Below are 144179 nucleotides of genomic sequence, written 5' to 3' on the forward strand. Positions count from 1 at the left end.
GAGGAGTATGTACCCAAACGTGATAATGACCTAACATAACATAGAAAAGACAGAGATATAATTTGTAGCAAGAAAGGTATACATTAACAGGTTGATTCCAACCTCACAACATAGGAAGAATAATTCATAAGGTAATTGGTTTACTAAATGTGTATGCCTTGCCTTAAGGGGAAGTATTCAGTATTGGTGAGACTTAGTGACTTAAGCTATATTTTAAGAACTACCTATTATAATGGTAGCTATGGAAAAAAAAATGTTAAGATTTCAGTTGGTAAAGATGGGTATGTGACAATCTTTATAATTTTAATAATAAAAAAATGGAAATTTAAAAAATATTTCCATCTAACTCCTAACATCTAACACCTACATATCTTCCCTATACTACTTTATAATAGGTTGTAGAAAAACAAAACAAAAAATACATTTAACTTCCCACACATTTTCCCATTTTATCTGTTTCTACGGATTCGGGTGTCATAATTTCCACCCGAATGTAGTAGTGTTAAACACTAAATTAGAGTTACAATATTGATTATTTTAAGGTCTTTTTCATCATGATCAAATGTATAGCCCATTTTTCCATGAATAATGATGGTCAAAATGAGAATGCCATCCTCCAAGAAAAACAAGTTTTTCATATCGACTTTAATTGAGGTGAAAGTTGCCTCGTGTGAAAGCCAATTATGTAGAATAGAGAAAAATGTGTAACATTTGGGAAACAGATTTTCTGAAGTCCAATTATGTAGAATAGAGAAAAATGTGTAACATTTGGGAAACAAATTTATACCCAAAGAAAAACCTATTGTATACCTTAAACTGCTTCCATAACGTTTCACACCCCACTTTCCAAAACGGAGTCGTACCAATAAAAATGGTCTTTTGACCTAGTTTTTCAACTTTATCACCTCTAAAAAAAAATCAAGATTAATTACAAATAACATAATGATCCAATACATATCCTACCCCATGTTATTTTAGTACGCTACATGCTGCATGGTTTCTATTTTATAATGTTGTATTCCCAACATAGAGTTAAGTTTTTAAAACTCAAAAAGCTCTTATTCCACCACCACTCTCTATTTCTACCACTCTCTATTTCTAGTGAAAGAATTCTCTTTTTATCAACTAAAAAAACCGTATATTATACATTAAATACTCTATTATGAATTGTACCTAACCAGGTACAATAACCAGAAATGTTTGTACCTAACCAGAAAAATAATAATCAATTAATTCTAAATGAATATCGTAAAATTCCGGATATCGGAATTTAATCACTACACTCATAAAGGAATATTTTTGGCCTGGTATGAATAAATAATTGGTTGATTATTTGGATTGTTGTTTGGAATGTGAACAAGTGAAACTAGAATACCAGCACCCAGCAAGACTACTCCACCCATTGCCTATTGTGGAATGGAAGTGGGAAACTATTTCCATCAACTTTATTACAGGATTACCAAAGTCTAAAAAATAGAATGAATCAATAATGGTGGTAGTAGATAAGTTGAGAAAGTCTTCTCACTTCAAACCAATACAGTCTACCTTCATTGTTATACAAATTGCCAACATATTCATGAAAAATAGTTTTAGACTACACGGAATTCGTAAGGTTATAATTTATGACCACGCTGTAAAATTTAAATATGGATTTTTGAAAGCATTATTTGGAGGTTTAGGCACGCAATTTCATTTTAGCACTGCCTATCACCCTCAGATGGACGGGAAGACTAAGTGAGTGAATCAAATAGTGGAAGATATGTTGCCTATGTATGTAGTGCAATAGGCATCTAAATGAGAGGATTATATATATTTAGCAGAGCTTTCTTACAATAACAATTACCATACATCTTTGTAGATAATCCCATTTGAAGTAATATATGGAAACAAGTGCAAGACAACCCTGAATTGGGGCCACTCAGAAGATAAATGAAGGTTGGGACCTGAAATGCTAAAAGAAATGGAATATATGGTTAAAAATGTACACTCGAATTTAAAGACCGCTCAGGACCGAGAAAAGATTTATGCTAATAGGAAGAGAATTTTTTGAGAACTTCATGTTGGAGATCTTGTTTATGTATGAGTGTGAGTGAAGAAAAGTAGCTTTCAATGGGGTGGGTGTGCTAAATTAGCATCGATTATGCGATCCTTTCCAATTCCTGACCCGAATTGGACTTGTGGCTTATCTTCTTGCTTTGTTGTTAAGTACCATCCCTAACCCATTTATTTATGTAAAAAAACAAATAGGGTTGAGTCATAGTCATAGTTATTTAAAGAGTGAATAAAGCCCGTATAAATAATTGTAAGTGGTTGACCCGAATTTAATAAAGTGACCACAATTAGTTGCAAATGGGCCACAATTAATAAATAAAGTGGTTAACCCACATTATGCAAAGGAACACTAGTCGTTAGCTTGCTTGAGGTCATTTAGCTATAACTAGTCGTAGTTAGAAGGGAAAGATCATCAAGTCTTATTTTGTAAGCAAACTTTGCTCTACTGGAGGTTGCCCCCTTGAAGAGGCAATTTATCTCTGAATAATAAAATACTTGCTATTTTTCTCATTTTTTTCTCTATTCTGGGTTGTATTTCTTCCCATATTTGGTATTCTGGAATTTTTCAAAGGTTAAGAACATAACAAGTGGTATCATAGCACTTTCCAGGGCCAGTTGTACCTCCAATTTTTGCAGATTTCTTTTTAGGCTAAAGACGTGTTCCAACGTATTTAAACCATGAGATATGTCATTCAGCGCATAAATCTGTGGATTTGGGGAGGCATGCATGCAGGAAATACAGGAGGTGGTCACACTTGTTGGTCTCCCTTCGAACCCCTGTGGATACCCCTTTAAGTAGTAGCACATTAGACATAACCGTGCATGAACTGCACTTCCACATACCCTCTGGGTATATCGAAAGCCACTAGGATCCACTGAAACCTTGCCTTAGCTAAGTTGTCGGCCATATTGCTTCTATAGTACACTGAGAACAAAATTCAAGGAGATTACTCGCATGGACGATAAGGTAGTTGGGTAGTATGGCTAAGGATATGGTTGATCCTCCTTAATTAACGCCCTGAAAGATTCGACCGAGTACTATTGTTGGACCCTTATGTATATTGTGATCTATAGCACCTAACACTCCTTTATGACCATAGTTCATTCGGCTCTCTGAAGATTGCCCATTATATTATCTTCCATATCAGATCCACCAGTTGTGGTTTTACCACCGCTATACAATTCGAATCTAGAATTTGGAGTTCTATCGCTGCCACACCAATCAGATCCACCAGTTGGGGTTCTGCAGCCACAGTACAACTCACATTCAGTAGTAGGGGTTTCGCAGGTAGATCTAACTCTCCGCAGAGTGAGGCTTGTTGCTGCTATAGTTTGGGCCCGATTTTCACATGACATTGGGTAGGATCAAGTTTTCTGGAATTTAACCAGTGTAGTATTGAGTCCTCCCTAGGGCACTTACAAGAAACTTAGACCATAGGATTCAGGACGTCGAGCTCATCATAGTGGTACCATTCACTTGCTAGCCTCAATTTTTGTGTGGTCCCAAATTTTTTTCAAAGTGACTTCAAGTGACCGGGATCTGTGTATGGTAGAAACCACAGCTCAAGTCATGGTGATTGTGAAGATCGAGCACCTTGAAACAAAGTTGGATTCTTTCAAGAAGAAAATGGAAACATTTAAAAATTCTTAAACAACTCACCAAGAGCATGATGGGGTATCATCAGGAGGCACAATATTGATGAACACCTCGAAGGAGAATATAGTCATCATATTCACTTCCATGGAAATCATCAACATTCCCACCATCGACCACCTATGTTGGACATGTATAAATTTGATGCCTCTATTCTGATAGTATGGGTAGCAAAAATGGAACAATATTTCACCCTGAATGATATCTGCCATGATCAAGCTAAACTACATGTGGAAGCTCTTTACTTGGACCGAGAAATATGGAAATGGTGGTAGTGACATTTGAAATGTTATCCAGGGAACATAACGAGGCATGTGTTCTTAAAAACCCTTTGTGCCCGCTTTGAGACAGAATTTAATTTTTTGGGTCATCTCACTAAGCTTCAACGAACAGGCACAGTAAAAGACGACACTGCACCCTTTGATACATTGGCCTTCAGAACGAAAGGTGTAGGAGATGAATTCTACTTGGATTGTTTCATCAATGCTCTTAAAGAAGCCATCCAAGTACATGTCTAGATGCACCGCAAAAAGGCTATCGAGGTAGAACTTACCTTAGCTTCCCAATCTACTCTTCCAAATTTTGTAGCCAAGGGGCGTTCCACCCAGGCTCAGGGCCCTACCAATCAGTTAAGGTTCAAAAGGTGTCTGCAACAGAAATGGTTGAACGAATACAACAAGGATTATGCTACTACTGTGATGAAAATACTCCTCAGGGCATAAATGCAAGGAATCAAAATTCTTTTAAATTGATGTTATTGATCACAACTCATTTGAGGAAGCGCCACCCCTTTCGGGGCCAGAGGGCGAAGTTGAGGAAACCCAGCAGGACAATGATCTCACATCTACACCAGATGAACCCGTTATCTCATTATATGCTTTGGCAGGCATTTCTGCACCCCAAACTCTCAAAATCGTAGGTTTTCTTAAACATCACCCTGTAGTGGTAATAATTGATAGTGGAAGCTCTCATAACTTTAGCCATAAGTGAGTCACCGAAGCTATTCATTGTTTTGTAAGGAAATTCTCTAATTTCCAAGTCCTTATTTTTTATCCGGGGACAATGAAATGTGAAAGGCACTACAAAAATATTAAACTTCAGATAGGAGACTACCACCTAAAGACCCACATGTTTGCGATTAACATGGGTGTTTGTGACATTGTCTTGGGTTCTAAATTGCTTCGCACACTAGGCCCAATCACTATGGATTTGCAGGAGTTATATATGAGCTTTAAGAAGAATGACCACATTCATACACTACATGGACTCCATGCAGGTGCTCCTTCTATCATTAGCTCAAATCGAATTGAAAATTTGTTGAAAAAGGGCCATCATGGAGTGATTGCCTAGTTTAATGCCATCTAGGCTATATAATCCACTACTCTTCATATTCATCTTAAGATGAAGGTCTTGGACTGCCACCACAAGGTATTTCACAAACCTAAAGAGCTTCCACCCTTTAGAGGTGAACATGATCATAGCATCCCTTTGGTCCCAGGGGCCCAACCACCTAATTTGCACCCATATCGATATCCTTTCACCCGAAAGAATGAAATTCAAAAAATTCATCAAAGGACTTCTTGAAGCTAGTGTTATTTGTCCTAGCATCAGTTCTTACTCATCACCAGTGGTCATGGTCCTAAAGAAAGATAGAGAATAATTCATGTGTCCAGATTTTTGTGCCCTGACCAATCTCACTCTCAAAGACAAATTCCCTATTCCGGTTGTTGATGATCTTCTTGATGAACTACATGGTGCTCAATTCTTTACCAAGCTAGATCTTCACTCTCTTGATCACCAAATACGCATGAAAGAAGTACAAATTCCAAAGACTGCTTTCAAAACTCATGAAGACCATTATGAATTGTTGGTCATGCCATTTGGTCTCTGTGATGCTCAATCTACTTTTCAAAGCTTCATGAATCACCTGCTGAAACCATATCTCTGAAAATTTGTCCTCATTTTCTTTGATGACATTCTCATCTACAGCCTAACCTGGGAAAAACATCTTTAGGATGTAGACCTGATCTTGCAACTACTCCAGAATCACAAATTATTTGTCAAATTTCCCAAGTTCTCTTTTGGCATAGAAGAAGTCAAGTATTTGTGACACATTGTGGGTCGTGAAGGTGTCAGGGTTGATCCCAAAAAGATATAGGAAATGCAATATTAGCCCCAACCAAAAACCTTGAAGTGTTTGAGGGGATTCTTAGGTCTCACTGGCTACTATCAGATATTTTTCTGCAATTATGGTCACATTGCTAGACCCCTCACTAACCTTCTCAAGAAAAACTAACTCCTCTGGACTGATGCATCACAACAGGAATTTGTGGCTCTCAAATAGGCCATGTGTTCCACTCTAGTATTGGAACTATATGACTTCACCAAATCTTTTGTGATTGAATGTGACGCTTTAGGTACTGGTATTGGTGTTGTCTTAATGCATGAAGGTCAACCATTGGCTTTCACTACCCAACAACTGAGTGGGAAACATTTGGGTCAATATACCTAAGAGAAAGAGATGATGGCCATCTTACATGCAGTAAATACCTGGTGACCATACATATTGGGGGGGCATTTCAAAATCCGCACAGGCCATCAAAGCCTCAAATATTTTTTGGAGCAATGTCTATCCTTGCCACAACAAAATAAATGGGTGGCCAAAACGTTGGGATATGATTATAAGATAATTTACTAGAAAGGGCGTGACAATGTAGTAGTGGATGCTTTATTGTGTCAATTTGAGGATGAAAGGACACTGTTATCAATCTACGTTCCCATACCAAATTGGATTCAAGAAGCACGTAAGGAATGGTTTTCACACCCCTCTCTCTCCCAAGTTATTAGTAAGTTGAGAGCAGATCCTAATTCCTCAGTCGGCTACTCTTAGAAGGATGAAATTCTTCACTATAAGGATTGAGTAGTTATATCGCTGACATCCACCCTCAAAACTCGCATTTTGCTGGGCTTATAGTCATCTCCCACTGCAAGACATGTAGGATTTTAGAAGAATTATACTCACACTCATCATTCTTTGTTTTGGACAGGAATGAAAAATGAAATTCTTACTTTTGTAGCTGAATGTGACGTGTGTCAATGCCACAAGGGAGAATCAATCAAATTACCAGGAACCTTACAACCATTGCCACTCCCAGCCTTTATTTGGATAGATATTTCTATGGATTTCATTACTTGTCTCCCAAAGTCAGGAAACAAATCCCTCATCATGGTGGTTGTGGACAAACTTTCTGAATATTCTCATTTTTGTGGTCTACCCCACCCATTTACCCCCAATTTGGTGGCTCAGACTTTCATGGACTAGATCTTCAAATTGCATGGCATGCCAACTTCCATTGTGTTTGAGCATGACCCAACTTTAAACAACAAATTTTGGCAAGGAATTTTCAAGCTACAAGGAACCCAACTCCAACTAAGTACTGCCTATCATCCCCAAACCGATGGTCAAACTGAAGCACTCAACAAATGTTTAGAGACATACCTAAGGTGCTTCGCTTCAAAAAAGAAGCATCAATGGGTACAATGGCTACCTTTATGTGAGTGGTGGTTAGTACTAACTATCATCATGCCACCAAGATGATTCCATATGAAGTAGTGTATGACAAATTCCCACCTTCACCTATTTCTAATATCCCTGGGTGCTCTAAGGTGCAAGCAGTTGATCAACTCCTACAAAACCGTGCCACCATGCTATCTCATCTCAAAGATAATATCCATCAAGGTCATAATCGAATGAAGCAATAGGCATACCAGCATTGTTCATAGCGCACATTTCAAGAAGGGGATCAGGTATTCCCGCGGCTACAACCATATAACAAAACATTGCTGAAAGAAAATGACTACTAGAAATTTGCTACAAAATTCTATGGACCTTATCAAATACTTTAGCACATTGGAGCAGTAGCCTACAAGCTCGCCTTGCCACCAACTTCAAAAATTCATCCAATCTTCCATGTATCATGCCTTAAGAAAGTGGTGGGGAACAATTGCAGAATTAAAACCAGTCTACCCAAATTTCTTGAGGAAGGTTCACTCTGGAGCCAACCAAAACAGGTCCTTAATACTCATGAAAGACATCTGCGAGGCCACACGATCAATGAAGTCTTAGTCAATTGGAAAGACACCTCTCCAAAAGATGCGACCTTGGAACCAACTACTATTCTTCGACAGTTTCCATAGCTTTAGCCTTGAGGAAAAGGTTGCTTTTGATGGGGGAGGGCATGTTAGGGTCCATCCCTAACCCCTTTATTTATGTAATAAACCCAATATGGTTGATTCATAGTCATAGTTAGTTAAAGAGTCAATAAATCCCATATTATTAATTGTAAGTGGTTGACCTGCATTTAAGAAAGGGACCACATTTATTTGCAAATAGGCCATAATTAATAAAAAAAGTGGTTAACCCATGTTATGCAAAGGACCACTAATCGTTCAGATGTTGGAGGTCATTTAGCTATAAATAATCGTAGCTAGAAGAGAAAGATCATTGAGTCTTATTTTGTAATTGATCTTTACTCTACCAGAGGCTGCCCCCTCTAAGCGGCAAGTGTGTATTGCATTTATCTCTGAATAATAAAATACTTGTTGTTCTTCTCATTTTATTATGTGTTTTGGGTTGTATTTCTTAGAATATTTAGTATTCTAGAATTTTCCGCAAGTCAAGAGCATAACATTTTCCCAGCCACATACGTGTGCATAATGTCTTTCATGTTTCTGTGTTTATATATATATATATATATATATATATATATATATATATATATATATATATATATATATATATATATATATATATATATATATATATATATAGATATATATATATATATATATATATATATATATATATATATATATCTGATCCTAACCATATAATCAATTGGTAGGATATATAGGTAACTTAGACAACTCATAAGGGACATCGTTTATTATAAATAATTTGCAAGGAATGGCTGCCAAAGAAAAGGCTAACTCATTTTTCCATAGTGTGTGTAAGTCGAACCGGAAGGCGAGTTCGTGGTCGAACCCCTGGGTATACTCAGTCAAAGAGAAGTAATGTTGTGAAGATGAGTTATCACCCAAGTTAAAGTGCAATGGAAACACTTTGAGCCAAAGTAAGCCACCTGGGAGGATGAATAGGTTATGAGGGAGGCTTTCCCAAATCTATTTTGCAGTATGTAAACATCAAGACGATGTTTAATCTTGGGGGGGGGGGGGGGAAGATGTGATGTCCTCGGTAATTGTAAATATTAAATTACTGCAATCAAACAAACTGGATACTATTAATTAACTTAGGAAGTCAAAGGAAATAATAAGTTTATACATTTATTTATTTTGGTTAAGCTATGGAGGAAGAGAATGTATTAATGATGCCAATCAATTATTTCTCACATGTCACGTAGTTAGGGTAGGGGGTTACCTATCCCTAACTACTTCCTTAGAGATTTACTCTCAAGGAAAAGGATCAAGGGTGACAATTGAAAAGAAACATCCTACATGTGAGGAGTAGCTCGAGGAGGCGGGGACTCAGTATGGAATAACTGGTCTGATGGTTGGGAGGCACTTAGAAAACTACATTTGAGACTTGAACTAAGTAGTTGACAACGATTTGACAAAGAATAACATAAGTGTTTACTTGCCCTATTTTGGTAGAAGATTTATTTTCTAGCTGAAAGATATAATGTGTTGTCCAAGTAAGAGGTTATTGTCTTTCTAAAAAAATTAGTATAGGAAACTTAGCTTAAAGTTCCAAAAACAGGAATTAGATTTCATAGAGGGAAATATATTAGGGGAACTATAACAACAAGAATAACATTTTCCTTCTATGGAAATCAAACCCTTACGGTTACATATCTTATACAAACTGAGTGAAATGATGAAAGAACATGCAAAGATGGATTGGTTATGAGCAAAGATTTAATTTACTATTCAAACAAAAAAAAGAACTACCCATAACATTGCTTATGACCCAATAGCGGTCAACAAATATTCTCATATGTTGTTAAGAAACAACTCGAAATTACAAATATATCAAGCTACTGATAACGAGAAGGCAGAAATATCAAATACCAATAAACCCTAAAAGATATTAGGGTACAGATAATAGATGGTAAGAAGGGAAATTATTTAAAAATTAGAACTATCTCTATTAAAAGAAAAACTAGAATTAACTATAAATAGAAGTTTAATGACTAGTTATGAACAAAACAATTCAATAATAGTTATAGTGAACCAAAGGGTCAAACCCTAATCAGGCATGGTCATCATAGTCACACAAATATAGATATGTGGGTAACCCTTTCTCGGGAAAACCTTGTCGAAACACCCAACAAATCAGAGAAACCAAAATTCAATGGTGTATATTAATCATCTTGGCATAAATTCAAACAAAAATTAATAAAGGGTTGTTCTTGAAAGTTAAGTTGAGACCAAAAATGCCAACATACAAAGTGACTCCCCATTTGCAGAATGATTAACTAAACCTAGATAGTCTATTCATTAAGGAACCTGGAATATAGTGACAGACCAAGCCTAAAGATTATTACAAAGTCTACAACACAACTTAACTAAAGAATTTAGAACCAACATGATATGAAACTCCTCTCCCCGAATTCGCAACCCCTAGAGGTTTCACAACATAAGATGTACACATTACCTGGCGACAAGATGAGGCGGGGTTGTAGCTCTACAACACTCAGCATATTGGATGGCGGGGCAGGGACATGAACCCCAACAAGTCAATCCAGAGCAAAAGAAGGTTGAACCCCTTCAGCAAAACCTAACCAAAGAAATGCAATGAGTAAAGGAGAGATTAGCTCATAAATGAGTAAACATTGTATTGAACAAAACAAAAAAATAGTTACCTAGGGATTGACTTGTGAATTTAGTCGCCTCCTTCCAAGGTTGTGAGCATAGAAAAGACTCTGGTAATCCTGCAAGAGTGAGAAAACCATTAGGAATGTCGTAGAAATTATGTGGTAATGATGGCAAGAATGGAGCCAAGAATCCTTGCAAGAAAACAAGAAAATGTAAATGTTGAGGCTAAACTGCATAGTAATACCATAGGAAGTAAGTTTCCCACATTCACCATCCAAATAAGTGGCCTTACGAAGAGTCATGGATGAGGAGCTCTTTCCGAGGTCATAGCCAACAACTGTGCAACACCTAGAAAGATCCAAAACCCTGGTCCCACCAAATCTAGGGGTGTTCAATGACCATATAGTTAGACTATAGGCAAAGTATGAATATAAACCCCAGTTACCGGATTAAAGCCACAAAAATTATAAATGATATTAAGTACGTGGAACAGTTGGACTCTTAAGTTTGATTATGGTACACTAAAGCATTTATTCACCAAGTAAATGTGTACATAGCAATCAATGTTGTAGTAGCATAATGACTAAAGAAATCACGTTAATATAATATTTTTCTTTTACTATGTGTCATTTAAATACAAAAAAAAAAAAAAAAAAAAAATTACCATACGTCATTTTGTACTTTTACTTTAACAGTTCTAGAAATGAACCAATGGGTATCAATAGAACACAAATTTTAAAATTATAATTTCCTTTCTCTAGTATGACAATGATGTAATAATGTCAACACAAACATTTTGACTTGGTAAATAATAAATTTAAATTAAATTAAATTAAAAAATAAAATGTTTAAACTATGATAAAATTAAAAAAAAAAATTATAATTTTAAATATAAAGTCTCTAGGCACTTATTTGGTGATCATGATTCAGGTTGAAATTTCATGGGAGACCCCTAAAGATTTACTAGTAGTTATAGACTAAGGGTTCTTTTGTGATTAAAAAAAATAAATTAAATATAAATTTCTAAAGTTAAATTATACTATAAAATTATTGTGATTTACAAGCCCATGGTATTACATAGCCCATTGTATTTGTCCATATTATTTGTTATCTTAAAACCATTTTAAAAACCTAAAAACCCTAAAAATACTCTATAAATGCAATAAGACCAGCTTAAATTTACATCTATTTTAACTCTTAACCCGATTTTTCTAAAATTCTGAATTTAATATGTATCTAAATTAATTATTTTACCATTAGATAAAAAAGACAAATAAATAGCTATTAAATTTAACCTCTCCCTCAAAAATTATCTGAACATGTTCAACTACTCTCATTCAAAAAAAAATGTTATCTGAACATGTTCAACTACTCTCATTCAAAAAAAAATGTTTAAATAAAATAAAATAGAATTAAATGAAACTAGAGAAGATCAAATGCAAATAAACAACCTGACTTAAACCATTTACGGAAAATACTTTCCCCAATCAATACCAGTACGTTTACCCTCATCAGTAAAGAAAACAAACCCTAGAGAATGAACCCAATTTAAACCAAGAGAAATCCTTGCCTTCTACACGGCACTTTACTTTCTCCTCAATTTTATTGCATGTGTTCATATAAACTATAACACTAGTAAATGAAACCAGTGGAGGTCAAAGCCAAACAAACACCCTGTTCAAGAAATCCTGAGAAGTTCAAATACAGTAAAATACTGCCCCTAATCAATACCAATAGCTTATAAAAGTTGTAACCTAATCAGTAAAGACAGACAAAAGCAGAGAATCAACCCAATCTAAAACCGGAAAAATCCTTGGCATTGACGTAGTATCCGTACTCTCTACTCTACTTCATTCCATAGCCTCTTCCCCCTCCGTTTCTTGACATCATCCCGAAACTTTGGATCATCTTCATCCAACGACACACAGACCTGTTTCAGCTCTTCACATGAGGCTATGCCAGCCTCCTTATATGCCTTCAAATTTTTAAAGTATTGCTTTTGGGAAAGCTTCAACTCCCATTCCTTCTCCAGCAAAACATCTGGATGTTGCTCGCCTCTGCATACACTCTCTCCCCACTTCATCGCCGGATTCCCAAAGTTTAAATCCTCTCCATTCAACAGAGATTCAGCAATACTCGATTTATCCATCTCCTCCAAGTCTGGAAGAAATTCATAAAGTCGATTTTTCTCGGCGTCAGTAAGATGTTCTCTCCACGTCGGCACGTTTAGAACATCTGTGAGGTTGCCCAGAGCAAGTATGTCCCCCGGCAAACTTATCGTTTCTGCGATTTCTGGCTCAGACACTGTTTGGTTATACCGATCTCCACGTCCGGCAGGCTGGTTATACTGATCTCCACGTCCGGCAGGCTACAGAAAAATTAATGGTAGTATTACTATAACAACTCGAATTTGCAAATAATGTAAAAAGAGGATACTAACTATTCTAAGTTTATATACCTCTCTCTTTTTCTCTTGCTGTTCTCGTAATTTTTCTGTATCAAGTCACGATGATGTTCACAGTATTTAGAGTTGTGGACACGGGCTCTAGCACACCGCCAATTCTTGCTGTCAGACCTGCAGCACCGCAATTCGTCTCGCAAGGCGCTCATGGTGATGATAATAATGGAAACTGAGTTTTTTGATACGTCCAGTTACAAGCATATGCCTACTGCCTTAAATTTCTATTCCTATTCCAAACATATGTACCTCAGAAGTGGGAGAATGACAAAGATGTAGGGTTTGTGTTGTGACCTTTATAACCAAATACATGTGAGCTGCGGAAAATTACTAATGGTCTCGCTGGTGGATTTGATCAAGTTTTACCGCCAAATAAGGAGTGTATTGGTCTCGGCTGGAGCTAACCAGCCATATATTGGGTATTTAATGCTTTCAGAGCAGCATGCCACTCACCCCGATAACACGGGAGCGGGCAAATATTATTTAATGCCGAATTTGCCGGCTCCCGTGTTATCGCTTTAAGTCGAGTGCTGCTCTGAGTGAATTAAATACCCAATATATGGCTGGTTAGCTCTTTTCTATTGGTCTCACTCCTTATTGGTCTTATGTGGTGGAGGGGATTTTAGGATTTGTTAGGATTAAATATATAGAATATTAAGGGTATAAACCGATCATTTTTAAAATTAAAAAATGTCTTTAATTGTTTAAAGAAAAGTATGGAAAGTGAGTTTAAAGGTTTAAATTGACCCTCTAAATTTATTTTCATAATTTTTTTATTAACCATTAATATAAAACTAAAATATAATATTAAAAAAAACTAAAATATAGTATTAAAAAAATAGGTGGTTTCTAATTCATTATGGTGGAGATCTTATAAAGTAAAATAAATATTTTAACATGGTCAAAATAAAAATAACCACATAAAATAAAAAAAAATAATAAAAATAAAATAGCCCATGGTATTGATAACTTATAATATTGACCCATGGTATTCTTGCAGAATATAGCCTAATTAGAAAAGGTAAATTAAATTTTCCTACGTCTATCTTAACTTTGGATCTATCAAGGGTCAACATGGATCAAATCTGGACATACAAATATATTTTAGAGTGGAAAGTGATTGAATCCATAACTTGGTTCTAATTACAAGTCCACAATTTACATTTACCTTGTTTATCATCCATAGCAGAATAATTTAAAAAATTATATTTTTGTTATTTTTGGTGTAATATTCAATAAATTTTATTTACAATTTAACTAATATTTGTTAACCTAGGTGATTCAAGTTGTTAAGTTTAAATCATTTAAGTGACCGACGGTTTTATGGCATTTAAATCCACAATTCATTCATAAATGCAACATGCAACTTAAAAAACTTAAAAAAATGTTATGATCTCAAAAAAGATGATATAATTATTATTTTATCAAAATACTAAAAGATAAAACATTTGGACTTCCCCTCCGTAAATCATTTGCACCAAGATTGTGATTCTAAAATATCCATGACTTTGCAATTAAACAATTATCAAAAATATCTACTGCATTTTAGGAAAATTTTCTATTTCATTTACTAGTTAAACTATACATATCCAAAAATATTTCATAGAATAAGAAAAATCAACTAATTAAATAAATATACATTCAAAATTACAATGTTTAAGTTTCATTTTTAAAATAATTAGATTATTACTAAAATGTTGTATATGTGATTTGGTGAAACAAATTTATTATTGAAAATACTACTAGTTTTTAAGTGTGACTTTTTTTGGAAAGTTTTCCGGTTTATTTTCCGATCTAATTTGTTCTAATTTAGGTAGTGATTAGTTGAAATCACAGGTTTGCCGAGTGAAGTCTTCACAATCAAAGTTTGATAGGTTTTTTTAGGGTGTTAAATCCATATATGCACTTAAAAAACCAATTTTAAACAACACAAATCAAGATTTGGCCTTGGCCATAAATTTCTTAGCGAGATTCTTGCAAAAAAATCCACCTCAAAAGTTGCACTTAAAGTATTTACAATTTATAATAACTATCGCGGTTACACACTAAAATATGTATTTATTTATGGCTACTAAATTAAAGCAATAAATTAATGATTTGAATCTATAAGGCATGTCAATCATTAAGTGACTATATCAAATATGCTTAGTCATGATCAACTATATTTAAAATAATTATTGCACTTAAATGAGGTAGATGAGTAGGGGCTAGATGTGTGGTGTTATATGTGGGATGTGTAGGAATTAAATATGTCAATATTTATTAAATGTTTGGTTTATAAGTATACACATGTTATGTAATGTAGACATTTTTACTTCCTCAAATTACATGAAAAAGGAAATTAAAAAATTATTTTTTTGTTAATAATTTAAAATTGTTGTGCGAGAGTGGTACACAATATATGGTATTATAGGGTAGACGTGTAGGTGTTAGATGTAAATATTTTTTAAATTCAATTTTTTATATACTAATTTGATTTTATTAATAAAATTACGAAAAAAATTAGATAAAAGAAAAGCATAATATATTTATGACATTAAAATATATAACATATAAATAGTAGTTATAAATTAACATCTATTTTACCATGATGATTTAGTAACAATATTTAAATTTAGTTAAATATAATAAAATTCTTTAAGAACTAAGTTGCAATGGATACTTTTACCATATCACGCCTTATCATTATTAATCATGGATATTCAACTCATTTTATCATGGATATTGTTAATTTGTAATAGACTTTGATAAACTACCATGGCCAATGGCATGGGTTATAAATACCACTTGCCAAAACACCATAACTCATTTCAAAATCAAATTATTATATAAATATTTTATTCTAATTTTATTTTATGGGGATATGTTGCAGTGGTGTAAATATTTATAAACATTCACATGTGGGTTTAATAATATGTTAAAATTAATTGCCTAGAGGGCACTCTCCACTATCTCCACTCTCGAACTAAACATTTTGAGTAGGTGAATACAAAATAAAATTTAAAAATAGAATAAAATAAAATAATTAGTAATGATAATTATCAGTGAAACATATTGAATTAGTCAAATTAGATAAAACTAAAAATAAATAAAATATAAATATAAATATAAAATTAATATTTATAATTATAATTATAATTAATAATAAAACCACCTAGATCCATGTTAACTCATCACATCACCTGAGATGAAAACCTCTTTTAAAGTAAAAAGAGATTTGATCCCTCTTAGCAACTTGGTAGATACGGAAATAAGATGGATCTAGGATGGTTAAAATAAAATTATAAAATTGGCATAATTTCAATGATAGTTATAAAGAAATAAAATAAAATAAAATAGGAAAACTAATAGCTAATAATTAAAATAAAATTGAGATAAAATAGTAAATTTACGATCAATTTTCTGGAATCTAGGTTTTATCAATTCATGATTTTATCATGGTATTCTTCTCCAGTGTAGCCTATTTAAAGGTATCATTTGCTTATGTGATTGTCTTAACTAGTGAGTGCTTATATATATATATATATATATATATATATATATATATATATATATATATATATATATATATATATATATATATATATATATATATATATATCAAACTAGCCTAGATCCATATTAACTACAGATCTATTAAATGTCGAAAAATGTCAAATCTCTTGAGATGTAAATGTTTCCTCACATTTTGCATTCAAAAAAGAGATTTGTACAACTTGAATTAAGATTAAGCTGGTTATAATAAATTACAATTCATACAACTTATCAATTAAATCTCAACCTAAGTGAAATGTATAATTTACAATATTTTTCCTATGGGAAAAATGGAAAAAGTGTCTCTAAAGAAAGAGGAAAGGAGGGTATTTGCAAGTTTTCAATTTATCTCACAACATTTTTAGATATGAGATGCATTCAAGCTGTATTTCAATAAGATTTATTAATATTTTATTAATATGAGTGGGGATGTTACAATGAATAATATAGTATTTAATGTATAATATACCTTTTTATTAGTTGATAAAAAAGAGAATTGTTTCAATAGAAATAGAGAGTGGTGGTCGAACTAGAGATTTTTGAGTATTTAAAAATTAACTCTATGTTGGGAATTTAAAATTATAAAATAGAAACCATAAGGCATGTAGCTTACTAAAATAAGATGTCCTATGATATGAATTGCATCATTATGTCCTTTTTTTTTTTTTCATTTTTTATTCTTTTAGAATGGGTAAAGTTGAAAATCTACGTTAAAAGACGATTTTTACTAGCACTGCCTGGTTTTGCTTTCATAAGGTAAAAATTTGTTTCTCAAGTGTTGCACATTCTTCTCTATTCTACATAATTAGCATTGACATGAGGCAACATTAACCTGAATCAAAGTCTATATGCAAAACTTAATCTACTTGGATGTTGGCATTCTAGTTTGACCATCATAATTGGAGAGGATGCCAAACCAAGTTCCATTATTAATGGGAAAATGGGCTAGCTATCTGATCATGATGAAGAAGACTCTAAGATAATCAATATTGTAACTCTAGTTTAGAGTTTAACACTACTACATTTCTTGGAAATTACGAAGACACAATTTGATGGATAAAATTGGAAAAAGTGTTGGAAGTTAAATGTACTTTTGGTTTTTTCTATAGGGCATTATAGGGTAGTATACGAAAGATGTGTAGGTGTTAAATGTTAAATGTTAGATGCTATGGGTTACATGTAAATATTTTATAAATTCAAATTTTTATATTCTTATTCTTTTTTTATTAATAAAATTATGAACATAAAATCTTACCAATCTTTTTCATACCTATAATTATAACAGTTGGTTCTTAACGTATGGCTAAAGTGACTAAGTCTCACCTGATACTTACCCTTAAGGCATACACATTTAGTAGACCAATTACCTTATGAGTTATTCTTCCTATGTTGTAAGGTTGGAATCAACATATTAATGTATACCTTTCTTGCCACAAATTATACCTCTAGTTTTTCTATGTTAACTTAGGTCATTATCGTGTTTGGCTACATGCATTATGGTAGTATTAAGCATTATACACAACTATTGTAGCTATATTGATTCGTAAATTGAAAATTCGTAACAATAGATATGATAATATTATATTAAAAATCTAAGATTATACATTATTACAGTTTTATTTAATTTCTAGATCGTTAAAATTAACTGTAATTAGTGGATGCATGTAAAAGTAACTAAAGTATAAAAGTAGAGAATGAAAAAATAAGTTCACACAGACATAATACACAAGATATGCTATATGGGAAACCCTTTTGGGAGAAAACCCAGCTGGAAGGTGAGGTTGCTTCACTATCTTTCTTTGTCTCAAAATATGGCTGCAGATACAAAGAAGTAATGTCTATGGCCTATGGACTACTAGAATGCATAGATCCTCTCTGTGTGTTCTACCTCTTATTTCTTCTAACCATCTTTTCTCAACTATGGAACAAAATCCTCTCGAAAGAATGGAATGCCTCTTCTTCCTTGAGGCCCGGTTATAATACCACTTGATAGCCTACTAGTGGTTAAGTTGGACTACATCAACTCTTAACTAGAGTTACAAAATAGGCCCTTCTAGAGTCTTTTACAACACAAACATGTGCCTAGCCCCTTTTCCATGAATAATGGAGGTTGATGGAACATCCTCCTCAATTATAGGTGTGAAAACAGGAAGGCCCAATTCTAAGTGGCATAACTTTTGCATACATACTCTAATTGAAGTGATTCTTATGTTGTTGGAAATATTTTTGTGTGTAGAATAGCACGAAAAGGTGTGACGTTAATGTGGCAAATTTTTACTGGTGAAAACGTAATTTGATGCCTCAAAATGCTCCCAAAAGGTTCCAAACCTCGTTTTCCCAAACTCGGTCTCGCTAGTAAAAACGGTCTCATGAGATGATTCCTCCACTTTTTCCTCTACAAATGTACTGACATGGATAATAAACAATATAGTGATCTAATTCGGATCACACCTCCCCATTTTGGGAGGCTTTTGGTCCACAAAAGATTTTACTGAATGAGGTGAGGAAAGTTTTCGTCCACATTCTCTCTAGTGTACCATTTAGCTTTGCAAGGAAGTTGTCCCTTCAACTGAATCTGCCAAAGGTTTTGTGCCCTTGTCTTGTAGTTCTTAACCTCCTCTACAAAAATGTATCTTATATGAACTCCGCCTAAGCATCTAGTGCCAAATCCTCCACAGAAGGTAGGACCCATTCCTCTTTCTGATCTAGCATGGAAGGCTCATAGTTTCAAATTATCTACATTTATGATTGAGTAAATGCACATATATGGTCGTAAATTGAGTCAATAGGCATTATCACCCACCTTTTCCAGTATCTCAAAGGGATCATACCTTAGAGCCTTGATTTTCTTACCAGGCCCCTGCATCCTCCCCTTGTTTAATAGTAGCCATACTCTATCTCCCACCTTGAATGATTTCTCAATTCTTTGCTCATCATGTCTATCCTTATACCTCACCTACAACTTCTGCAGTGTTTCCTATACTTGTAGATGTATTTTCTTGATCTTCTCTATAAATTTTTCAGCCCTCAAAGCATCTCATGTAAGGTCTTCCTTCACTCCTCGTTGCTGCCTATATGCAATATCCAAAGGGGAAGGTGGAAAATATCCAAAACGAGTTTCAAATGGGGACATTCCTGTAGAAGTGTGGACTTCATTGTTATAAGAATGTTGTATATATACCATATTTTCATCCTAGGTCTTCAGATGCTTTTGGTTGTAACCCCTTAGAATTTGAACCAAAGTATTTTTGACTACCTATGTCTACCCATATCTTTGTGGATGGAATGTTGTAGATCTCTTTAATGTTGTGTCCATCTTCTCCCATAATGTAGTCCAGAATGGACTAAGAAATCTTATATCCCTATCTAAAATTATGCTCCTTGGTATCCCAAAGTATGCCTAGAACTACCCAAAGAACAAGTTTGTTGCTTCTTGTCCATTGATAGTCTTTTTACGTGGCATCATAACGCACATCTTGTTGAACCTTTCAACTACCATGAACAAGTAGTCATGTCCCTTCTTGGTCGTCGGTAAACCTACCACAAAGTCCACGGAAATGATTTCCCAAGGATGAGTAGGTACAAGTAAGGGATGATACCGGCCATATTTCTTGTTGCTAGGCTTGTCGATACAGCAAAGCATACATCTTCTTATGAACCTAGTTACCTACTCTTGCATCATGGGACAATACACATACCTCTACAAGTTAGCCATGGTCTTCCCTGCAGCAAAGTGCCCTGCAATATTGGAGGTCTAAGCCTCTCTCATCACTTGCAAACACTCACATTTAGGAACACATAACTTATCCAACTTGTAGATTAACCCATTATGGAGATGGTAGTCAACAGTGATGTCATCATCATGTGCATGACTCTTACTTTGCAACTACTCATATGCCTCCTTGAAGTCCTCATCTTCTGAATATGCCTCTATGTATGCATCATGCGTGAATGGCTCCATGTGCATAATAGTACCCAAAGTTGTAATCTTTGATGTGGGTGGCCTTGAAAGCATATCAGTCAACTTTTTTGTAGTACCCTTCTTATACTTGATCACCAAATGAAACTACTGTAAAAACTCCATTCACTTGTAATGCCTGGTCTTATGTAGCTTACTCTAGGCCTGCAAGTACTATAATGGTTGGTGATCTATGTAGATTATTATCTCCTTTCCCATCAGATAGCGATTCCACTTGCTCACAACTTTCAACATAGCATAAAGCTCCTTATCATATGTAGGGTAGTTAAGAACTGCCCCATAAAATACTTCAGAATGGTAGCAAACGAGCCTTCCTCCTTACATCAAGAAAACTCCCATAGCATACCCACTCACATTCATCTCCACTTCAAAGGCTCATCAAAAGTTTGGTAATGGAATAACTAGTGCTTCACTGATATTCTTCTCTAACTCATTGAAAACATTACGCTACCCTTTTCCCCACTGGAAACTCTTTCCCCTTGTTGTTATGGCATGGAGCGGTGTTGATACTACTGAAACTGAGGCTATGAAATTCCTTAGGTACTTTGTTGCTCCAATGAAACTCCTAACCTCAGTAACATTAGTAAGCACCAACGATTTCATGGTGGCCTCCATCTTGGAATGACCTATCTTCAATTCTCCTCCAAACTCACACTTATTGAGATTTTCTAGTAGCTGGTGCTTCTTCAATGTTTCCAGCACTTGCATCATATGTGAAATATGATCCTCCAAGGTAGCACTATATATTACTAATATAGCATCGAAATAGACAATAACAAATGAATCTATAAAAGGGTGCAATACATCATTCATTAATCTCATAAATATAGTTGGTACATTACATAGGCCAAATGGAATAACTAACTACTCATACAAACCTTGTTTGGTTTTGAGGGTGGTCTTCCATGTGTCTTCTTATTTGACTCGAACTTGGTGATATCTAGACTTCACGTCGAGCTTGGTGAAATATTTTTCTTGTTGCAACTGATTTAGCATATTTCCTATCCTAGGCAAGGGGTATCTATTCTTGACCGTGATTTTATTGAATGCCCCGTAATCTATGCACATCTGCCAAGTCTCATCCTTCTTTGGCACAATGATGATGGGTGACTCACATGGTGATGTACTCGGTTGAATGACACCCTATTCTAGTAGCTACTGCAACTGTTTCTTCACCACACTTGCTTCTATAATAGAGTCCTTATTCAACCCAATATTTGGATCTCATGCTCCACTTCTCTCTTAGGGGTTAACCCTTTAGGCTCTCGAAACACATCCTTGTATGCATGTAACAACTCCTCCAATTGTTTTTTTTTGTTTCTTAGTACAACCCTCTAAGGATTCCTTGCCTCTTATTGATTCCTCTACATACTAACCTTCTCTTAAAAACAATTAAACATACTTCTTGTTGGAATTGACCAATTTCTTGGAATGGTTGGCATTTACCAATAAAAATTTTGACTTGTCTTTGTGTGCATTGATGATGAATTATTTTCCATCCCTAATGAGGTGGTATTGGTTAGCTCTCCTCATTAATATTTCATGATGCGTGTACATGTATGGACTCCTAAACATGAGTCCACATACATTAAGGGGATACACATCCAGATCTACTTCATCAAAAAAATAAGCACTGATAGAAAATCTAATTTTGCATTTTTTTGTTACCTTCAACTCTGCATGCTTATGTACCCATCCTAGTGGATATGGGTTTGGATGATCATGAACTTACAAACCCAACTTCTTGACCAGATCTACTACAATGATATTTTCTTGCGATCTTGAGTCAAACAGAGCATCAAGCTTTGTCTTCTTGACCTAAATCTTTACATGACAAATTTTGGTCATTTCTTTCTCTTCCAATTGCTGAAGGCTACTCAAATTCACCTCCTTCTACACTGATGTACAAATGATATTCTCATCCATGCTTGAGATGCTTTCAACTTGGTTTCTCGAATTAGTGGCCATGAGATTCTTCTTCTTATTATCATTCTAATTTTTCTTCATGTTTAGCTCTGGATACAACTTCCAACACTTCTCCTCTGTATGGCCATCAATGTTGTAGTGGTTGTTAGGATCTTTGCACTCATGTGTTGTGGCTACCATATTTTTATCTTTTCCCCGTTTTGACTTCTTCTTCCCATCCTTAGAAGTTTCTTCTTGCTCCTTTTACTTTGGTCCACTTGATTGTGCTCTTTTTAGGCCTATGTTCTCTAGGTATCGTGCTTGTGCACGAGCCTCATCCACTATTTTGGGCTTGAACAACATCACTTGCTCACGCAGATAGTAGTGCATACCCTTGAAATAATTGAGTACATATGGGTTCTTTGGAGAGATACCCAACATTATAGCCATCTTTCTAAATTTTTTGGTGTACTCTTACATGCTTCAACCTGACTTTTGCTTGAAGTAATGCCACCAGATCCACTGGACTTCCATGTACCCAATGGGATAGAATTGTGACTTAATGAAGGTTTCGAGATCCTCCCACTTAGTCACTGGAAGTTGTCCCTCCAACCTCAATGTTCCCGTGTAGCTCTCCCAATAAGTCAATGCATGGCCCTCTAGTTTCAGTTGCACAAATAAAAACGTCTGCCTGAGCATCTGGTGCCAAATCCTCCACATAAGGTAGGACCTATTGCTCTTCCTGATATAGCATGGAAGGCTTATTGAGTTTCAAATTATCTACATTTACAACTGAGTAAATGCACATATATGGTGGTAAACTTAGTCAATAGGCATTATCATCCACCTTTTCCAGTATCTCAAAGGGACCATACCTTAGAGCCTTGATTTTCTTACCAGGCCCTTGCAGCCTCCCCTTGTTCAATTGTAGCCATACTATGTCTCCCACCTTGAATGATTTCTTTGTTCTGTGTTGATCATGCTTGACCTTATACTTCACATATGACTTCTGCAGTGTTTCTTGTACCTGTAGATGGATTTTCATGATCTTCTCTAACAAATTTTTAGCCCTCAAAGCATCTCATGTAAGGTCATCCTTCACTCCTCGTTACTGCCTATATGCAATATCCAAAGGTGAAGGTGGAAAATATCCAAAACATGTTTCAAATGGTGACTTTCCTGTAGAAGTGTGGACTTCTTTGTTATAAGAATGTTGTATGTATACCATATTTTCATCCCAGGTCTTGAGATGCTTTTGGTTGTAACCCCTTAGAAGCTGCACAAAAGTCTTGTTGACTACTTCATTCGACCCATCTGTCTGTGGATGGAATGTTGTAGATCTCTTCAACTTTGTGTCCATCTTCTCCCATAATGTAGTCCAAAATGCACTGAGAAATGTTGTATCCTGGTCTAAAATTATGCTCCTTGGTATCCCAAATTACACCCAAACCTACCCAAAGAACAAGTTTGTTGCTTCTTGTCCTTTGATAGTCTTTTTATATGGAATCATAACGCACATCTTGCTAAACCTGTCAACTACCATGAACAAGTAGTCATATCCCTTCTTCATTGTCGGTAAACCTGCCACAAAGTCCATCGAAATGATTTACCAAGGATGAGTAGGTACGGGTAAGACATGATACAGACCCTATTTCTTGTTGCTAGGCTTTCTAGTACAAAAAAGCATACATCTTCTTATGAACCTAGCTACCTGCTCTTGCATCATGGCCCAATGCACATACCTCTACAAGTTAGCCATGGTCTTCCCTGCAGCAAAGTGCCCTACAATCTTGGAGGTGTGAGCCTCTCTAATCACCTGCAAACACTCACCTTTAGGAACACATAGCTTATCCAACTTGTAGAGTAGACCATCCTAGAGATGGAAGTCAACAGAGATGTCATCGTCGTGCACATGACTCTAAATTTGCAACTACTCATACACCTCCTTGAAGTCCTCATCTTCTGAATATGCCTCTATGTATGCATCATGGGTGAATGGCTCCATCTGCATAAGAGTACCAAAGTTGTAATCTTTGATGTGGGTGGACTTGAAATCATATCAGTCAACTTTTTTGTGTTACCCTTATTATACTTGATCACCAAATGAAACTACTGGAAAAAATATGTCCACTTGTAATGCCTGGTCTGATGTAGCTTACTCTAGGCCTTCAAGTACTAAAACAGCTGGTGATCTCTATGGATTATTATCTCCTTTCCCATCAAATAGTGATTCCACTTGTTCACAACTTTCACCATGGCATAAAGCTCCTTATTGTAGGTAGGGTGGTTAAGAACTGCACCATAAAATACTTCAGAATGGTAGCAAATGAGCCTTCCTCCATGCATCAAGACAACTTCCAAAGCATACCCACTCGCATTCGTCTCCACTTCAAAGGGTCATCGCAAGTTTGGTAATGCCATAATTAGTGCTTCAATAATATTCTTCTCTAACTCATCGAAAACATTTTGCTACCCTTTTCCCCACTGGAAACCCTTGCCACTTGTGGTTGTGGCATGGAGCAATGCTGATACTGCTGAAAATGAGGCTATGAATTTGCTCAGGTACTATGTTGCTCCAGTGAGAATCCTAACCTCAATAAAATTAGTAGGCACTAACCATTTCATGATGGCCTCCATCTTGGAAGGACCTATGTTTAATTCTCCTCCAAACTCACAATTCTTGAGATTTTCTAATAGTTGGTGCTTCTTCAATGTTTCCAGAACTTGCGTCAAATGTGAAATATGATCCTCTAATGTAGCACTATATATTACCAGTATATCATCCAAATAGACAATAACAAATGAATCTATAAAGGGGTGCAATACATCATTCATTAATCTCATAAATGTAGTTGATACATTACATAGGCAAAATTGCATACCTAACTACTCATACAAACCTTGTATAGTTTTGAAGGTGTTCTTCCATGTCTCTTCTTATTTGACTCGAACCTGGTGATATCCAGACTTCACATTGAGCTTAGTGAAATATTTTTCTTGTTGCAACTGCTCTAGTAGATCATCTATCCCGAGAAAGGGGTTGATCCAGATCTTGAGAGGAGGCCCCCAAGATCTAAAAGATTGAAATGGATCTTGGGGGGAGAGACCCCCAAGATCTAAAAACTTGAAATGCCAGAAGAAAAATAAGGAGAATGCCCAATAAACAAAACCACAAAGAAACTTTTATTTAAAATAATAATAGAAATAAACTAGCTAGGGCGATGGTAGCTTATCTCTGAGAAGAGATGTGGTGGCTACATGCCTCTAAACTGTAAAGGCTACATTGTGGCGGGCAATCTGTCCTTTTACAAAATGTGGCTTGTTATTTATAGTATTTTTCAGTTACAATACCACGGGTCAATTCCATGGGTGAATGAATACCATGGGTGAATGAATACCATGGGTGGATGTCACTTACAATACCATGGGTGGATGCCATTTACAATACCATGGGTAAATTCCATGGGTCGATGAATAATATGGGTGGATGAGTACCATGGGATGATTCCATTTTCCATTCGGATCATTGATCCGGATTTAGACAGGAACGCAATAGATTACAGAGATAACCATAAATACAGATATGCAATAACCATAAACACAGAGATGCAGCAGAAATAATGCTTCATTTCATTAATGGAAAATATTGAAATATGCTTACAACCAGAAATGGAAATAAACCAGCTAGGGCGATGGTAGCTTATCTCTAAGAAGAGATGTGGTGGCTACATGCCTCTGAACTGTAAAGGCTACATTGTGGCGGACAACCTGTCCTTTTACAAAATGTGACTTGTTATTTATAGTATTTTTCAGTTACAATACCACGGGTCAATTCCATGGGTGAAGGAATACCATGGGTGAATGAATACCATGGGTGGATGTCACTTACAATACCATGGGTGGTTGCCATTTACAATACCCTGGGTAAATTCCATGGGTCGATGAATAATATGGGTGGATGAGTACCATGGGATGATTCCATTTTCCATTCGGATCAGGGGTATCTGTCCTTGACCGTGATTTTATTCAACGCCCTATAATCTATACAGATCTGTCAAGTCTCATCTTTCTTTGGCACAATGATGATGGGTGACTCACATGGTGATGTACTTGGTTGAATGACGCCCTATTCCAGTAGTTGGTACAGTTGTTTCTTCACCACACTTTCTTTTATAACAGACTCCTTGTTCAGCCCAATATTTGGCAATGCGGAGTCTGGAAATAGCTGGATCTCATGCTGCACTTCTCTCTTAGGGGTTAACCCTTTAGTCTCTCGAAACACATCCTTGTATGCATGTAACAACTCCTCCACTTATTGTTTTTGTTTCATAGTACAAACCTCTAAGGATGCCTTGCCTCTTATTTACTCCTCTACATGCTAACCTTCTCTTAAAATCAATTAAACATACTTCTTATTGGAATTGATCAATTTCTTAGCATGGTTGGCAATTACGAGTAAACTTATTGACTTTCCTTTGTGCGCATTGAAGATGAATTATTTTCCATCCCTCATGAGCTAGTATTGGTTAGCTCTCCTCATGAATATTGCATGACACTTGTACATGTATGGACTCCTAAACACAACTCCACATACATCAAGGGGATACACATCCAAATCTACTTCATCAATAAAATAAGCACTGATAGCAAATCTAATTTTGCATTGTTTTGTTACCTTCAACTATGCATCCTTATGTACCCATCCTAGTGGATATGGGTTTGAATGATCACAAAATTCCAAACACAAGTTCTTGACCAGAAATGCTACAATGAGATTTCCTATGATCTTGAGTCAAACAGAGCATCAATATTTGTCTTCTTGAACTATATCTTTACATGACAAAGTTTGGTCATTTATTTCTCTTCCTACTATTGAAGGCTACTCAGATTCACCTCCTTCTATACTGATGTACAAATGATATTCTCATCCATGTCTGAGATGCTTTCAACTCGCTTGCTCGAATCAGTGGCCATGAGATTCTTCTTCTTATTATCATTCTTCTTTTTCTTCACGTTTAGCTCTGGATGCAACTTCCAACACTTCTCCTCTATATGCCCATCAATGTTGTAGTGGTTGCTAGGATCTTTGTGCTCATGTGTTGTGGCTACCACCTATTTATCTTTTCCCCATTTTGGCTTCTTCTTCCCATCCTTAGAAGCATCTTCTTGCTCCTTTTACTTTGATCCACCTGATTGTGCTCTTTTCTGGCCTATGTTCTCGAGGTATTGTACTTGTACACAAACCTCATCCACTGTTTTGGGCTTGAACAACATCACTTGTTCATGCAGATAGCGATGTAGACCCCTAAAATACTTGAGTACATCTTAGTTCTTTGGAGAGATACCCAATATTACAGCCATCTTTCTAAATTTTGTGGTGTACTCTTACACACTTTGACCCGACTTTTGCTTGAAGTAAAAGCGATAAGATCCCCTAGTCTTCCACATACCCAATGGGATAAAATTGTGACTTAATGAGGGTTTTGAAATCCTCCCACTTAGTCACTAGAGGTTTTTCCTCCAACCTTAGAATTTCTGTGTAGCTCTCCCAACAAGTCAGTGCATGGCCCTCCAATTTCAGTTGCATTAATAAGAACTTCTACCCTTCCTTGATCTGATGGACACTGAAATAAACTTTAGGTTGCTACAACTAGTGGTTCAGCTTTAGAGCATCGATCTTGCCATGGTATGGCTTCATATCAAATTTTTCTTCCACTTTAAGCAGCGATTAGTTCACAACACCCGAATTGGGTTGAACTTTTCTAGGTTCTTTCTTCAGCTAGTTAGTTACATCTTCCTAACCTCTCGATCACCTTTTGATTTTTCCTCTACATTCAAACCCCATTCTTCTCCAAATATCCCTATCTTATTGCTTAGGGCCACCATGAAGAGGTTTACATTATAGTTTATATCCACGACTTGTTCTTCGAGTCATGAAAACCTCAACTTTACAAGATCACAAGGTTTGTTTATAGATTCATCACCCATGATTAGGGTTTTACGATTTTCGGCCTCACCAATCTAGATCCCTGCAATCTCCACAAAATACCCAAAAACACTTGCCCCATACCAAATGATCCATAAACTTCCATGGATATTCCACTGAATAGCTCGTCACAACAAATCTAATAATATTATATAAAAAAAATGAGATTCTACACTATTACAGTTTTATTTAATTTCTAGACCTGTAAAATTAACTGTAATTAGGGTAAGCATGTAAAATTAAAACAAGAAGAAAATTAGAGAATGAAAAAATAAGATCTCACACACATAATACACAAGATATTCTCTCAGGGAAACCCTTTCAAGAGAAAACCCAACTGGAAGGTGAGGCCGCTTCACTCACTTTCTCTGTTTGGAAATATGGCTAAAGATACAAAGAAGTAATGTTTGTGGCCTGTGGGATGATATAGTGTAGAGATCCTCTCTGTGTGATCTACCTCCTATCTCTCTTGGCTATATTTTCTCAACTATGCAAGAAAATTCTCTCGAAAGAATGGAATGCCTCTTCCTCCTAGTGGCCCGGTCATAACACAACCTGATAGCCTACCAGTGGTTAAGTTTGACTACATCAACTCTTAACTAGAGTTACAAAATAGACTCTTTTAGAGTCTTTTACATCAAAAATAGGTGGATAGCCCATTTCCCTTGAATAATGGGGGTTGATGCAACACCCTCCCAAACTACAAGTGTAAAAACGGGAAGGTCAACTTCTAAGTGGCATAACTTTTACATACCGACTTCGATTGACGTGATTCTTACGTCGTTGGAAAGATCTCTATGTGTATAATAACAAAAAATGGTACAGCACTAAAGAAAAAAAAATTACCCCAAGAAAAGTTCGTTTGATGCCTCAAAATGCTCCTGCAAGGTTTGAGACCTCGTTTTGCCAAACTGGGTCCCGCCAGTGAAAAAGGTCCCATGAGCTGATTCCTTCAAATTTTCCACTCCAAATGCATCGAGATGGATGAAAAAAAATAATGATGAAATAAGGATCATATATATATATATATATATATATATATGTGTGTGTGTGTTCATATGTTTTAATCACATGGTGTCCTTATATGGTGCACTATAACTAGAACACATTCAAATAACTCATATACTGATAATTCTAATACATTACATTTTGATTTTTATTCTTTTTGTACGGTAGTATAACTAGGTTAATTAACTATATGAAGTTACTTAAATGCTTCTGGTCAAAATTATGACGTGTATACTTATGGTACACCTTGATGGTAGATATTTGCCACGCGGTTACCAACAATAACCCTTATTTTTTCTCATTTGAGCCCTTTGAGATCCACATGTCAAGTCCTCGAACATGACCTATGTACCCACATAGGTTGACTTTGTATACAATGTGGATCTCGAGTTAATCGGTGGTTATGACTATGGTTTGATGCCTAACCTCATGGGTTTCCTTATGTACTGAAATATGGGGTATTTAACTATGCCTTATGCTGGTTTTTGTGCCCACTCTACAAAGACCACATCCCTCAAGACAACGTGATTGCTAGGTGACCGCATTTATCTCAGTAATGAATGGTAGAGATTTTTGTTGGGAAATCAACAGTGGTAACTCAAAAACCTAAACCCTATATTTCAACTTCAAATAAGTCGTTTCCATTGTGTTGTCCACCTACCACCTGTGTTACTACCGATGCTCCACTTCTCTTGCACTCATTTTCTCGAATGTCTAGCATTTAGATTATTTTATAAGTTTAACATGGTGTAGCATACCCATTCTCTTCTAGTTTCCTCTTTAATATCAGAAGGTTCATTGTTTTATTTTATGAATGAATTCCTTAGTGTGGCTATGGTGGTTACTAGTGACCTCTTGTTTCCTTATGGTTCCTCTATTCACTTCTCTTTCTTTTGAGGCTCTTCTAGTCTTAAGGTTGAAATTTCCTGCTCGAACCAGATAAAACTCGGTGGTTCTCATCCTTAAATAAAACACTCTTTTGCATATGGGTTCTAGGGTATATCTCTTCAAACTCAAAAAATAGGTGTTTTTCTTGTTTCTCGGATGAAGCTCTATAGCCTTTCTCCTGTATTCGTCTTCTGTTTAGCTCATCAGTTTTTTTTTTGTTTTCTTTTCTATTTTGGCTACGAACTCGGTGTGTTAATAATATAATGAATCTTGGGTTTCTCTTTTTTTTAGGAACTAGTGACGACCTATGGAAACAACCCTAGTTCGATTACCTTGATGATTGGCTGTCCAGGTGAGGTTCACAATTACACTGTGATTTATTTTCATTATTTGTTTCTAAATGGGATACTGAAATTTTTAAGGCTTGTTATGATAAATCCTTATACACCGGGGAGTTTTGGTTGTTGAGCTTAGTATTTTATTTTACAACAAAAAAAATCCTTCACTACCAAATTTATCTTCCTTTTTATACACAGAACTACCATGTAAAGAAGTCGGCACGAATAGGTATGGGTTCCATAAGGTTCCCATGCTTGTCCAGATAGATGTTTTTTTTATAATTCATATGCAATATTTTCCTTTTTGATATGAATTTTTTCTCACACCGTCAATGATCTCTATGGTTGTTTTTTGCGAGTTTTCTTTCCCTCTTCTTGTAGCTGATGGTCACACTCATTTTTCTAACTTCATCTCGTCTATCTTCTAGGTCGGTTTTGTCATGCATATGAGGCTTAAATAGGGTTGTGACTCTTACAAAGACTGCCTCCCTTCAATTTAACTATAAAATATTGGAGTTAAAGTCTCTCTGCGGACTACGTAGGAATTTTCCCTATTTAATTTAGCTTGGATTTTTTATTACCCCTGTAGATGGTGTACAACCTCTTCTTATTAACTATTCCTTTTAATGTTAATTATATTTTTCCTTATTTACCTGGGTCTTGGCACTAACGGTCTCAACATTTTAATTTTTCGAAGAAGAAAATCACCAGAGGAATGTTAAGTTTAGACATATTGTTTATTTTTCCATTTATATGATGTATGCGAATTTTGGGTGCACACTCTAAGTCAAGAGTGAATGAATATATTGAAATTTATTTCCCTTTGTTAAATGCACTCATTTATAGTTTTTTTTACTCAATAACTTCTCTGCTGTGACAATATGGATGTCCCCTATTTTCACTATAATTTAGTCTACATATTTTATTTTGTTTTTCTAATATCATGCTGGTAAATGATTCCTATTACTTGCGCTCATTTGGTATCCATTACATAAAAAGATGTTAGGGCTAGTGGACAGTATGTTCATTTAATCTTACTACTAATATTTCTATAGATGGTAACTTATTCGTGAGGTAATATGACAACCTTATTTTCCTTAATGATTTCAATTGCAATTTTCTTTGTACTGTAACAGGAACTAAATTATTTCCAAGCTCTTAATACAGGGAGGAATTACCTTGATTAAGCCTAAACTCTTAATGTAACCTCAACTATGGAAAATGAAAAGGTCCTTGAAATCCCAAATATTAATTCCACGAAGAATTACTAAGCTCCCTTCCCATTATGTACTCTTAAATCCATACCTCAGCTCAACACACCACTACACTTTTTCTTCTCTATTGTTACCTCCATTTTTTATTTAGCCTATTTGTTCATAATTTAGTTCGCCCTTTTTATTTTCATCATGATGTTCAAATATTCATGGTAATTTAAATTACCATTCTATTTATTGTACCCTCATAGAGTTGAAATATACTAGGTGACTAAAACCACATAGCACTCACTCTTATTCATTGGCTATTTAGGGTCACCCATGATATTTTTCATAATACACCCCTACCCAAATACTTAGCTCACTTAGAACATACTACACTCCACTAATTAGTCTTATATTCCCTCTACACCAGAACTTAAATAACTAATTTAAAATATACGACCAAACTTTCTACTGCGATAAAGCTATTAAAATACATAACCAATGATCTAATTAAAAAATAATGGAATTAAAATACACCACTATAAATCTAGTTAATAGGTTTCATGTTATTATACACACACAGATATTTCTAGTGGCACAAGAATCACTTCAATCGGAGTTTGTATGGAAAAGTTATGCCACTCAAAAGTTGACCTACTTGTTTTCACACCAATAGTTTGGGAGGATTCTGCGTCAGCCCCCATTATTCATGGAAAAGGATTTAGCCACATGATTATTATGTAAAAGGATCTTCAAAAGTCTATTTTGTAATTGTAGTTAAGAGTTTATGTAGTCAAACTTAGCCACTAGTAGGCTATGAGGTTCTGTTGTAACCAGGCCTCTATGAGGAAGAGGCATTCCATTCTTTCGAGAGAATTTTGTTCCATAGTTGAGAAAAGATAGACATGAGATAGGAGGTAGAGCATATAGAGAGAATTTGTGCACTATAGAAGCCCACGGGCCACAGCTATTATTCTTTGTATCTGCAACAATATTTCCATATAGAGAAAGAGAGCGAAGTGGCCTCACCTTCGAGATGGGTTTCCTCCCAAAAGGGTTTCCTAAAGATAATATCTTGTGTATTATGTGTGTGTGAGCTTATTTTGTCATTGTCTACTTTTCTACTTGATTTATTTTTACATGCATGCACTAGTTAGAGTTAATTTTACAGATCTAGAAATTAAATAAAATTGTAATAGTGTGGAGCCTTAGATTTTTATATAATATTATCAGATCTATTGTGACGAACTATCTAGTGGAATATCCATAGTAGTTTACAGATCATCGGCCAATAATAAAATTTATTCACTGTTGTCAGTGTCTTTTGATACCCTGGGTGACTCGAATACGGTTTTTCATGAAACTCCCTCAATGTCACCTTCTTGAGCTCACTTATATTTGGCACATATATCTTGTCTCATAACCTGACAAATCCATATGATGTAAGATAATAATCCATATCTTGTGCACCTACTCCTATACCTGTACCATCACCTGTACCTGTACCTGTGCTTTGCTGCAACTTGTGCACAATATCCATATATTTGACACCCTGTTGACCTAACTGCAACAACCTATCATGTAAATCTATCCCATAGGATCTCGTAGCTATTAAGTGATTTACCTGTGTCCGCTTTCTAAAAGGATCGGTCACTTTGTACTCTTTATATTTGATATATCAGATCTCAAAATCAAACTCACTAATTGTAGCCAGCCACTGAGCCTACCTACCATTCAAATTCAATTGGTCAAATAGATATCACAAACCACTAAGATCACTCATCCATGTAAATCTCCTACCTAGAATATAGTGTCTCCACATCTTCAACACATGTATAATTATTGCTAGTTGATGATCATGTGTGGGATAGTTATGCTCATGGTCATTTCCTTTCTATGACTCATAACATACTAGTCCATCCTGTGTAAGGACTCCAACAAGTCCCTTCTGGAAAGCATCTCTGCACATTATAAACTCTTTGTCCAGATCTACAATATTTAGCACTAGTGCATGTGTCAACAACTACTTAAGTTTCTCAAAGCTAGCCTCACACTCCTTAGTCCATTCAAATTTCTTACCTTTCCTTTACAATGATGTGAAAGGATAAGCAATCTACGAGAAGCTCCTCAGGAACCTCCTATAGTATCCTGCCAAACCCATGAAAGATCTCACCTCATACACACTCTTAGGAGCTACCCACTCCATGATGGCCCTTATCTTCTCTAGATATACTATAATGCCCTCCTTGGAGACAACATGCCCAAAGTAGTGTACCTCAGTCTGAAAGAAACTAAACTTGTTGAGCTTAGCATACAATTGATGCTCTCTCAACAACCTCAACGCTCCTACTAAATGTTCATCATGTTCTTCCTCATTTTTAGAATATACTAGTATATTATCAATGAACACAATAACAAACTTATCCCATATGGATGGAGCACACTATTCATCAGATACATAAATGTAGCTTGAGAATTAGTTAAGACAAATGGAACAAGGACAAACTCATAATGTTTATACCTGGTCTGGAAAGAGGTCCTGTAAAGGTTTTCCTGTTTGATGCGTACCTGATGATATCTAGATCTCATATCAATCTTCACGAAAAAAAATCTCCCTTCAGCTGATCAAACAAGTCATAAATCCTCGGTAACGGATACCTATTCTTGATGATCACTTTGTTCAAATACATGTAATCAATGCATAATCTGAGTGTCTCATATTTCTTCTTCACGAGCAATATTGGTGCGCCCCAAGGTGATACACTTAGCCTAATGTACTCCTTGTCCAACATTTCCTTTAGCTATAACTTTAACTCAGCCAACTTAGGTTTGCTCATCATCTAAGGTGCTTTTGATGTTGGATCTTCCGCTCGCACTAACTCAATCAAAATTTCTACCTCCCTATGAGGTGGAAATTTTGTAATGTCCTCAAGAAATACATCCTTGAACTGCTGTAAAACTAGGTACCTTCTCAACACGTTGATATCCTAAACCTCCTTACCTTTATTACTAGAAATGTGCACTATGAATAAGTTACACCCTTTCCTATGGATATGCTTTGCTTGTATAGCTGTCACCATCCTAACTCATGTAGCGTTCTTATTACCCTTTAAAACTTTGGGTTCCCCATTGTCATCAACACACTTAATGGCTTTATCATAACAATCCACCTTGGTCCTATGAAGATACAACCAGTTCATGCCCAACAACATACTATATGAATGCAACAGTAATCCATTCAAATGTGATGTAGTGAACATACCATTCAAGTCAAATGCACAAGCTCTTACCCAATGATGAACTCACTTCTTTGTACCTGTAACCAGTTGCACTGACCAAGACTTAGCATGGAATTCCTTACTCAACCCACACTTATCCACCAAGTCAGGACTAACACATCTATAATTAGATCTAGGGTCAATAAAAATAGAAATAACTTGATCACAGAGCTTACTATCCATTTCAGTGATAGATGTGTGACACTTTTCCTATTTGTTATCCAATGCTGCATAGATACATGGAATACTCTGAGCAACATCTCCAACATTTTGTGTCTCGTACGCACTATATATATTAGGCCTACCACTTTAGTAATATGGATAGTCTCTCCTATGATGATCTCCTCCACAAGTCCAACATCACATGGGCTGCTTATTATGTTCCTCATATCTAATGCATTGAACCTCTTAGGTGGTGCGACATTCTCCTTATTAGCTGTATCCTGAGGCCTTTCTCTCTTTTTGTCCCATTTTCCTTTGTTCCTCGCATTACCTCTCCATTTTGTCTTAGTCTCGGTTCTGCACTTCAATTTTCCATAGAAATACCTTATCTTCCAAATGGCCTCCTCCAATGATCTAGGCTCATCGAACTCAATTCTATATTCAAATGCAATCGATAATCCACTAATGGACCTGTGAATCTTGGCATTTTCCTCTATGAGATAAGGCACATACCTCAGTAACTCTAGGAACCTACTAGTGTATTCTTCAATTGTCATAGATCCCATCTTTAGCTTATAAAATTCCTTTGCCCTGTCATCAAAGTATCTTATTAACAAATACTTCTTCTTGATTAGCCACTCAAACTCGCTCCAAGTCAAATATTCCTCATGAATACATATGACATTCTTCACATCTGCCCACCCAATGTCTGCTTTACCTTTGAGACTGAATGTAAACACTCTAGCTTTCATGTTCTTTGAATAGTCATGCAACCTGAAGAATTTCTTCATACCAAGAAACCATGCTTTTACATCTTGTCATTTATTCATCTTTCCATCAAAGGTAGGTGGCTTTGATTTCTTAAACTCATTTGGAAAATATTTCTTATCACTCCTCCTATAAGTATGATGACGATGATGATCATGATGCCTATCTGAATCAAAACTATAATCATACCTCTGTCTATGCCCTCTCCTATCTGGAGTGTCCAACAATTTGTTGGCTCTAATTATGTCATATCTATCTAATCTGTTACCACCATGAGACTAACTACCATATGCCCCATTATTTTTTTCCTCCTCATAGCTAATCGAACATGGTCTCTGTCGCTGCAAATATAACAAATTGTGAAGTATTAATGTACTTACCTCTGCTTATTTCTCATGTGCCTACATGATTCTGTCATTATTTGCCTTATGACGCATTTCTTCCTTTAAGCTTCCCAATGTAACTGCAACATCGGAAGAGTTCCCAACACCATACTGCTCTTCGGATTCATAGGGAGAGTCTTTGTAGCCAACCATGTTGCTAGCTATTTGATATTTCTTCGTACAAGGTGTATCATGTAATCTAAACCAAATCACAATAAACCAACGTACCTTAGTATGGCTCGGGGAGGATACCTTGTCTGCAAGATAAACAAATTAGCGTGAAACATGTATAACATAATCATGCCAACATATCAAAAGATAAAACATTAGCATATGACCATGCAACCTTCATTCTAGCTAGGGTCCAGCCATCAATAGATTACCTTAACAATAACGCACCACGACCTCATGCAGGACAACCACCACTACATCATTGTACATGTGACCACATGAAAACATCAACATACATAAGCAGTGCATAAACATCTACACATATGCATAAACACATATGATCAAACATGAATGAATAATAGTTGAAATCAAGCCTACAAGAATGGTACATGTAGCCAAGCACACAAGAAGGTAACCAATCAAGCAAGAATGTAACCAAGCATACTACAATGATACATGTAAGCGCCATAGATTAACATGTAGCTAGTCATACTCTCGTGATGATGCATTCCTCAACAAAACATCAATTTTCACATGATGACATCACTACTACCATGAACAACATCATGCAAATGAAAAAACCACATGGAATGCAAGGGTGAGAAACACATATGCAACTGACATGCGTGCATGACCAACACATATCCCATCCACTTTGATGGGTTAACCATGCTCTGTTACCACTCTGTAACACCCTCCTCCCACATCTACCAAAGCAACTGGCGAGCCAAGGTAAACATGTGGAGAGAAGCCACTGTGATACTACTTGATCTCCTAAGTCATGCTAAGGAAGTGGAACTGATGGAAACATACCATACAAACATTAACTATTAGCTATAGGGCCTTCAAGAAGTAGTCGAATAGTTTAGAAACCCTGCCTTGGGGTCCCACTGATATTTTGGACAACTTTAGCCTCACTCGTTCCCATTTTATATGCATGAGAGCGACAAGAAACCTAAATTCGCTCTCACATGCTTTCCTACCAGCAACTAGAGACAAAAAATTGTTATTGTTATGCCAACGACTTCGGGATTTGGGCCACTTTTTAAGGCCCAGAGCCCAGGTCATTGCCTATAATTAAATGATCTCTTCATATCAGTAAAATAACATGGAAATTATGTACTAAAGCAAATACTTGTTCAACACCTTGACTGTACACATACTATCCATGGCAGACATTTCTTCAAACATATTGTAAATGTGTAATCTACAGGTGTAATTAACAATTTTAAGCATAGTGGTCTCATACTTAGGTAAGAATCGCTAAGAACCGTTGATGCCTCAAAACATCAATAGCCATTCCATCCATTAGGTTATAGATACATTGATCAATCAACTACAAATAAAACGATTATGACAACCACACATGACTCTTGTAATAAACATATACATAACTAGCATAATATGGACAGAAATATCAATGAAACCAAAACCATATACACCAGATATAATCCCCCATAATACTCATAGAAATACCAAGATAAATAAACTTTCATTAATGATGCAAAATCCAAACCTGGGAAGGGGCTTCCACGTTTGACCTAACCGTAGAATGGTTGAGCCGAATCTCTCATCAGTCATTCACTCCCATGCCATATTTCAAGCATGAATGTGGGATGTCATAGAACACATCAATAAAAAACCATCTAGGGATTCCAGAGTCCATCCACCTAAACCCATCAAATAGTCATTCCACTTCACATTCGAATATCAAAAAAATCTCATCGGATCAGTCTCTATCCCAGCCATCCATGGCTCCAGAGAATTTTTTCTAACCAAGTCTCCAAGACTAGTAACTCAACCCACAGCTGGCATCAGGCTCCAAAGCATTTGTCCAACCAAGGATCCTAGACTAGTATCTCAACCCACCAAGGGCTCCAGAGCATTTTTCCAACCAAGGCTATGAGACAAGTAACTCAACATAAGTTGTTATAGGGATCCAAATATTTTCTCTAACCAAGGCTCCAAGAACTAGTAACCCAACCCAAGCTAAGGAAACATGAGAACGAACCAAAAATAAACAATGAAAGTAAACCCACAATCGCCATGGCTATCGAAGAAATCGAAAGGCTAGGAAATCCATTATCATTCCAGGAAATCCTCCATGCCAATGATAGATGACAATGAAGAAACAGCATGCATGTGCCATGGATGCCGAAACTAGTGAAGGAAACATACATGCAAATCAGTACTTGCAAGAAAATATGATGTAGCTATTGATCATGATGCCATTTTTCTCCAAGAATCCAAGTGTGCCACACCCACGAAGAGTGCTCCAAGGAAAATGTGTCTATAAGAGTATGAGAGAGAATAATGGGAGAGCTCAGAAATTGAACTGAAAAAAGATTAGCCACTGATCCTCAAAATCCATTTTATGAATGAGTCCTCCATTTTCTTCATTTTCCTCCTCATATGCAACCTGTGACCTTTCAGCTCCATTTTCTCCTAATTTCCATTATTTTCATAAATAATTGTGCCAAAAATATGATTTTTCCTTTCCAAAGCCTTAGCCATTGCCTTTGCCAATTTCCTTAGCCATAAACAATCACAAGTGATTGCCATCACTAGGCTTCTTCCCAACATTTAACATGGAATAAGTGTCCCATCATCCATTGTTATTATTTTTCCATTATTTACTTTTATTACATGCAATTTTCACCAGGGTTGTTACAAGAATCATGGATCCCTTTTATATCTAAGTAATCCCAAGGAAATTCTATGGGCTATATTTGAATCATGTTTATTACTTGTTTTCTTTGTTCTGTACCAATTTATAGTGTTTTTCCAGTGCTAATTTCAATGGTTTGGGCATTTATTTCACTTTTTCTTCCAAGGCTACCATAGAAAATGATGAAAACACAACAGGGTGACAAGTTTCTTGAAATTCATTACTGAAAACATGATGATAGCCATTAAAAGGAACACAATAATGTATGCAAATAATACTGGATACAAATTTTTGCAAAACATGTTCTTTAGACTGTTCTTGAATCCCTTTTGATTTTTCTAAAGTTAGTAAGGGAAACATATAGTCTTCTTCCCCATAGGGATTTTCCAACCAAAGAGGTATTTCAACAACCAATTGGCAAAGTAGAAAAATAGTTAATTTTTGAATTTGTGAAACATTATAAATGGTCATTTCCCCATTTCTGCTGATCCAAATGGATCCTAAAACCCTCTAAGTCTTCATATAGTTCAAAACTATCACAAAAGAAGAATTTTGGAAAAATTCGAATAACACTATCGGGAGGCAAAAACATGAAGAAATCATTGAAAAACAAGCTTTTCGGTGGTCAAAGCAACTTTGAATTGGAGCGGTCAAATCTGGCCAATCAACAGTCCAGATCCGATTGGCGAATCACAATCGGCAATGGAAAAGGGATGCTATCGGCGGCAACCACATGACAGTTAAGATCACGATCAGCGTGGGTCAATGAGGATCATCAATCAAGCACGTAGATCGACGGCCCATGTTAACACGCAATATCGCAATCGTCAAATACAATGGAGTTCTTACAATGGCCCGAGGGTATGTGCGATGTGCAATTGCGATCAATCGCATCGCAATATCACATCAGAGTAGTACAATGGAGTGGGGCCAATATAACTCGTGATAGCCGAACCCGATAACATTATAGACGATACTATATATTTCCAAGTCTGGAAAACACCAATTTCCTTTGTATTTCGTATTTCCGTGAAATAAATGGATTACAAAGGAAATACACCCGATGCAATATTACGAACCCGAAAGGGGTTTATTAATGTTGTTGAACATTATTTGAAATCTGATATGAGTGGGATTTCAATGTTTTAATGTATTTTTAATATAAAATGGAAATCACAAAACGGGAGGGATTTCAGGAGGAACATAGGCAGTAAGTGATTTGGGCCGAGCTCCGCCCGAGCTCATACATTGGCTGCCACATGTCTAAGTTGAAGAGAGAGAAAACCACCCTCATCAGGCAGTTAACCTCCGTACGAAAGAGCCGCCCGAAATGAGCCACAACCATTAGATCTGGATCTCCCAGATCAACGGGGGAGATTTGATGAGTGCTATAAAGGCGGACCCGATAGGAGTTATAAGGTGGATTTATAGTATTTGAAGTCTGATGAACAATGTTTTCGAAGGATTTTCTGTGTTTTTGCAACGTTTCTTTATGTTAATAGAAAACAACCAATTTTGGGATTTCAAAGGCCTGATGACCCGTTATGTTACAGTACAGGTGGCCACCATCCCTGAAAGCGTTGATTGCTAACGCTCAGAGGGGGATTTGAGTGGACAGAGGTCGGGAAGACAGAGAGCTCGAGAAGGAGAAATGAATAGACAGTGGAAATTGGCTTTAAAAGCCACAGATTGACAGAAACAAAGGCAGGCAGTATTGAAGGCAGTGCTGAGACAGAGCAACAGAGACAGAGAGTTAGTGAGGAGAGTCTGTGTACTTAGAAGAGACTTGGGGCATCCAAGTAAAGCCTCATTGTTTTGTATTTGTTGTGTGAGGTTCAAATTGAGCTCATTGTTGTAAAACTCCATTTGAAGACATAATAGAGAGGTCACCACTGAAGGCTGGAGGAGGAGATGTAGCCCAGAAGTGTGGGGTGAACTCCTTATTAAACTTGTTGTGTTTATGTGCGTTGTCTATTATGTTTCTTTTTACTTCTTCATTGTCTATGTATTTAGTAATCTTATCGATCCATTGCACAAAGTAACATAGGCAAATCCATGCACATGAGTCTGTAATACGTTAATAATTGTTTAAGATCTCATTATCAGATCAAGTGGTATCAGAGCTTTAGGTTGCTAAGGTTAGACAATCTTGTGCTGGATTGTTGAATGATAACTAGGTCAAAGCTCAAATTAGGAGAAGGAGAACTGGTTGAGACTAACCCAAAAATAGGAAGAGTCTATCCTAGGAGGAGAATGGTAGAAGAAATTCCCTTGGAGTCAGACTCTCAGTTCATGGATAGTTTCATGACCATGAGAACTATTGTAGAAGAGATGTATCGAGAATTTAAGAAAGGTCGAAGTGAAGACACTTCAGCCTCCAAACAAGAAAAAGGAGCGAAGGAACCTCTTCTAGATGGCCATTCAAAAGGCAAAGGGAAAGGGAAAGAGCCTTCTCTATCAACCCCTCCTACTAGCCCTGAAAATAAAAAGAAGAAAACATATTTGATTAAATTAGATGTAAAATTTGATTTGCCAATATATGATGGAGAATTAAATGCAGAAAAGCTAGATAACTGGATTGGACAGATTGATGTGTATTGCAGGGTTCTGAACATTGATTCAGAAAAGAGTAAAATTCAGCTGGCTAGCCTTCACCTTGGAGGAACTACCCTAGTGTGGTGGGAAGGTAGGACCCAAGATGATTTGAAGAAGCGTGGTAAAATTCTTTCTACCTGGAGTGAAATTTTTTCTTCCCTTAAAAAAAAAATTATATCCACTAGCTTATATGCAACAAGCCATGATGAGTTGGCAAACTCTTCACCAATTAAATGGAAAAGTGTACAAATCTATAACCAAGAACTTAGAAAAAGAGCTTTAGTTCTAGGCATTTCTCTAGACTCACCTGAAACTTTGCTGAAGTATATAGGTGGTCTGCATAGTTATTTGAGGAACACCATTCTCATGTTTAACCCTACTAACATAGATGAGGTATTTGTTCAGGCTACACATCTATAGGCTAGAGGCATGAATGTGAACCTAGAGATCAGGGAATCATCAAAACCCATTGCAAGTAAGAAAAAGGAAAAGAGGAAGCAGAAAGGGAAAGAGAGGAAGGCAAACGCTGTACAGAAAGACAAACCTTCATGGAGTCACTACAAGAAGGGTGGACATGATGATGAACACTGCTGGTCTTTGCACCTATAGCTGAAACCCAAGAATTTCGATGGCAAGAAGAAGAAGACTGTTGTAGCTCTTTAGAAATATTTGGGGTCAGACTCAGGTGATGAAACAACAATCACAACTACAGGAATAAAAGATAAAAGTTTTGAAGCATCTACTAGTAATTCTACACAATCTATTGATAATGAAGAAAATGAGAGGAAAATACATGAGCTTCTTCATGTTAGAGTTATTTCCAAGCATAAAAAGATTGATACTTTATTTGATAGTGGTTCACAAGTAAACTTGATTTCTAAAGAAATTGTAAAGAAGTTAGGACTACTAACCACAGCTCACAAGAAGCCATATCCATTAGGTTGGGTATGTGAGAAAGCAAAGCTACAAGTGACTATACAATGTAAACTTAGGTTTGCATTTGGGTCAACATTTATAGGTGAGGTTGAGTTAGACATAGTTCCCTTGGATATATGTGGTATTGTTTTAGGAAGTCCTTACTTGTATGATAGAAAAGCCATTTTTTATAGAGCTGAAAATAAGTATCAACTCACAAAAGATGTTATAGAATATATTGAAAGAGATCATCAGCTCAAAAATAACTACACTCTCATTAACTCAGGGCAGATGAAAAGAATTGTAAATTCATGCAAGAAATTTTTACTAATGGTTGTAGGGGAAAAGACCCCTGATAAAACCAATGTATTTGAGGGTTGTGATGCTAAACAAAAAGATGATTTAGAAAAGGTTGTTTCAGAATATGATATCTTATTTCAAGAACGTAAAGGTCTTCCACCCAAAATGGAAATTGTACATCATATTCATTTGCAACAAGATGCCCCATTGCCTAACATCAGAATGTACAGGTTATCTGCTTTAGAGAATGCAAAAATCAAGAAGTAGGTATAGGAGCTGCTTAAGAAAGGGTTCATAAGACCAAGAACATCACCATGCGGATCTCCAATCGTGTTGGTGACAAAGAAAGATGGTTCATGGAGGATGTGCATTGATTACAGAGCACTGAATAATATAACGATCAAGAATTGTTATCCTCTTCCTCGCAATGATGATCTATTAAATCAGCTGAAAGAAGTTGTTTACTTTTCCAAGTTAGACTTGTGTAGTGGTTACCATGAGGTCAGAGTAGCAGAACAAGATGCATGGAAGGCTGCTTTCAAAACAAAGCAAGGGTTGTATGAATGGCAAGTTATGCCTTTTGGATTAACTAACGCTCCTGCCACTTTCATGAGAGTAATGAGTGATGTACTGGGGCCTTTTATTGATGATTTTGTAATTGTATATTTAGATGACATTCTTGTTTTTAGTAAAACATGGGAAGAACATTTGAAGCATGTAAAGCAGACCCTAGATGTTTTGAAAAAAGACTATCTCTATGTGAAGTTATCAAAATGTGAATTTGGCAAAACATCTTTGAATTATTTGGGTCATATTGTAGGGGGTAGTGAATTGAAGGTAGATCCTTCTAAGGTCGAAGCCATTGTGAACTGGCCTAAACCCAAATCTGCTAAAGAAGTTAGAAGCTTCCTAGGAGCAACACAATATTGGAGAAAATTTATTGCTAACTTTTCCTTGATTGCAGCTCCCTTACATGCTTTGACAAGATTGAACAAGGTGTTTTAGTGGGGAGACAAACAGCAGAAAGCCTTCGACACCTTGAAAGAAAAAAATAGTACAACACTAGTACTAGCATTGCCAAATCTCAAAAGTCCATTTGAGATTGAAACAGATGCTAGTGACTATGCTATGGGAGCAATGTTGATGAAACATGGTAAACCCATATGTTATCATTCTGAGACATTTAATTCTGTAGTAGTTAATTATCCCACATATGATAAAGAATTGTATGCATTAGTAGAGAGTGTGAAAAAGTGGAAACATTACCTATTGGGGAAAGAAATAGTTATACATAGCAATCATCAACCACTTCAATATTTGCACTCACAAAATAAACTGCAGCAATCAAGACACTATAGGTGGATGGGATTTCTACAACGGTTTCATCTTGTCATTAGATATAAGAAAGACATACACAATAAAGTTGCAGATATGTTGTCCAGGCTAATCATAAATGAATCTACTATACTTAAGCATAATTCAGTATTGCATGAAAGCTACATTGAACAATATGCTCAAGATGTAGATTTTAAATATGTATATGCAAATTTAAGTCATGGCAAACAAGTAGAAGAATTGGATTATCATGTTAATGACCAACTCTTGTATCATTTGGGAAAGTTATGCATTCCTCAAACTGAAACAGTTAACATAATCCGAGAAGAACACACTTCTCTAATATCAGGTCATTTTGGTGTAAGTAAAATAGTTGGACAACTACAAAGATTCTGTTATTGGCCAAGAATGCATGAAACAATTTCTAGATATATTGAAGGGTGTACCATGTGTGCTAAAAGCAGGCCCAACAATAGGAAACTAGGCTTGTACACTCCACTTCAAGTTCCTTCTCATCCTTGGGAAAGTGTTTCCATGGAATTTGTTGGGGGACTGCCAAAATTTAGAAAAGGTCATGATTATTTATATGTTATTATGGGCAAGTTCAGCAAATTATTTTAATACCTTGTAATAAATAGATTACAGCTGAACAAACAACAAAGTTGTTCTTTCAGCATGTATGGGTTCATTTCGGGTTACCCACTTCCATTGTATCTGATCGAGATTCCCGATTTGTTGGGAAGTTTTGGTCAAGTCTATGGGAACTGATGGACACCAGACTGAAGAAGAGCACAACCTTTTATCGACAAATAGATGGCCAAACAGAGGTGGTCAATAGGACAGTGATCCAGTTCCTCAGGGGTTATTGCAACAAGCATCCCAAGCTTTGGGATGAACATTTATGTTATGTGCAACATGCTTACAACCATGCCAAGCACTCTTCTACACAAAGAGCTCCTTTTGAGACCTGTTTTGGTTTTACACCTAGGTCTCCCTTAGATTTTGTCTTTGAAAGGGACATAACAGTTGATGGACATAGTGATGTAGAAAAAGCAACCAAGTTCATTGAACAAACCCAAGAAATTCACCAGGCACTGCAGGAACAACTAGAAAAGAGCTAGGTGAAGTACAAGGCAAGGCACGATAAGCATCAAATTGAGCATAGCTTCCAAGTTGGTGATCAAGTCTGGCTGTATATCAGCAAAGACAGGATGCAAGGTGAAGGAAAGAAGCTGAAGCCAATAAGGTATGGGCCTTTCAAGATACTTGAGAAAATTTGTGAGAACGCTTTTCACCTTGATTTACCAGCTTACAACACATCTATTCAGTAGTTAATGCAGATAACTTGAGACTATTTTAACCTTCATTGATTGAGGAACCTGAAGAGCAAAGTCAGTTGCCTTCTATTGATTATATGTTGTCTGAATATCTCAATGAGTTGTAGGAAGATAGAGTTTTGGATAGGAAGGTGAGAACTACACGCAGAGGGGATGTTGAGTACCTCATAATCGGACTCAGAGGTTCAAAGCCAAGCAGTGCAAAGTGAATAGAGATTAGATAGGTGAGGAAGTTGTATCCTCACTTGATTGATGCTTGAAAACCAAATTTTGGTGGTCCAAAAGCCTTTTCAGTGGGAAGGCGTGATCCAAATGGATCCTAAAACCCTCTAAGTCTTCATATATTTCAAAACTATTGCAAAAGAAGCATTTTGGAAAAAGTTGAATAACACTATTGGGAGGCAAAAACATGAAGAAATCATTGAAAAACAGGTTTATCGACGGTCAAAGCAACTTTGAATCGGAGCCATCGGATCTGGCCGATCAACGGTCCAGATCTAATCGGTGAATTGCAATCGACGGTGGCAAAGGGAGGCAATCAGCAGCAACCACATGACAGTTTCGATCACAATCAGTGTGGGTCAACAAGGACCGTCAATCAAGTGCATAGTTTGATGGCCCATGTTAGTGCGCAATATCGCAATTGGCAAATACAATGGAGCACTTACAACATTCTGGGGGTATGTGCGTTGTGCGATTGCGATCAATCACATCGCAACATCGCATCGGAGTAGTACAACGGAGCGGGGCCAATATGAATCGTGATAGTCAGACCCGATAACATTATAGATGATATTATATATATTTTGAAGTCTGGTAAACACCAATTTCCTTTGTATTTCACATTTCCGCCAAATGAATGGATTACAAAGGAAATATGCCCGATCTGATATTACATATCCAAAAGGGTTATTAATGCTGTTGAACACTATTTCAAATCCGATATGAACGGGATTTCAATGTTTTAATGTATTTTTAATATAAAAGGGAAATCACAAAACAAGCAGGATTTCGAGAGGAACATAGGCGGTAAGTGGTTTGGGCCGAGCTCCACCCGAACGTGTACATTGGCTGCAATGTGTCTAGGTTGAGGAGAGAGGAAACCATCCTCATCGGGAAATCAACCTCTGTATGAAAGAGCTTCTTGAAATGAACCACAACCGTTGTATCTGGCTCTCCCAGATCAATGTTGAAGATGCGATGAGCGCTATAAAGGCTGACCCGATAGGAGTTATAAGGTGGATTTATAATATTTGAAGTTTGATGAACAATGTTTTGGAAGATTTTCCGTGTTTTTGTAGCGTTTCTCTCTGACACAAAACGACTGATTTTTGGATTTCAAAGGCCCGGTGACCCATTCCGTTACAGTACAGGTGGCCACCATCCTTGAAAACATTTAGCAATGATTGCTAATGCTCAAAGGGGGATCTGAGCAGACAAAGGTCAGGAAGCCAGAGAGCCCAATAAGGAGAAATGAATAGACAATGAAGATTGGCTTTAAAAGCCACAAAATAACAAAAATAAAGGCAGGAAATATTGAAGGCAGTGCTGAGATAGAGAAACAGAGACAGAGAGTCTGTGAGGAGAGTCTAGGTACTCAGAAGAGACTTGGGGCATCCAAGTAAAGCCCTATTGTTTTGTATCTTTTGTTTGAGGCTCAAATTGAGCTCATTGTTGTAAAAATCTACTTGAAGACATAATAGAGAGGTCACCACTGAAGGTTGGACCAGGAGATGTAACCTAGGAGTGTGGGGTGAACTCCTTATTAAACTTGTGTTTATGTGTGTTTTCTATTATATTTCTTTTTACTGCTTCATTGTCTATGTATTTCACAATCTTATCGATCCATTGCACAAAGTAACGTAGGTAAATCCATGCACATGAGTCTGTAATACCTAAATAATTGTCTAAGATCTCATTATCAGATCATCGGCACCTAATAAGAGCATCAATGGTGGCCAACCAAGGCTGCCCTAAAACTATTAGATATCTGGATTTAGTATTTTTTGGGGAAATTACTATGAAATCAATTAGGTATTGGCAGGAAGCTATTGTTACCACTATTTCTTATAGGACCCTGTTATAGACATATTTGGGCACTACAGCCCCATACTCATATGTCCATAAACTAAGGGCTCCTTAAGTCCATAAAAGTGTTGTTTCACACCCTAAAGGATCATGGTCAATTGATTACATCATTTCACAGAAGTTCCACTTGAAAAAATACTCAGAACTGGCTAAAAATGGACCATATAGACTGCTCCATGGGCAAGGTGTGATGCACACTAACTGCCTAACTGGCCAAGTGTGATATGTACTCAAATAGCCTTCTATGGGGTGCGATGAGCAAGAATAGACAAATGGCAGAGACAGTTTGCAAGGTGGATGATCATGGAATCTTCCAGAAACTTCTCATGTGACACTTGCCTCTTTGAATTCGCCCAAGGATGAGTAAGAGATCATGAAATCTCCAAGTGGAACCAAGAACTATCAGTGGAATGGCACTAATAAAAAACCCAGAGCTGACTCACACCCTTGCAAGACATCTATAAATGGATCCCTCATTTGAGAGATCAGGAGGCTGGAATTTTATATTTTGTAAGGAAGTGTTGTTGGTTTGTTGGTGAGAAGAGACATTGCATTGTTGGGTTATTTGCTCGTTCATGAGGTGAAGAGGGCTTCTACATCTAGGAGGCTGATGCTGGATCAGATAGCTGGGTTGTAATCCTCTCTTACATTACTATTAATAAAGTTCTTTCAGTTTTCCTCCATATGATCTTGTATTTGTGAATATTAATGTTTATGAATGCAATTGTATGGTCAATGTGTTTCTGATTCCGCATTTTTTATGATGTTTTAGATAGAGATTCTTTGATAATTTACTATTACTTTGACCCTACAGGTACTCTTCGAAGCGGGACAAGTAGGAGAGGAGTGGCAAATTCTATCAAGGAAAAGAGAAATCAAGCTAGGATCAAAGCGGAAGATCTAGGTTGGTCCTCTCTTCTTCTCTTCCATCTATCACACTTAAAGGAACTCTTGAAAAGCTTTCATTATTTGTTTCTAATATAGCTACCCATCTTAGTGGGACTAGTCGACACTAGTTTTCCCTGAACAAAATGGCAACTCTGCTAGGGAATGAATAGTTTGTTTTGTTTGTTTACTGTTTTCTTTATAAACTATAGATGGAGCCTGAAGTTAGCTAGCTAGCCTTCGAAATGCCTTTGCTATGCAATTGCGAAGTAGATAAGCATTGCTTCAGTCAATCTCTAGGTTGGTTTATGAACTAAAAATCTGACTTACAAAGCATCCTAAGTGCCCTTGTGGTAGCTCAGAACCTCATTAGATACTACCCTTATGCTTTGTGTTTACTGTCCATCATTACTCAGCCTAAATCACTGAACTTAGTTACAAGTTTTGAGCAAAAACCAAGCTCAGTTTCGCTCCCTGGCCCATCACACTATCTGTAACTATGCAACCTGGATGCATCACACCTCCCGTGTGTTTCAAGTGAGATGCATCCCTGTTTCCCTGTGTTGCAGGTGTGATGGTTGAGTGAACTATTTTTTCTTCTCTGAGATTTGGTTTTTCTCTTTGTTTTTAGATTTATTCAGTAGTTTTGTTGTTCATGATTAGTGCCTTCTTTCTGTAACCATCTTCCCTCACATTATTTCAGCTTCCATCAGTTAGGAATTGTAAATGTTTTTGTGTGTTTGTCAATCATTTACAATCTTCCTTTGTCGAAAGTAGTCTAATCGAATTGTCATTTTTTATGCAAGTGTCGTAATTGTCATTCTGAATCAAAAGAAGAGTGTCGAAAGTCTTCCTCTTCTAGACAGTTGATTCTACTTTTGTCATTGTACTTGATTTTGAAATTATTAGTATTTCAAGTGTCGAAAACAGTTTTCAATTTGAAATCGAAAAGTGTCATCTTAGTCTTCCTTTCGTTTTGAAAAGAAAAATTGTTAGTATTGTTGCTTTGAAAGAAAATAGTTTAGATCTGGACTTAGCTTTCTTTTTGTCATTCACACATTAAGAAAGCGGAAAACAAATGCATGCATGTGCATCTGAATTTTGACTACTTGTGAAATTTAATTTAGGAAAGTTCATTTAGTGTGTGCTCTATGATCTCTACTGAAAGAAAAATCGTTATCTTCTTTCCTTTGTAGCTAGGATTTTCATTGCTAAAAGAAAATAAATGACTCTTTATCATTTTAGATTGCATATTTAGGAATTTCACATATACATCACATGGTGAACCTTGAAAGAAAAACTTCTAGGCAAAATCAACTCTAAAATAAACCTCAATGAACATAAAAACGCTTTGGAATCTAACGCAACATATCTAGAAGTCTAGGCTAAAGATGTGTTCCAACATCATAAAACCTGGTAACTATCATTTTCATCAAAGGTTGGGTGATTCCTCCTCTTTGATACGACAAGTGCCAGTATGGACTTGTGCTCCGCGTACCGTCGAGTATATATTGGGAGACCACAATAGGGTGGTATCCTTTATCCTTAGGAAGCTGTGTCTACCACCATATCAATCGTAATGCACTGAACACAACATTCGGGAAGATTGACTGCCGTACATAAGTCCTTGGTAATTTCTCTATCATTTATCACCAATGTGTATTTTGCAGTGTTACGATCAATTTGGTAAACCCTCTGTCTAGACTTCCAGAGTAGTCACTTTCATTCCTTTTCAACTCCTTAAAAGAAAAGGTCCATCTAAACACTTGCCACTTCAGGCTCATTAAAAATCGAAGGCGACTAGAGTCACCTTTATCTTTTTATCGACTCTTAAAAATTGAAAAATCAGGTTGCGTCAAAGCGTCTTAAAATTTATTTTAAATGGAATAACATCCTTGTTCCTACATTGATCTAAGGTTGAGACAATGGAGTCTACCAATCAAGGAATCCCCCTTGGGAGGAATCGTAGTCCTTTCTCCTCTTGGGGAGATATTGGTTCTCCATATATGGCTACATTGTCCCTTCTAGGAATCACAATCGGCCTTCCGGTATGGCTTTTCTCGACCTTTGTCGTTCAAAACACCATAATTCCTCAACAATCTAATCAGCAACAAGATGATACTGAGGTTACGCCTTTTCCTTCTACTTTGTTTGTTTCTCCTTCCCCTTCTTCCTCTTCGCTTGCTGAAACTAGTGAGACTAAAAACCAAGTAATGAGAAGAAAAAGAAAGGGAAGGAGAAGAAGAAGAAGAAGCCAACTAAACAAGGGAACACCAATGCATCACCCGGTGAAACTCTGCACACTAAAGTTTCCAAATCAAAAACTACATGTGCAATTTGCAAGGAGAACCATTACCATCAAGATTACCCATGCATCCTACAGATCTTGAGAGAATGTTCTCCCCGGTTGCACCATTTGGTGTCATCAACCCCTGATAGTTAGGTTGACAGCACACCATCAACTAGTGTGAATGAAGTCAACAGACAAAAAGGAAAAGTTAGAGTTCCATGTAGGTTATGTGAAGGTAATCACACTCTTCACCATTGTCCTTTTCTAGATGAAAGCATTTTGGATAACCGTCCTGCTTCACCACAGCAACTTCCACCTAGATACAAGAAACTCTTTCCAAGTCCTTCGCTATTTGAAAACCCGATTGACATAACTCAATTGTCGATCGAATCAACTATCATTGAAAGTGAACCTTATGAGTCCATACTGGATCAAAGTGAGTTGGTCGAGATGGTAGTTGACCCAATCTTGCCTTCAGAAAATCCACCTTCAGATGATATAGTTTCCAAAGGGGATGAGAACGACATCGTTCAAATTCTTTTTGTCGATATAGAGCCTACTGAACTTGGGGGAAATTTGCCCATTCCTTCACAATAGGAAGAGACCCACCCTATTCATGAAACTTATCTGGACATTTATCTGGTACCTCCTTTGAGCACTCTAGTCATTTTCTTTGATTGGAATTAACTAGCGAAACCTCGCCTTCCATCTAATGTACCATTCTGAATCATAGTACAAGTTTACATAATGATCGTGTCTGGCATAGTCATAGATGAAGGGGCTTTAGTGAGTATCCTTTCCTCAACTGCTTCGAAAGCGCTTGGTTCACCATCGCTTTTTCCTGAAAAACAAAATTTGTCGGGCTTCAACAAAGGAACCATTTGACCATTAGGGATCCTTCCAAGGTTATTGATAACTTTGAGAAGGAAAACTGTTTATTTGAACGTCATGGTAGTCTAAGGTCCACTAGATTACAATCTACTCTTTGGACGTGATTATATATAGTATGGAAGTTGTTGTTTCCACATTCTTTCGAGTGATGTGTTTTCCACATGAAGGCAGACTGGTGCAACTTGTCGACCAACTTTCATTTCCTGGTTCAAACACAGCTATAAATCAACCATCATCCCTAAATGGTCTCTTCACATCAACAATGTCTCTTCCATCTTCATCCCATCCACCTAATTACCGCGAGTAGTTTGGTGAGTGTGATGAAGATTAGGGGGCATGCACCCTAGTCTGCTTCGGTAGGCGAACCCAGAGGAAAAGAGAGATTTTCTTGAAAGGTCATAATACTTGGATCGAATAACATTCCCGTATAGGTTATGTGATCAGTCTGACGTGATTATTTCCTTTGTATGATTGTGAAGCTTACAACATTCATCTTCGTACGTTATGTGATTGGGGCTCATAGCAATCACCTTCATCCATTTCAATGGGCAAAGAAAAGGAAGAGTTTTTGATGGTCGACAGAAACAATCCTGCCTAATCGCAGGAACTTCCATTTGGTAACCTAGAAACTCTCCTTTTACTAAAATACCTGGGGGCATGCAAACCTTTGCATGCAAGTGAAAAGCAACCTTTGGTTTTCTTAGTTTGTAGGTTCTTAACCATTTAACCTCATAGCTCGGTCGTTTCTAGCTTACATAAAAGGGTCATGAGCACATGTTATAGTAGTGATCAAGCTCATTAAAAAATAAATCTACCAAGAGACATTATCAAAAGGCTTGTAAGAGAAATGTTCCCACGAGGTTCAAGCTCATTAAAAAATCAACCTGCACTAAGCACATGTTGGCACAAGGTTCAAGCTCATTAAAAAATAAACCCGCCTTTGGTAAATCACCTTTGTGAACTTTTCTATCTGCCCTTTGTGAACTTTGGTTGTGTTCCTTCCATCACCTCCATTTCATTCGGCCGACCATATGCTTCCACTTGATTGTTTACCGTTTTGAGGAACATCTACGATGAGTGATTCTGATTGCCACCCTCTTCACACTGCCATGTTTTGAGAAGTTCCAAACTTACCTGGAACCAACTGCTACCCAGAAATACCACTCGTTCCTAAAAAATGAGCCTCTTTTAAACTCTTTTTTTACTCGTCAAATATAAAAAGATTGTCGAGCTATTGGTCTTCCCAGCTCGTTAAAGTAAGGGGAACATTATCCCTCTCATATATTTTAATCTTTTTGGACTTGAGGGATTATTAAACAAAAAGATCGAGCACTTGTCTTTATCAGCTCGTTAAAACTATCAAAAAGTCATCCCTTTTGTATTATTTTACACTTTTTTGGACTTAAGGGATTATGCCACAAAAAAGGACTATTGGAGTCTCCTTTTCGTCCATTTTCAGACTCTCTAAACAAGAAAAGGACTAAGTTATCTTCGTTGTTAAACTCACTAAAACAATAGTGACAAACTTGTCCACCCAAACAAGAACGATTCTCACTGACGCTAGGCTCACTAAACACAAAGTGACAGGTTTTCCCGAAGGGAAAATTATAGACCAAGCATATGTTATCCTCCTCAAGCTTGTCAAAAATAAAGAGGTACTGGTTAGCAATGACTAGGGAAAAATGGGAAGAAAACTTGAAGAACTATATTGGTAGCAAGTCGCTCTTAAACATGACACTTTCACTCCATCACCGTGATTGACTTGGGTTGGGTTTCCGTTCATCGTCACCATTGGTCCACCGTGCCATCCATGGGGTTAACACTACCAGTCCATATCAGTGTTGCCAATATGTTCAAGAGAAGTCATTTAGAGAATTCACCATCCAGCAAATGCCTTATCCACTACATTACATCCACGCTTCATTTTTCATGACTGCCATTCCTAAACCTCATATCATTAGATCGTTTTCACCTCCACAAAAATCATTTGCTCAATTTCGTGTCATAGATGTGGGATACATCAAGGCTATCCTACGACAGGTCACTTCTTGTCGACATCAGCTCATTATCCAAGAAGTTGAATTAGAAACAACCCTTTCAGTACTTTGAAGCTTGCATGCCTTAATGGAAAGTTTCTCACTTCTGGTGATAGGTTTACATCAATGACCTTCGACCGAAAGACTTTGTGTGGTGTTCGACATCGGCTCATGTATTCACACCACGTGAATTGTACTATAGTAGCGTGAGGGTAATCATCATTATCGGGGACTCCTCTTCCGTCTGTTAATAGCTTACATCATTGGCTGGTAATCAGAAGATGTCTTTCCATGTTCAACTTCATATCATCTTTCCGCATGGATCGACTTGTACACCGGCCGCAGATTGCAAAAGTTTTGAAGACCCTAGATCTAGTTTCATCTATCCGAGCTGCAATATATTCCAGAAAATAAAGACATCAATTGTACACAGAAGCTGCACAGATGGTCATCTAAACCAAGGAAGATGACTCTTCATGTGAAGAATCACAAGTCTAGAACAATAGACAATTGTCTATCTTATGTACATGAAAATGAATTTATAAAGTTGAGCATGGGAATGCCCACCTCAGCTAGATCATGAAAATAATATGATGATGATATATTGTATTGTATCTTATACAAGTCACCTTCTATTTTGAATACCTCGAATCCTCATGAATAAACCATTTCACCCGACATCAGAAGATTTATGACCTCATGCTTTAGGGGGTAGCTGCTATAGACATATTTGGGCACTGCAACCCCAAACTGATATGTCGATAAACTAAGGGCTCCTTAAGTCCCTAAAATTGTTGTTTCACACCCTAAAGGATCATGGTCAACTGATTACATCATTTCCTAGAAGTTCCACCTAAAAAATTACTCAGAACTGGCCAAAACGGGACCATACAAACTGCTCCATGGGCAAGGTGCAATGCATACTGACTGCCTAACTGGCCAAGTGTGATCCGTACTCAAATGGCCTTCTGTGGGATGGGATCAGTGAGAATAGGCAAATGACAGAGACAGTTTGCAAGGTGGATGATCATGGAATCTTCCAGAAACTTCTCTTGTGACACTTGCCTCTCTGAATTCGCCCAGGGATGAGTAAGAGATCATGAAATCTCCAAGTGGAACCAAGAACTATTAGTGGAATGACACTAATCAAAAACCCAGAGCTGATTCACACCCTTGCAAGACATCTATAAATGGATCCATCATCTGAGAGATCAGGAGGCTAGAATTTTGTATTTTGTAAGGAAGTGCTGTTGGTTTATTGGTGAGAAAAGAAATTGCATTGTTGGGTGATTTGCTTGTTCTTGAGGTGAAGAGGGCTTCTACAACTGGGAGGATGATGCTGGATCAAATAGTTGGGTTGTAATCCTCTCTCACATTACTACTAATAAATTTCTTTGAGTTTTCCTCCATATGATCTTGTATTTGTGAATCTTATTGTTTATGAATGCAATTGTATGGTCAATGTGTTTCTGATTTTGCATTGTTTATGATGCTTTAGATGGAGATGCTTTGACAGTTTGTTGTTACTTTGACCCTGCAGGTACTCTTTGAAGTGGGACAAGTAGGAGAGGAGTGGAAAATTCTATCAAGGGAAAGAGAAATCAAGCTAGGATCAAAGCAGAAGATCCAGGTTGGTCCTCTTTTCTTCTCTTCCATCTACACTTGAAGGAACTCTTGAAAAGATTTCATTGTTCGTTTCTAAGATAGCTACCCATCTTAGTGGGACTAGCAATTCAAATCGACACTAGTTTTCCCTGAAACAAACCCCCACAAGTTTAACAATGGACTTATCTTCTAACTCCAACATAACGAGTGTATGCCTTACTTCTTTTAATTGTAATAATGTCATAGTGCCAACAATCATTGCATTGATGGCTTCCCCCAAGTCTAGTAAAAAATAGAGCATTAGATAATATTATGACTAATTTTGTTAGCAACAATAGGAAATATTGGGCATATAGATTGGTAGAAGCCACTTCGGCATACAACACCACTTGGATGACCACCACTGGATTCACTCCATATGAACTAGTTTATGGGAAGAAGTCTCTACTTTCTATTGATTTTGAATATGAAACCTTGAGGATGGAAGCTCAGTTGGACCTAGTCTTCACCAGAACACAAAAGGAGAGTCTTCTCCAACTTAATGGATTAGATGAGTTCAGGCTACAAGTTCTCCTACACAGTGAGGTAATCCAACTATAGAGGAATATTTATCATGACAAAAACATTAGGGAGAAGAATTTTGAAGAAGGAGATTGGGCCCTACTATATGACTCTAAATTTAAGTATTTCAAGGGGAAGTTAATGACAATATGGTTGGGTCCATATCTAGTAGAGAAATTTCATGAGAATGGGTCTATCTAGATTAGAACCATTGATGATGAAGGTATTCCCCTACTCGTAAATGTCTATAGGTTGAAGTCATATAAAATAACTTTGTCCAAGGAAGCGTTTTTCAGTTCAATAAGTAGAGAATTGAATGTGTTTAGTAGGCTCATAGCCCTCAATCCACAAAATTTCTTCAAAAAAAGAGAAAAAGGAAAATAAGACGACCTAGATGAAAATAAAATAAAATAAAAGATGAAAATATCCCCAGGTGAAGATCTCCTTTGATTTGCCTAGGGTAGGCATGCAGGTTGAAATCTCTATAGAGGAAACTTACATGTCTAATAAAAGACAAGAAAAAAAGAAAAGAAAAACGCAAGGAAGGAATTCTTACACTACTTGTGCTAACATCTCTCTTTTGCAGGACTCCAGACAGTCAACAAAACGATGACTACAAGAAATATTCTACAAGTGCATTCCTCCATTTTTCCACCCACCCATTACATTTTCACCTGCTTCACTCACCTCCCTACCTCGCTCCATCATCCAACCAACAAAAGAATAAATTTTTTGTTCCTCACTATAATTCTATAGGAGGAGCTTGTAATGATATAGGAGGAGCCTGAAATGCTCCAAGAGGAAATTTTGATTTGAGAAAGAGGAAAATATGTCATGTCTTCTTCGGGGAGTGTTTAGAGAGTCCCAACAACATCAAATTCATAACCCATCCACTCCATCTTGCAAAAAGTTTTTTCAGCTTCCACTCTGCCATGCATACAGAAAAAACACAGAAAATTAATAATTTCATTTTCCCCCCATATACACCACTTCCTCATGTTCCTAAAACTATCCTCATGTCTTTTCTGTCTTGAATCCAAATTTCACATGCAATATAGGGTCTTAAAAAGAATTAAATGACTACTACAAGAATAAGATTCATCCTTTAGCAGCCTATACAATCACACCAGAAATCCAAGAATCAACTTTTTCCACCGACAAAGTAAGAGATACAACAAACTTGAGCCTCATAGAGTAATTTCTTAGGTAAGAAGGGTCACATCAACGGATAATCTATCCACTCCACCAACAACAAATTGGACACCGAAAAGAACCTTTACACACAATAATGTTATAAGTCAAAAAACTATTAAGATATGAGGACATGTGTAGAGAAACAAAAGAATTCAACACCTTAAGTATCATCATATTATGAAGACCATCTCCAGAATGTAAGTTTCTCTAGCACATCGACATCACAGGTAGGATAATGTATGCCAACCCTCACCTCTTCCCCATGCATATGATGAAAAAATGTGTAATGGTTGAGAAATGAATTTTTTATGGGCTGGAGGTGGCTAGTAAACTTGGCTAGCTTTGACTAGTAAAATAGAGTTCATTTTACTTACACGTGGATGTGGAAAAGTCAACTCAAGTGAGGTGGTGATTACAAGGATTGAGGTGATAATCACAAGGAGTAGGGTGATGATTTCAAGGAGTGGGGACAATGGTTAGAAAACGAGAGTTTTTGAAAGAGCCATGTCATCATAAAACTCTCAACCTTTACCACAAAAGGAATATTAAGTACAAATCTTAACTCTATTTGTATAATCACTGATTTAAAGAAATAGTTATAGAAGGACAAGCTGGTTGCTATTAGAGACTGGCTAGGGTGCCACTGAGCTTCTTCGAACAATGTTTGTAGGTGCTATAGGAGAAGCTACAGGAGGAGACCCTAGGATGCTATAGGTGTCCTGAAAGGAAGATACAAGATAAAATTAAAGGATGAAAGGAAGCTAAAGTGACCCAAAAATTCCATATAACCCTTATGCACATGACATGGTAATATTAAAAGGACCAAGTGATCATTTCCCTTTGTAATGTCCATACCCTTTTTTTGAAAAAATGTACTTGAAATAACTGTCATGTAGCAAAGAATTATACAATAGTTCCCTTTTGGAAAGTTTCATATGTAAGATCAAAATAGGGTCAAAGAAAGCTCTATTTTCTTAAGAAATTATTGGCATCTTTCTCCCCCTATAATAAAAAGTGAAAATTTGACACTATCTCTACAAGTGAGACTAATCTAAGGCCATAATTTGAGATACACCTAAGTATACTCAAGAAGGAGTAGTAGGAGAAATGGGGGGAGGGTTTAACAGAAGAGAGCCCAGAGATATAAAGAAAATTCATCAACGTCCTGTTGTGGTAAATATTTTTCAGAGACATCAGTGGTCAAGTTTATTTCAATTGTTGAAGGAATATGATGATGACATAACCTAGGAATTTTTCATGGCACTAAACCCTGAGGGAGAAGATAATTGAACCACTGTTGTTAGAGGCCTTTCCATCTCTCTAAATGATGAAATCATAAGCAAAGTGACTACATTAACCTTAGGAATTCGATGGAGCAATGAGGACAAAACAATGAGTGTCACAACGTGGAAGAACTACTTCATTCTGAAAGAAAAACCTATAGAGGACAAAAATGGACTGAGAAGGGAGAGCCTATCTTACCCTTGGGATGAATTGGCCTACCACATTCTCAATTACATATCCTATGAGGGGAGGTTGAGCATTGTATATTCATATTCTTTTAGGTTGCTCCATGATTTAAGATTAAAATCATAATTGGATATCCCACAAAGACTTGGAATTCCACATTTCTTACTGTAGTCTATCATCGAGATGACCCAAAAAGTGAGGGAAGGTAATCACCAATACATTTCTCACCATAGCCTCATCAAGCTTATTTTTAGGGATTCCCCCAACCACTTAAGGTACCCTATACTCTGGACTAATTTTGTAGATATGGATAGGGGAAATTTCATTGGCACATAAAACATAACCTTCACACAGTAAGAGGGAACACCAACCTCTAATATTAGGTGTAGAGAGGGAGGAGAAGAAATGGAAACCAGGCAAGAAGAGGAGGCAACAAAAATAGAGGAAGAAGAAGCAGAAATTAAGGAAGAATAAGGACATAAATAGGTATCATAAAAGGAGAACCCTGAGGAGACCTCGGAGCCTCAAGGGATAGAGAAACAATGACATCAAACCAGTCTCTCTCCAAGACATACTGAGAAAGAAGTGGCTGACACATTGGACACACTGAGCACACCTACCAAGCCTAAAAGGAGGCAAAGAAGGCAAGGCCCCCTATACTTTAAAACAAGGAAGAGAACTAGGGTAAGGTAAGGGAAGCCTCGGTCTCCTACAAAGGTCCCTATCACCATAGAGGACTCAACAAGCAAGAAGGAAGAAGTGCGACTTAGTGAGGGGCAGATTGAAGAACTTACGTCTCCTAAGATCAAAACCAGACAACTTGTGCTCCTTGTGGAAAGTCCCACCACCAAGGAAGACACCTTTAAGAGGCTCAAGATACAAGTGGCCATGTTACAAGAAGAAAAAGAAGAGCTACAAGATGAAACAAAGTAGCTATAGGAGAAATAGGGGCTGCTACAACAACAGTAGGAAGTGCTACAAGAAGGAGCATCCATATTAAAATAAGAATAAAAAGGCCTTAAAGAGCTTCAAGAGCCTAATCCACAACCCAAACTAGAATCTTACTAAAAATTTGTTGAGGGAGGCAGGATTATACCTGACAAATTCACTATCCCACTCTTCTTTTAAGTTAGAGAAGGAAAAAGGCAGAACACATGGATGGATGCAGATTCCAGAATCCAAAAGTATAGAGGATGTGGGTCTCATGGAGGATAAAATCAATTAGATGGGAAAAGAATTGAATATCCTAAAATTAAATGATTCAATCATGAGGGAAAAACTACAGGGAGAAAACACCAGTTTAAGAGAGCAGCTGCAAGAAAAAGAGACACAACTTTCCACCATGGAAAGTTTCTCCATGGAAGCTATACAATGTAGGAAATCATCCAAATCCTATGTTATTTTCCTCAAATAGTTTTTTCCAATGTTTCAAATTAATACATTTGAAAAATATGTCTCATTTCCTTTCCAAGGCTACAGGAAATTCATAGACTTTTGTAAAAGGGCATGTATTAGGGATAGAGCCAAGCTAGTTGAGTTTTACATGCATAAATTAATCCCCAAAGACATGAATTTATGGGATCCCAACTCAATTTTTGGAGACATGAAATTGATGCTATTAGCCTCTTGTTTGACCCATGAGGAGACAAGGGCTAAAGAAGTAAAAATGGTAATGCAAAAAGAAGAAAAAGAGCCCTTATATATCAGGTCATAATTAGTGTGCCCCAAGGATGTCATCAGCAACCAAAATATCATACCCTCTAATCATGAATTGATACCTAGGTACATGGAAACCCAAGATGAATCCATCTTGCATTTTGAGGACACTTTTAGGATGTTGGGGACAGAGAGCCTACAAGCTTACCAAAGAAGATGGCAGGCCCTACCTCATAGTTTACAAATTAGAGAATATATCCCAAGAGAGACTAATGAATTCATTAGAGAAAACCCTCATGTACAAGAGGATCATGAAAATGCTAAAGATCAGGCAGATAAGCCTTAAACTTAGTCCTCCCTTACTATTGGGCCTGCAAGAAGGTAAAAACCAAGCAGAGGAACAAAAAAATGGGAAGACATAGAGGCAAATGTAGGTTGCTATCTACAAGAAGGCGGATCATTTGAAATGCCTTGGGATATCAAAGAGGTCACCAAGGTAATGAATAAACTTCATACCAATGATTCCATTGTTCAGAGGGTGAGAAATACTTTCAGTAGGGGGTGACGATGAGTCCCATGAATAAGTATCTTTTTGAGTTTAGTGTGCTATCATCTATCCCTTAAAAGTCTCATTTTCTCACATTAATTCACATGTTTAGCCATAATATGATTAGTAGGAAGACTAAAAGGTATTTGTAATGTTGTATGGCATAATGTGATTAATATGTAGGTAAAAGAAGCTTTTTTTGAGATATTTACCATGAAGGGGATTGATGGACACACCTAAAGAGAATATAGGGAGGGTTCCCATCCCATTAACTCCCTAACTCAGCTTGAGATCACATAATCCTCTACAACAACTCGAATTCACTAGTAGTCGAGGAATTCCAAGTGAATGACAAGGACAATGGTAACCAAATCCACAAATATCCATATTTTGGAGGGGAGCATTCCTCCTTTCAAGGAGGTTTCCCCTCAATCATTTAAGTATAAGTAAACTTGCTCAAAGGCTCATTAGTATTCAAATTTTTGTTGTAGTTGAGGGTAGACACTGAGCCTAGCTTTTGAAATTGTTATTATTAACTTTCATATTATGTATGAGACTATTATTGGTTGTTAATGAGAATTTTACCATTGATCTGCATCTAAGTTAGTTTTGGAGGGCTGAAACGCTTGGTTTTGGGCCCAAACAAGAGGCTTTATTCCCTGTCTTCTATTTATTCTTATTCTTGTTTCGAATCATTGCAATCATTATGTTGTTTCAGTGGATATTATATCATAAAAACTTATAATTATGGGCTTTCCTATGATCTCTCTTGTGGCAAGCGTGATTGGAAAGATCTACAATAACAATCCAAACATATTTGTTTATAATTCATGGAAATGGATATATGTTAGTTGTGATCATCTTTTATTTTTATCCTCTCCAAATTAGAAGTTAGTGTCATATGTTTAGTGATCTTAGTAGTTTTGTGGGATAAAATAGATTTTAGTTAAAATTTAACTCATCTTTTCCATGTTAATTATTTCACTGTGTTATTGGTCATCTCATGCATGTATTTGGCTAGCTGCAGGGAATTTACTGATCTGCAGATGTGGCCATATCTGCCCATGTTCACATAGAATTATCTATCCTTCCCTTAGGCACTTCGCACTGCTCTCAACCTCTGTGTCCATAATCACTCGATTAAGGACAATAAGAGGCACAATGGGCATCAACTTTGGTGCAACATAGACATCTGAGCGCTGATGGGATTGGACAAGGGGCTCCCACAACCTTAATTTATTACCTTCTACCTCCATCCACATTCCTTCATCCCTAATATACCATTTCCATTATGAAAAATCTCTCAGACCCCCTCCTGTATCAATATAGACCCTTTTGTAGCACCCCCTGTAGCTTTGATTTCTTCAACCAATTTTGCTCCAAAATTAGACTCTGGAAAAGTTAAGTTGAATAATCACCCCCACACTTTGATTTGATTATTAGGTAACACCTTAAGACAACTCCAACCTCATCCTTCCATCACTGCAACCATCATATAGAAAAATAGAGTTAGATTTAGCATTTTTTCTTCATAGCCATGTTAAAGATGTGATTTCTCAATTTCAACAAGTGTAAGTAGATAAATGATTCATGCAACATAGATTATTGATTTGAATCAACTATGAAAGCATGATAGCATGATTTATTTAGCCAAATAGATTAGTTGTGTTTCCTATTGAAATTTCAATTAACACTTACATTTGACGATTGTCATTTTCACCTTGGTAGTAGAATAATGTTAATTTGTTCTTTCTTAAGAGGTTTTCACTCAAATTAGTTGGAGGAAGGGTCTTTGAATACCCTGATATGATTTCATGAATAGGAGTGACATGAGTAGAACCTAACCCATTGTGCATATAGCATTGTAAACTCTAAGTTTGTACGAACCTCGGGTTGATGATTTGAGTTGAGAAGCCTTTGGGATATGCAACATTCTTGGTGCAATACCAGGGCTCATCACTACTTCAACCAGTCAAGGAAATCGAGAGAAAAATAGCTCCACTATATAACTTTGAGTAATATATATGAAATATTAAGGTCCGAGTACCACTATTAAAATTGGCCCAAAGCCTAATGTATCAATCACACATACAAAAGCACATAAGTCTCGTTGAACCAATTTCTCGTAATGATACTTTGAACATTCAGAAATATTTTCCTAATGTAGAATGTGGAACACAGATAAAAGAATAGGATGATCATGGTCCTCATATTTAAATTACTCTTAATGCTGACACTAAAATTCTTCATAATTTCATGTTAGATTTAGGGGCATTACACAATCTCATGCCTAAGTCACTTATGGTGGATCTAGGATTAGATATCACCAAACCATACCATGAAATTTATTCATTCAACTCTAGAAGTGAAATTCTTCTGTTTCATTAAACATTTTGTGATCTGTCTCATCCAAATACCTAAGAAGAGTATTGTTATGGAAATAATGGTAGCTGATATCCCAACCTCTTATGGCATGTTTCTCTCCAGGTCCTAGGCCAGAAAATTAGGCAGAAATTAGCAAATGGATTTATTATATGTAACGATAACATTCTTTGGGGCTTAACAATGAAGATTGTATGTGGAGGATAAACTCTTATACACCACGAGTGATGGTAATATATCCAAAAACTTACCTGTGTATGTCGTAGAAGAGTCAACAGGCTATTAACATGTCCATCAACTGAGAAGCCATGTTAGAAGTTAATGTACCACATATTGAGGTTGAAAAACCAAACGAGTTACATTTAGTTTGGAAATTTTTCTTTGATGGAGTGTGATCCAAGGAAGGAATAGGGGAAAGAGTTATTTTAATACCTCCCATAGGCCAAAACATTTTCCTATCATTTAAACTAGAATTTGATGCAAACAAAAAAATCACTGAATATGAGGCATTGCTTCTAGGGCTAGAAACAACCAAGAATATGGGATTGAAAACCTCACGGCTTTTTGCAAATCTGAAATGGTAGTACTTCAAATTAGAAACACTTAAACCCCCAAACACCCTCAAATGATATTGTATCATAACACATTTTAGGATATTTTTTAGAATTACTTTCATGCTTTTAACATCAAAACTATTCCCAAGGATGACAATCGACATGTAGAAACATTGGCAACAACATCTAGTACATTCAAAACCCCTCCTAAACAAAATTTGAAATATGAGCTAGAGATGTGATGCAAGCCTTTTGTTCCAGATATCATCAAGCATTGGCAGGTTTTTGAACATGATCAACAAATAAGAATATTATTTGAATTGGTATATGAATTCATAGCCATTAATATATATTTTGAGGGTCATGCTCTCGCTACCAACCAAGAGGATTTAGAATTGCAAAAAGACAGTTTCATTTTTTTCAACCAAATCGAAGGTCGTGAAGTAATACAATTGAATAATAACTTCATCCCAAAGGGATTGGTATCATTGCAGGTGATATTCAACCATAATGATGTGTCCATTAGAACTATTTTTTAGTCACAAGCTGAGAATAGAGAAGAACACAATTTGGGCAATATCAAGAAATTGCAAAAGGTAAAAATCACTAAGCTTTTGTAGCCCCCATTCAAAAAGGGGCCTGTTGAATTGTTTAAGAAATTGAAAGATATTTTTGCATGGAGTTTTGAAGACTTGAAAACCTGTGCTACTTCTATTATCGAACATAGAATACCATTGAAAGGGAATTCTATGACTTTTGTGCAAAAACTCAAAATATTTAATCTTATTTTTCAGCCAACAATAGAGAAGGAAATCATGAAGCTACTGAATGAGAAGATCATTGTACCACTGAGAATTCTAAGTGGATGGAAAATATAGTTCTTTTTATAAAGAAGAAGATGATATCGATTTATGTGTGGATTTAAGAAATATGAATAGGTTCTATTTAAAGGAAAAATATCCACTACCCGAGATGGATCATTGGTTACAAAAGGTTAATAGGAGCATAAAAAATATCAATGATGGATAGTCTCTCAAGGTACAATAAAATATCCATGCATCTGACAAATAAAGAAAATAATGCATTAACAACACCATGGGCTACATTAATTTATGATAAAATTCCATTTGGATTGATGAATGCGGGAGTGACATTTAAATGGGCCATGGACATAACTTTTGTGGGACAAAGAGACAAGTTCATAGTGATCTATTTGGATGACATGAAAATATTCTCCATGATGGATGAATAACATATAAAACATCCGAGGAAGAATTTTTTTTATGTGTAGAAAGTTTAGTCTTTCATTGAATCCAAAGAAATCATTCTTTACCTCTTAAGAGGGAAAGTTGCAGGGACATAACGTCTCTGAGGAAGGTATTAAGATTGAACTGAAAAGAGTGGAGGTTATATCATCCCAAGTGCTAACTATATCATCCCATATAAATTAATTGACTCTTTTTTAGATAAAGGATTCTCTAGGCTTTTCCATATTTCCAATATGGAAAATGCCAAAATATTGAGGTAAGGTTGGAAAACCACTAAGGAGCTCAGAACTAATGAGAAAGATACAGTGGTGAGTAAATATTTCTTGAATGCATTTACTAATAGCCATATTAGAATCACAAACTTAGAGGATGAGCTAGTCTATATTATATCATCTATAGGTTTCTACCCCACCAAGTTTGGATATATTTCTCTAAGTGTAGCCAAATCCTAGGTTGAACAAAAATAATGGTGGAAAGCACTATGGAAATCCAAATTCCCTTCAAGAGAAAAAAAATCCATGTGGTGCATAACAAAAACCAAGGTCCCTACTTGGGAAATTCTCTAGAAATGTTATGCCATAGGGCCAATGTGGTGTGCCCTATGCAAAGGATACACATAACATATCAGGAACCTTTTTATGTAATGCCCCTTCTCCAAGTGATTTTGGGAGGTACGTAAAGTAGCCACCCCATCAACCCAAAGCTAAGATAGGGAAGATATAGAGACTTCCACAAATCCCTATACTCATCCTTACTGAGCCCTCCTTCTCATCCTTTCTAGGGTTATTTAGTTGGCACATAATAAAAGCATTTTTCATGACAAAATGTCAACTCTATAATGAGATACTACTAATTGCCTAGAAACTCTAGTGCATTATCCTTGGGAAAAAGGAACCCACCAAGGTTTATTGCTAGTGAATCCTCCTACACACCAAAACCATAGGAATACTTTTATTGGACGTCTAGTAACTATGCTACTTAGTAGTGGGGTTATATTTTCTTCTTGTACCAAAATCACTCCTTTCATGCCAAAATGGGATTTGGTTGAGGAACCAACAATTTTGTAGAATTATTGGCATGAAGTAATTTAATGATTTTTGTGAAGAGAAAGGATGCCCTCAAATTTAAATCTATAGAAATTCAAGGTTGGTTCTAAATTGGTTGAAAAAACTCATAGATATAGAAATATGCTTTTATGTGTCATATTAGAACATATTTTTCATCTCATAAATTCATAGGGAACACAAATACACGACAAACAAACCATCAAAAGAATAACTAGCCATAGAATAATTATGGAACAACACACATGAGACATTCACTGGAAATGAATAATTATGGAACAACACACATGAGACATTCACTGGAAATGAGGGGATACATCATATGTATTTTTTTCATCAACTCTTCAATGAACACGCTAAAGACTTTTCTAAAACATTTTTCTCTACAAAACATTTTGCTCCATACGGTTTTTCCTATTCTCCACACGCATATACAAATGCACCTCTCTCTTTCAACGAAAACAATACCATTTAGTACTCTTTGGTTTGCCCAATAACGAGAACAATACCATTTAGTCCTCTTGTTATCTATTTTTTATGTAGGATGTAAATATGGCCACTTAGAGATGCAACAACCGCTTTCACTCCATCTTTCTCCTTTTTTTAATTGTTACGTAGATAAAATTTTCTAACATTTAGCAACATGAAAACGCTTGTATCCATAATAAAACCTAGAGTTATGAGATAAGTATACAATGTAATTTTTTGTATCATTTTACTGAGAGAATGAGAAATGAATGTTCTCTTCCTTTGGGAAAAAAACAAATGATCAAATGATCAAATGTTGAGCCCAAATTTATTTATTTTCTTTACGATATTCTCTATTACACTGTGGTATCAACGCGTGAAATTGCTTTTCCAAACATTATTATTTTTATTTACTTGTAAATATAGTGGAAGTATTGGTTGTGGGACCAAGACTAAAATTCGTTAACAAATAAAAATATTAATACATTGATATGAATGAAATGTTATTTATTTTACTTTTTGTTTATTTGGAAATATAAGAGGAGTCACCAAATGAGTAGTTATGCTCCCAAAGCAGTTCATAATATGTTATAGTAAAAGAAAAGATAGTTTTGAAGTGACAATTGTGACAATTAAAAGAAGGAAACCCTTCATCTTTAAAAATGTTCTTACCACCATAATTAACATGACAAAAGAGAGAAGTCATCGGATGGAAATAAGAAGAAAGAATATTATGGGAGAGTACAGAAATCAAATAATAAAGAATATTTTGGGAGAGTACAGAAATCAAATAATAAAGGTTCCACTGGGAGAGGAGGAATGGAATGGAAAAAATTAAAAGGAATTTGGTAGTGAAGTAGTTAATGTTGCGAGGTTTAAACAAGGAAAATTATAGAAAATTGCTAATTGGATTCATGACATAATGATTGTCTTAAGCTTGGGGGGCAATTTTGAGACAACAGTTCATATTTTCAAACATACAAATAAGTGATTAGGTTTGCTATTTAGGATCTTACTAGAATTTCAGTTCCATACTTATATATGTTTATAAGCATTTGATAGGAATACCTATTTAATGGGTATATGGTAACCTATCAAAAGAGTTTTACTATTGTTATAAATTAATTGTGTGAATATTTTGGAAAAAATAGAAATTGTTGGACTAATATATTATGTACTGGTAGGGTTAGCATTGTTGCATGTAAATACTAAGGAGAAAACCCTCATAATAACACTTGTCAACCTACAATCTCTCCTTATGTAAAGGAACATTGAATAAACCAAAAACTACAGATGGAGGAAGGAGCTATGAAGTTTTAGATTTTCTTGTGTAACAAGGTTCCACCAAAGGTTTGATACTTAACTATAAATCATTGAGGAAAAAAAAAATGTTCATTATTGGGTTGAGAAACCATGATCTAGGATGTGCATCTTTTGATCAATCACATGGCGAGGTGTATTCTCTAAACCAATCCACCTTAGAAGCACTTGTCTCACAACATGTGTGCAAAGAACTAGGTGTGCAAGGGTGATATTACCAAGGTTCAAAGGAATTCCATAGAGAGGCTATTCACATTATAGTTGAACTCTTTTAAAATAAAACCACAAATTCATAATAACAAATTGCCATAATGGAGTGGTACTTGTTAGCATTTTTCCATAATGGCTATATGAGGTTTCTTGGCAAATCATTTATGCAGTTATGTGTAGAATAACCTAGAATATGGTTTCAAATATTTTAAAACAATATTTTTTTTTAAATTTTATAACCAAGGATGGCTAAAAGAGCTTGGTGCACCAATTAAATCTACATCCATGAATAAAACAATGGGGGATTTAAGGAAAAAATTGAATGGGATTCCTTAGAAAAAAATCACCGTACTTAGTAATGGTAGTGTCCACGAACCCATAATCTTAACAAGTAGAAGAATAACAAAATTAAAAATTATGATTTATCTAAATGAACATTTTCAAAATAAAATTTATAAATTGGTAAAAGTTTATAACCTATTAAAAAAAATATCATATATTTCAAAGTTATGTAGCCACAAATTAGAAGAACATTACCCACAACGTTCCTTTTTTTTTAAGATCTAGATTTTTGTTTTCTGTGAATAAGTATGGGTATCTGAATAATCTTAGGTGCAAAGTAGATCAGTTAACCTGCATGATTTTAAGCATAAAATAAATTAGTTTACCACCAGCAAATCAAAATATGAAGTGGAACAAACCATTATCTTAATGTTCACGCAAAAGAAAGTCAAGTATTAGAGTATGTCTAGAAGGTTTAAAACTGAATACTTTTACAGAGGTTTACAGTGAGATACATATTGCTGCCAACAAATAGATAACAAGGTAAATATAACTATTAAAAGGCGTGATATAATTAAGAGTGGAGATTATGCCTTGAGTCATGCTATGAGATCAAAGTTAGAAGATTAAGAAAAAGCTAGTCCTAAGTGAAACTATGAAATGCCATTTCAGGGAAAAAACCAACTAATCTCGGGAAGCATTTGACTAGAGAGGGAGGAAACAAGTTGTATATGTGCAACGACTTAGTATTTACGTGTAATATTATAGTTCTAATCTTCTAAGAATTAAACATACATGAAATATTGATAAATCATGTTGAATTAAGTTTGAAAAAATATTGATAAATCATGTTTAATTATGTTTGAAAAGTTCTGAAGTAATTTGGTCAAACTTATTAATTTGGAACAATCGATAGGATATCAATAAACATAATGATTTATCAAAAGAGAAGCTTATCAATACTATAAAAAAATTTGACCAATTTTTAAATAAGAATTTGTTAGAATTCTAATATATTAGGCAATAATTATATATAAATGATGCAATTTGAAAAAAAAAAAAAAAAATCTTTTCAAAAGTGCCAAGATTACCATGGTAGCCCTACTAAGTTAAACCCAATGGCATTTCATTTACATTAATGGATTAATGTATGGAATACAAGCATGCATTTTAGATTCCATATCACTCTACAAAATAGTTTTTTTCATAATCAAATTAATAAATAGATCCATTTTATAGAAACTTAAATTTATCATTAGTGTTATAACACTAATACATAAAACTCTCAGAATAAAATAGAATATCAATGTTCCATCCACATAAACAAGGAAACATAGTTCTATCATTTATATTATATAGAAAGAAAACCCTTCAATTTGATTACTCTATAGTCATAGAAAGCCTTCAATTTCATTATTGTATCCTCATAGGTTAGTGTTTTCTATATCATACAGATAGGCCATGGGTGACGACATTCTAGACTAGTCTCAACTCAATGTTTGGGATTTTTGTTGGTTTAATTATGAGGATTGCATAGTGTTAATGGAAACTAAGATGAGCTTCTTCTAACAAATACAAGGACCCATTATGGGTGATTTTGGGCCTATCTTGAAATCATAGAACTATAAGGGTATTTTATGTCTATTTCACATCTTTATCTTGAAGTCCTAGAATTATGGATGCCATATATCTCAGCCAACAATAATACTACCTCTTTTCAGTTCTTACAATCATACCTAGAATTATTTATGTGTGTGTGGGGGAATCAAAGTAAATTTTAAGTCACCCATCACATTCACAATTTTAGAAATAAAACAAAGGTCATTCCATCACATTGAATTTTTATAAATAAAACAAAGCTGATTAATAAAATACACACCATCACATTGACAATTTGAGAAATAAAACAAAGGTAAAAAAAAAAAAAAAAAACACACCCTCACATTGCAGTAAAATACACTCCATCACATTAGAAGTCTTAGAAATAAAACAAAGGGTATCAATAGAACACAAATTTTAAAATTTTAATTTCCTTTCTCTAGTATGGAAATGATGCAATAATGTCAACACAAAAATTTGGACTTGGTAAATAATAAAATTCAGTTAAATTAAATTAAAAAATAAAAAGTGCAAACAATGATAAAATTATTGAAAATAATAATAATTAAAACTCAAAATATAAAGTCCCTAGGTGCAACTTAATTGGTGATCTTGAATGAAGGTTCAAATTTCTGGGGAGACCCCTAAAGATTTACTAGTAGTTACGAACTGAGGGTTCCTCTAGGACTATACTATAAAATATAAAATTCTAAAGTTAAATTATACTATAAAATTATTGTAATTTACAAGCCCATAGTATTACATAGCCCATTGTATTTGCCCATATTATTGGTTATCTTAAAAGAATTTTAAAAACCTAAAAACCCTAAAAATACATTATGAATGCAATATGAACAAATTAGATTTACATATATTTTAAATCATGACTTGATTCTTTGATAAATCTAAATTTAATATGTATCTAAACTAATTATTTGACAATTAGATCAAAAAGACAAATAAATAGCTATTAAATTTAACTTCTCCCTGAAAAATTCTCTGAACACATTCAACCACTCTCATTCAAAAGAATATGTTTAAATAAAATAAAACAGAATTAAATGAAACTAGAGAAAATCAAATGAAAATAAAGAACCTGACTTAAACCATTTACAGAAATTCTAACAAAATAGAGTAAAATACTTTCCCTAAATAATACAACTACATTATAAACCTAAATTACCCTCATCAGTAAAGAAAGACAAACCCAAGAGAATGAACCCAATTTAAACCAAGAGAAATATGTGTCTTCTATGTGGCAGTTTACTCTCTCCTAAATTTGATTCCATGTGTGTCCATATAAAATATAACACAATTAAATGAAACTAATGGATGTTAATGCCAAAGAAAGAACCTGTTCGAGAAATCCTAAAAAGTTCAAATACAGTAAAGTACTTCCCCTAATCAATACCAATAGTTTATAAAAGTTTTACCCTAATCAGTAAAGATAGACAAAAGCATAGAATCAACCCAATCTAAAAATGCAAAAATCCTTGGCATTTACATGGTATCCATTCTTTCTACTCTATTTCATTCCATAATGTCTTGCCCCCTGTTTCTTGACCTCATCTCGAAACTTTGCATCACCCTCCTTCGACGACAACTAGAGCTCCTATGATTTGGAGCTGACGACGATTATCCACGCATTAAAAATGTGGTGACATTAGTTAGTGGGTAAGTATTTTTTTTATTAATGACAGACCATCATAGTTTAACTAACTATTTCAAGTATCCTACACTAAATGCTAGACAAGCCTGTTGGGTGACTTTCTTCAGTGAATTTGACTTTGAAATCAAACACTTAAAATCAAAGGATAGCCAAGTCGGGGATGCCTTGAGTCAAAAGGTAAAATGCATTTATGAAGTCACTTTCAGTGAAGTTCATACCACCTTTAAAGAGAAGATTAGAGAAGCAACAATACAAGATCTTGAATATAAACTCCTACGGAAGCAAGCTAAGGATCAAAAAAAAAACAAACAATGACTAGGATATGAGGTAAACCAAGAAGGAATGTTGGTTTATAGAGGAATAATGTTTGTACCTAACCAGAAAAATAATAAGCAATTAATTCTAGATGAATACTGTAAAATTCCGGATATCAGAATTTAATCACCGCACTCATAAAGGAATTTTTTTGCACGGTATGAATAAAGAATTGGTTGATTATTTGGCTTTTTGTTTGGAATGTGAACAAGTGAAACCAGAATACCAGCACCTAGCAAGACTACTCCACCCATTTCCTATTGCGAAATGGAAGTGGGAAACTATTTCCATTGACTTTATTATAATATTACCTAAGTATAAAAAATAGAATGACTCAATAATGGTGGTAGAAGATAAGTTGAGAAAGTCTACTCACTTCAAACCAATACAGTCTACCTTCATTGTCGTACAAATTGCCAACATATTCATGAAAAATATTTTTAGACTACACGCAATTCGTAAGGTTATAATATATGATCACATTGTGAAATTTAGATGTGGATTTTGGAAAGCATTATTTGGAGGTTTAGGCATGCAACTTCATTTTAGCACTGCCTATCACCCTCAGATGGATGGGAAGACTGAGCGAGTGAATCAAATAGTGGTAGATATGTTGCCTACGTATGTAATGTAGTAGGCATCTAAATGGGAGGATTATATATATTTAGTGAATTTTTCTTACAATAATAGTTACCATATATCTTTGTAGATAATTCCATTTGAAGTACTATATGGAAACAGGTGCAGGACAACCCTGAATTGGGGCCACTCAGAAGATAAATGAATGCTGGGACCTGACATGCTAAAAGAAATGGAATATATGGTTAAAAAAGTACACTCAAATTTAAATACCACTCAGGACCAAGAAAAGATTTATGCTAACAGGAAGAGAATTTTTTGAGAACTTCATGTTAAAGATCTTGTTTACGTATGAGTGTGAGCAAAGAAAAGTAGCTTGCAATGTGGTGGGTGTGCTAAATTAGCAATGATTTTGCGGTCCTTTCCAAGTCCTGGCCCGAATTGGACTTGTGGCTTATCATCTTGCTTTTTTGTTAAGTACCATCCCTAAACCCTTTATTTATGTAATAAAACCAATAGGGTTGAGTCATAGTCATAGTTAGTTAAAGAGTCAATAAAGCTCGTATTAATAATTGTAAGTGGTTGACCCGGATTTAGGAAAGTGACCACAGTTAGTTGCAAATGGGCCATAATCAATAAATAAAGTGGTTAACCCACGTTATGCAAAGGACCACTAGTTGTTAGCTTGCTTGAGGTCATTTAGCTATAACTAATCATAGTTGGAAGGGAAAGATCATCGAGTCTTATTTTGTAAGCGAAGTTTTCTCTACTGGAGGTTGCCCCCTCGAAGAGACAAATTATCTCTGAATAATAAAATACTTGTTATTTTTCTCCTTTTTTCTCAATTCTGGGTTGTATTTCTTCATGTATTTGGTATTCTAGAATTTTTCGAAGGTTAAGAACATAACAAGTGGTATCATAGCACTTTCCAGGGTTGGTTGTACCTCCAATTTTTTTCAGATTTCTTTTTAGGCTAAAGACGTGTTCCGACGTCTTTAAACCACAAGATATGTCGTTGAACACATAAATCTGTGGATTTTGGGAGGCACGATTGCAGGAAATATAGGAGGTGGTCACACTTGTTGGTCTCCCTTCGAACCCCTATGGATACCCCTTCGAGTAGTAGCACATTAGACAAAACCGTGAACGGACTACACTTCCACATACCCTTTGGGTATATCGGAAGCCCCTAGGATCGACTGAAACCTTTCCTTAGATAAGTTGTCGGCCATATTGCTGCTATAGTACACTAAGAACAAAATTCAAGGAGATTACTCATGCAGATGATAAGGTAGTTTGGTAGTACGGCTAGGGATATGGTTGATCCTCCTTACTTAGTTCCCTAAAAGATTTGACCGAGTACTATTGTTGGACCCTTATGTATATTGTGATCTATAGCACCTAACACTCCTTTGTGACCATAGTTCCTTCGATTCTTTGAATATTTCCCATTATCTTATCTTCCATATCAGATCCAACAGTTGTGGTTCTACCACCGCTATACAATTCAAATCTAGAAGTTGGAGTTCTATCGCTATCACACCAATCAGATCCACCAGTTGGGGTTATGCAGCCACAGTAAAACTCACATTCAGTAGTAGGGGTTTTGCAGGTAGATCTAACTCTCCCCAGAGTGAGGCTTGTTGTTGCTATAGTTTGGGCCTGATTTTCACAAGACATTGGGTAGAATCAAGTTTTCTAGAATTTGACCAGTGCAGTATTGAGTCCTCCCTAGGATGCTTACAAGAAACTTAGACCATAGGATTCAAGGTGGTACCATTCACTTGCCAGCCTCAATTTTTTTGTGCTCCCAATTTTTTTTCGGTGTGACTTCAAGTGACCGATATCTGTGTATGGTAGAAACCACAGCTCAAGTCATCGTGATTGCGAAGATTGAGCACCTTGAAACAGCGTTGAATTCTTTCAAGAAGTAAATGGAAAACATTTAAAAAACTCTTGAACAACTCACCAAGAGCATGACGGGGTATCATTAGCAGGCACAATATTGATGAACACCTCGAAGGAGAATCTAGTCATCATATTCACTTCGATGGGAATCATCAACATTCCCACCATCGACCACCTATGTTGGACATGTATAAATTTGATGCCTATATTCCGATAGTATGGGTAGAAAAAATGGAACAATATTTCACACTCAATGATATCTATCATGATCAAGCTAAACTATGTGTGGGAGCTCTTTACTTGGACCACGAAAGATGGAAATGGTGGCAGTGGCATCTAAAATGTTATCCGGGGAACATAACGGGGCATGTGTTCTTAAAAGCCCTTTGTGACCGCTTTGAGATAGAATTTAATTTTTTGGGTCATCTCACTAAGATTCAACAAACAGGCACAATAAAAGACTACATTGCACCTTTGAGACATTGGCCTTCAGAACGAATGGTCTAGGAGATGAATTCTACTTGGATTGTTTCATTGGTGTTCTCAAAGAAGCCATCCAAGCGCATGTCTGGATGCACTACAAAAAGGCTATCGAGGTAGAACTTACCTCAGCTTCCCAGTCTACTCTTCCAAATTTTGTAGCCAAGGAGCGTTCCACCCAGGCTTAGGGCCCTACCAAACACTTAAGGTTCAAAAGGTGTCTCCAACCGAAATGGTTGAACGAATAAAACAAGTATTATGCTACTACTATGATGAAAATACTCCTTGGGGCATAAATGCGAATCAAAATTCTTTTAAATTGATGTTAGTGATCACAACTCATCTGAGGAAACGCCACCCATTTGGGGGCCAGAGGATGAAGTTGAGGAAACCCGGCAGGACAATGATCTCACATCTATAGTAGATGAACCCATTATCTCATTATATGCTTTGGCGGGCATTTCTGCACCCCAAACTCTCAAAATCATAGGCTTTCTTAAATATCACCCTGTAGTGGTATTAATTGATAGTGGAAGCACTCATAATTTTATCCATAAGTGAGTCACTGAAGCTATTCATTGTTTTTTAAGGGAAGTCACTAATTTCCAAGTCCTTATTTCTGATCAGGGGACAATGAAATGTGAAATCCACTGCAAAAATATTAAACTTCAGATGGGAGACTACCACCTAAAGCCCCACATGTTTGCGATTAACATGGGTGTTTGTGACATTGTCTTGGGTTCTAAATGGCTTCACAAACTAGGCCTAATCACTATGGATTTGCAGGAGTTATATATGAGCTTTAAGCAGAATGATCACATTCATACACTACATGGACTCCATGCAGGTGCTCATTCTATCATTAGCTCAAATCAAATTGAAAATTTGTTGAAAAAGGGCCATCATGGAGTGCTTGCCTAGCTTAATGTTATCTAGGCCATAGAATCAACTGCTCTTCATATTCATCTTAAGATGCAACAGGTCTTGGACTGCCACCACGAGGTATTTCACAAACCTAAAGAGCTTCCACCCTTTAGAGGTGAACATGATCATAACATCCTTTTCATCCCAAGGGCCCAACCACCTAATTTGCACCCATATCGATCTCCTTTCACCCGAAAGAATGAAATTCAAAAATTCATCAAAGAACTCCTTGAAGCTAGTGTTATTCATCCTAGCATCAGTTCTTACTCATCACCAGTGGTCATGGTCCTAAAGAAAGATAGAGAATGACGCATGTATCCAGACTTTCATGCCCTAACCAATCTCACTCTCAAAGACAAATTCCCTATTTCAGTTGTTGATGATCTTCTTGATGAACTAAATGGTGCTCAATTCTTTACCAAGCTATATCTTTGCTCTCTTTATCACCAAATACGCATGAAAGAAGTACACATTCCCAAGACTTCTTTCCAAACTCATGAAGACCATTATGAATTGTTGGTCATGCCATTTGGTCTCTGTAATGCTCCATCTACTTTTCAAAGCCTCATGAATCACCTGTTGAAACCATATCTCTGAAAATTTGTCCTCATTTTCTTTGATGACATTCTCATCTACAGCCTAACCCGAGAGAAACATCTTCAGGATGTAGACCTGATCTTGCAACTACTCCATAATCACAAATTATTTGTCAAATTTCCCAAGTTCTCTTTTGGCATAGAAGAAGTCAAGTATTTGTGACACATTGTGGGTCATGAAGGTGTCAGGGTTGATCCCAGAAAGATATAGGCAATGCAATATTGGCCCCAACCAAAAACCTTGAAGAGTTTAAGGGGATTCTTAGGTCTCACTGGCTACTATAAAAAATTTGTCTGCAATTATGATCACATTGCTAGACCCCTCACTAATCTTCTCAAGAAAATATGTCTCCTATGGACTGATGCATCACAATAGGCATTTGTGGCTCTAAAATAGGCCATGTGTTACACTCCAGTATTGGCACTATATGACTTCACCAAATCTTTTGTGATTGAATGTGATGCTTCAGGTACTGGTATTGGTGTTGTCTTAATGCAGGAAGGTCAACCCTTGGCTTTCACTACCCAACAACTGAGTGGGAAACATCTGGGTCAATATACCTAAGAGAAAGAGATTATGGCCATCTTACATGCAGTAGATACTTGGTGACCATACATATTGGGGTGGCGTTTCCAAATCCGCACAAACCATCAAAGCCTCAAATATTGTTTAGAGCAACATCTATCCTTGTCACGACAAAATAAATGGGTGGCCAAAATGTTGGGATATGATTATGAGATAATTTACAAGAAACAGTGTGACAATGTAGTAGTGGATGCTTTATTGTGCCAATTTGAGGATGAAAGGACACTGTTGTCAATCTACATTCTCATACCAGATTGGATTCAAGAAGCACATAAGGAATGGTTTTCACACCCCTCTCTCTCCCAAGTTATTAATAAGTTGAGAGCAGATCCTAATTCCTCAGTCGGATACTCTTGGAAGGATGAGATTCTTCACTACAAGGATTGAGTAGTTATGTCACCAACATCAACCCTCAAAACTTGCATTTTGCTGGAGTTACACTCATCACCCACTGCAAGACATGTAGGATTTCAGAACACTTATACTCAAACTCGTATTTTTTCTTTTGGACGAGAATGAAAAATGACATTCTTACAGCTGAATGTGATGTGTGTCAACACCACAAAGGAGAATCAATTAAGTTACCAGGAACCTTACAACCATTGCCACTCTCAGCCTCAGTTTGGATAGATATTTCTATAGATTTCATTACTTGTCTCCCAAAGTCAGGAAACAAATCCCTCATCATGGTGGTTGTGGAAAAATTTTCTGAATATTCTCATTTTTGTGGTCTACCCCACCCATTTACCCCCACTTTGGTGGCTCAAACTTTCATGGACTAGATCTTCAATCTGCATGGCATGCCAACTTCCATTGTGTTTGATCATGACCCAACTTTAAACGATAAATTTTGGCAAGGAATTTTCAAGCTAAAAGGAACCTAACTCCAACTAAGTACTGCCTATCATCCCCAAACCAATGGTTAAACTGAAGCACTCAACAAATGTTTAGAGAGATACCTAAGGTGCTTCAGTTCAAAAAAGAAGCATCAATGGGTACAATGGCTACCTTTAGCTGAATGGTCGTTAATACTAACTGTTATGAAACCAGCTCAAGAAAAGATAGAAAAGATAGATCAACGCCTTAGAATTCAGCCTCTTCGAGGGGACAACCTCCTTTACATTACATAAATGAACAATTCTTAGATGATACAAATGAAAAGACCTCCTTTCTATATATAGGAGTCTAAGGGGTCATAACATAATCAGAGCTGACATAACAATAATAATGTAAGGGCACAATAATAACAATAGTGGTTCTATGGGGCACAATAGTAACAATATGGGCACTACATGGGTACATAAATATAATAAGTGGGTTGTGCTAATAACAATAAGGGGTTACACTAGTAGTATAGGGACCTAACATGCCCCTCTCCTTCAAAAAGCGTTGTCCTCAATTCTTGACTAGTTCTTGATGCTTCTGTATAAAATTATTGTCCTCCCATGTGGAATCTTCAGCGGGTAAGTTCTTCCACTTGATGAGATACTCTGAAATTGATCGATTTCGTAGTTGTCGGGTTCTTGTTTCTATGACTGCTCCAGGTTCCAATATGATTTTTCCTTCCTCTTCAATTTTTGGCAATATTTTTTGAATTGGGATCTTTTGCAACTTTTGAATAAGTGGCCATACTTCTTCATCCTTCTTCCATTCATCCCTTGCCTCGTTTATCCAATCTGGTTGGATAATAGAAATAGCACAAAACAATGCTTCCACATCCTCATCCTTGAAGAGTCTTCCCATTCGGTAAGGTCGCCATTTTTAAGTGCATGTAGTATTGCCAACATTTCCTTCTCATAAATAAATTTCTTGAGATGTAGCAGCAAAAATATCCAATCACCTACATCAAAACATTTTTCACTACGATGTTGATCTACTTGTTTCGTTTGCTTTTGCACCGAAGTGGCATTATCCTTTAAAAGTTGGAGAACTTGTTGTTGATGCTTGATGTGATCTTTCTCTACTTGAACCTTTTTCTTCTTGATATGTCCTTCTATCTCTAGAGTTTGAGGAGTGGTAATTTCTTCCAATCCTTTACAAGATATGGTCAGATTCCTTTCTTGATGCTCGATGTGATCTTTCACTTCTTGAACATTTTTCTTCTTGATATGTCCTTCTATCTCAATAGTTTGAGGAGTGGTAATTTCGACCAATGAATTACAAGATATGGTTGGATTCATTTCTTCTTTCTCGATGTGATCTTTCACTTCTTGAACCTTTTTCTTCTTGATATGTCCTTCTATCTTGAGAGTTTGAGGAGTGGTAATTCTTTCCAATTCTTTACAAGATATGGTTTGATTCATTTCTTCTTTCTTTGGGGTGGGGTCCTGGTGTATATCCTCTTCTTTTGATGTTTCTTGATCCTTTTCTTCCTCCTCTTCATATTCTTTGTAAAATAATTTCTTCTCAGCACACTTATGACCTTTAGTGCATTTGCTATCACAATTATAACAAAGCCCTTTTTCTCTTTTTTCTTCCAATTGTTGTGGTGTAACCCTTGTAGGTTATGGAAGGTTGGGGGAAAAAACACTTCGATATTTATAGTTGTGAGGGGTATGCTTCCTCGTTTCCATAATTTTTCTTTCCACTATGTCACAAAGCCCTTTTACTCTTTCCAATTGTTGTGGTGTTGCTCTAAAGAAGGTGTTGCTCTTTGTATCCTCATAATGTGCTATCATTTCCTCCATGAAAATTGACCACGTAACAAGTTGTTTACGAGAAAAAAGCCCTTCATACCATAAAAATTGATCTGGTTCTAAATATGAAGATGTAATACATACCTTTTGTAACAGTGGTACACCATGTAGATCAAAATATTGATTTTTCTTGATTTTAGGTGCTTGATCTTGAAACGACTGTAACTCTGTACTTTCGGATCTTTAAGTTCTGTAATTGTGACCTAGAGTATCCCTCTATGTCCTCTTTCCAATGCCACCAGTCTAATCCAAATTGGATTCTCTAAGAAAGAGTTATGCACAATCTCCCAAGATGACCGGATTATAGACCTTTCTAGAAGAGCCAACTTGTATGAAGTGCCACGTGTCACTGTTTCGACCTTTGGCACTAAAAAATATACACATGAAACTATAGTCCATCCTCTTTCGTTACCTTCTTATGAAATTTCAATCTGATGCTCAGAGAGAAAGTTATGACGATTTTCCCCAGGTCACCTGTTTGGAATGTAATTCAGGAGTCTGTAAAAAGACCAACTTCCTCAGATCATATCTACGCAAATATAGAGCGAAAATCTCTGAAATTTGGGTCCAAGCTTCAGTGCGCTCTTGTCTCAAATGGGTTTTTTTTAAGCGTCTGAAATGTCATAGAAAAAAGGTTATAGCAAAAATTCCATGATGACCCATTTGGAGTAGCGAAACCCTAGAATCCAAAGCTCTGATACCAAATGTTATGAAACCAGCTCAAGAAAAGATAGAAAAGATAGATAAATGCCTTATAATTCAGCCTCTTTGAGGGGCCAACCTCCTTTACATTACACAAATGAACAATTCTTGGATGATACAAATGAAAAGACTTCCTTTCTATATATAGGAGTCTAGGGGGTCATAACATAATCAAAGCCGACATAACAATAATAATGTAAGGGCACAATAATAACAATAGTGGGCTTCTATGGGGCACAATAGTAACAATATGGGCACTACATGGGTACATCAATATAATAAGTGGGTTGTACTAATAACAATAAGGGGTTACACTAGTAGTATAGGGGCCTAACACTAACTATCATCATGCCACCAAGATGATTCCATATGAAGTAGTGTATGGCTAACTCCCACCTTCACCTATTTCTAATATCCCTAGATGCTCTAAGGTGCAAGTAGTTGACCAACTCCTACAAAACCCTGCCAACATGCTAGCTCATCTCAAAGATAATATCCATCAAGCTCAAAATTGAATGAAGCAACAAGCATACCAACATCGTTCACAGCTCACATTTCAAGAAGGGGATTAGGTATTCCTGCGGATACATCCATATTAGGAAACATTGCTGAAAGAAAATGACTGCCAGAAATTAGCTCCAAAATTCTACGGACCTTATCAAATACTTCAGCACATTGGAGTAGCAGCCTACAAGTTCGCCTTGCCACCAACTTCAAAAATTCATCCAATCTTCCATGTATCATTCCTTAAGAAAGTGGTGAGGAAAAATTATAGAATTAAAACCAGTCTACCCAAATTGATTGAGGAAGGTTCACTCTGGAGCCAACCAAAACAGGTCCTCAATAGTCGTGAAAGACATCTGCGGGGCCACACGATCAATGAAGTCTTAGTCAAGTGGAAAGACACCTCTACAAAAGATGTGACCTTGGAACCAACCACTATTCTTCAACAGTTTCCTTAGCTTCGGCCTTGAGGACAAGGTTTCTTTTGATGGGGGAGGGCATGTTAGGGTACATCCCTAACCCCTTTATTTATGTAATAAACCCAGCATGGTTGATTCATAGTCATAGTTAGTTAAAGAGTCAATAAATCCCATATTAATAATTGTAAGTGGTTGACTTGCATTCAAGAAAGGGACCACATTTAGTTGCAAATAGGCCATAATTAATAAATAAAGTGGTTAACCCATGTTATGCAAAGGACCACTAATCGTTCGCTTGTTGGAGGTCATTTAGCTATAAATAACTGTAGCTAGAAGAGAAAGATCATTGAGTCGTATTTTGTAATTGATCTCTACTCTACTGGAGGTTGCCCCCTCTAAGATGCAAGTGTGTATTGCATTTATCTCTGAATAATAAAATACTTGTTGTTCTTCTCATTTTATTCTATGTTCTGGGTTGTATTTCTTCGAATATTTAGTATTCTAGAATTTTCATCAAATCAAGAACATAACATTTTCCTAGCCACATACGTGTGCATAATGTCTTTCATGTTTCTGTTTTAATATATATATATATATATATATATATATATATATATATATATATATATATATATATATATATATATATATATATATATATATATATATATATATATATATATATCGTAGCCATATAATCAATTCGTAGGATATATAGGTAACTTAGACAACTCATAAGGGACATCATTTATTCTAAATAATTTGTAAGGAATCGCTGCCAAAGAAAAGGCTAACTCATTTTTCCATAGTGTTTGTAAGTCGAACCAAAAGGCGAGCTCGTGGTTGAACCCTTGGGTATACTCAGTCAAAGAGAAGTAATGTTGTGAAGATGAGTTATCACCCAAGTTAAAGTGCAATGGAAACACTTTGGGCCAGAGTAAGCCACCTAGGAGGATGAACAGGTTATGAGGGAGGCTTTCCCAAATCTATTTTGCAGTATGTAAACATTGAGATGATGTTTAATCTTAAGGGGGGGACGATGTGATGTCCTAGGTAATTGTAAATATTAAATTACTGCAGTTAAATAAACTGGATACTATTAATTAACATAGGAAGTCAAAGGAAATAATAAGTTTATATGTTTATTTATTTTGGTTAAGCTATGCAGGAAGAGAATTTATTAATGATGCCAATCAATTATTTCTCACATGTCACGTAGTTAGGGTAGGCGGTTACCTATCCCTAACTACTTCCTGAGAGATTTACTCTCAAGGAAAAGGATCAAGAGGGCATGCGTACCTAAGATCAAGAGAAGGATGAACTGAGAATGAGGAATTTGTGTGGAAATGTCAGATGAATTATTTCGGCTTCACGAAGCTAAGTGTGGTTAGGACTAGATAATTGTAGCATGTGAAGCATGACAATTTAAAAGAAACATCCTACATGTGAGGAGTAGCTCGGGGGGGGGGAGAGAGTCAGTATGGAATAACTAGTCTGATGGTTGGGTGGCACTTACAAAACTACATTTGAGACTCGAACTGAGTAGTTGACAATGATTTGACAAAGAATAACATAAGTGTTTACTTGCCCTATTTTACTAGAAGATTTACTTTTTAGCTGAAAGATATAATGTGTTGTCCAAGTAAGAGGTTTATTCTCTTTCTAAAAAAAATAGTATAGGAAACTTAGCTTAAAGCTCCAAAAACAGGAATTCGATTTCACAGAGGGAAATATATTAGGGGAACTATAACAACGAAAATAACATTTTCCTTCTATGGAAATCAAACCCTTACGGTTACATATCTTATACAAACTTACTTAATGAAGTGATGAAAGAACATGGAAAGATGGATTGGTTATAAGCAAAGATTTAATTTACTGTTCAAACAAAAAAAAAAAGAACTACCCATAACATTGCTTATGACCTAATAGCGGTCAACAAATATTCTCATATGTTGTTAAGAAACAACTCGAAATTACAAAGATATCAAGCTACCGATAACGAGAAGGCAGAAATATCAAATACCAATAAACCCTAAAAGATCTTAGGGTATAGATAATAGATTGTAAGAAGGGCAATTATAATAAAGATCAAAACTGTCTCTATTAAAAGAAAAACCAGAATTAACTGTAAATAGAAGTTTAATGACCAGTTATGAATAAAACAATTCGATAATAGCTATAGTGAACCAAAGGGTCAAACCCTATTCAAGCGTGGTCATCATAGTCACACAAATATAGATATCTGGGTAACCCTCTCTCGGGAAAACCTTGTCAAAACACCCAACAAATCAGAGAAACCAAAATTCAATGGTGTATAACAATCATATTGGCATAAATTCAAACAAAAATTAATAAAGAGTTGTTCTTGAAAGTTAAGTTCAGACCAAAAATGCCAACATACAAAGTGACTCCCCATTTGCAGAACGATTAACTAAACCCAAATAGTTTATTCATTAAAGAACCTGGAATATAGTGAGAGACCAAGCCTAAAGATTATTACAAAGTCTAGAACACAACTTAACTAAAGAATTTAGAACCAACATGATATGAAACTCCTCTCCCCGAATTCACATCCCCAAGAGGTTTCACAACATAAGATGTACACATTACCTGGTGACAAGATGAGGCGAGGTTGTAGCTCTGCAACAATCAGCATATTGGATGGCAATGCAGGGACACGAACCCCAGCAAGTCAATCCAGAGCAGAAGAAGGCTGAACCCCTTCAGCAAAACCTAACCAAAGAAATGCAATGAGTAATGGAGATATTAGCTCATAAATGAGTAAACATTGTATCGAACAAAACAAAAAAATAGTTACCTAGGGATTGACTTGTGAATTTAGTCACCTCCTTCCAAGGTTGTGAGCATAGAAAAGATGGGTAATCCTGCAAGAGTGAGCAGACCATTAGGAATGTCATAGAAATTATGTGGTAATGATGACAAGAATGGAGCCAAGAATCCTTGCAAGAAAACAAGAAAATATAAATGTCGAGGCTAAAGTGCAGAGTAATACCATAGGAAGTAAGTTTCCCACATCCACCATCCAAAGAAGTCGCCTTACGAAGAGTCGTGGATGAGGAGCTTTTTCCGAGGTCATAGCTAACAACTCGGCAGCACCTAGAAAGATCGAGAAGCTTGGTCCCACCAAATCTAGGGGTGTTCAATGACCATATAGTTAGACTATAGGTGAAGTATGAATAAAAACCCCAGTTACCGAATTAAAGCCACAAAAATTATAAATGCTATTTTGGTTATTGTACACTAAAGCATTTATTCACCATGCAAATGTGTACATAGCAATCAATGTTGTAGCAGCATAATGACTAAAGAAATCACCTTAATATAATATCTTTCTTTTACTATGTGTCATTTAAATACAAAAAAAAATTACCATATGTCATTTTGTACTTTTACTTTAACAGTTCTAGAAATGAACCAAAGGGTATCAATAGAACACAAATTTTAAAATTATAATTTCCTTTTTCTAGTATGACAATGATGCAATAATGTCAACACAAACATTTTGACTTGGTAAATAATAAATTTAAATTAAATTAAATTAAAAAATAAAATGTTTAAACTATGATTAAATTATTTTTAAAATAATAATTATAATTCTAAATATAAAGTCTCTAGGCAATTGGTTGAAATTTCTTGGGAGAGCCCTAAAGATTTACTAGTAGTTACAAACTAAGAGTTTCTTTGTGATTAAAAAAAAAAAATAGAAATTTCTAAAGTTAAATTATACTATAAAATCACTGTGATTTACAAGCCCATGGTATTACATAGCCCATTGTATTTGTCCATATTATTTGTTATCTTAAAACCATTTTAAAAACCTAAAAACCCTAAAAATACATTATAAATGCAATAAGACCAGCTTAAATTTACATCTATTTTAACTTTTAACCCAATTTTTCTAAAAATCTGAATTTAATATGTATCTAAATTAATTATTTGACAATTACATAAAAAGACAAATAAATAGCTATTAAATTTAACCTCTCCCTCAAAAATTCTCTGAACATGTTCAACTACTCTCATTCAAAAAAAATATGTTTAAATAAAATAAAACAGAATTAAATGAAACTAGAGAAAATCAAATGCAAATAAACAACCTGACTTAAACCATTTACGGAAAATACTTTCCCCAATCAATACCAGTACGTTTACCCTCATCAGTAAAGAAAGACAAACCCTAGAGAATGAACCCAATTTAAACCAAGAGAAATCCTTGCCTTCTACACGGCACTTTACTTTCTCCTCAATTTTATTAACACTAGTAAATGAAACCAGTGGAGGTCAAAGCCAAACAAACACCCTGTTCCAGAAATCCTGAGAAGTTCAAATACAGTAAAATACTGCCCCTAATCAATACCAATAGCTTATAAAAGTTGTAACCTAATCAGTAAAGACAGACAAAAGCAGAGAATCAACCCAATCTAAAACCGGAAAAATCCTTGGCATTGACGTAGTATCCGTACTCTCTACTCTACTTCATTCCATAGCCTCTTCCCCCTCCGTTTCTTGACCTCATCCCGAAACTTTGCATCATCTTCATCCAACGACACACAGACCTGTTTCAGCTCTTCACATGAGGCTATGCCAGCCTCCTTATATGCCTTCAAATTTTTAAAGTATTGCTTTTGGGAAAGCTTCAACTCCCATTCCTTCTCCAGCAAAACATCTGGATGTTGCTCGCCTCTGCATACACTCTCTCCCCACTTCATCGCCGGATTCCCAAAGTTTAAATCCTCTCCATTCAACAGAGATTCAGCAATACTCGTTTTATCCATCTCCTCCAAGTCTGGAAGAAATTCATAAAGTCGATTTTTCTCGGCGTCAGTAAGATGTTCTCTCCACGTCGGCCAGAGCAAGTATGTCCCCCGGCAAACTTATCGTTTCTGCGATTTCTGGTTCCTTGATCTTATACTTGTTGCTCAGACACTGTTTGGTTATACCGATCTCCACGTCCGGCAGGCTGGTTATACCGATCTCCACGTCCGGCTGGCTGGTTATACCGATCTCCACGTCCGGCAGGCTGGATACAGAAAAATTAATGGTATTATTACTATAACAACTCGAATTTGTAGCCCGAAGGGTTACCTCAATCGGTCAAGCCGGGGCCTCGCCAATGGGAAGCCCCAAGGGTTAGCTCAATCGGTCAAGCCGGGGCCTCGCCAATGGGAAGTCACAGGGTCGAAACCTGAAAGCCCTTGGGGTTAGGTCTGTGATGGCCGGGTGGGGTCCACTCTAGAGACTTTTAATCCTGGACGTAGCGGACCACTGACCACGGTATCCTTGAACCAGAAGTGAAAAAAAAAAAAAAAAAACAACTCATACCTCTCTTTTTTTCTCTTTTTTTCTCTTGCTGTTCTCGTAATTTTTCTGTATCAAGTCACGATGATGTTCACAGTATTTAGAGCTGTGGACACGGGCTCTAGCACACCGCCAATTCTTGCTGTCAGACCTGCAGCACCGCAATTCGTCTGGCAAGGCGCTCATGGTGATGATAATAATGGAAACTGAGTTTTTTGATACGTCCAGTTACAAGCATATGCCTACTGCGTTAAATTTCTATTCCTATTCCAAACATATGTACCTCAGAAGTGGGAGAATGACAAAGATGTAGGGTTTGTGTTGTGACCTTTATAACCAAATACATGTGAGCTGCGGAAAATTACTAATGGTGTAGTTGGTGGATTTGATCAAGTTTTACGGTCAAATAAGGAGTGTATTGGTCTCGGCTGGAGTTAACCAGCCATATATTAGGTATTTAATGCTTTCAGAGCAGCACGCGACTTAGCCCGATAACACGGGAGCGGGGAAATATTATTTAATGTCGAATTTGCCGGCTCCGGTGTTATCGCATTAAGTCGAGTGCTGCTCTAAAAGCATTAAATACCCAATATTCTCACTCCTTATTGGTCTTATGTGGTGGAGGGGATTTTAGGATTTGTTAGGATTAAATATATAGAATATTAAGCGTATAAACCGATCATTTTTAAAATTAAAAAATGTCTTTAATTGTTTAAAGAAAAGTATGGAAAGTGAGTTTAAAGGTTTAAATTGACCCTCTAAATTTATTTTCATAATTTTTTTATTAACCATTAATATAAAACTAAAATATAATATTAAAAAAAACTAAAATATAGTATTAAAAAAATAGGTGGTTTCTAATTCAATATGGTGGAGATCTTATAAAGTAAAATAAATATTTTAACATGGTCAAAATAAAAATAACCGCATAAAATAAAAAAATAATAAAAATAAAAGAGTCCATGGTATTGACAACTTATAATATTGACTCATGGTATTCTTGCGGAATATAGCCTAATTAGAAAGGGTAAATTAAATTTTCCTACGTCTATCTTAACTTTGGATCTATCAAGGGTCAACATGGATCAAATCTGGACATACAAATATATTTTAGAGTGGAAAGTGATTGAATCCATAACTTGGTTCTAATTACAAGTCCACAATTTACATTTACCTTGTTTATCATCCATAGCAGAATAATTTAAAAAAGTATATTTTTGTTATTTTTGGTGTAATATTCAATAAATTTTATTTACAATTTAACTAATATTTGTTAACCTAGGGGATTCAAGTTGTTAAGTTTAAATCATTTAAGTGACCGACGGTTTTATGGCATTTAAATCCACAATTCATTCATAAATGCAACATGCAACTTAAAAAACTTAAAAAAATGTTATGATCTCAAAAAAAATGATATAATTATTATTTTATCAAAATACTAAAAGATAAAACATTTGGACTTCCCCTCCGTAAATCATTTGCACCAAGATTGTGATTCCTGGTTTAAAATTCACTTTTGAATGCATAAATATATTCAACGTCTAAAATATCCATGACTTTGCAATTAAACAATTATCAAAAATATCTACTGCATTTTAGGAAAATTTTCTATTTCATTTACTCGTTAAACTATACATATCCAAAAATATTTCATAGAATAAGAAAAATCAACTAATTAAATAAATATACATTCAAAATTACAATATTTAAGTTTCATTTTCAAAATAATTAGATTATTACTAAAATGTTGTATATGTGATTTGGTCAAACAAATTCATTATTGAAAATACTACTAGTTTTTAAGTGTGACTTTTTTTGGAAAGTTTTCCGGTTTATTTTCCGATCTAATTTGTTCTAATTTAGGTAGTGATTAGTTGAAGTCACAAGTTTGACGAGTGAACTCTTCACAATCAAAGTTTGATAAGTTTTTTTAGGGTGTTAAATCCATATATGCACTTAAAAAACCAATTTTAAACAACACAAATCAAGATTTGGCCTTGGCCATAAATTTCTTAGCGAGATTCTTGCAAAAAAATCCACCTCAAACTCCAAAAAGTTGCACTTAAAGTATTTACAATTTATAATAACTATTGCGGTTAAACACTAAAATATGTATTTATTTATGGCTACTAAATTAAAACAATAGATTAATGATTTAAATCTATAAGGCATGTCAATCATTAAGTGACTATATGAAATATGCCTAGTCATGATCAACTATATTTATGTGTGGATTTAAGAAATATGAATAGGTTCTATTTAAAGGAAAAATATCCACTACCCGAGATGGATCATTGGTTACAAAAGGTTATAGGAGCATGAAAAATATCAATGATGGATAGTCTCTCAAGGTACAATAAAATATCCATGCATCTGACAAATAAAGAAAATAATGCATTAACAACACCATGGGCTACATGGCGGCTAAACGCCTACAGACAGGTACGACCATCAGCAAAGCTACCAAGCATTGGAGGTTAGCTAAAGCGACGGAAAACATAGCAGAGCTCATCATGGAGATGAAAGGTGTAACCTTCCAGACAGTTAGGAGAAAGGCGAATGGTCTAGCTGACCATCTGGCAAACTTTGGAGTAGACAACCCGAGCATTGTCATGAACAGGTGCTGGCGGGAGATTGACAACCCAATCATAAAGACAGCATGCGAACAGCTGGCAGCGAAGGATTTAATCCAGGCCACTCAACCTTAATTGGGGAAGGCACTTGGCACCGGTATCGGAATCGCGAGGATACCGGCAGTGATCATCAGCCCAAGCTTCTCGATGGGATGATTGGACATTTGAAAAGGCGGAGTTCCTGGTGGCGGCAGATCTTGCAAAAGGGTAATCATCATAATTCAAGAGACGGGATCCATAACCTCAGATACCGAGCTATCAGTACGCATGAAGAGGGTCCGTATAGCAAGTTTTCATTGCCTTCAATGGCAATCTTGTGTGAAAGGAGGTGGAACAAGGACCGGAGGGACAGAACCAAGCATGCCAGCCTGCGGGGCATCTCAATCTCCACGCACCACCACCCCATCAGAAGGAAATCACCAAACACCTGGCGCTTGGCTCATCAGCGTGGAAGTAACCTCCTGCGCTCCTACTCGATCAGCGTCAGCCTCGCTTGTGCGATACTCCATCACATTCATCAGCAAAGTACTACCACCTTCAAAGGCATTAATTCCATTCTCATCAGAAAGCATCAAGGTTTTCATTATAAAGGAATGGGTAAGTGCCCTGTTCTCCTCATTGTTATTCGAGTGCGCATTGAGAGTGGTTCTGTTACCAAGTTTAGCTTAAGTCGGGCAAGTTACGAGGGGTTGGCTATGAAAGCGGGAGGTAGTCGCTGCGCTGCAGCAAACCGAGACCTTCAGGAAGCCAGGGGCGGCTACGAGACTAGGACTGCAACCAAAATAAAACGCAAGATGGCAGAATTAGAAGCTCAGGTTAAGCATGAGGAGAACGGTAGAACGGTGATGGAGATTGCAGCTGAGGTCGATTGGCTGACTGACCCCGGCACACCCACGAAGAGGGCTACTCAATTCGTGAGAACCCAGGCGGAGAGCTGGCGCACTAAAAGCCTGATAGCAAAGGCGCTGGACTCCATTGAAAAGGAAAGGCAACATATCGTCACAGAGGTAAATCTCACTGAAGCACAAATGGCTAAGATTATAGACTACAACAGCGTTCTGGACAGCAAAATCACTTCGGTGAAGGAGGCAGTCAACACCCACAACCGGATGCTTATGTTGCTCATCCGGCTTCTAAAAGACTCCATCAACACAGCTCCAGCAGCTCAGCCAGCCACCTCGGCTGCGAACCAGCCTGATTCCCTGGAAGCAATGCAGGCGAAGGTTGATCGCCACGTCAAGGAGATAGGCATGGATACCATCGCCCAGATGGGAAAACATCACTAAGGACATACTGGTGGCTCTCCCCTGACCTCTCACTGTCTCGGTTTTTGCTATCTTTGTTGTCATTTCACTTTGCTGTCTCGGCCTTAGTGTATGTCTGCTGTTACTTCTCTTGTTGTTACCTCTCTTGTTCAGTTTCGGTAGTATCAGTGTCTTAGTAATGTTCGGCTCTGTTCCTTGCCACCCTGCGTGGTGGGCGTTCTTTTGGTGCACATGTATAACTTCCTCTGAGCAGGCGATTAGCCTTGGAGTATTGTACATCCCTGCTCGCACTGCTCCGGCAGTTTTTTGTATTATACTTGTTCTATAATATAATCTTCTCACTTACACAAAAAAAAAAAAAAAACACCATGGGCTACATTAATTTATGATAAAATTCCATTTGGATTGATGAATGCGGGAGTGACATTTAAATGGGCCATGGACATAACTTTCGTGGGACAAAGAGACAAGTTCATAGTGATCTATTTGGATGACATGAAAATATTCTCCATGATGGATGAATAACATATAAAACATCCGAGGAAGAATTTTTTTTATGTGTAGAAAGTTTAGTCTTTCATTGAATCCAAAGAAATCATTCTTTACCTCTTAAGAGGGAAAGTTGCAGGGACATAACGTCTCTGAGGAAGGTATTAAGATTGAACTGAAAAGAGTGGAGGTTATATCATCCCAAGTGCTAACTATATCATCCCATATAAATTAACTGACTCTTTTTGAGATAAAGGATTCTCTAGGCTTTTCCATATTTCCAATATGGAAAATGCAAAAATATTGAGGTAAGGTTGGAAAACCACTAAGGAGCTCAGAACTAATGAGAAAGATACAGTGGTGAGTAAAGATTTCTTGAATGCATTTACTAATAGCCATATTAGAATCACAAACTTAGAGGATGAGCTAGTCTATATTATATCATCTATAGGTTTCTACCCCACCAAGTTTGGATATATTTCTCTAAGTGTAGCCAAATCCTAGGTTGAACAAAAATAATGGTGGAAAGCACTATGGAAATCCAAATTCCCTTCAAGAGAAAAAAAATTCATGTGGTGCATAACAAAAACCAAGGTCCCTACTTGGGAAATTCTCTAGAAATGTTATGCCATAGGGCCAATGTGGTGTGCCCTATGCAAAGGATACACATAACATATCAGGAACCTTTTTATGTAATGCCCCTTCTCCAAGTGATTTTGGGAGGTACGTAAAGTAGCCACCCCATCAACCCAAAGCTAAGATAGGGAAGATATAGAGACTTCCACAAATCCCTATACTCATCCTTACTGAGCCCTCCTTCTCATCCTTTCTAGGGTTATTTAGTTGGCACATAATAAAAGCATTTTTCATGACAAAATGTCAACTCTATAATGAGATACTACTAATTGCCTAGAAACTCTAGTGCATTATCCTTGGGAAAAAGGAACCCACCAAGGTTTATTGCTAGTGAATCCTCCTACACACCAAAACCATAGGAATACTTTTATTGGACGTCAAGTAACTATGCTACTTAGTAGTGGGGTTATATTTTCTTCTTGTACCAAAATCACTCCTTTCATGCCAAAATGGGATTTGGTTGAGGAACCAACAATTTTGTAGAATTATTGGCATGAAGTAATTTAATGATTTTTGTGAAGAAAAAGGATGCCCTCAAATTTAAATCTATAGAAATTCAAGGTTGGTTCTAAATTGGTTGAAAAAACTCATAAATATAGAAATATGCTTTTATGTGTCATATTAGAACATATTTTTCATCTCATAAATTCATAGGGAACACAAATACATGACAAACAAACCATCAAAAGAATAACTAGCCATGGAATAATTATGGAACAACACACATGAGACATTCACTGGAAATGAGGGGATACATCATATGTATTTTTTTCATCAACTCTTCAATGAACACGCTAAAGAATTTTCTAAAACATTTTTCTCTACAAAACATTTTGCTCCATACGGTTTTTCCTATTCTCCACACGCATATACAAATGCACCTCTCTCTTTCAACGAAAACAATACCATTTAGTACTCTTTGGTTTGCCCAATAACGAGAACAATACCATTTAGTCCTCTTGTTATCTATTTTTTATGTAGGATGTAAATATGGCCACTTAGAGATGCAACAACCGCTTTCACTCCATCTTTCTCCTTTTTTTAATTGTTACGTAGATAAAATTTTCCAACATTTAGCAACATGAAAACGCTTGTATCCATAATAAAACCTAGAGTTATGAGATAAGTATACAATGTAATTTTTTGTATCATTTTACTGAGAGAATGAGAAATGATTGTTCTCTTTCTTTGGGAAAAAAACAAATGATCAAATGATCAAATGTTGAGCCCAAATTTATTTATTTTCTTTACGATATTCTCTATTACACTGTGGTATCAACGCGTGAAATTGCTTTTCCAAACATTATTATTTTTATTTACTTGTAAATATAGTGGAAGTATTGGTTGTGGGACCAAGACTAAAATTCGCTAACAAATAAAAATATTAATACATTGATATGAATGAAATGTTATTTATTTTACTTTTTGTTTATTTGGAAATATAAGAGGAGTCACCAAATGAGTAGTTATGCTCCCAAAGCAGTTCATAATATGTTATAGTAAAAGAAAAGATAGTTTTGCAGTGACAATTGTGACAATTAAAAGAAGGAAACCCTTCATTTTTAAAAATGTTCTTACCACCATAATTAACATGACAAAAGAGAGAAGTCATCGGATGGAAATAAGAAGAAAGAATATTATGGGAGAGTACGGAAATCAAATAATAAAGAATATTTTGGGAGAGTACAGAAATCAAATAATAAAGGTTCCACTGGGAGAGGAGGAATGGAATGGAAAAAATTAAAAGGAATTTGGATAGTGAAGTAGTTAATGTTGCGAGGTTTAAACAAGGAAAATTATAGAAAATTGCTAATTGGATTCATGACATAATGATTGTCTTAAGCTTGGGGGCAATTTTGAGACAACAGTTCATATTTTCAAACATACAAATAAGTGATTAGGTTTGCTATTTAGGATCTTACTAGAATTTCAGTTCCATACTTATATATGTTTATAAGCATTTGATAGGAATACCTATTTAATGGGTATATGGTAACCTATCAAAAGAGTTTTACTATTGTTATAAATTAATTGTGTGAATATTTTGGAAAAAATAGAAATTGTTGGACTAATATATTATGTACTGGTAGGGTTAGCATTGTTGCATGTAAATACTAAGGAGAAAACCCTCATAATAACACTTGTCAACCTACAATCTCTCCTTATGTAAAGGAACATTGAATAAACCAAAAACTACAGATGGAGGAAGGAGCTATGAAGTTTTAGATTTTCTTGTGTAACAAGGTTCCACCAAAGGTTTGATACTTAACTATAAATCATTGAGGAAAAAAAAAATGTTCATTATTGGGTTGAGAAACCATGATCTAGGATGTGCATCTTTTGATCAATCACATGGCGAGGTGTATTCTCTAAACCAATCCACCATAGAAGCACTTGTCTCACAACATGTGTGCAAAGAACTAGGTGTGCAAGGGTGATATTACCAAGGTTCAAAGGAATGCCATAGAGAGGCTATTCACATTATAGTTGAACTCTTTTAAAATAAAACCACAAATTCATAATAACAAATTGCCATAATGGAGTGGTACTTGTTAGCATTTTTCCATAATGGCTATATGAGGTTTCTTGGCAAATCATTTATGCAGTTATGTGTAGAATAACCTAGAATATGGTTTCAAATATTTTAAAACAATATTTTTTTTTTAATTTTATAACGAAGGATGGCTAAAAGAGCTTGGTGCACCAATTAAATCTACATCCATGAATAAAACAATGGCGGATTTAAGGAAAAAATTGAATGGGATTCCTTAGAAAAAAATCACCGTACTTAGTAATGGTAGTGTCCACGAACCCATAATCTTAACAAGTAAAAGAATAACAAAATTAAAAATTATGATTTATCTAAATGAACATTTTCAAAATAAGATTTATAAATTGGTAAAAGTTTATAACCTATTAAAAAAAATATCATATATTTCAAAGTTATGTAGCCACAAATTAGAAGAACATTACCCACAACGTTCCTTTTTTTTTAAGATCTAGATTTTTGTTTTCTGTGAATAAGTATGGGTATCTGAATAATCTTAGGTGCAAAGTAGATCAGTTAACCTGCATGATTTTAAGCATAAAATAAATTAGTTTACCACCAGCAAATCAAAATATGAAGTGGAACAAACCATTATCTTAATGTTCACGCAAAAGAAAGTCAAGTATTAGAGTATGTCTAGAAGGTTTAAAACTGAATACTTTTACAGAGGTTTACAGTGAGATACATATTGCTGCCAACAAATAGATAACAAGGTAAATATAACTATTAAAAGGCGTGATATAATTAAGAGTGGAGATTATGCCTTAGTCATGCTATGAGATCAAAGTTAGAAGATTAAGAAAAAGCTAGTCCTAAGTGAAACTATGAAATGCCATTTCAGGGAAATAACCAACGAATCTCGGGAAGCATTTGACTAGAGAGGGAGGAAACAAGTTGTATATGTGCAATGACTTAGTATTTACGTGTAATATTATAATTCTAATCTTTTAAGAATTAAACATACATGAAATATTGATAAATCATGTTGAATTAAGTTTGAAAAGTTCTGAAGTAATTTGGTCAAACTTATTAATTTGGAACAATCGATAGGATATCAATAAACATAATGATTTATGAAAAGAGAAGCTTATCAGTAATATAAAAAAAATTGACCAATTTTTAAATAAGAATTTGTTAGAATTCTAATATATTAGGCAATAATTATATATAAATGATGCAATTTGAAAAAAAAAAAAAAAATCTTTTCAAAAGTGCCAATATTACCATGGTAGCCCTACTAAGCTAAACCCAATGGCATTTCATTTACATTAATGGATTAATGTATGGAATACAAGCATGCATTTTAGATTCCATATCACTCTACAAAATAGTTTTTTTCATAATCAAATTAATAAATAGATCCATTTTATAGAAACTTAAATTTATCATTAGTGTTATAACACTAATACATAAAACTCTCAGAATAAAATAGAATATCAATGTTCCATCCACATAAACAAGGAAGTATCCTCATAGGTTAGTGTTTTCTATATCATACAGATAGGCCATGGGTGACGACATTCTAGACTAGTCTCAACTTAGGTTCAATGTCTCAACTTAGGTTCAATGTTTGGGATTTTTGTTGGTTTAATAATGAGGATTGCATAGTGTTAATGGAAACTAAGATGAGCTTCTTCTAACAAATACAAGGACCCATTATGGGTGATTTTGGGCCTATCTTGAAATCATAGAACTATAAGGGTATTTTATGTCTATTTCACATCTTTATCTTGAAGTCCTAGAATTATGGATGCCATATATCTCAGCCAACAATAATACTACCTCTTTTCAGTTCTTACAATCATACCTAGAATTATTTATGTGTGTGTGGGGGAATCAAAGTAAATTTTAAGTCACCCATCACATTCACAATTTTAGAAATAAAACAAAGGTCATTCCATCACATTGAATTTTTATAAATAAAACAAAGTTGATCAATAAAATACACACCATCACATTGACAATTTGAGAAATAAAACAAAGGTGAAAAAAAAAAAATACACACCCTCACATTGCAGTGAAATACACTCCATCACATTAGAAGTCTTAGAAATAAAACAAAGGGTATCAATAGAACACAAATTTTAAAATTTTAATTTCCTTTCTCTAGTATGGAAATGATGCAATAATGTCAACACAAAAATTTGGACTTGGTAAATAATAAAATTCAGTTAAATTAAATTAAAAAATAAAAAGTGCAAACAATGATAAAATTATTTAAAAAATAATAATAATTAAAACTCAAAATATAAAGTCCCTAGGTGCAACTTAATTGGTGATCTTGAATGAAGGTTCAAATTTCTGGGGAGACCCCTAAAGATTTACTAGTAGTTACGAACTGAGGGTTCCTCTAGGACTATACTATAAAAATATAAAATTCTAAAGTTAAATTATACTATAAAATTATTGTAATTTACAAGCCCATAGTATTACATAGCCCATTTTATTTGCCCATATTATTGGTTATCTTAAAAGAATTTTAAAAACCTAAAAACCCTAAAAATACATTATGAATGCAATATGAACAAATTAGATTTACATATATTTTAAATCATGACTTGATTCTTTGATAAATCTAAATTTAATATGTATCTAAACTAATTATTTGACAATTAGATAAAAAAGACAAATAAATAGCTATTAAATTTAACTTCTCCCTGAAAAATTCTCTGAACACATTCAACCACTCTCATTCAAAAGAATATGTTTAAATAAAATAAAACAGAATTAAATGAAACTAGAGAAAATCAAATGAAAATAAAGAACCTGACTTAAACCATTTACAGAAATTCTAACAAAATAGAGTAAAATACTTTCCCTAAATAATACAACTACATTATAAACCTAAATTACCCTCATCAGTAAAGAAAGACAAAGCCAAGAGAATGAACCCAATTTAAACCAAGAGAAATATGTGTCTTCTATGTGGCAGTTTACTCTCTCCTCAATTTGATTCCATATGTGTCCATATAAAATATAACACAATTAAATGAAACCAGTGGATGTTAATGCCAAACAAAGAACTTGTTCCAGAAATCCTAAAAAGTTCAAATACAGTAAAGTACTTCCCCTAATCAATACCAATAGTTTATAAAAGTTTTACCCTAATCAGTAAAGACAGACAAAAGCATAGAATCAACCCAATCTAAAAATGCAAAAATCCTTGGCATTTACATGGTATCCATTCTTTCTACTCTATTTCATTCCATAATGTCTTGCCCCCTGTTTCTTGACCTCGTCTCGAAACTTTGCATCACCCTCTTTCGACGACAACTAGAGCTCCTATGATTTGGAGCTGAAGACGATTATCCACGCATTAAAAATGTGGTGACATTAGTTAGTGGGTAAGTATTTTTTTTATTAATGACAGACCATCATAGTTTAACTAACTATTTCAAGTATCCTACACTAAATGCTAGACAAGCCCGTTGGGTGACTTTCTTCAGTGAATTTGACTTTGAAATCAAACACTTAAAATCAAAGGATAGCCAAGTTGGGGATGCCTTGAGTCAAAAGGTAAAATGTATTTATGAAGTCACTTTCAGTGAAGTTCATACCACCTTTAAAGAGAAGATTAGAGAAGCAGCAATACAAGATCTTGAATATAAACTCCTACGGAAGCAAGCTAAGGATCAAAACAAAAACAAACAATGACTAGGATATGAGGTAAACCAAGAAGGAATGTTGGTTTATAGAGGAATAATGTTTGTACCTAACTAGAAAAATAATAAGCAATTAATTCTAGATGAATACTGTAAAATTCCGGATATCGGAATTTAATCACCGCACTCATAAAGGAATTTTTTTGCACGGTATGAATAAAGAATTGGTTGATTATTTGGCTTGTTGTTTGGAATGTGAACAAGTGAAACCAGAATACCAGCACCTAGCAAGACTACTCCACCCATTTCCTATTGCGAAATGGAAGTGGGAAACTATTTCCATTGACTTTATTACAATATTACCTAAGTATAAAAAATAGAATGACTCAATAATGGTGGTAGAAGATAAGTTGAGAAAGTCTACTCACTTCAAACCAATACAGTCTACCTTCATTGTCGTACAAATTGCCAACATATTCATGAAAAATATTTTTAGACTACACGTAATTCGTAAGGTTATAATATATGATCACATTGTGAAATTTAGATGTGGATTTTGGAAAGCATTATTTGGAGGTTTAGGCATGCAACTTCATTTTATCACTGCCTATCACCCTCAGATGGATGGGAAGACTGAGCGAGTGAATCAAATAGTGGTAGATATGTTGCCTATGTATGTAATGTAGTAGGCATCTAAATGGGAGGATTATATATATTTAGTGAATTTTTCTTACAATAATAGTTACCATATATCTTTGTAGATAATTCCATTTGAAGTACTATATGGAAACAGGTGCAGGACAACACTGAATTGGGGCCACTCAGAAGATAAATGAATGCTAGGACCTGACATGCTAAAAGAAATGGAATATATGGTTAAAAAAGTACACTCAAATTTAAATACCACTCAGGACCAAGAAAAGATTTATGCTAACAGGAAGAGAATTTTTTGAGAACTTCATGTTAAAGATCTTGTTTACGTATGAGTGTGAGCAAAGAAAAGTAGCTTGCAATGTGGTGGGTGTGCTAAATTAGCAATGATTTTGCGGTCCTTTCCAAGTCCTGGCCTGAATTGGACTTGTGGCTTATCATCTTGCTTTGTTGTTAAGTACCATCCCTAAACCCTTTATTTATGTAATAAAACCAATAGGGTTGAGTCATAGTCATAGTTAGTTAAAGAGTCAATAAATCTCGTATTAATAATTGTAAGTGGTTGACCCGGATTTAGGAAAGTGACCACAGTTAGTTGCAAATGGGCCATAATCAATAAATAAAGTGGTTAACCCACGTTATGCAAAGGACCACTAGTTGTTAGCTTGCTTGAGGTCATTTAGCTATAACTAATCATAGTTGGAAGGGAAAGATCATCGAGTCTTATTTTGTAAGCGAAGTTTTCTCTACTGGAGGTTGCCCCCTCGAAGAGACAAATTATCTCTGAATAATAAAATACTTGTTATTTTTCTCCTTTTTTTCTCTATTCTGGGTTGTATTTCTTCATGTATTTGGTATTCTAGAATTTTTCGAAGGTTAAGAACATAACAAGTGGTATCATAGCACTTTCCAGGGTTGGTTGTACCTCCAATTTTTTTCAGATTTCCTTTTAGGCTAAAGACGTGTTCCGACGTCTTTAAACCACAAGATATGTCGTTGAACACATAAATATGTGGATTTTGGGAGGCATGATTGTAGGAAATATAGGAGGTGGTCACACTTGTTGGTCTCCCTTCGAACCCCTATGGATACCCCTTTCAGTAGTAGCACATTAGACAAAACCGTGAACGGACTACACTTCCACATACCCTTTGGGTATATCGGAAGCCCCTAGGATCGACTGAAACCTTTCCTTAGATAAGTTGTCGGCCATATTGCTGCTATAGTACACTAAGAACAAAATTCAAGGAGATTACTCATGCAGATGATAAGGTAGTTGGGTAGTACGGCTAAGGATATGGTTGATCCTCCTTACTTAGTTCCCTAAAAGATTCGACCGAGTACTATTGTTGGACCTTATGTATATTGTGATCTATAGCACCTAACACTCCTTTGTGACCATAGTTCCTTCGATTCTTTGAATATTTCCCATTATCTTATCTTCCATATCAGATCCAACAGTTGTGGTTCTACCACCGCTATACAATTCAAATCTAGAAGTTGGAGTTCTATCGCTATCACACCAATCAGATCCACCAGTTGGGGTTATGCAGCCACAGTAAAACTCACATTCAGTAGTAGGGGTTTTGCATGTAGATCTAACTCTCCACAGAGTGAGGCTTGTTGTTGCTATAGTTTGGGCCTGATTTTCACAAGACATTGGGTAGAATCAAGTTTTCTAGAATTTGACCAGTGCAGTATTGAGTCCTCCCTAGGATGCTTACAAGAAACTTAGACCATAGGATTCAAGGTGGTACCATTCACTTGCCAGCCTCAATTTTTTTGTGCTCCCAAATTTTTTTCGGTGTGACTTCAAGTGACCGATATCTGTGTATGGTAGAAACCACAGCTCAAGTCATCGTGATTGTGAAGATTGAGCGCCTTGAAACAGCGTTGGATTCTTTCAAGAAGTAAATGGAAAACATTTAAAAAACTCTTGAACAACTCACCAAGAGCATGACGGGGTATCATTAGCAGGCACAATATTGATGAACACCTCGAAGGAGAATCTAGTCATCATATTCACTTCGATGGGAATCATCAACATTCCCACCATCGACCACCTATGTTGGACATGTATAAATTTGATGCCTATATTCCGATAGTATGGGTAGAAAAAATGGAACAATATTTCACCCTGAATGATATCTATCATGATCAAGCTAAACTATGTGTGGGAGCTCTTTACTTGGACCACGAAAGATGGAAATGGTGGCAGTGGCATCTAAAATGTTATCCGGGGAACATAACAGGGCATGTGTTCTTAAAATCCCTTTGTGACCGCTTTGAGATAGAATTTAATTTTTTGGGTCATCTCACTAAGATTCAACAAACAGGCACAATAAAAGACTACATTGCACCTTTGAGACATTGGCCTTCAGAACGAATGGTCTAGGAGATGAATTCTACTTGGATTGTTTCATTGGTGTTCTCAAAGAAGCCATCCAAGTGCATGTCTGGATGCACTACAAAAAGGCTATCGAGGTAGAACTTACCTCAGCTTCCCAGTCTACTCTTCCAAATTTTGTAGCCAAGGAGCGTTCCACCCAGGCTTAGGGCCCTACCAAACACTTAAGGTTCAAAAGGTGTCTCCAACCGAAATGGTTGAACGAATAAAACAAGTATTATGCTACTACTATGATGAAAATACTCCTTGGGGCATAAATGCGAATCAAAATTCTTTTAAATTGATGTTAGTGATCACAACTCATCTGAGGAAGCGCCACCCACTTAGGGGCCAGAGGATGAAGTTGAGGAAACCTGGCAGGACAATGATCTCACATCTACAGTAGATGAACCCATTATCTCATTATATGCTTTGGCGGGCATTTCTGCACCCAAAACTCTCAAAATCATAGGCTTTCTTAAACATCACCCTGTAGTGGTATTAATTGATAGTGGAAGCACTCATAATTTTATCCATAAGTGAGTCACTGAAGCTATTCACTGTTTTGTAAGGGAAGTCACTAATTTCCAAGTCCTTATTTCTGATCAGGGGACAATGAAATGTGAAATCCACTGCAAAAATATTAAACTTTAGATGGGAGACTACCACCTAAAGCCCCACATGTTTGCGATTAACATGGGTGTTTGTGACATTGTCTTGGGTTCTAAATAGCTTCACAAACTAGGCCTAATCACTATGGATTTGCAGGAGTTATATATGAGCTTTAAGCAGAATGATCACATTCATACACTACATGGACTCCATGCAGGTGCTCATTCTATCATTAGCTCAAATCAAATTGAAAATTTGTTGAAAAAGGGCCATCATGGAGTGCTTGCCTAGCTTAATGTTATCTAGGCCATAGAATCAACTGCTCTTCATATTCATCTTAAGATGCAATAGGTCTTGGACTGCCACCACGAGGTATTTCACAAACCTAAAGAGCTTCCACCCTTTAGAGGTGAACATGATCATAACATCCTTTTCATCCCAAGGGCCCAACCACCTAATTTGCACCCATATCGATCTCCTTTCACCCGAAAGAATGAAATTCAAAAATTCATCAAAGAACTCCTTGAAGCTAGTGTTATTCATCCTAGCATCAGTTCTTACTCATCACCAGTGGTCATGGTCCTAAAGAAAGATAGAGAATGACGCATGTATCCAGACTTTCATGCCCTAACCAATCTCACTCTCAAAGACAAATTCCCTATTTCAGTTGTTGATGATCTTCTTGATGAACTAAATGGTGCTCAATTCTTTACCAAGCTATATCTTTACTCTCTTTATCACCAAATACGCATGAAAGAAGTACACATTCCCAAGACTTCTTTCCAAACTCATGAAGACCATTATGAATTGTTGGTCATGCCATTTGGTCTCTGTAATGCTCCATCTACTTTTCAAAGCCTCATGAATCACCTATTGAAACCATATCTCTGAAAATTTTTCCTCATTTTCTTTGATGACATTCTCATCTACAGCCTAACCCGAGAGAAACATCTTCAGGATGTAGACCTGATCTTGCAACTACTCCATAATCACAAATTATTTGTCAAATTTCCCAAGTTCTCTTTTGTCATAGAAGAAGTCAAGTATTTGTGACACATTGTGGGTCATGAAGGTGTCAGGGTTGATCCCAGAAAGATATAGGCAATGCAATATTGGCCCCAACCAAAAACCTTGAAGAGTTTAAGGGGATTCTTAGGTCTCACTGGCTACTATAAAAAAAAATTCTGCAATTATGATCACATTGCTAGACCCCTCACTAATCTTCTCAAGAAAAGATATCTCCTATGGACTGATGCATCACAATAGGCATTTGTGGCTCTCAAATAGGCCATGTGTTACACTCCAGTATTGGCACTATATGACTTCACCAAATATTTTGTGATTGAATGTGATGCTTCAGGTACTGGTATTGGTGTTGTCTTAATGCAGGAAGGTCAACCCTTGGCTTTCACTACCCAACAACTGAGTGGGAAACAGCTGGGTCAATATACCTAAGAGAAAGAGATTATGGCCATCTTACATGCAGTAGATACCTGGTGACCATACATATTGGGGTGGCATTTCCAAATCCGCACAAACCATCAAAGCCTAAAATATTGTTTAGAGCAACATCTATCCTTGCCACGACAAAATAAATGGGTGGCCAAAATGTTGGGATATGATTATGAGATAATTTACAAGAAACAGTGTGACAATGTAGTAGTGGATGCTTTATTGTGCCAATTTGAGGATGAAAGGACACTGTTGTCAATCTACATTCTCATACCAGATTGGATTCAAGAAGCACATAAGGAATGGTTTTCACACCCCTCTCTCTCCCAAGTTATTAATAAGTTGAGAGAAGATCCTAATTCCTCAGTCGTATACTCTTGGAAGGATGAGATTCTTCACTACAAGGATTGAGTAGTTATGTCACCTACATCAACCCTCAAAACTTGCATTTTGCTGGAGTTACACTCATCACCCACTGCAAGACATGTAGGATTTCAGAACACTTATACTCAAACTCATATTTTTTCTTTTGGACGAGAATGAAAAATGACATTCTTACTTTTATAGCTGAATGTGATGTGTGTCAACACCACAAAGGAGAATCAATTAAGTTACCAGGAACCTTACAACCATTGCCACTCTCAGCCTCAGTTTGGATAGATATTTCTATAGATTTCATTACTTGTCTCCCAAAGTCAGGAAACAAATCCCTCATCATGGTGGTTGTGGAAAAATTTTCTGAATATTCTCATTTTTGTGGTTTACCCCACCCATTTACCCCCACTTTGGTGGCTCAAACTTTCATGGACTAGATCTTCAATCTGCATGGCATGCCAACTTCCATTGTGTTTGATCATGACCCAACTTTAAACGATAAATTTTGGCAAGGAATTTTCAAGCTAAAAGGAACCTAACTCCAACTAAGTACTGCCTATCATCCCCAAACCAATGGTTAAACTGAAGCACTCAACAAATGTTTAGAGAGATACCTAAGTTGCTTCAGTTCAAAAAAGAAGCATCAATGGGTACAATGGCTACCTTTAGTTGAATGGTCGTTAATACTAACTATTATGAAACTAGCTCAAGAAAAGATAGAAAAGATAGATCAACGCCTTAGAATTCAGCCTCTTCGAGGGGACAACCTCCTTTACATTACATAAATGAACAATTCTTAGATGATACAAATGAAAAGACCTCCTTTATATATATAGGAGTCTAAGGGGTCATAACATAATCAAAGCTGACATAACAATAATAATGTAAGGGCACAATAATAACAATAGTGGTTCTATGGGGCACAATAGTAACAATATGGGCACTACATGGGTACATAAATATAATAAGTGGGTTGTGCTAATAACAGTAAGGGGTTACACTAGTAGTATAGGGGCCTAACATGCCCCTCTCCTTCAAAAAGCGTTGTCCTCAATTCTTGATTAGTTCTTGATGCTTCTGTATAAAATTATTGTCCTCCCATCTGGAATCTTCAGCGGGTAAGTTCTTCCACTTGATGAGATACTCTGAAATTGATTGATTTTGTAGTTGTCGGGTTCTTGTTTCTATGAGTGCTCCAGGTTCCAATATGATTTTTCCTTCCTCTTCAATTTTTGGAAATATTGTTTGAATTGGGATCTTTTGCAACTTTTGAATAAGTGGCCATACTTCTTCATCCTTCTTCCATTCATCCCTTGCCTCGTTTATCCAATCTAGTTGGATAATAAAAATAGCACAAAACAATGCTTCCACATCCTCATCCTTGAAGAGTCTTCCCATTTGGTAAGGTCGCCATTTTTAAGTGCATGTAGTATTGCCAACATTTCCTTCTCATAAATAAATTTCTTGAGATGTAGCAGCAAAAATATCCAATCACCTACATCAAAACATTTTTCACTACGATGTTGATCTACCTGTTGTTTCATTTGCTTTTGCACCGAAGTGGCATTATCCTTTAAAAGTTGGAGAACTTGTTGTTGATGGTTGATGTGATCTTTCTCTACTTGAACCTTTTTCTTCTTGATATGTCCTTCTATCTCTAGAGTTTGAGGAGTGGTAATTTCTTCCAATCCTTTACAAGATATGGTCAGATTCCTTTCTTGATGCTCGATGTGATCTTTCACTTCTTGAACATTTTTCTTCTTGATATGTCCTTCTATCTCAATAGTTTGAGGAGTGGTAATTTCGACCAATGAATTACAAGATATGGTTGGATTCATTTCTTCTTTCTCGATGTGATCTTTCACTTCTTGAACCTTTTTCTTCTTGATATCTCCTTCTATCTTGAGAGTTTGAGGAGTGGTAATTCTTTCCAATTCTTTACAAGATATGGTTTGATTCATTTCTTCTTTCTTTGGGGTGGGGTCCTGGTGTATATCCTCTTCTTTTGATGTTTCTTGATCCTTTTCTTCCTCCTCTTCATATTCTTTGTAAAATAATTTCTTCTCAGCACACTTATGACCTTTAGTGCATTTGCTATCACAATTATAACAAAGCCCTTTTTCTCTTTTTTCTTCCAATTGTTGTGGTGTAACCCTTGTAGGTAATGGAAGGTTGGGGGAAAAAACACTTCGATATTTATAGTTGTGAGGGGTATGCTTCCTCGTTTCCATAATTTTTCTTTCCACTATGTCACAAAGCCCTTTTACTCTTTCCAATTGTTGTGGTGTTGCTCTAAAGAAGGTGTTGCTCTTTGTATCCTCATAATGTGCTATCATTTCCTCCGTGAAAATTGACCACGTAACAAGTTGTTTACGAGAAAAAAGCCCTTCATACCATAAAAATTGATCTGGTTCTAAATATGAAGATGCAATACATACCTTTTGTAATAGTGGTACACCATGTAGATCAAAATATTGCTTTTTCTTGATTTTAGGAGCTTGATCTTGAAACGACTGTAACTCTGTACTTTCGGATCTTTAAGTTCTGCAATTGTGACCTAGAGTAGCCCTCTATGTCCTCTTTCCAATGCCACCAGTCTAATCCAAATTGGATTCTCTAAGAAAGAGTTACGCACAATCTCCCAAGATGACCGGATTATAGACCTTTCTAGATGAGCCAAATTGTATGAAGTGCCACGTGTCACTGTTTCGACCTTTGGCACTGAAAAATATACACATGAAACTATAGTCCGTCCTCTTTCGTTACCTTCTTATGAAATTTCAATCTGATGCTCAGAGAGAAAGTTATGACGATTTTCCCCAGGTCACCTGTTTGGAATGTAATTCAGGAGTCTGTAAAAAGACCAACTTCCTCAGATCATATCTGCACAAATATAGAGCGAAAATCTCTGAAATTTGGGCCCAAGCTTCAGTGCGCTCTTGTCTCAAATGGGTTTTTTTTAAGCGTCTGAAATGTCATAGAAAAAAGGTTATAGAAAAAATTCCATGATGACCCATTTGGAGTAGCGAAACCCTAGAATCCAAAGCTCTGATACCAAATGTTATGAAACCAGCTCAAGAAAAGATAGATAAATGCCTTATAATTCAGCCTCTTTGAGGGGCCAACCTCCTTTACATTACACAAATGAACAATTCTTGGATGATACAAATGAAAAGACTTCCTTTCTATATATAGGAGTCTAAGGGGTCATAACATAATCAAAGCCGACATAACAATAATAATGTAAGGGCACAATAATAACAATAGTGGGCTTCTATGGGGCACAATAGTAACAATATGGGCACTACATGGGTACATCAATATAATAAGTGGGTTGTACTAATAACAATAAGGGGTTACACTAGTAGTATAGGGGCTTAACACTAACTATCATCATGCCACCAAGATGATTCCATATGAAGTAGTGTATGGCCAACTCCCACCTTCACCTATTTCTAATATCCCTAGATGCTCTAAGGTGCAAGTAGTTGACCAACTCCTACAAAAACCTGCCAACATGCTAGCTCATCTCAAAGATAATATCCATCAAGCTCAAAATTGAATGAAGCAACAAGCATACCAACATCGTTCACAGCTCACATTTCAAGAAGGGGATTAGGTATTCCTGTGGCTACAGCCATATTAGGAAACATTGCTGAAAGAAAATGACTGCCAGAAATTAGCTCCAAAATTCTACGGACCTTATCAAATACTTCAGCACATTGGAGTAGTAGCCTACAAGCTCGCCTTGCCACCAACTTCAAAAATTCATCCAATCTTCCATGTATCATTCCTTAAGAAAGTGGTGAGGAAAAATTACAGAATTAAAACCAGTCTACCCAAATTGATTGAGGAAGGTTCACTCTGGAGCCGACCAAAATAGGTCCTCAATAGTCGTGAAAGACATCTGCGGGGCCACACGATCAATGAAGTCTTAGTCAAGTGGAAAGACACCTCTACAAAAGATGTGACCTTGGAACCAACCACTATTCTTCAACAGTTTCCTTAGCTTCGGCCTTGAGGACAAGGTTTCTTTTGATGGGGGAGGGCATGTTAGGGTACATCCCTAACCCCTTTATTTATGTAATAAACCCAACAGGGTTGATTCATAGTCATAGTTAGTTAAAGAGTCAATAAATCCCATATTAATAATTGTAAGTGGTTGACTTGCATTCAAGAAAGGGACCACATTTAGTTGCAAATATGCCATAATTAATAAATAAAGTGGTTAACCCATGTTATGCAAAGGACCACTAATCGTTCGCTTGTTGGAGGTCATTTAGCTATAAATAACTGTAGCTAGAAGAGAAAGATCATTGAGTCGTATTTTGTAATTGATCTCTACTCTACTGGAGGTTGCCCCCTCTAAGATGCAAGTGTGTATTGCATTTATCTCTGAATAATAAAATACTTGTTGTTCTTCTCATTTTATTCTGTGTTCTGGGTTGTATTTCTTCAAATATTTAGTATTCTAGAATTTTCATCAAGTCAAGAACATAACATTTTCCTAGCCACATACGTGTGCATAATGCCTTTCATGTTTCTGTTTTAATATATATATATATATATATAATCGTAGCCATATAATCAATTGGTAGGATATACAGGTAACTTAGAGAACTCATAAGGGACATCATTTATTATAAATAATTTGTAAGGAATCGCTGCCAAAGAAAAGGCTAACTCATTTTTCCATAGTGTTTGTAAGTCGAACCAAAAGGCGAGCTCGTGGTTGAACCCTTGGGTATACTCAGTCAAAGAGAAGTAATGTTGTGAAGATGAGTTATCACCCAAGTTAAAGTGCAATGGAAACACTTTGGGCCAGAGGAAGCCACCTGGGAGGATGAACAGGTTATGAGGGAGGCTTACCCAAATCTATTTTGCAGTATGTAAACATCGAGACGATGTTTAATCTTAGGGGGGGAAGATGTGATGTCCCCGGTAATTGTAAATATTAAATTACTGCAGTCAAACAAACTGGATACTGTTAATTAACATAGGAAGTCAAAGGAAATAATAAGTTTATATGTTTATTTATTTTGGTTAAGCTATGCAGGAAGAGAATTTATTAATGATGCCAATCAATTATTTCTCACATGTCACGTAGTTAGGGTAGGCGGTTACATATCCCTAACTACTTCCTTAGAGATTTACTCTCAAGGAAAAGGATCAAGAGGGCATGCGTACCTAAGATCAAGAGAAGGATGAACTGAGAATGAGGAATTTGTGTGGAAATGTCAGATGAATTATTTCGGCTTCACGAAGCTAAGTGTGGTTAGGACTAGATAATTGTAGCATGTGGAGCGTGACAATTTAAAAGAAACATCCTACATGTGAGGAGTAGCTCGGGGGGGGGGAGAGAGTCAGTATGGAATAACTGGTCTGATGGTTGGGTGGCACTTACAAAACTACATTTGAGACTCGAACTAAGTAGTTGACAATGATTTGACAAAGAATAACATAAGTGTTTACTTGCCCTATTTTAGTAGAAGATTTACTTTTTAGCTGAAAGATATAATGTATTGTCCAAGTAAGAGGTTTATTCTCTTTCTAAAAAAATTAGTATAGGAAACTTAGCTTAAAGCTCCAAAAACAGGAATTCGATTTCACAGAGGGAAATATATTAGGGGAACTATAACAACGAAAATAACATTTTCCTTCTATGGAAATCAAACCCTTACGGTTACATATCTTATACAAACTTACTTAATGAAGTGATGAAAGAACATGGAAAGATGGATTGGTTATAAGCAAAGATTTAATTTACTGTTCAAACAAAAAAAAAAAGAACTACCCATAACATTGCTTATGACCTAATAGCGGTCAACAAATATTCTCATATGTTGTTAAGAAACAACTCGAAATTACAAAGATATCAAGCTACCGATAACGAGAAGGCATAAATATCAAATACCAATAAACCCTAAAAGATCTTAGGGTATAGATAATAGATTGTAAGAAGGGCAATTATAATAAAGATCAAAACTGTCTCTATTAAAAGAAAAACCAGAATTAACTGTAAATAGAAGTTTAATGACCAGTTATGAATAAAACAATTCGATAATAGCTATAGTGAACCAAAGGGTCAAACCCTATTCAAGCGTGGTCATCATAGTCACACAAATATAGATATCTGGGTAACCCTCTCTCGGGAAAACCTTGTCAAAACACCCAACAAATCAGAGAAACCAAAATTCAATGGTGTATAACAATCATATTGGCATAAATTCAAACAAAAATTAATAAAGAGTTGTTCTTGAAAGTTAAGTTCAGACCAAAAATGCCAACATACAAAGTGACTCCCCATTTGCAGAACGATTAACTAAACCCAAATAGTTTATTCATTAAAGAACCTGGAATATAGTGAGAGACCAAGCCTAAAGATTATTACAAAGTCTAGAACACAACTTAACTAAAGAATTTAGAACCAACATGATATGAAACTCCTCTCCCCGAATTCACATCCCCAAGAGGTTTCACAACATAAGATGTACACATTACCTGGTGACAAGATGAGGCGAGGTTGTAGCTCTGCAACACTCAGCATATTGGATGGCAATGCAGGGACACGAACCCCAACAAGTCAATCCAGAGCAGAAGAAGGCTGAACCCCTTCAGCAAAACCTAACCAAAGAAATGCAATGAGTAATGGAGATATTAGCTCATAAATAAGTAAACATTGTATCGAACAAAACAAAAAAATAGTTACCTAGGGATTGACTTGTGAATTTAGTCACCTCCTTCCAAGGTTGTGAGCATAGAAAAGATGGGTAATCCTGCAAGAGTGAGCAGACCATTAGGAATGTCATAGAAATTATGTGGTAATGATGGCAAGAATGGAGCCAAGAATCCTTGCAAGAAAACAAGAAAATATAAATGTCGAGGCTAAAGTGCAGAGTAATACCATAGGAAGTAAGTTTCCCACATCCACCATCCAAAGAAGTCGCCTTACGAAGAGTCGTGGATGAGGAGCTTTTTCCGAGGTCATAGCTAACAACTCGGCAGCACCTAGAAAGATCGAGAAGCTTGGTCCCACCAAATCTAGGGGTGTTCAATGACCATATAGTTAGACTATAGGTGAAGTATGAATAAAAAACCCAGTTACCGAATTAAAGCCACAAAAATTATAAATGCTATTTTGGTTATTGTACACTAAAGCATTTATTCACCATGCAAATGTGTACATAGCAATCAATGTTGTAGCAGCATAATGACTAAAGAAATCACCTTAATATAATATCTTTCTTTTACTATGTGTCATTTAAATACAAAAAAAAATTACCATATGTCATTTTGTACTTTTACTTTAACAGTTCTAGAAATGAACCAAAGGGTATCAATAGAACACAAATTTTAAAATTATAATTTCCTTTTTCTAGTATGACAATGATGCAATAATGTCAACACAAACATTTCGACTTGGTAAATAATAAATTTAAATTAAATTAAATTAAAAAATAAAATGTTTAAACTATGATTAAATTATTTTTAAAATAATAATTATAATTCTAAATATAAAGTCTCTAGGCAATTGGTTGAAATTTCTTGGGAGAGCCCTAAAGATTTACTAGTAGTTACAAACTAAGAGTTTCTTTGTGATTAAAAAAAAAAAATAGAAATTTCTAAAGTTAAATTATACTATAAAATCACTGTGATTTACAAGCCCATGGTATTACATAGCCCATTGTATTTGTCCATATTATTTGTTATCTTAAAACCATTTTAAAAACCTAAAACCCTAAAAATACATTATAAATGCAATAAGACCCCTTAAATTTACATCTATTTTAACTTTTAACCCAATTTTTCTAAAAATCTAAATTAATTATTTTACTATTACATAAAAAGACAAATAAATAGCTGTTAAATTTAACCTCTCCCTCAAAAATTCTCTGAACATGTTCAACTACTCTCATTCAAAAAAAATATGTTTAAATAAAATAAAATTCTCTGAACATGTTCAACTACTCTCATTCAAAAAAAATATGTTTAAATAAAATAAAACAGAATTAAATGAAACTATAGAAAATCAAATGCAAATAAACAACCTGACTTAAACCATTTACGAAAAATACTTTCCCCAATCAATACCAGTACGTTTACCCTCATCAGTAAAGAAAGACAAACCCTAGAGAATGAACCCAATTTAAACCAAGAGAAATCCTTGACTTCTACACGGCACTTTACTTTCTCCTCCATTTTATTGCATGTGTTCATATAAACTATAACACTAGTAAATGAAACCAGTGGAGGTCAAAGCCAAACAAACACCCTGTTCCAGAAATCCTGAGAAGTTCAAATACAGTAAAATACTGCCCCTAATCAATACCAATAGCTTATAAAAGTTGTAACCTAATCAGTAAAGACAGACAAAAGCAGAGAATCAACCCAATCTAAAACCGGAAAAATCCTTGGCATTGACGTAGTATCCGTACTCTCTACTCGACTTCATTCCATAGCCTCTTCCCCCTCCGTTTCTTGACCTCATCCCGAAACTTTGCATCATCTTCATCCAACGACACACAGACCTGTTTCAGCTCTTCACATGAGGCTATGCCAGCCTCCTTATATGCCTTCAAATTTTTAAAGTATTGCTTTTGGGAAAGCTTCAACTCCCATTCCTTCTCCAGCAAAACATCTGGATGTTGCTCGCCTCTGCATACACTCTCTCCCCACTTCATCGCCGGATTCCCAAAGTTTAAATCCTCTCCATTCAACAGAGATTCAGCAATACTCGTTTTATCCATCTCCTCCAAGTCTGGAAGAAATTCATAAAGTCGATTTTTCTCGGCGTCAGTAAGATGTTCTCTCCACGTCGGCACGTTTAGAACATCTGTGAGGTTGCCCAGAGCAAGTATGTCCCCCGGCAAACTTATCGCTTCTGCGATTTCTGGTTCCTTGATCTTATACTTGTTGCTCAGACACTGTTTGGTTATACCGATCTCCACGTCCGGCAGGCTGGTTATACCGATCTCCACGTCCGGCAGGCTGGATACAGAAAAATTAATGGTATTATTACTATAACAACTCGAATTTGTAGCCCCAAGGGTTAGCTCAATCGGTCAAGCCGGGGCCTCGCCAATGGGAAGCCCCAAGGGTTAGCTCAATCGGTCAAGCCGGGGCCTCCCCAATGGGAGGTCACAGGGTCGAAACCCGAAAGCCCTTGGGGTTAGGTCTGTGATGGCTGAAGGGTGTGACCCCCTTCGGGTGGGGTCCACTCTAGAGATTTTCGATCCTGGACGTAGCGGACCAGACCACGGTATCCTTGAAACAGAAGTGAAAAAAAAAAAAAAAACAACTCGAATTTGCAAATAATGTAAAAAGAGAATACTAACTACTCTAACTGTATATACCTCTCTTTTTTTCTCTTGCTGTTCTCGTAATTTTTCTGTATCAAGTCACGATGATGTTCACAGTATTTAGAGCTGTGGACACGGGCTCTAGCACACCGCCAATTCTTGCTGTCAGACCTGCAGCACCGCAATTCGTCTGGCAAGGCGCTCATGGTGATGATAATAATGGAAACTGAGTTTTTTGATACGTCCAGTTACAAGCATATGCCTACTGCGTTAAATTTCTATTCCTATTCCAAACATATGTACCTCAGAAGTGGGAGAATGACAAAGATGTAGGGTTTGTGTTGTGACCTTTATAACCAAATACATGTGAGCTGCGGAAAATTACTAATGGTGTCGCTGGTGGATTTGATCAAGTTTTACCGCCAAATAAGAAGTGTATTGGTCTCGGCTGGAGTTAATTAGCCATATATTGGTTATTTAATGCTTTCAGAGCAGCACATAACACGGAGCGGGGAAATATTATTTAATGCCGAATTTGCCGGCTCCGGTGTTATCGCATGGAAAGAGCTAACCAGCCATATATTGGGTATTTAATGCCCTTAGAGCAGCAGGCGACTTAACGCGATAAAACGGGAGCGGGCAAATTCTGCATTAAATAATATTTGCCCGCTCCAGTGTTATTGGGCTAAGTTGCGAGCTGCTCTGAGGACATTAAATACCCAATATATGGCTGCTTAGCTCCAGCCAAGTCGAGTGCTGCTCTAAAAGCATTAAATACCCAATATATTGGTCTCACTCCTTATTGGTCTTATGTGGTGGAGGGGATTTTACGATTTGTTAGGATTAAATATATAGAATATTAAGCTTATAAACCGATCATTTTTAAAATTAAAAAATGTCTTTAATTGTTTAAAGAAAAGTATGGAAAGTGAGTTTAAAGGTTTAAATTGACCCTTTAAATTTATTTTCATAATTTTTTTATTAACCATTAATATAAAACTAAAATATAATATTAAAAAAACTAAAATATAGTATTAAAAAAATAGGTGGTTTCTAATTCAATATGGTGGAGATCTTATAAAGTAAAATAAATATTTTAACATGGTCAAAATAAAAATAACCGCATAAAATAAAAAAATAATAAAAATAAAATAGTCCATGGTATTGATAACTTATAATATTGACCCATGGTATTCTTGCGGAATATAGCCTAATTAGAAAGGGTAAATTAAATTTTCCTACGTCTATCTTAACTTTGGATCTATCAAGGGTCAACATGGATCAAATCTGGACATACAAATATATTTTAGAGTGGAAAGTGATTGAATCCATAACTTGGTTCTAATTACAAGTCCACAATTTACAATTACCTTGTTTATCATCCATAGCAGAATAATTTAAAAAATTATATTTTTGTTATTTTTGGTGTAATATTCAATAAATTTTATTTACAATTTAACTAATATTTGTTAACCTAGGGGATTCAAGTTGTTAAGTTTAAATCATTTAAGTGACCGACGGTTTTATGGCATTTAAATCCACAATTCATTCATAAATGCAACATGCAACTTAAAAAACTTAAAAAAATGTTATGATCTCAAAAAAGAATGATATAATTATTATTTTATGAAAATACTAAAAGATAAAACATTTGGACTTCCCCTCCGTAAATCATTTGCACCAAGATTGTGATTCCTGGTTTAAAATTCACTTTTAAATGCATAAATATATTCAACGTATAAAATATCCATGACTTTGCAATTAAACAATTATCAAAAATATCTACTGCATTTTAGGAAAATTTTCTATTTCATTTACTAGTTGAACTATACATATCCAAAAATATTTCATAGAATAAGAAAAATCAACTAATTAAATAAATATACATTCAAAATTACAATCTTTAAGTTTCATTTTTTAAATAATTAGATTATTACTAAAATGTTGTATATGTGATTTGGTCAAACAAATTCATTATTGAAAATACTACTAGTTTTTAAGTGTGACTTTTTTTGGAAAGTTTTCCGGTTTATTTTCCGATCTAGTTTGTTCTAATTTAGGTAGTGATTAGTTGAAATCACAGGTTTGAGAGTGAACTCTTCACAATCAAAGTTTGACAAGTTTTTTTAGGGTGTTAAATCCATATATGCACTTAAAAAACCAATTTTAAACAACACAAATCAAGATTTGGCCTTGGCCATAGATTTCTTAGCGAGATTCTTGCAAAAAAATCCACCTCAAACTCCAAAAAGTTGCACTTAAAGTATTTACAATTTATAATAACTATCGCGGTTACACACTAAAATATGTATTTATTTATGGCTACTAAATTAAAACAATAGATTAATGATTTAAATCTATAAGGCATGTCAATCATTAAGTGACTATATCAAATATGCCTAGTCATGATCTACTATATTTAAAATAATTATTGCACTTAAATGAGGTAGATGAGTAGGGGCTAGATGTGTGGTGTTATATGTGGGATGTGTAGGAATTAAATATGTCAATATTTATTAAATGTTGGGTTTATAAGTATACAGATGTTATGTAATGTAAACATTTTTACTTTCTCAAATTACATGAAAAAGGAAATTAAAAAATTATTTTTTTGTTAATAATTTAAAATTGTTGTGCGAGAGTGGTACACAATATATGGTATTATAGGGTAGACGTGTTTAAATTCAATTTTTTATATACTAATTTGATTTTATTAATAAAATTACGAAAAAAATTAGATAAAAGAAGAGCATAATATATTTATGACATTAAAATATATAACATATAAATAGTAGTTATAAATTAACATCTATTTTACCATGATGATTTAGTAACAATATTTAAATTTAGTTAAATATAATAAAATTCTTTAAGAACTAAGTTGCAATGAATACTTTTACCATATCACGCCTTATCATTATTAACCATGGATATTCAACTCATTTTATCATGGATATTGTTAATTTGTAATAGACTCTGATAAACTACCATGGACAATGGCATGGGTTATAAATACCACTTGCCAAAACACCATAACTCATTTCAAAATCAAATTATTATATAAATATTTTATTCTAAATTTATTTTATGGGGATATGTTGCAGTGGTGTAAATATTTATAAACATTCACATGTGGGTTTAATAATATGTTAAAATTAATTGCCTAGAGGGCACTTTCCACTATCTCCACTCTCGAACTAAACATTTTGAGTAGGTGAATACAAAATAAAATTTAAAAATAGAATAAAATAAAATAATTAGTAATGATAATTATCAGTGAAACATATTGAATTAGTCAAATTAGATAAAACTAAAAATAAATAAAATATAAATATAAATATAAATATAAAATTAATATTTATAATTATAATTATAATTAATAATAAAACCACCTAGATCCATGTTAACTCATCACATCACCTGAGATGAAAACCTCTTTTAAAGTAAAAAGAGATTTGATCCCTCTTAGCAACTTGGTAGATACGGAAATAAGATGGATCTAGGATGGTTAAAATAAAATTATAAAATTGGCATAATTTCAATGATAGTTATAAAGAAATAAAATAAAATAAAATAGGAAAAGTAATAGCTAATAATTAAAATAAAATTGAGATAAAATAGTAAATTTACGATCAATTTTTTGGAATCTAGGTTTTATCAATTCATGATTTTATCATGGTATTCTTCTCCAGTGTAGCCTATTTAAAGGTATCATTTGCTTATGTGATTGTCTTAACTAGTGAGTGCTTATATATATATATATATATATATCAAACTAGCCTAGATCCATATTAACTAAGGATCTATTAAATGTCAAAAAGTGTCAAATCTCTTGAGATGTAAATGTTTCCTCACATTTTGCATTCAAAAAGGAGATTTGTACAACTTGAATTAAGATTAAGCTGGTTATAATAAATTACAATTCATACAACTTATCAATTAAATCTCAACCTAAGTGAAATGTATAATTTACAATATTTTTCCTATGGGAAAAATGGAAAAAGTGTCTCTAAAGAAAGAGGAAAGGAGGGTATTTGCAAGTTTTCAATTTATCTCACAACATTTTTAGATATGAGATGCATTCAAGCTGTATTTCAATAAGATTTATTAATATTTTATTAATATGAGTGGGGATGTTACAATGAATAATATAGTATTTAATGTATAATATACCTTTTTATTAGTTGATAAAAAAGAGAATTGTTTCAATAGAAATAGAGAGTGGTGGTCGAACTAGAGATTTTTGAGTATTTAAAAATTAACTCTATGTTGGGAATTTAAAATTATAAAATAGAAACCATAAGGCATGTAGTTTACTAAAATAAGATTTCCTACGATATGAATTGCATCATTATGTCCTTTTTTTTATCATTTTTTATTCTTTTAGAGTGGGTAAAGTTGAAAATCTACGTTAAAAGACGATTTTTACTAACACTGCTTGGTTTTGCTTTCATAAGGTAAAAATTTGTTTCTCAAGTGTTGCACATTCTTCTCTATTTTACATAATTAGCATTGACATGAGGCAACATTAACCTGAATTGAAGTCTATATGCAAAACTTAATCTACTTGGATGTTGGCATTCTAGTTTGACCATCATAATTGGAGAGGATGCCAAACCAAGTTCCATTATTAATGGGAAAATGGGCTAGCTATCTGATCATGATGAAGAAGACTCTAAGATAATCAATATTGTAACTCTAGTTTAGAGTTTAACACTACTACATTTCTTGGAAATTACGAAGACACAATTTGATGGATAAAATTGGAAAAAGTGTTGGAAGTTAAATGTACTTGTGGTTTTTTCTATAGGGCATTATAGGGTAGTATACGGAAGATGTGTAGGTGTTAAATGTTAAATGTTAGATGCTATGGGTTACATGTAAATATTTTATAAATTCAAATTTTTATATTCTTATTCTTTTTTTATTAATAAAATTATGAACATAAAATCTTACCAATCTTTTTCATACCTATAATTATAACAGTTGGTTCTTAACGTATGGCTAAAGTGACTAAGTCTCACCTGATACTTACCCTTAAGGCATACACATTTAGTAGACCAATTACCTTATGAGTTATTCTTCCTATGTTGTAAGGTTGGAATCAACATATTAATGTATACCTTTGTTGCCACAAATTATACCTCTAGTTTTTCTATGTTAAGTTAGGTCATTATCGTGTTTGGCTACATGCATTATGGTAGTATTAAGCATTATACACAACTATTGTAGCTATATTGATTCGTAAATTGACAATTCGTCACAATAGATATGATAATATTATATTAAAAATCTAAGATTATACATTATTACAGTTTTATTTAATTTCTAGATCGTTAAAATTAACTGTAATTAGTGGATGCATGTAAAAGTAACTAAATTATAAAAGTAGAGAATGAAAAAATAAGTTCACACAGACATAATACACAAGATATGCTATATGGGAAACCCTTTTGGGAGAAAACCCAACTGGAAGGTGAGGTTGCTTCACTATCTTTCTCTGTCTCAAAATATGGCTGCAGATACAAAGAAGTAATGTCTATGGCCTATGGACTACTAGAATGCATAGATCCTCTCTGTGTGTTCTACCTCTTATTTCTTCTAACTATCTTTTCTCAACTATGGAACAAAATCCTCTCGAAAGAATGGAATGCCTCTTCTTCCTTGAGGCCCGGTTATAATACCGCTTGATAGCCTACTAGTGGTTAAGTTGGACTACATCAACTCTTAACTAGAGTTACAAAATAGACCCTTCTAGAGTCTTTTACAACACAAACATGTGCCTAGCCCCTTTTCCATGAATAATGGAGGCTGATGGAACATCCTCCTCAATTATAGGTGTGAAAACAGGAAGGCCCAATTCTAAGTGGCATAACTTTTGCATACATACTCTACTTGAAGTGATTCTTATGTTGTTGGAAATATTTTTGTGTGTAGAATAGCACGAAAAGGTGTGACGTTAATGTGGCAAATTTTTACTGGTGAAAACGTCATTTGATGCCTCAAAATGCTCCCAAAAGGTTCCAAACCTCGTTTTCCCAAACTCGGTCTCGCTAGTAAAAACGGTCTCATGAGATGATTCCTCCACTTTTTCCTCTACAAATGTACTGACATGGATAATAAACAATATAGTGATCCAATTCGGATCACACCTCCCCATTTTGGGAGGCTTTTGGTCCACAAAAGATTTTACTGAATGAGGTGAGGAAAGTTTTCGTCCACATTCTCTCTAGTGTACCATTTAGATTTGCAAGGAAGTTGTCCCTTCAACTGAATCTGCCAAAGGTTTTGTGCCATTGTCTTGTAGTTCTTAACCTCCTCTACAAAAATGTATCTTATATGAAATCCGCCTAAGCATCTGGTGCCAAATCCTCCACAGAAGGTAGGACCCATTCCTCTTTCTGATCTAGCATGGAAGGCTCATAGTTTCAAATTATCTACATTTACGATTGAGTAAATGCACATATATGGTCGTAAATTGAGTCAATAGGCATTATCACCCACCTTTTCCAGTATCTCAAAGGGATCATACCTTAGAGCCTTGATTTTCTTACCAGGCCCCTGCATCCTCCCCTTGTTTAATAGTAGCCATACTCTATCTCCCACCTTGAATGATTTCTCTATTCTTTGCTCATCATGTCTATCCTTATACCTCACCTACGACTTCTGCAGTGTTTCCTGTACTTGTAGATGGATTTGCTTGATCTTCTCTATAAATTTTTCAGCCCTCAAAGCATCTCATGTAAGGTCTTCCTTCACTCCTCGTTGCTGCCTATATGCAATATCCAAAGGTGAAGGTGGAAAATATCCAAAACGAGTTTCAAATGGGGACATTCCTGTAGAAGTGTGGACTTCATTGTTATAAGAATGTTGTATATATACCATATTTTCATCCTAGGTTTTCAGATGCTTTTGGTTGTAACCCCTTAGAATTTGCACCAAAGTATTTTTGACTACCTATGTCTACCCATATCTTTGTGGATGGAATGTTGTAGATCTCTTTAATGTTGTGTCCATCTTCTCCCATAATGTAGTCCAGAATGGACTAAGAAATCTTATATCCCTATCTAAAATTATGCTCCTTGGTATCCCAAAGTATGCCTAGAACTACCCAAAGAACAAGTTTGTTGCTTCTTGTCCATTGATAGTCTTTTTACGTGGCATCATAACGCACATCTTGTTGAACCTTTCAACTACCATGAACAAGTAGTCATGTCCCTTCTTGGTCGTCGGTAAACCTACCACAAAGTCCACGGAAATGATTTCCCAAGGATGAGTAGGTACAAGTAAGGGATGATACCGGCCATATTTCTTGTTGCTAGGCTTGTCGATATAGCAAAGAATACATCTTCTTATGAACCTAGTTACCTACTATTGCATCATGGGACAATACACATACCTCTACAAGTTAGCCATGGTCTTCCCTGCAGCAAAGTGCCCTGCAATCTTGGAGGTCTAAGCCTCTCTCATCACTTGCAAACACTCACATTTAGGAACACATAACTTATCCAACTTGTAGAGTAACCCATTATGGAGATGGTAATCAACAGTGATGTCATCATCATGTGCATGACTCTGACTTTGCAACTACTCATATGCCTCCTTGAAGTCCTCATCTTCTGAATATGCCTCTATGTATGCATCATGCGTGAATGGCTCCATGTGCATAATAGTACCCAAAGTTGTAATCTTTGATGTGGGTGGCCTTGAAAGCATATCAGTCAACTTTTTTGTAGTACCCTTCTTATACTTGATCACCAAATGAAACTACTGTAAAAACTCCATTCACTTGTAATGCCTGGTCTTATGTAGCTTACTCTAGGCCTGCAAGTACTATAATGGTTGGTGATCTATGTGGATTATTATCTCCTTTCCCATCAGATAGTGATTCCACTTGCTCACAACTTTCACCATAGCATAAAGCTCCTTATCATAGGTAGGGTAGTTAAGAACTGCCCCATAAAATACTTCAGAATGGTAGTAAACGAGCCTTCCTCCTTACATCAAGAAAACTCCCATAGCATACCCACTCACATTCATCTCCACTTCAAAGGCTCATCAAAAGTTTGGTAATGGCATAACTAGTGCTTCACTGATATTCTTCTCTAACTCATTGAAAACATTGCGCTACCCTTTTCCCCACTGGAAACTCTTTCCACTTGTTGTTATGGCATGGAGCGGTGTTGATACTACTGAAAATGAGGCTATGAAATTCCTTAGGTACTTTGTTGCTCCAGTGAAACTCCTAACCTTAGTAACATTAGTAAGCACCAACGATTTCATGGTGGCCTCCATCTTGGAAGGACCTATCTTCAATTCTCCTCCAAACTCACACTTATTGAGATTTTCTAGTAGCTGGTGCTTCTTCAATGTTTCCAGCACTTGCATCATATGTGAAATATGATCCTCCAAGGTAGCACTATATATTACTAATATAGCATCGAAATAGACAATAACAAATGAATCTATAAAAGGGTGCAATACATCATTCATTAATCTCATAAATATAGTTGGTACATTACATAGGCCAAATGGAATAACTAACTACTCATACAAACCTTGTTTGGTTTTGAGGGTGGTCTTCCATGTGTCTTCTTATTTGACTCGAACTTGGTGATATCTAGACTTCACATCGAGCTTGGTGAAATATTTTTCTTATTGCAACTGATTTAGCATATTGCCTATCCTAGGCAAGGGGTATCTATTCTTGGCCGTGATTTTATTGAATGCCCTGTAATCTATGCACATCTGCCAAGTCTCATCCTTCTTTGGCACAATGATGATGGGTGACTCACATGGTGATGTACTCGGTTGAATGACACCCTATTCTAGTAGCTACTGCAACTGTTTCTTCACCACACTTGCTTCTATAATAGAGTCCTTATTCAACCCAATATTTGGCAATGGGGAGTCTGGCAATAGTTGGATCTCATGCTCCACTTCTCTCTTAGGGGTTAACCCTTTAGGCTCTCGAAACACATCCTTGTATGCATGTAACAACTCCTCCAATTGTTTTTTTTGTTTCTTAGTACAACCCTCTAAGGATTCCTTGCCTCTTATTGATTCCTCTACATACTAACCTTCTCTTAAAAACAATTAAACATACTTCTTGTTGGAATTGATCAATTTCTTGGAATGGTTGGCATTTACCAATAAAAATTTGTACTTGTCTTTGTGTGCATTGATGATGAATTATTTTCCATCCCTAACGAGGTGGTATTGGTTAGCTCTCCTCATTAATATTTCATGATGCGTGTACATGTATGGACTCCTAAACACGAGTCCACATACATTAAGGGGATACACATCCAGATCTACTTCATCAAAAAAATAAGTACTGATAGAAAATCTAATTTTGCATTTTTTTGTTACCTTCAACTCTGCATGCTTATGTACCCATCCTAGTGGATATGGGTTTGGATGATCATAAACTTACAAACCCAACTTCTTGACCAGATCTACTACAATGATATTTTCTTGCGATCTTGAGTCAAACAGAGCATCAAGCTTTGTCTTCTTGACCTAAATCTTTACATGACAAATTTTGGTCATTTCTTTCTCTTCCAATTGCTAAAGGCTACTCAAATTCACCTCCTTCTACACTGATGTACAAATGATATTCTCATCCATGCTTGAGATGCTTTCAACTTGGTTTCTCGAATTAGTGGCCATGAGATTCTTCTTCTTATTATCATTCTGATTTTTCTTCATGTTTAGCTCTGGATACAACTTCCAACACTTCTCCTCTCTATGGCCATCAATGTTGTAGTGGTTGTTAGGATATTTGCACTCATGTGTTGTGGCTACCATATTTTTATCTTTTCCCTATTTTGACTTCTTCTTCCCATCCTTAGAAGTTTCTTCTTGCTCCTTTTACTTTGGTCCACTTGATTGTGCTCTTTTTAGGCCTATGTTCTCTAGGTATTGTGCTTGTGCACGAGCCTCATCCACTGTTTTGGGCTTGAACAACATCACTTGCTCATGCAAATAGTAGTGCATACCCTTGAAATAATTGAGTACATATGGGTTCTTTGGAGAGATACCCAACATTATAGCCATCTTTCTAAATTTTTTGGTGTACTCTTACATGCTTCAACCCGACTTTTGCTTGAAGTAATGCCACCAGATCCACTGGACTTCCATGTACCCAATGGGATAGAATTGTGACTTAATGAAGGTTTCGAGATCCTCCCACTTAGTCACTGGAAGTTGTCCCTCCAACCTCAGTGTTCCCGTGTAGCTCTTCCAACAAGTCAGTGCAGGGCCCTCCAGTTTCAGTTGCACAAATAAAAACATTCGCCTGAGCATCTGGTGCCAAATCCTCCACATAAGGTAGGACCTATTGCTCTTCCTGATATAGCATGGAAGGCTCATAGAGTTTCAAATTCTCTGCATTTACAACTGAGTAAATGCACATATATGGTGGTAAACTTAGTCAATAGGCATTATCATCCACCTTTTCCAGTATCTCAAAGGGACCATACCTTAGAGCCTTGATTTTCTTACCAGGCCCTTGCAGCCTCCCCTTGTTCAATTGTAGCCATACTATGTCTCCCACCTTGAATGATTTCTTTGTTCTATGTTGATCATGCTTGACCTTATACTTCACCTATGACTTCTGCAGTGTTTCTTGTACCTGTAGATGGATTTCATGATCTTCTCTATCAAATTTTTAGCCCTCAAAGCATCTCATAAGGTCATCCTTCACTCCTCGTTACTTCCGATATACAATATCCAAAGGTGAAGGTGGAAAATATCCAAAACATGTTTCAAATGGTGACTTTCCTGTAGAAGTGTGGACTTCTTTGTTATAAGAATGTTGTATGTATACCATATTTTCATCCCAGGTCTTGAGATGCTTTTGGTTGTAACCCCTTAGAAGCTGCACAAAAGTCTTGTTGACTACTTCATTCGACCCATTTGTCTATGGATGGAATGTTGTAGATCTCTTCAACTTCGTGTCCATCTTCTCCCATAATGTAGTCCAGAATGCACTAAGAAATGTTGTATCCTTGTCTAAAATTATGCTCCTTGGTATCCCAAAGTACACTCAAACCTACCCAAAGAACAAGTTTGTTGCTTCTTGTCCTTTGATAGTCTTTTTATATGGAATCATAATGCACATCTTGCTAAACCTGTCAACTACCATGAACAAGTAGTCATGTCCCTTCTTCATTGTCGGTAAACCTGTCACAAAGTCCATCGAAATGATTTACCAAGGATGAGTAGGTACGGGTAAGGCATGATACAGACCCTATTTCTTGTTGCTAGGCTTTCCAGTACAAAAAAGCATACATCTTCTTATGAACCTAGCTACCTGCTCTTGCATCATGGCCCAATGCACATACCTCTACAAGTTAGCCATGGTCTTCCCTGCAGCAAAGTGCCCTACAATCTTAGAGGTGTGAGCCTCTCTAATCACCTGCAAACACTCACCTTTAGGAACACATAGCTTATCCAACTTGTAGAGTAGACCATCCTAGAGATGGAAGTCAACAGAGATGTCATCGTCATGCACATGACTCTGAATTTGCAACTACTCATACACCTCCTTGAATTCCTCATCTTCTGAATATGCCTTTATGTATGCATCATGGGTGAATGGCTCCATCTGCATAAGAGTACCAAAGTTGTAATCTTTGATGTGGGTGGACTTGAAATCATATCAGTCAACTTTTTTGTGTTACCCTTCTTATACTTGATCACCAAATGAAACTACTGGAAAAAATATGTCCACTTGTAATGCCTGGTCTGATGTAGCTTACTCTAGGCCTTCAAGTACAAAAACAGCTGGTGATCTCTATGGATTATTATCTCCTTTCCCATCAAATAGTGATTCCACTTGTTCACAACTTTCACCATGGCATAAAGCTCCTTATTGTAGGTAGGGTGGTTAAGAACTGCACCATAAAATACTTCAGAATGGTAGCAAATGAGCCTTCCTCCATGCATCAAGACAACTTCCATAGCATACCCACTCGCATTCGTCTCCACTTCAAAGGGTCATTGCAAGTTTGGTAATGCCATAATTAGTGCTTCACTAATATTCTTCTCTAACTCATCGAAAACATTTTTCTACCCTTTTCCCCACTGGAAACTCTTGCCACTTGTTGTTGTGGCATGGAGCAGTGCTAATACTGCTGAAAATGAGGCTATGAATTTGCTCAGGTACTATGTTGCTCCAGTGAGAATCCTAACCTCAATAAAATTAGTAGGCACTAACCATTTCATGATGGCCTCCATCTTGGAAGGACCTATGTTTAATTCTCCTCCAAACTCACAATTCTTGAGATTTTCTAATAGTTGGTGCTTCTTCAATGTTTCCAGAACTTGCATCAAATGTGAAATATGATCCTCTAATGTAGCACTATATATTACCAGTATATCGTCCAAATAGACAATAGCAAATGAATCTATAAAGGGGTGCAATACATCATTCATTAATCTCATAAATGTAGTTGATACATTACATAGGCAAAATTGCATAACTAACTACTCATACAAACCTTGTATAGTTTTGAAGGTGTTCTTCCATGTCTCTTCTTATTTGACTCGAACCTGGTGATATCCAGACTTCACATTGAGCTTAGTGAAATATTTTTCTTGTTGCAACTGCTCTAGTAGATCATCTATCCCGAGAAAGGGGTTGATCCAGATCTTGAGAGGAGGCCCCCAAGATCTAAAAGATTGAAATGGATCTTGGGGGGAGAGACCCCCAAGATCTAAAAACTTGAATTGCCAGAAGAAAAATAAGGAGAATGCCCAATAAACAAAACCACAAAGAAACTTTTATTTAAAATAATAATAGAAATAAACCAGCTAGGGCGATGGTAGCTTATCTCTGAGAAGAGATGTGGTGGCTACATGCCTCTGAACTGTAAAGGCTACATTGTGGCGGACAATCTGTCCTTTTACAAAATGTGACTTGTTATTTATAGTATTTTTCAGTTACAATACCACGGGTCAATTCCATGGGTGAATGAATACCATGGGTGGATGTCAATTACAATACCATGGGTTGATGCCATTTACAATACCATGGGTAAATTCCATGGGTCGATGAATAATATGGGTGGATGAGTACCATGGGATGATTCCATTTTCCATTCGGATCATTGATCCGGATTTAGACAGGAACGCAATAGATTACAGAGATAACCATAAATACAGAGATGCAATAACCATAAACATAGAGATGCAGCAGAAATAATGCTTCATTTCATTAATGGAAAATACTGAAATATGCTTACAACCAGAAATGGAAATAAACCAGCTAGGGCGATGGTAGCTTATCTTTGAGAAGAGATGTGGTGGCTACATGCCTCTGAACTGTAAAGGCTACATTGTGGCAGACAATCTGTCCTTTTACAAAATGTGACTTGTTATTTATAGTATTTTTCAGTTACAATACGACGGGTCAATTCCATGGGTGAAGGAATACCATGGGTGAATGAATACCATGGGTGGATGTCACTTACAATACCATGGGTGGATGCCATTTACAATACCATGGGTAAATTCCATGGGTCGATGAATAATATGGGTGGATGAGTACCATGGGATGATTCCATTTTCCATTCGGATCAGGGGTATCTGTCCTTGACCGTGATTTTATTCAACGCCCTATAATCTATACAGATCTGTCAAGTCTCATCCTTCTTTGGCACAATGATGATGGCTGACTCACATGGTGATGTACTTGGTTGAATGACGCCCTATTCCAGTAGTTGGTACAGTTGTTTCTTCACCACACTTTCTTTTATAACAGACTCCTTGTTCAACCCAATATTTGGCAATGCGAAGTCTGGAAATAGCTGGATCTCATGCTGCACTTCTCTCTTAGGGTTTAACCCTTTAGTCTCTCGAAACACATCCTTGTATGCATGTAACAACTCCTCCACTTATTGTTTTTTTTTTGTAGTACAAATCTCTAAGGATGCCTTGCCTCTTATTTACTCCTCTACATGCTAACCTTCTCTTAAAAACAATTAAACATACTTCTTATTGGAATTGATCAATTTCTTGGCATGGTTGGCAATTACGAGTAAACTTATTGACTTGCCTTTGTGCGCATTGAAGATGAATTATTTTCCATCCCTCATGAGCTGGTATTGGTTAGCTCTCTTCATGAATATTGCATGACACTTGTACATGTATGGACTCCTAAACACAACTCCACATACATCAAGGGGATACACATCCAAATCTACTTCATCAATAAAATAAGCACTGATAGCAAATCTAATTTTGCATTGTTTTGTTACCTTCAACTATGCATCCTTATGTACCCATCCTAGTGGATATGGGTTTGAATGATCACAAAATTCCAAACACAACTTCTTGACCAGAAATGATACAATGAGATTTCCTATGATCTTGAGTCAAACAGAGCATCAATATTTGTCTTCTTGAACTATATCTTTACATGACAAAGTTTGGTCATTTATTTCTCTTCCTACTATTGAAGGCTACTCAGATTCACCTCCTTCTATACTGATGTACAAATGATATTCTCATCCATGTCTGAGATGCTTTCAACTCGCTTGCTCGAATCAGTGGCCATGAGATTCTTCTTCTTATTATCATTCTTCTTTTTCTTCACGTCTAGCTCTGGATGCAACTTCCAACACTTCTCCTCTATATGCCCATCAATGTTGTAGCGGTTGCTAGGATCTTTGTGCTCATGTTTTGTGGCTACCATCTATTTATCTTTTCCCCATTTTGGCTTCTTCTTTCCATCCTTAGAAGCATCTTCTTGCTCCTTTTACTTTGATCCACCTGATTGTGCTCTTTTCTGGCCTATTTTCTCCAGGTATTGTACTTGTACACAAGCCTCGTCCACTGTTTTGGGCTTGAACAACATCACTTGTTCATGCAGATAGCGATGTAGACCCCTAAAATACTTGAGTACATCTTAGTTCTTTGGAGAGATACCCAATATTATAGCCATCTTTCTAAATTTTGTGGTGTACTCTTACACACTTTGACCCAACTTTTGCTTGAAGTAAAAGCCATAAGATCCCCTAGTCTTCCACATACCCAATGGGATAAAATTGTGACTTAATGAGGGTTTTGAAATCCTCCCACTTAGTCACTAGAGTTTTTTCCTCCAACCTTAGCATTTCCGTGTAGCTCTCCCAACAAGTCAGTGCATGGCCCTCCAATTTCAGTTGCATTAATAAGAACTTCTACCCTTCCTTGATCTGATGGACACTGAAATAAACTTTAGGTTGCTACAACTAGTGGTTCAGCTTTAGAGCATTGATCTTGCCCTGGTATGGCTTCATATCAAATTTTTCTTCCACTTTAAGCAAGGATTAGTTCACAAAACCCGAATTGGGTTGAACTTTTCTAGGTTCTTTCTTCAGCTAGTTAGTTACATCTTCCTAACCTCTCGATCCCCTTTTGATTTGTCCTCTGCATTCAAACCCCATTCTTCTCCAAATATCCCTATCTTATTTCTTAGGGCCACCATGAAGAGGTTTACATTATAGTTTATATCCACGACTTGTTCTTCGAGTCATGAAAACCTCACCTTTGCAAGATCACAAGGTTTTTTTATAGATTCATCACCCATGATTAGGGTTTTACGATTTTCAGCCTCACCGATCTAGATCCCTGCAATCTCCACAAAATACCCAAAAACACTTGCCCCATACCAAATGATCCATAAACTTCCATGGATATTCCACTGAATAGCTCGTCACAACAAATCTAATAATATTATATAAAAAAAATGAGATTCTACACTAGACCTGTAAAATTAACTGTAATTAGTGTAAGCATGTAAAATTAAAACAAGAAGAAAATTAGAGAATGAAAAAATAAGATCTCATACACATAATACACAAGATATTTTCTCAGGGAAACCCTTTCAAGAGAAAACCCAACTGGAAGGTGAGGCCGCTTCACTCACTTTCTCTGTTTGGAAATATGGCTAAAGATACAAAGAAGTAATGTTTGTGGCCTGTGGGATGCTATAGTGTAGAGATCCTCTCTGTGTGATCTACCTCCTATCTCTCTTGGCTATATTTTCTCAACTATGCAACAAAATTCTCTCGAAATAATGGAATGACTCTTCCTCCTAGTGGCCTGGTCATAACACAACCTGATAGCCTACCAGTGGTTAAGTTTGACTACATCAACTATTAACTAGAGTTAGAAAATAGACTCTTTTAGAGTCTTTTACATCAAAAATAGGTGGATAGCCCATTTCCCTTGAATAATGGGGGCTGATGCAACACCCTCCCAAACTACAAGTGTAAAAACGGGAAGGTCAACTTCTAAGTGGCATAACTTTTACATACCGACTTCGATTGACGTGATTCTTACGTCGTTGGAAAGATCTCTACGTGTATAATAACAAAAAATGGTGCAGCACTAAAGAAAAAAATTTACCCCAAGAAAATTCCGTTTGATGCCTCAAAATGCTCCTGCAAGGTTTGAGACCTCGTTTTGCCAAACTGGGTCCCGCCAGTGAAAAAGGTCCCATGAGCTGATTCCTTCAAATTTTCCACTCCAAATGCATCAAGATGGATGAAAAAAATGATGATGCAATGAGGATCATATATATATATATATATATATATATATATATATATATATATATATATATATATATATATATATATATATATATATATATATATATATATATATATATTTGTGTTCATATGTTTTAATCACATCGTGTCCTTATATGGTGCACTATAACTAGAACACATTCAAATAACTCATATACCGATAATTCTAATACATTACATTTTGATTTTTATTCTTTTTGTACGGTAATATAACTAGGTTAATTAACTATATGAAGTTACTTAAATGCTTCTGGTCAAAATTATGACATGTATACTTACGGTACACCTTGATGGTAGATATTTGCCACGCGGTTACCAACAATAACCCTTATTTTTTCTCATTTGAGCCCTCTGAGATCCACATGTCAAGTCCTCGAACATGACCTATGTACCCACATAGGTTGACTTTGTATACAATGTGGATCTCGAGTTAATCGGTGGTTATGACTATGGTTTGATGCCTAACCTCATGGGTTTCCTTATGTACTGAAATATGGGGTATTTAACTATGCCTTATGCTGGTTTTTGTGCCCACTCTACAAAGACCACATCCCTCAGGACAACGTGATTGCTAGGTGACCGCATTTATCTCAGTAATGAATGGTAGAGATTTGTGTTGGGAAATCAACAGTGGTAACTCAAAAACCTAAACCCTATATTTCAACTTCAAATAAGTCATTTCCATTGTGTTGTCCACCTACCACCTGTGTTACTACTGATGCTCCACTTCTCTTGCACTCATTTTCTCCAATGTCTAGCACTTAGATTATTTTATAGGTTTAACATGGTGTAGCATGCCCATTCTCTTCTAGTTTCCTCTTTAATATCAGAAGGTTCATTGTTTTATTTTATGAATGAATTCCTTAGTGTGGCTATGGTGGTTACTAGTGACCTCTTGTTTCCTTGTGGTTCCTCTATTCACTTCTCTTTCTTTTGAGGCTCTTCTAGTCTTAAGGTTGAAATTTCCTTCTCGAACCAGATAAAACTCGGTGGTTCTCATCCTTAAATAAAACACCCTTTTTCATATGGGTTCTAGGGTATATCTCTTCAAACTCAAAAAATAGGTGTTTTTCTTGTTTCTCGGATGAAGCTCTATAGCCTTTCTCCTGTATTCGTCTTCTGTTTAGCTCAATCAGTTTTTTTTTGTTTTCTTTTCTATTTTGGCTACGACCTCGGTGTGTTAATAATGTAATGAATCTTGGGTTTCTCTTTTTTTTAGGAACTAGTGACGACCTATGGAAACAACCCTAGTTCGATTACCTTGATGATTGGTTGTCCAGGTGAGGTTCACAATTACACTGTGATTTATTTTCATTATTTGTTTCTAAATGGAATACTAAAATTTTTAAGGCTTGTTATGATAAATCCTTATACACCGGGGAGTTTTGGTTGTTGAGCTTAGTATTTTATTTTACAACAAAAAAACTCCTTCACTACTAAATTTATCTTCCTTGTTATACACAAAACTACCATGTAAAGAAGTCGGCACGAATAGGTATGGGTTCCATAAGGTTCCCATGCTTGTCCAGATAGATGTTGCAATATTTTCCTTTTTGACATGAATTTTTTCTCACACCATCAATGATCTCTACTGTTGAATGTATATGGTTGTTTTTTGCGAGTTTTCTTTCCCTCTTCTTGTAGCTGATGGTCACACTCATTTTTCTAACTTCATCTCGCCTATCTTCTAGGTCGATTTTGTCATGCATCTGAGGCTTCAATAGGGTTGTGACTCTTACAAAGACTGCCTCCCTTAAATTTAACTATAAAAATATTGGAGTTAAAGTCTCTCTGCGGACTACGTAGGAATTTTCCCTATTTAATTTAGCTTGGATTTTTATTACCCCTGTAGAGGGTGTACAACCTCTGCTTATTAACTATTCCTTTTAATGTTAATTATATTTTTCCTTATTTACCTGGGTCTTGGCACTAACGGTCTCAACATTTTAATTTTTCGAAGAAGAAAATCACCAGAGGAATGTTAAGTTTAGACATATTGTTTATTTTTCCATTTATATGATGTATGCAAATTTTGGGTGCACACTCTAAGTCAAGAGTGAATGAATATATTGAAATTTATTTCCCTTTGTTAAATGCACTCATTTATAGTTTTTTTTACTCAATAACTTCTCTGCTGTGACAATATGGATGTCCCCTACTTTCACTATAATTCAATCTACATATTTTATTTTGCTTTTCTAATATCATGCTGGTAAATGATTCCTATTACTTGCGCTCATTTGGTATCCATTACATAAAAAGATGTTAGGGCTAGTGGACAATATGTTCATTTAATCTTACTACTAATATTTCTATAGATGGTAACTTATTCGTGAGGTAATATGAAAACCTTATCTTCCTTAATGATTTCAATTGCAATTTTCTTTGTACTGTAACAAGAACTAAATTATTTCCAAGCTCTTAATACAGGGAGGAATTACCTTGATTAAGCCTAAACTCTTAATGTAACCTCAACTATGGAAAATGAAAAGGTCCTTGAAATCCCAAATATTAATTCCACGAAGAATTACTAAGCTCCCTTCCCATTACGTACTCTTAAATCCATACCCCAGCTCAGCACACCACTACACTTTTTCTTCTCTATTGTTACCTCCATTTTTTATTTAGCCGATTTGTTCATAATTTAGTTCGCCCTTTTTATTTTCATCATGATGTTCAAATATTCATGGTAATTTAAATTACCATTCTATTTATTGTACCCTCATAGAGTTGAAATATCCTAGGTGACTAAAACCACATAGCACTCACTCTTATTCATTGGCTATTTAGGGTCACCTATGATATTTTTCGTAATACACCCTGGTGGGCTCCAGTATTGTAGCAATAATGCTACAACTCCTGGAGCTTCCTTCTCTAATTTTATCAACCCGGTAGTTCGTAACAAACTTGGAAGCGACGGTGCTGTATGCACAAGTACTAGCTCTTGTCGCAGCTGTCACTTGGTCAGCTGGCACAAGTCCGCTAGGGCTCAAGCCAACTTCTATATGTTCTCAGAAGAAGCTCTCTAAATGATGAACGAAGGCTATCTCGAAGGAAATTAACCTACTTTGCAAGAATGAACTGAAAGCCAACCAAACATGGAAACCCTAGTAAACCCTAATCTGACTAGCTTAATCTCTATGATGCAATGGTGGGAATGCAACTTCTAGAAATGATGCCATTACTTCTAGTGAGATGAGATGCATGAATTTAAACTACTTCCGTTGAAGAGAACACGTTTTTGTATTTTTGCTCAAGTGGGTGGAGTTATTGTGATTGTGCTTCTTACTGGGTCTTGACTGTGCAGGGGTAGTTCAAAGGGGAGGAAGGCTTGGGAAACGTCAGAAGGACTCTGAGAGGTTCCAGGGGATCCCTCACATCATTCCACAGAAGTCCACAACGTTCAGGTGCTTGGCAACCGTGTTTGCAGGCTTCTATAGGATGTCTGCAGGGGATCCTACAGGAAACTCGGGATTTCTACAGGAAGTCTACTAACTTCTACAGGATGCTCTGCAGTCGGAGTTTTGGGTGATGGAGGAGTGAAGGAGCTGTATGGATGGATGGGTAAGATGAAAGAGGAGCTTGAGATGGCCTATGGACAGAGAGATGAGGTGGGGAAGGTGTATGTAAAGCTAGCTGGTCTAGAGGAGGGTAGTAGTAGTGGAAGGTCAAAAAGATTGAGCAACGTGTATAGTAGAAGGGTTGGAAGGCAAATGAGCTGAACAGAGGAAGAGTAGGTGGCTTAGGCATGGTTTAGAAGAATAAGAACACGATGAAGAGGTGCTGCGCAGTGTAAATGAAACAAATCACCCTTATCTTGCATGTAAACGAAAGTTCACCAACCTATTCTAACTGTTTTATTAGGAATCAAAGAACAGCAATGTAAGTTGAAGGGAATTCGTGCATGATGCTGAACCAAAGAGTCATTACTCAAGATATAATTGCATGGACAGTTCTTCAATCGAAAACATTACATCAATACTTGCATGCATATGTTAAAACAGTGTTTTTGGCAGTTGGCACGGTCTACACTTCCGGTCCCCAAACAGAGGTGAAAGTGAGCATGCATTCAACCTTTTTTGAACTCAACGTAACCTCAATCTCCCTACACTAATGTTGCACTACTGAAACAACTGCATTCATGAAACTAACCTACATAACCAAACCGAAACAGTCAACTCAGCAAACTGTATTTTTCAAGTGCATGTAAAGGAAAGAAATGCAATGATAAAAGAAAGACAAGTAACAATACAAAGGAAAGGAGGTCTATTGCTCTCAGGTTGGGCCCTAACCTGAGAGCTATAGCTCCCCTAAGAACTCAGAATCGAATCCAAATCTGCCTGCCTTTTATTAAAAAATCATAATCATGAGTCTAACAACATGCCAAAATTAGCTTACAAAGAGCAAAAACAGAGCTACAGCTCGTAATCCAAAATTTACAACAAAAGTTCAAGAGTCTCCTCGAAGGCTACAGCCTTAATATTTATACATGATGAGGGCCAAGCTGGCCTCCTCAATTAGTGGGGCTTGGCTGTCCAACTAAAAGTAAACTGCTGTTCCTGTAGAATCCGTTGGCTGCCTTCTAGCTCGGTGGTGATAGCTGTTGGAGCTCGAAGTTGGGGTGGAGATCATGAGGGAGGTCATTCAAGGCTGTGGACAACCTCCCTATAAACCCGCAATGCCATCTTGGCTGTCTCCTTGTCTTCATTTGCGTGGTCTTTGCTCCATTTAATGTCAAAAAACCTAAAATCATCATGTATTAGCCACATAGGCATAATGACTACCCTTCTTCCTACAAATAACACGAATATACTAAGAAATGATGCATAAGTGATAAAAAATGAAGGGTTGAGCAAGGTAAGTAGGCCAAATGAGCCCAAATTGTTACCAAAAATTGGGGCTCATCATCACCCCCCAGGTAAAATATTTGCTCATCCTTGAGAAACTAGTCCAACTCTTCATCCTTCATTGCCTTTACTGCTACCCGTACCTTCCAAGCCTCTGTAGTAGTGTCCTCCTTGCTGATATGAAACCCAACCCTTCTGTCTACCTCTTCCCACTGTTCATTATCATCTGTCTATGTGCTGCCTTCCATCAATCCTAGCAGCAGTGGTGGGCTGAGTTTAAGTCCAATCCAGCTGGCCTGGAGGTTTTGCATGGATTTCTTATAGATGGCTACCCTTACCAGAGCTTCCCTCATCCGAGTTGGGGTATGGTATTCACGGATTTTCAGACTATGTGCCAACATATTCCATCTGCGTGTGCATGCTTGGACAGCGTTGTCTCCTAACAGTCTCTCCATGTCCTCAAAATGAGCTATGGCTTCGGCCCGTTTATCCATATAACTTAATGAAGCTTGAGGGTCAGTGGACAAATGTTGGTGTGCCGAGATTAGCGCAACTAGATCTCCTGGTTCTGGTCTGATGAGCAATGGCTCGTTCAGCTCTCGGTTCATGATTGCTTTGGCTTCTGCTGCTCTTTTGTCCTCATGGTTCAGCCATGAGGCAAATGCTAATAATTGCATATCTCCCAAGGCCGTATTGGGATCCCATGAAACTTCAATAGGCAGGGCCAGATTATGGAGGTAGAACTCCACTAATTTGGCCCTATCCTCTGATGAGCTAGTACTGCAAACTTCAGTGAATTGCTACGGGTCTTGGAGCTGAGAGATACCTCTTTGCGCCAAGGTATTGATCTGGAATTGCAGCCATTGGTCTTTCTAGTACAAGCCATAGGATTTGGCTGGCTGTCTGCATTGGATAGCATCCATGGCCCAGCTGGCCATGCAGGCCAATTGTGCATCTTTCTGCTGCAGCTGTTCTCTGAGAGATTGCACCTCAATTTGTGCTTGCTGTTCTGCTTCCTATAGAAGTGTGGTTGGCTCCCCAAGACTAGTGTTCAGTTCCTCTTTGCCTTGTTGTTCCTCTGTGGTGTCCTTGGAGGATGTACCTGTCCCTGCCCTCAGCTCCTGTAGCTGCAATCTTAGCTTCTGGTTTTCTTCCTGTAGAAACACGCGTTGGCAATTTGCCACGTGTTTGGCCATGGACAATTCACTTCTAGCCTCCTTGAGCTGCTCCTGTAAGGGACCTATGTCCGCCACACCCTTTGACTTGGCTATTTTCATCCACGTGTGTGTACGGACTCTTTCTTCCTCTAATGCAAAAAACAGTGGCACAGTAAATTTCTGAGGTATAATCTTGCCAGCCTCTAAAAAGTTGTAATATGAACTCAGACTTGGCTGAGGGCTGGGCTCTGGTATATGCTCTTTCTCCACTTCCTTTGGTGGCTCTACTTCACCCTCCCTTGGTGGTGATAAGGGTGCTTCTCCTTCCATTTCCTCAGTTTCTTTAAGCCTGGCTAAGGTTTCCTGTAGAGCATTTTCAGCATCCTGTAGCCGAGCTTTTTCAGTCAATTGATCTAACCTTTCTTGCCACGTAGTTTTCTTCGGGCTCCCCCTCTCATAGGTGACTGATATCCTCGAGGGGGACCTTTCCTTGGGCAAAGTAGGGGCATCTTCAATGATGATCGGGCTGCTGGATGGAGGTTGTGGCTTGCCCGTCTTTATTCTCACACTTCTTCGATCTTTAAAGTATAGAGGGGTCTCCCTCTTTCTCTTCTCCTTTGGCTTAGGAGGTGTGCTGAGGGAGGCCAGCACAGCTGCTGCCTCCCTTTCACTAATGTCAGCTTTCTTCTCCTTGGGTTTCACTTTTTCGGGCTTCTTGTAGAAGCCCTGTTTTAGTAAATTTCGGGCTTCATGTAGAAGACCCTTTTTCAGTTAATTTCGGGCTTCCTGTAGAAGCCGGTTTCGGCTTTCCTGTAGAAACAGGTGTCACCGCCTTGGTTTGCTTGGCTGCATGAGTTTTGCTTTTTGACTTGGTTGCGGTCGTTGTCGAGGCACTTTTGCTGATGTGGACCTTCTCAGCCTTGTCCACTCTGCCTTGCAACCTTTTCTCTCTTGCTGTCAAGATGGGTGTGTCCTCTTTCTCCTTGTCACCCTTTTTCTCTTGTTTCTTCTCTTTCTTTTTCTTCTGCTCTGTGGTCAGGGTCTTTTGGCCTTTTTCCTTCTTTACTGCGGGCACGGACTCTTGCTCCTCACTGCTAGAAGAACCGAGCTCTTCGGTTAGCATCTTTATATCCCCATCCTTTGTCAAATTTCTGAAGGCTTCCCATGAGAGAGGAACCTTGTATGTGTGGAGCGCATCCTCCACGAGGAGTTTGATCAATCCATGGTGGGCTACCTGGTCTGGTGTGCCTTCTTTTAACTTAGTTGCACACTCAATCAGAGACTGTAGTAGAAAGTAAGGGAGACTGAGCTTGTTTTCTACAGGTAGATCCGTCTAGTGCCTTAATTCAGTGAGTAACCAAAAATGATACCCGTATACAATGCTAAAACAGCCTTCGCAGGTGATGTACTTCATAATTTGTAGGCTCACTTCATTCCATGGTTGCAGTAAACTGGTTCTAGGAACCCCATTTTTGTCTTCTGAAAATTCCTCCTCTGGTGGAAAGAATTCTTTCTTAGCTTGTTGGCTCAATTTCCTTTCTTCTTTATCCCATGGTAATCCCATTGGGAGCTCCGTAACTCGGCTGATGAATTGTGGGGTGAGTTTGAGGCTCAGACCCCTGAAGGTAACGGTGGCCAACGTTTTAGATTTCGGCCTCAGAGCTTGCAAAAACTCTTCTGCCACTTCATCATCATAGCCTTGCAATTTGTCACAGAAGGATATCCATTGTTCTCGTGTGAAGAGCTCGACCACCTCAGGATTTTCTCTTAACTTTGTTGAATCGGTGGGTTCCCTTCTGATGAACCCACCCGGCATGGTGAAAAACTGTTGTGTTAGCTGAAGGTGGCAAATGGGGAAGAAATTCGATCTACTAGGACAGAGCGTAGGACTATGCCTCTGTCATGCACATAATTCACAAATCTTATCCCCTGAGAACCTTTAACACAGCTAATTACACTGACATCCTGTAGGACGACAGTTCATGCACGACAGACAATATTTGCAACAATTTTCGACGACCAGACTGTAGACGATGATTCTGCCACCTTCAAAAACCAATTGCATGGAGAGTTCAGGCTTACCTTTTTAATCTGCCACCTTTTGATGTGAGGAACCTGACTTCCTGTAGAAACAGCTTTCCTGTAGGAGCAGCGCGCGATTTCCGGGGGATACTGCAGTGGGTCTGCGCTCTTGCTGTTGCTTCACAGGCGTTCTGATGGCCAAAGACTCGGAGTATCGAGCTGCAGAGGGATCCAGGTGATCACTCGAGTCGCAAACGGTGAATGATAAATGCATGGGGTGGCAATCTAGCCGATTAGATTTGAATCGGCGGAATCCGTGGCGCGGGGGTGAGTTGTCCCTGTCAGACCATTGGGCGACGTCACACCATCATTATTCTGCAAGTTCCCTTACTGCCGCATCATTCCCCGCAGATCCGCCACCGCCATTCTCGTTAGAACTCCTTTCTCCCCGAGTGGAGGGTTCTCACGTGTCCACTGCCCGTTTTTTTCACGGCCACCATTCACACATCCGGCTCGACCAGCTGACTGGTCGATGTGGCCAATCGATTGACCATACAACTGCTCAACCCATTCATTTCACACTTGCAAACATTTTCAAAGTAAAATTCATGCAATTCAATGGAAAAAAGGGTCGAGGCACTTACCTGTGCGGCCGCAACACGATTGTTCAGGCTCTTGGACGACGATGAGTGGATGTATTTGCTGCTGGTGGATTTGCACAGGCCCGGAGGTTCATATTCACAGGTCGCTGACGATGGATTTGATGCTTCAGCTGCATGCGCCCGCGTTTTCATTGTATATGGTGTGCACTCTAGCGGGCTTAACTGTTATGGGACTACTGCAGGATGTCCTGTAACAGTTTCTTCCTCCTCGAGTGCATGCTGCACGACGAAGGCAATGGCCCCACGATCACGCTCACAGAGCTCATGGATGGCTGGGATGAATATGGTATGACATCTCAGTGTTTTTCCATCTCAAAAACTGCTTTTCTCTTGATAACTCAATAATCTGCTTTGATGGTGCAGGTAACTTCATTGCATGTCGACAGGGATGGTAGAAAGAGGTGACAACAGTGTATAAGGGTGCCAACAGTAGCTTGCATGCGTCCAAACCGATCCTTGGTCGTTAGATCTCCTCATAAAATGAATTCTGGGTTGTCCCGAACCTCTACAGGAAGCTTCCTGTAAAAATACAGAACTTCCTGTAGAAAGTTTGCGTTTCCTGTAGAAAGTCTGCACCTTCCTGTAGAAAGTCTGCATCTTCCTGTAGAAGACTCAATCCATGATGAAATTGTGCACATACCTTGGAGAAAATGAGTATTCTTGGAGGAGGTGCTGGTGAGGTCTCTTGGCAGCATGATAAGGATCTTTGGCTTTGCATTAAGAGTCCTCCTCTCCTTCATAGAACACCTGCAACCTGCATGCATAAACTTGCTGTCCCTATCTTTTTGCTTATTGTCTTCTTTTTTTCTTTTCTCTTTTCTTTTTTTTTTCTTTTTTTCCTCTTTTTTTTTTTTGAAAAATAGCAGGGGCGCCTCAATGAGGATTTCACCCTTGCCATCTGCCTTAAGCACCTCAGAGAGGTTTTCACTCAAGGATCTTTTTCAAATCTCTTTTTTTTTTGAAAGATAATAGGGGCGCCTCAATGAGGTTTTCACCCCTACCACCTACCTTGGGAGCCTCAGAAAGGTTTTCACCCAAGGATCTTTATTATATATATATATATATATATATATATATATATATATATATATATATATATATATATATATATATATATATTAGATCTTTCAGGGTATGCCCAAAGCAGAGGCAGAACCCTTCTCTATGACCAACACTGATTTCTCCATAGTTTTGATGAACTCTTGTCTTGAGAGAGGCTTCCTGTAGATCTTCAATCGATGCCCATTGACAAGCATGGGGATGGCTTCCTCATCAATGGTTCGAATAAGAACAGATCCATTGTCATGGCATTTTTCCACAGCATATGGTCCTAGCCATCTGGTTCTCAGCTTCCCCTTGAAATCTTTGTACCTGGAGTCATACAACAAGGCCCAATCTCCCGGCTGGAATTGCTTGTCATGGAGGTGTTGGTCATGCCACACCTTTCTCTGAAGTTGAACCACTTCTGAGTGAAGGAGGGCCTGCATCCGGTGCTTGTCCAGTCCATTCAGCTGCAATAACCTTTCTTGTTGTGCATCGCTGAGATCTAGGTCCAGCTGAGCTACCATCCTCAAAGTGTTGTATTTAAATTCAATGGACAACAAAGCTTTCTTCCCATAGACCATCTCATAAGGTGTGAAGCCGGTGGTGGTATTCCAGGTGGTGTTGTAAGCCCATGTGGCCTCAACCAGGCGATCTGCCCAATCTTTCCTACTGCTGCTCACCACCTTAGTCAAAATCCCTTCCAATGCTCTGCTGGTGACTTCCACTTGCCCATTTGCCTGTGGATGATAGGGGGTGGAAGTCCCATGCTTGACTTTGTGGTGAGCTAGCAGGTCTTCAATCAAGTTGGATGTGAACTCGCTCCCTTGATCAGTGACCAGCTCTCTTGGGTAGCCAAATTTGTAGAAGATGTTTTCTCTTAATAACTCGGCCACCTTCTCTTCTGTTGCTGCCTTGATTGCTTTAGTCTCTGCCCACTTTGTCAGGTAGTCAGTGCACACAATGATGTAAGACCTTTGCCTCGAAGGAGGGTTGATTGGACCCACAAAATCCATACCCCACTTCTCAAATGGCCCAAGAGTCACTTGAGGTTGGAGAGGAATCTCATCCCTTGGAGTTGGTTTCCCCATTCTTTGGCATCGGTCACATTGGCTGATGTATCTTCTGACATCTTGATGAAGTGTGGGCCAATAGTAGCCTGCCTGCAGGATTTTGAAGGCAGTCCTCTTTGCTGCAAAATGTCCTCCACAAGGCCCATGATGACAGGTGAGGAGGATATCAAAGACTTCCTCCTCCCTTACACAACGCCTTAAGATCTGATCAGGGCCAAGCTTGAACAGATTTCCCCCGATCCAGGTAAATGAGGCACTTTTTCTGATGATTCTGCTCTTCTCTCTTGAAGATAGGTGCGGAGGGAACTGTGCTGAAACAATGTAGTTTGCTATATCAGCAAACCATGGAGAGAGTACTGAGATAGCAAACAGATGTTCATCGGGCATCTGGTCATCCACTCTTCCATCCTCATCTGCAGACAAATCCAATCTAGATAAAAAGTCAGCAACAACATTTTCTTTACCCGGTTTGTCAACAATGGTCAAATCAAACTGCTGCAACAAAAGTAACCATCCAATAATACGAGCATTCACATCTGGTTTATTCATTAAATATCTAATTGCAACATGATCTGTATGTACAAAGGTTGGATAGCCAGTAATATAATGTCGGAACTTGTTCAATGCATGGACCACCGCCAAGAATTCTTTCTCGGTTACAGTGTAATTCAGTTCGGCTTTGGACAAGTTTTTGCTAACAAATTAAATGGCATATGGAAGTTTTTGTTCAACTTGTCCTAAAGCTGCCCCTATGGCTTTGTTTGAAAAATCAGTGTGGATATGGAAAGGTAGGGCCCAGTTTGGACCTCTCAGGATTGGCGCTGACACCAACTTGTCCTTTAATTCATTCAACGCCCTCTGACAATCGTCAGTCCATTTAAACTCCACATCTTTTGCCAACAGGCCAAACAATGGCGAGGCTGGCTTGCTAAAGTCTTTAATGAATCTCTGGTAATACTAATCCTAAGAAACTCTGGACATCCCTTACCTTTTGGGGAGGTGGAACCTTCTTGATGAGAGCAATTTTGTTAGGATCCACTTGTAACCCTTGGCAAGAAATGGTATGGCCTAGCACAGTCCCTTCAGTCATCAGGAATTCACATTTTTCAGGACTAAGGGACAGGTTCATCTCAATGCATTTAGTTAGGACCTTTCTTAGATTGGACAATGCTTCCTGGAAGTTGGACCCATAAGGAGTGAAGTCATCCATATAGATTTCCACCGCATCATGGACCAGCTCCGAGAAGATGCTCAAGGCAGCTCTCTGGAAGGTAGCAGGAGCATTGCATAGCCCAAAGGGAAGGACTCGGTAGGCAAAGGTACCCCAAGGACAAGTGAAGGTGGTCTTATCCTGGTCTTCCGGGCTGATTTGGATTTGGTTATACCCATTAAACCCATCCAGGAAAGAGAAGAACTTCTTTCCTACCAGTCCATCCAACACTTGATTTATGAAAGGTAGAGGGAAATGGTCTTTCTTGGTAGCTTTGTTCAGTTCTCGGTAGTCCACACAGATTCTCCATTTCCCATTTTTCTTGGGAACCAACACCAGAGGGGACACCCATTCATTATCTGAGATGGGGTAAATGAATCTGGCATCCAACAGTTTTTGCAATTCTTCCTTGACAATGTCCTTAAGGACTGGATTCATTCTCCTCTGAGGTTGCCTAACCGGTTTACAACCCTATTGGATGTATATGTGATGGGTACAGACCGAGGGATGGACTCCTTTCATCTCCTTATAGCTCCAAGCAAAAGCATCTAGGTGACTGGCCAACAGGCTACACAGCTCCTTTTCCTGGGAAAGAGATAGGGAGGAGCTGATCTTTAACGTTCTCTCAGGGCCAAACTCCACATTCTTGATTCTGGGAGTGACAGGGTTGGTGGCACAAAGGTCCACTAAGGCGCTGGCTTGGGCGTCCTCCACCAGTTTCTCTAAGGATAGTGCACTAGAAGGTGGATTCTGGATCAAAGCCTCAATCAAGTCATCCTCGGTTGGGGGGTCTCTTCTAGTGGTATCTAGGGTGCACAAAGGTGCTGAGTACACCTCATCCTCTTCTCCTTCCTCCAACCACAGTGGTAAGTCATGCTCTAAAGAGGGTTGGGCAGGAGGGTATAGGACTAGCTGCTTGGACATAGGACCGTTTTTGATGGTCATGTTTCCTACACGGCAACTTATGTAAGCATCTGTAGTGGCTAACCAAGGCCTTCCCAAAATAAGAGGATATCTCGTAAGCTTTGCCTTGGGTTGCAGAACCAAGAAATCTGCAGGGTATTCCCAAGAGTCGACAGAGACCAAGACATCCTCCACAATCCCTTCGGGAGTCACAGTGGAGCGATCTGCTAGTTGCAGTACTGTCGAGGTCTTCCTCAAGGAACCCTGAAGATTGAGTTTGAGCATTGTATCACTGGTCATCACATTAATGGCAGCCCCCAGATCAATCAAGGTGTGAGGTATGATGGTGCCATTGATGTGGACATCTACTACAGGACTCCCAGGATCTAGGTACTTTGGGCAGATGACTTGTCCTAACATAAGGTCAGACAGTTGTCCTAAGACATTGATTGTTGAAGCATCTCTCTTTCGCCTGCCTGGGTGTTTGAAACACTTTTCCTTAACTAGTTTGTTGTATATTGGCACATCCTTGATGGCTTGGAGAAGTGGTATTTTCACACACAACTGCTTGAGCTCTCCCAGAAGCTCATCCTCCTCTGGGTTGGGTTGTGTGGTGGCTGTTAGTCTCTCAGGAAAGGGTGGAATAGCCTTTGGTTCACTTTCCTGTTTGTCTTCCTCGTTCTCTGGGGGAGGAGGTTGGCGATCTGGAAGAGTCTTTCCAGATCGAAGATTGATCTTTTGGATCTCCACAGCATAGGTAGGGCATGATGTTTCCCCAGTGTATACCTGCTGGGCATGTCTATTGTTGGGGTTCGGGTTCGGTTGAGCAGGCATTTGAGGTTGCCTTGGAGGAGCAGGAGGTAATGGTTGAGGTTGAACTGGTGGTGGAGGCAAAATGGTGGGAGGAGTGTTGTACTGGGGCCTCCACCCCGACTGAGGTGCATTCCACTGAGGCTGTGACTGGGCATGTGAATGATATGAATGAGTAGTGGGTTGAGTAGGGTACTGAGGTGGATAAGACCATGGAGGAGGCATAGACCATGAAGGATGAGCAGGGGGACCCCAGGAAGGCATAGGAGTCGATTGGTTGGGGCTGTAATAAGCTTGAGGTGCCCCTTGCATCCCCGGCTAGTAAGGTCTAGGTCCTTGTGGCCTCCTTTGGTTGAGGAAATAGAGAGGTTCAGTGGGAGCTTCTGTCCCTTGGTACATAGCTTTAAGTCCAGGTAAGGTTGGGCATTGATTTGTAGGATGGTCCTCCTCACAAACGAAGCACACTTCAACCGAATGCAATGGGCATTCATTCTTAGGGTGTCTCCTTGTACATCTAGGGCAGAAGATAGCCAGGGCCCTCTCAGCTTCTTCCTTCTTCTGCTGGATCCTGAATGTGTCCAGTTGCATGGAAATGGTCTATCTCACCTCACTCTTAAGATCTTCTAATTGATTTGCAAACTCATGCTTGGAGAAAGGGATACCAGCTGAGAGAAGGTTTCCTCTACCTCGTTTCCGGGCTGCCCTAGAGTGGTTTCTGAACACAGTCTTGATGTCCTCATAAGGCAGCTGGTAAATATCTCCCCCAGCTAACATGTGAAGGGTATCTAAAAGGTCTTCAGGGACTCCTCGGAGCAGGACCAACTTGAGGGATTCAGGGTCAAGTGTGCACTTGGCCCGCTTATAGCTAAGTTGGAACCTCTCCTCATAATCCTCTAAGGACTCATCATTTCCCATGGTCATCCGAAAGATTTCTCCCTTGGTTTCCTTGGACCTACAGTAGTCCTGGTACTTGGTATTGAAAGCTTGCTGCATCTGAGCCCAAGTGGTGATACTATTCCCAGGTAAGCCCATGAACCAGCATAATGTTGCATCCTTAAGAGTGGAAGGGAAGAGTTTCAGCTTCTGCTCATCTTCAGTATAGTCAT

This window comes from Pinus tabuliformis, chromosome 3_2, assembly GCF_031772625.1.
Source record: "Pinus tabuliformis cultivar Carrire ecotype Pingquan chromosome 3_2, CPIR1, whole genome shotgun sequence".
NCBI classification, from domain to species: Eukaryota; Viridiplantae; Streptophyta; class Pinopsida; order Pinales; family Pinaceae; genus Pinus; species Pinus tabuliformis.